We start from the raw sequence: 131,572 nt of genomic DNA, 5'->3' as shown, positions 1-131,572 counted from the left end.
AAAAATACATAAATAAGTTGATATGATTTGATGTGATTATTCTGTCTTAAATTTCTAGGGACAACAATTATCACTCTAATTTCTTTCTCAGAAGTTCTAAATAGCAAGATAGAGGAACAAAGGATGATCAATAGAGTCACAGACCAGGAACTGACTTAGACCATCTATAGTGAATTTTGCTCTACTTTATTTTAAACGGTTAATTGTTGAGCATATGCATACTTAAGGAACACTTTCCTAACAGAAATATAATACCAACGAGTAACGTATTTGTGCTTTAAAGAGGTATATAGCCATTAACATAATTCATGTGCCCTTGGTCAAGCTTTGGTTATCTGTTGCTTGTCAGCAGGCTTCTCTTATTTTAGGAAAAATGTATTTTATGACAAATAGAGTATTTAATTTGAAGCAAGCCTGCTACACTTACTTTTCAGTAAAACAAAAAAAGCCAAATTCAGTGAGCTTTTCAGCACACAAAAATCTTGAACTAATCGCTCAGCATTATTTTGTGTTATTTGATAAAGCCTTCAACACTGCAATTTAAGTCAGCAGGGTACCTGTTCAATGTGATTTTCAGGGAGATTCCAACTGAGCCCTGATCCGTAAAAGTATATACTTTAAATAGGTTCCTATTTTTGTACTTCAAGTGCTCAAGGGTCAAATGAAAAAGTGAAATCAAGTTGCATGTGAAGGTCTATTTTTAGTTTTGCATTTTGCATGGCCAGGTTGGTTACAAATACGGTGTGTGAACTCTAGAGTAAGAGTGGAAAGGCAGACCATAACCATGTTATTTCTTGAAATAGCACACAGTTTAATAGATACTGCTACTTTTATTTCTGCATGAACAAGGCTTTGTGGATTTCTTCAGTAAATAAAAAACCAAGATATTGATCATGCTGTGAGCCTTTGGAGTCTTCAGACATCCTTGCAAGACCAGTGCAAGAAATCCTCTTACTGTTTCTGTCATTTGTCTGTTATCAATCATATCACTCATACCAAAGGAGTTTAATCAGAGCCTCTTATGCATATACTTACAGCAGGTACCTCTGAAATTAGCTGCCTTGAAATAAAAAGTTGTTCTTTGTAGGGAACAGCTCTAGTCTTGTTTGTCTTGATGATATACCCATATGAATAGAATTTCCTGAATTTTTCTGGTGGTTTTTACTTAAACTTGACAGGCCTGTTGGATTTTGGGTTCTAGGCTGTCATCGTGTTCCATTTCCAAAATATGACTGAAAGAGGCCTGTGCTCTAATCTCCATATGAATACTGGATTTTTATATTCCAAACACCCACCATCCTAACTGCAATACATCTAAAATATTATCTATAGCTTTCTGCAAATTTACGCACAAGTTCACAAATATTAGTCATTTTGAGAGATGATACTTGTTTTAATCCCAACAATGCTTATGTGGCAAATACTTTGTGTCTCCTTACCCATACATTTGTATTGCTAAAAATTAGTTGTATCATGCATAATTGCAAAGCAGGATAGATGAGTCCTTGTATGAAGCCTTGTATCACTTTAAGTTTACTGCTTGAAGGCTGTGCATCAAAGCATTTTGTGCATCATTAGCTTGTTCCCTGCCAGGCGACGTGGTACCCACACAAATATTACCATCTGGCAACTTCTGTTTAAAGCAGCTGTTGTCAGACTATACCAGAATTTTAATGGGTATCTAGATTTCTAAATGCCAGAGCCAAGATACCTTTGATCTCATTGCAAACGGAAGAGCTTCTTACATTACAGGGCTGCACTACAGTGTGCTGATCTCCTGGAACCATACCCATGCACAAAAGGGCCACGTTCCAGATACAAGTTCCCAGATGAAAATTGATTTGTTTTAGGATAACTTTCTGTGGGAACATCTGCAAGGTCATATGGAGGGAAACAAGGAGTGGAGAATGCAAGAGAATGAGAGTTGTCCACTAAATTGTGATGGTCTAGAAGTTGCTTGGGCTCTAGAGTTTTAAGGCAGGATGCAACTGAAAGCATGTTAACTGTTTATTTTAGTGCGATGCTTCTTAATGACCATGGGTTGATAACAGCAGCTAGTTTTAAGTTTTGGGATATCTGGATCAGATCACAATTAAACACTGAAGCAACTTGGGCTAAAAAGGAATTAATCTGATGTACAACTTTGCAAATATTAAAATCCAAAAGAACCAGTATACAATGAGGTTTTTTTTCACAGGGATTTATTTATCATTTCAGAAGGACACAGTTGTGGAAAGATATTGATCAAAAAACTGGCAGGAATGGGTCTTTTGTTGCTGACATGTAACAGGTGTGAAAATTTTATCATCCATTTCCTTGAGTCACCATAGAGTTCAAGTTTTAAGCTCCAGGAATGATTTAGTAGGAATTTCTGTGTGATACCGTAGGAAGGAGTAGTATTGCCTTAGTTACAGACACTGGACTTGATTATTTCTTTACCAACACAAATGTGGATTTTTCTCCAGGGTATTGGTACCTTATTTTCCAGTCAGTGGAGTTTTGCCATTGATGCAGCAGGTAGTTAGTTATGACCCATAAGTTGTAACTGTAGAAAACAACTATGTGTTGCTGGAAATTACGATTCCTTCTAGGAATTAATGAAGGAGAGAGAACTGGGGGACTTGTTGCTATAGCAGTGGGTAAAATGTAGCCCACTACAGATGAATAATATTGGCATGGGATTTCTATGAAACACAGCAGAATGTAAGTAAGAAATCAGTGGGTACATTTAAAGAGAGTTTAACACTGAAGAGTTCAAATATCAGTTCTCCATCATCTGATTTTACTCATTACCAAAACAAACAAACAAAAGCCCATCCCCCTCAAAAATTCTATAACATTTTATTTCCATAACTTAAAAAATTGTTCTATGCTGTTGTTGTTCACATCTCCTTTATACTGGGCAAAGTTTGTATTCATACTTGCTGTGTAGCCCTTAAAAAGCACCAGCTGTAAAGACTGAGGTATTCTACTACAAACTGCAGATACTAATGCCGTTTCTAGGGGATGCTCTTTGGGACTGTTTTGCAGTGTGGGCACTGGTGTGTTCAGATATTACAAAGAGAGAGGAGTGTTTTACTGCGATTCTTGTGTTCTGCAGATTCTCAGAGCTCTCTCTTCCTGACAAATTCTTATGCTTGAGGTTTTTCCACGTTTGAGGCAGCTGAAGAAGTTGTGTGGGATTAATGTCTGATTGTCCCATGTAATCTAGGAAATGGCTGGAGTACTTGCCTCTGCAAAGACTGTGTAGCTGCAGAGGGAGCGTATGCCACTGTCAGTGTCTTCTGTCATTGGGACTACATGCTTTCTGCTACGTGTAATCTCCCCGCTCACCTGTTGGCAGGGTGGCTGGATACCCTTTCACCTGAAACTGTGCCACTTCTCCACGAGTGATTAAGGGACTGGATCTCAGTCCTAGGTTTTCACACAGCTATTGTCGCTGATTTGGTTCAGATCAGAATACAAATCAATAGTGAGCTACATTTGTCCTGTGTTAAATAGCTCCACAGAAATAGCACAGGAGATTAATTTGGATGAATACGCTGAAGCACAGTATATATGAGGACATATAGTCTCTGCATTCCACTTACTTAGGTTTAATGTATGTTATTTATTTTGTATGCTTATCAGTCCAAGCAAGGGAGTGGGTTTCTGTAAAGCACTTTGTTTTCCTTTTTCTCTGACTTCACTGAAGGCAGACACACGCTCGAGGCACCCACACTCTTTTATGCATATCTACTGCTGTTCATCAATCAGAGCCACATTCAACTCATCAAGGCACTTTGCAACCTTTGTAATGTGCAGTTGCTGGTGATTTTTTTCCCCTTCCAGCATATAATTGCTCAGTCCCTAATTTATCATAGATTTAATAAGATATTTTTCTCAACCATTCAAGTGCTCTTGCTCAAGTACAATTATAGCAATTATATTAAGGAAGGTTATGAACTGAAAAAATGTACAAAGCCTTATTTTGAAATGAGGTAATATTAGTAACACAAATTACGTGAAACCTTGGAACTTGACCAAGATAAAACAGATTAAAGATGACCAATTTTTGGAAGACCAGGATATTTTTTTGAAAATCATAAAAGTGTTGAAAGAATTGCTAGTATCACAATAATGCTGACTTGGAACAGACAGAGGAATCAGATTGTTTTGTTCTCACACTTGAGTAAATCAAGAGTGATTCCATTTGAGCAAATATAATTCTGCCAATAGAAAAACAAATGTAAATAGGAGGAGAACCGACCTAGAGAAGCTTATCCTTTGGAAAGCTCTATGCACAAGTCAAGTCTGACATTTTCTATTTTCTGTGTTGAAAGAAGCAAAACAAATATGCCTCCTGTTGTTTTATTTTTTGTCCTCAACAACACAGGAAAGTGTGTGGCATTCCAAATGTCATTTCAGTGTGAATTACATATATGCATACGCTCTGCTGGTACAGAAATTATAGCACTTTGCAGGGCATTGTGCTGCCTCTTACTCCTCCGGTTTGACAAACTAGACTTCAGAAGAAGCAGTCATCAGAAAACAGGGAGCCTGCAAAGCCATGACATTTCATCAGTACCTGGCTTCTCTTAACAAAACTCTTGATAGGCATAACATAAACAACAAGCTGTACCTTTCAAGAACCATTTGATATGATTGAGTTTATGCTTGGTGCACCAGTAGCAGTCTGCCCTGTGCATTAGAAATAGACCATGAAAATAGCCTGATTTTATCAAGTCTACTTGTGCAACATTTATATTTCTGTGGTTTTTAGAGGAGATAGGGACATATGACTTTCTGAATCATATTAGACTATTGTCTGATCAAGTCAGATATCTTGCTTCCTACAAAGGCCATGACCTAATACTTTGCAGTTGCAAATAGCAACTGTTCAGATGTGGTGAACTTAACTTAAAGACAGAAAGTAACTTTTGACTGCTCCTGTCACAGCTTCAAGAATTTAATCAAACGACCTGTATTCATTGATTGTTAGTTAACATTGTCTTAAAAACATAACTCTAAATATTTCCTGAATTTATGTACTTCTGTTATTACCAAAAAAAAAAAGAAAATTTTGTAGAAAATTCTCTTTTTGTAAAAGCAAAGAGGAATCTATTGTCTTTGAACTGCAGGTTAGAAAAAATGTAAGTCCTCTTCTGTTTCTTCCTCCCATAAGCAAGATAATGAGATATTAACCGAGCGTATTTCAAAAATGAGAGAAGGGAAAACTGCAGCCTGCTCTGCAAACACTACTTACAGAACTATTTCTGGTACTAAATTTTATTCAGCTGTAAATCTGTGTTGGCTTGAGCCCTCAGCCACCAGCTATGGATTTAATCAATGTTTGGAGCTGGATGAATAATTCAATTTGATCTGTTCTCTTTCAGCTTGTGAAATCCATCTTCAGGTTTCAGCTCCCTCATGTATTTATCCACATACTACCTGAATCCTTTCAAAGCTGGGCTTGTCTCCCTTCAGGATGATGGTTCCAATACCATGAGCAGGCACTCAGTTCTGCAAAGGGTTCTGCTTAAACAAGAAACAAATCAAAAAGGCTGCACAAGGGCAAACCTGCAAAATTCAGCCCTGATGTTTCAGTCTCTGGGTTAAATGGATACATGGGTGACGTTCTAACAAGGGTGAAGTGAATGCCACAGTTCCCACGGAAAAGAGCGTGGTTTCAGATTAGGTCCCAAATTCTGCATGTGTGAATGGAAAATTCAGACTTGCAAATGCAGTTTTGAAATGTGTTTTCTGCATTCAGCTCTATGAAATGTCTGTTGTCAGTTTAAAGAAAGAGAATGCAAGGACGACTGAGGTTGTTGCATTGTAAATAATTGTATGAATGCTTATGTAAACTCTTTTATATAGGTTTTATGCAAAAACTTCAGGCTGGTCTGGTTGAAATATAACTTCCTTACATTAAAGAGATCAGAGTAAGTTTTCTATTTTGGATGACCTGGAGTAAAGTAATAACAGATGATTCATTCCACCTTCCTAAAAACATGACGACTGCTTCGATGCAATAGAAACTTGGTGGGAAGTGCTGAGATTTAGCAGTGGGGATGGTCATTTTTTTGCAAGTTTAGAACGTCTTTGCTGGAGCAGCTGTTCTATAGCAGTCCTACCTCTGGACTAAATGACCATCCTGCATTTGGTGGTCTTTGTATTTTTGGCTGTCTTTTTCTGGTTTTGGTAGACATCCATTGCATTATGGGTTCACATTAATGTGCCTCCTGTCTTTCATTCCCCATTAGATATCAGTAAAAGCCAAGGAGCAATAGTCAATACAACCTATTCCTAAAAGCTGAGCAGTTTCCCTTTTTTTTTTTTTTCTGTTTCTATGTACCTTCCATCCAGATCCCACTCTTTTCAGTGAACACATTTAGCTACTGACATCAAGAAAACAAAATTATACGTTTTAAAAACAATCAAAGTGTGACAGTAAATGGCATTATGATGAAATAGGCATAATGTGGCTATGTTGTGGGCAGCAGATTGATGTTCTTAATTATTCATTCTCATGCTTTTAGGTGCTTGGATTTTTAATGTAATGTAATAGGTATCATTTTATCACATTGTTACATTTAGTGCCTTCAAGTGGATTTAGGAATATGTCTGATGATTTGGGTTTTTGTTTTGGTAATCTGGCAACACTTGGATGAAATGCAGAAAAAACATGTAAAATGACAGGCTGGTGAGAAGGAGGGTCAGATAGATGTAATTTCCATATCAGGAAGAAGGCATAGGCTAAAAGAAGTTGGTGACCATTTTTTTTCTTGCTACTTGTGTCGTGACAGAGCTGCTGCAAAACCTTCCGTCAGTGTGGGAAATAATATTTATTTCTGTTGCAAAAGTTAGTGGTTGAGGCTAAGGCTGGAATTGGGTTAACTGCTCCCATCCTGATAACAAGTGGTGGCAAGAATATCAATATATCAATAGTTTGGTTGCTGACATTGCCCTCCCAACATATTCACCAGCCCTCCCTGGGAGAATTGCAGGGAGTTGTGGAACTAACATGACAGGAGGAAGCAGGAACAGGGTTTATTTTTGGTACGACTCTTCCCTCACCTGGTGAACTGGAGAAGAGTAAGTGCTCATCTTCCTCAAACATATCAGTCAGCAGCATCTCAGCAGTAGAAGGAAATCCATGCTTTCAACAATTTATTTATAAAAACCAAATATCCGTAAGAGCTCAGTTGTCTATAAGTCCATGGAAGGACGATATAGTTCAAAGCAACTTTGAAGTACCTTCTCCTTTTGAGTATTTTGGGTACAGATTTAAGCAGATGTGCCTATACTTTGTACAGAAGTGACTGGAAATATTTGTGTTTACTCCTTTTGCCTTCTGGGCAAAGATTATGTTACATTTCAGATTATGATCTGAAAATACGTAATGCCCTCTGTTTAAGTGCAATGGAGAACATTTTGATTTTCATGGATACTGAATTCTAGTATGGATTTAGCAGCTCAGTTATTATTTATCTTTCAGACCATTAAATCTGACATAGGTACTCCATGAGAAATAGAAATAATTTTGTTCCTCATGGTTACGAAATCATTAGAAATGCTGAGGTACATCTGTAATGTCTGCCATTAATATTATAGTTATATTTAATAATAAGCAACTTGCAGGTTTGGATTTTCTAAATGTTGTAACTGAGACAGCCACTAGTCTTGGTCTTTCCAAAGGACTATGGAGCTTTTGCCATCCTTCGGATGGAAGGCAGTCGGAGATGTTCACAGCACGCACACCATCTGGAATGCACTGCCCAGCAGCACTGAAAGTGAAATGTAACTATTAGACTAGCTCTTGGTTCAACCCATTTATGTGTTGGTTTTTCTTGGGTAAAATTTCTCACCTCTCTATGATACCTGTGCAGATTTGAGCCTTATGGCAGAAATGCTGAGTCGGTGGTGGAGATGTGAGCAACTTATGATGCCAGTCTTGCTCCAGATCTCCTACCTGGATCGCAGTCAGACTCATCAAAAAGGCTCATTATCATTTCCTAATGTCGCTTTCCCATCATCAAGCAAAACAGCTTAATCTAGTGTGAACAACATGTGCAAGGTATTTGAGTGTCTGGCGTCACCTATTTGATATATAAATATTTAAATATTAACTTATGAGATACTGTTTTTCTAACATGCAGCCCTGTATTTTTCTAAGACACAGCAGCTATCCATCTGCCTCAAGTATACAAAAGCACACATATTTTCTAAAACTCAAGTGTGCTCTTGCATAATTGAAAAAAAGTTCTAGTCATTTTCTGAAAAGTGACAGTAAATAACTCCATTTTCATGCTAGGGATATTGAGTTATGCTGTCTCTTTCCAGTGATAGAGTCTCACAGTCTTCAAATTAATCCTGTCTCCACAGACCTGTTGGACACAGTGAGTTACTGCAGATCTAGCTGCAGACAGCATCCATCTGATTCTGTTCATCCAGGAGGAACAGAATCCAGCTCTTAAAATCCGTCCTTGGCTGGGCTGAAATTGGCAGTTTGCAAGCAAGTATGAAGAGATCAGCTGCTTAAGGAAGGGCTGTGTCTGTGTTCTTTGGAGGAGGATGAGCTTATAAGAAAAAATGAATGCAGTAAATAGCTGAAAGCTGCTATGCCAGACTAAAACAGGACAGAATGAGATTGTTGGTGTCCCAAATTTCTCCCTTTTCATACTCCATTCTCTCCTCCAAATTGGCAGCTGTTTTCATGAACACTCATTCTTTCCCCTAACTGTTGGCTAAAAGGCCATTTCTAAGACTGATGCAATATCATTCAAGATGAGATTGTTGTTGTGTTTCTATCCTTTCCCCTAAAACCCGAATACATCTGTAAACCCCGCTATTCCCTGTAAAATGGCTGTCATGGTTCATTTTTCCTTCCCAGACCTTTTTATGGTCATAGCATAAAGGTTATTTTAACACCAGCTTTGTGACTGCCAATGTAGTTACCTCACAGTTATGTAGATTTTCCATGGAGACGTGGAGCGTCTTATTCTTGGGGGGAACTCCAGCTTAGTAAGGTAAGACTGTGTTAAAACAGAAGCTATGTTAATTGCATAGTCTACCTTATTACCTTAGGCTTCAACCTCCTCTGAGCCATCTGTTGTTTGCTTTTTCCCTTGTGAAGTAACACATCTGTACTTTCCTTTGTTTTTCACTTAATTCTGAAGTATTAATGGAACCTTTTCTTAGTTGCTGTTTTGTTTTACAATCATTGCATTTAAAACTCATTTTGCTTCCTAGCCTTTCTGACTCTGTTATTGCATTCTTGTGCTATTTCTTCATATTCATCCTGAGTCCTGTGGCTTTTTCACACTTTTTATATGAGTCCTCATCTTAAATATTAGCAAAGAGAAATTTTGTTAAGAATTACCACAAATCATTTAATTTATTTTGTAACTTGTACAACAAGTATATATTTCAGGATATTCTTTTACATAAAAAATAGTCACGTAAATGCCTAAATTCATTTTGATCATGTCAATTCTTGTCACACTGAGTGAAAAGGTTTTTCTCTTCAGTGTTGAGCTCATCACCTGTTACTTTCACTGCAGCTGTGGCTGTGTGTCAATGTAGTATGATGTTCCTATTGTGTAAGAATATTTTCATTACAACGTGTATATACATAGTTGTCTGTGCCTTTAAAAATATAGTTTTGCATCTAAAATCCACAATTAAATTCCTGTGGATCTGTTTTTTCCCCCCATTTCTTAGATGAAAGAATAGCTCAAATAGTTTAATTATACCTGAAATCAATGGTGCCACTAGTACAGTGGCTAGTCATGGCTGGGATGCTGTTGAAAGTACGTACATTCAAACTTTTACCTTCCAACAGTATGAGTCGATGAGCATTTTGTAGGCATTGCATGACTTTTCTGTAATTGATGTGTAATTCAGGGACTAAAGTACAGAGCAGGAGCAGTTTTATCCCTAATTCTTCCAGTTCTGGCACAGTTAATGTACCTTATTTTGCCCAAGTATTTGTGTCTGTAGAATAGAATAGAGTCAATATTACCTCAGTGAAATGATATGCGATTGAATAGAGAGGCATTATGGAACCTGTAAAGAACACAGAGAATTGGTCAGATGGGATTCATGTGTCTTTGAAAAGAGACACATTTTTATTTAGAAAAATAGTTTATATTTCTAACTCTATGAAGTTTGCGGGAATTTTCCAAAGTGCTGTTTTGCCATTGATTTCAAAAGGAATGGAATTAATCTGATACGATTTTATAAGAAAAATACTTACTTTGAATATTTTGCTAATGACATAATGATGTCACTCTCTCAGCTGTGTACTTTATCCCTATAAATGGCATATCTGGTATGAATATATAAAAAATTACACTTTTAGGAAAGTTACAGAACAAGGGATTGGATGTCTTTATCTAAATAAGGAAAATATTCGATGTTTAAATAAAGACAGCCACAGATTCAGAGAGTGCACTACTGGTTTATTTATCCAAGTTCATTTAGGGCTTGTGTGCTAAAGTGCTAAATTTGTCTCTACATTTCATGGATTAGCAGGTTTACAGCCTACCTATAGGACTATTTTCAGGAATTGTGTCTGACGTGAGAACTGATAGCTAGAAGATAAGAGGTAACAGACAGCAGTTTACTAAAAGCTGATTCAGTGCAAGGCAGCATGTTTCAGGACGTGTTTCACTCTGTTTCAGGACAAAGAGTTTAGTTGAAATCAACTTCAGCAATGCTTGAAACTCATCTGCTTGACTTTGTATTGAAGCAGGAAAAGGACAGACCTTCAGGCGCAAGTGAGAGAGGCTTTAGGAAGGTGTTTGAGGACGTATTATCATTCTTTTCCCTCTGAAATGGATTAAGACTGCCCATGGGATGAAATTTTGAGTGAGCAACTTCACCATGTGCTTGTGGGTGCCGAGCTTGAAGCCTGCAAGGACAACCACCCTGCCCTCCAGACACCTTTGTCCCTGTGCACTGGCTTTGAACCTGGGCCATGTTTGGAGCTGGCCCGTTTTCTCAGATACTGGGAATTGAGACCGGTTACTCCAGATGAGGAAGTAAATGAATGTCTTTAGCTTAGCATTTATAGTAACTATCTGTTGTTAATTGTCCCGTGATGTGAAAAGGGACAAGCAAGTGTTTCCTGCTTGTCATTTTTGGTAGCTTTCCATGCCTTAGGTGTGAGACAAGCATCTGAACTTTGCTGAACTTTGTAAACAGGAAAGTCTTTTATGACCTTCTTCAGAGAAGGGCAATTTGAGTAATTTGTTTTATTTGTTACAAAACGTCAACAGGTTTATGTCTGATGGTAGAAGACGAAAGAGGCATTTCAATCTTTGAATGCTTTCTTGTGTTGTCTTCTATCAGCTAGCTCCTATAGCACAGTAAAACTTTAATACATTAGGGAGAAGGCTTCTGGGGACTATTCCAAGGTTAGGCATATATTGCTACTATGCTTGAAAGCATAGATTACTGTGCATAGGCATTGCGTGTGAGTGAGAGATGTGATTTTGGTACACCATTTGAAATTGACTGTATTTTCACGTTTGAAAACTCCACCAAAAAGGGAAACTTGGAATTGATTAATGGAGTTTCTGATGGAAAAGAAGCAAAAGGCAAAGCCATTTTGAGGGCTTAGGAGCATTCTTGAACTCTGTTTAAATGAATAATTCAGGCTTTTTGGAGGAATATGTTCACAACTGCAAATTGCAATCAACACAGGAAAAAACTGCAAATAAATGGTCAAAATACGGAATTAAGCAAAAAAATATGCCCAAACCATTTCATAAAGCATATAAACTTATGGAACTTATTATTAGTATTTTTTATATATAAATTTGTCCTATTTGATGTGAAGATCTTCTGGGCCATAATATATAAGTGTATTCTACATCAGAGACTAAAGATGTCTTGAAAAACATTTTTGGGGACAGGGTTGAAGAGAAGAGGGTAGGGAAAGGAAAGGAAGGAAACAAACAGTGAGGACAAAATGTAAATTAATGTAAGATCTACTAGATGTAATGTTTTTTAAGTTTCTGGAAAATTCAAATGACTACAGATCAAAGATTTTGAGGCATGATAGCAGTATGACTGCATAATCTTGGACTACAAATGAGATTTGCATTATTTTATCAAAGAAAAGATAATTTGATCTGCCCTAATTCTCAGGGGACAACCCAGCAGAGTTCCCATTCCTCTAGGAATTTCAGGAAAACCTATTAATTAATCTATGATTCGTAGAGTCTGACTCTTCCCACACTCTGGATTTGCACTCGAAGATCTTCATTAACCGACTCATATTAAGTGAATCCATTTCATACATTCCTAATTATTGTCAGTACCCAAGTGCAGGCGTACTAGATTTACAGAGAGTTGTGGCAATTGCTCACAGAAACGAATTACACAACTTACAGAAATGGGAAATGAGAACAGGCAATTTGTCTGCTTGTGTAATAACCAAATGATCAAAAATGGCCTAAATAAAGAGAATTGATCATCTGAAAGCATTTTTGTAGACATGCACACCAGGAAAATAGTTTCTGCTTGTAGAAAAAAGCCAAGCAATCAAAACAGAAGCGCATGCTATGTGGAAAATCTTTCTTCATAATTTATGCTTTCAGCTCACAGTGTCAGGCATGCTTTGACCATCTTTGATGCTTTTTGTAGTTCTAAGAACTTCTTACTTATTTTTGACCTAAAATTCCTGGGGCTTGGTTTTCTGTGGGATTGATTTTTGTTGGTTGTTAGGTGGCAGAATTTACATGTTTGTTTTCACAGAGAGACAAAAAGCTGGATCAAAAGATTTGTATCACTTCAAATTAAATGGGAGCAGAGGAGCATTGTCTATCAGAACTGTTACTGCAAGCAGTTGCTTACAGAGTAGCTGGGATCCTCTACTGAAAATGCACAAAAAAACCCAAACCCAGTCTCTAATTTAAAGAACTCCTTGCACTGGTGACTTATTAACAAATAATATATAGCTAAGTCTTACCGCAAGGCAGATTTTCCTTTAATTTGCGTCTACATCTTCGTCATAGCGGTCAGGCTCTTGGTAAGTATAAAGTTCTATAGTTAATAAAAAATAGTACTATGATCATATTTTATTTGGTCTTTGTCAACTCATATTTCCAGCTCTTCACTGCAAACAAAAGACCAAGAAATCAAAGGAAAAAATGTGGTGGTCTAAAATATTTACCTGACTTCAGACATCAGGGCTTAAGCAAAATATTAACTATTGTAGAGCTCCTGGTGGAAAGCTGTGAAAGTCAGGTATGTGAAACTATTGAAGTATCTATCACAGGGACTCACATATGGCACATCTCCATATTAAGAGGTTCTATGAAAATCTTAAGAAATGACATCCTATGTCTGGCCACGAGCACTATAATTGCTTTAATACTGTCACATAGGGGTTTGTTTCCAGAGTCTGGGCCCAGGTTACCAACCTGTGAAATCCAAGAGAAAAAGTTCTTTTTTAATCAAGTAAGAGTGGGAATGACTTCTCTGTAACTGCCTTCAGAAAAGGTTTTTTTTCGGATCGTTTTCTTTTTGTGTAGTGGAGTTCATCTATTGGCCATAAAAGAATTGGGATTATAAGTAGTGGATTGGAAATCAAGCATGCACAACTGTTTGGCTACAAGTTAAAGTCCCAAAGGTCAAGCCAGACATTCTTTTACTGAAAATAATATTCCTTTATTTGTGCGTGGATATATTTACAGGTGAATTACAGAACGTTTAAGAGAGATAGTTACATTCATTCTCTTAACCGCTCCCCATATCTTCAAATGTTTAAAATGATATATCAGAAATTTAAGAATAAGGTTATATGACTGCCATATCACCACATTACTTAAAATGGTATTCTTTGTCTACTTTCTTAGGTGACTGTTTTGACAATTACATTTTCACCAATATTATGACTAACAGACCGGTTTTTCTGTGTAAGATTCCAATGTGATATGATTTTCTTTGCCGTATTATTTTTTTAAGGAATTCGATAAAAATACAAGCAGTATGCCTCAAATTACTGACATGTGAGTTTGGCAAATCTGTGTGCAACTGCAGGTAGGGAACTAAAGAAATGAGTGCTTTTTCAAAATTTATAATTGGGATAATCATAGTAGTGCAGACCATGGGGAGGAAGAGTGGATGCGGAGAGATATAGAATTAAATTTCTACAAAAAAATACAGAAAATCAAATCAAATCCTGTAAAGATTTTATTATTCCTTTCTCCCTTGTCCTAATCAATAACTATTGATACAGTTGAGAAAAGATGCTTAAAAGCCTGTTTTGTGACTGCTACTTAGAAAAATCACAAATTAAAAAAGAAATGGTAGCAATATAAGTCTCCTTTCTCTAAACAATGGAGCAAATTGTATACTCTGAGGCACACCTGACTCTCTAAAACATACTGGGGATCTTTCAGCAGCAATTAGACTGCATGCTGCATATGCATGTTTCACGTGAATGATGCTTAAGAAAGGAAGAATTAATGGGAACGCTGATTTCCATCTATTCATTTATAGTAAAGAAGCTGTGGAACCTTCTGGAACATTTGAGATACAATTATTCAATCTTTTAAGGGACTCCGGGTAATTTTGGTTCAGGTTTCTAAGTGCTTCCTAAGCTGTTTAATTAGCTGCCCTTTGTAAAATACTATGAAGACATAAAAGATGATATAAATGCCATGTATCATAATTAGTAACTCACTAGTTTACTTTTATGTGTACATTGAGTATTTTGGACAGGAAATACAGAGAGAGAACATACGTGTACTTCGGAAGAGAATATGTTATGACGAAATGACTTGTTCAGAAGACTCCTTAAAGACAGCGATATAGGACATGCTTTATCTTAGAACAAAAGCATGGTGACTTCTGAATATTACATCACCAAATGAGGAACCCACAAGCAAGACATAATTTTTACTGTAAGTACCACTACTATAGACAAATACTTAATTTAGTTAAACATCACACTTTTTAATCAGTTTCCATAACTTGAGGTGGTGGACTAGAACGTAGAATTAGATTAGTTGTTTAGTAATTAATTTGGGGAAAATGTCTCAATGACATATGTATCCATTCTAAATAAAGGTGTCTTATTTTAGTTAATGGCCTTTTTTTTGAAATGTTGATTTTGTAGTGCGGTCTGTTTAGATGCAACACTTGCGTATATACTGAAGATTTGCTATATCTAAATGGCACGGTTTAGGCAAATTGCATCAGTTATTCAGTATGTTACTACTGAGAATGCTTATTTGGGGAGTTGGAGATATCCTTAACTTTGATCTGATCACAAATATCACTTAAATACCATGCATATTTATTTACATATAACAATGTGATTATTAATTTGGAGATGAAGAAACTGTTGAATAGACTGAGCTTTATAAAAAAAAAAACACTCAAAACATGCTTTCACTTAAGCATATTAGTGTGAGTAGTCCCTACTGTAATCAGATATTGGAGGTTCTTGTGTTTTTATTTGGGAATTATCAGCAGGAATGTAAGTTTTGACTGGAAAGTTTTCTCAGGCCCTAAGGAAAATCCTAGCCAAAATCTGTGAGAGAAGTCTCTAGTGCTTAGACCGCATGAAAGATGAATATCTATTTGCAGATCTCTATCAGGCTAGGGACTTGTACTGTAGGTTTCTGAATTAGAGATGAGTCTTTTGAGCCACCACAAAAGAGCTGTTCTGGGTTCACAATATTTCCTTTGCTTTTGTGTATTTTTTGGTGGGTTTGTGGGTGTTTTTTTGTCCTTTTTTAAAAAAAACAAAAACAAAACCAAAAACTTTAGAAAATGTCTACTTCCTTCCCATGTGATGTATGAGTGTTTTTTGTTTGTGAGCAGAAATATTCTCCTGCTTGGTTGTCTGTAGCCCTCACTAAGCATAAGGGTAAACATAATCTTGAGTAATTGTGTGGGACTGGGGATAAACAATTTATCACCTTCATAATGGAACCTTTAGCGCCATGTAAGGGAACTATTCTTTGATGGAATTGTTATTTGCAGAGTTCCGTGTCTCCTTTGGATTACTGTCTACTGTTCAGTATTTCTGAAAGTGAATTAGAATTTATCTTCATTTTGAATGCTTAATTATGCTGAAATGATGCCCTCCAGATACTTAACACTTTTTATTGAATGACCACTTTTCTTTGAATTAATTGAATCCTCTATCTTATACTCCTTTTACTGCTTTAAGGTGTGCACCATGGATGTGAATGTTCAGGCTGGAATTACTGATTAAAAAGCCCAGCCTACGGTGATTTCTCCTTGTTTTACTTTCTTTCCTTCTCTGGTCTCTCAGATTATCAGTGACTACATGCTTTTCACTAGAATTAATTTAACGTTGCTTTCTGAAGCAATGGCAGAGGCTTTAGATAGATAACCTGTCAACCATTAGCATTAAAGCTGAAGAATGAGTAGTTAGGAAGACTACTTAGGAATCTTTAGGAAGCTGATGAACTCAAGCATTTATTTTTAAATACTGAAAACAAACACCACCATCGCCATGACCAAGTTATTTTTTATCGATTTTTATCCCGTGATTCTAAAGAGTAAGGAAAACAGCTGAGGTAAGTTATACTGAGGTTCCAAGACTGCTGTAGCACCCAAGTGCAGCTGTTCCATAGCCTGCAGCACCACTACAAACTCATGACAAATGAAGAATACATTTGCAAACTCTAAAGGAGACCTCAGGCAGGCAGAATGTAATTACTTAACTAGAATTTAAGTAAGGCCGCAGGACCACCTGGGAAGTAAGGTGTTGCTCGCTGTTAGTAGGGTGCCAGGCAGGAAATGTTTTTAGATTATTTACTACATAGAGCAACCTACAGTGCAGTCATAATTTAAAATGATAGAATACTAAAGAGAAAAATGTACAGTGTCAGTAATTTTCAACCTAGTAATGAAGCATAATGGAACAGAGCCATCATACTATATTATGCAATCTGCATTTTATAGAACGTGTGAATATAACTTCAGTTATTTACTGTCTATTGGGTGAAATTACACCAACTTAAAATTTAAAAACAAAAAGTACTTTTCAAAAGAAAAGGAAAGGAAGTAGCAACTCTGCCCTCTCTGAAATGGAAGTTTCATGTAGGGACTTGGATCAGTAGGACACAATCCTTTTCTGCATCTATCTGTGGCATTAAATCTGAAGGGTACATTAGAGTACATCTCAAAAGAGAGTTGGTGCACCAGGTAAATATTGGCCATAGGCTGTAGCACAACCCTCCCCTTTCATATGAAAAACAAAACATACTGCAAACAAGCCATCAAGATCAAGTGTTCTGCCTTGAAGGTTGTGTCTAATAGACATTTAATCTGTACATCTTTAGGGTTATTGACGGTGTTTCAGTATTTGCAAGACAGGTATTGCCAGAAAAGCCATAATCTAAAATGAGAAAGGTGAACTAAGAGCAGAAATAAGGAAAAAATCATAAACAGCCTAATACCACAAACAGCACAAACTTCTTTCTCTGAGGGTACTGGAGAAGCTGAGGTGAGTGGAAAAGATTAAATATTTCTGGTATTTCTAAATGCCTTAGAAATAGGTATTATGTTTGAATGCAGAGGAGAAAAAGTAGAAGGCTGTCCCGGAACTGGCATTCATTATTTGACTAACTGTTTGTCTTGTAAATATTTTTGGAATATACTAGATCATGCTGCAGCCAAATGGATGATGTTTTATTCTTGTGGCCTCTGTTCCATTATTCCATTGCTCTTCAAACTTTCTAGTTTTCTAGATTAGTTAAGGAGCTGCATCAATAAATACAGCCAGGCATTTGTCAGCCCACTACAGCTGTAAGGACTCAGTTTGCAGAGATTATTTAAATTTATGTATGCTTAATATGTATGGTTTCTGTTTGTCCTGGCCGTTGGTGAGAATTCTACTGTGGTCAAGATTTTAAATTTGGAAGGGTACCAAGTGCAGAAATAGGGTAAAGCTGAAAATTGTCTGGGAGAAGATAATGAGGTTTGAAAAAGATAGAGCAAAAAAATAGATGGAAATTAATTCCTAATAGCTTTAAAGTATGAAGTCAAAAAGATAAGCAGTATGACAAAGCATGTTTGAGAAGTTGAGAAGCATCATGTTGAGATTAAGTAGATTTTTCATACTTTTATTTTAACGTGATTGATTGACATAGATAAAGAAGATGGTAGTTTAATTTTCTTGTACGTATAACCACTTCCCATCTTAATTAATCTGTAATTAAAAGAGAGGATTTATTTCCTACATCCACTTCTGGAAGAGAAGGGAACTGCTCTATGCTGGCAGGCAAATTCATATAACATTCAACACAGTATAATGCTGAGATCTTCAGTATGATGCGGTAAACCACAAAATAACATGAAGACAAATACCTTTTTGGCCTCCTTCCACTGTTTTATTTATTACATCCTTCTTCATTTTTGACTGGTGGAGAGGAAAAAAATGCATGATTTAAATTACTTGTGGCCACTTTTTAGCAATTTCATGTTTTGAGACAATACTCACTAAATGAAACATTACAGTAAATGCATAGAGTTGTCCATGCATGATTTTTGAGTTACTCAAAGAGAGCACATCTTTGTAAAGAGAGGTCGGAGTGGGCTGCAAGAGGGATGATTTTATTTATGCAGTTTCCTGTAAAGATAAAATGCAGGTTAACATGAAATGTATTATCCTGTAGTCCAGGATTCCACAGTGGTCTAGCACAAGTGCACTGGGGGGGGTTTTCTACCTCCTCTTTCACATCCCCAGGAGTCTAGGCCAGGATCTAAAAATTCATGTCATAACTGCTCTGTCTGCACACTTTGACTAATCGAACCCATAAAGTTTGGGCAGGTTCTGGTTGCCATCAACACAAACAATCCAAAATGTTTGGGCAAAAGAGTCCAGTGTGATTTTTCTGAATAAGCACTGAGTGAAAATAGACATCACTTTGAGTTTTGGCTTCCTGAAGCATTGTTGCAATAGCAGTCTCCTAAATCAAAATCAGTGGCAAAAGTTGCAGAACATTAGCCTGTCTTCAGTGTTCAGCTTCTGTTCCTAGTGTTTTGGAAGGAGATGGAGATCAGCTTTCTTTGGTCACTGTTTAGCACTTAGTAGATTAAATAGATGCTATGTTCTCTGTAAATTACTGTAACTATCATAGATGAAATGCTCTGCAGCTGTGCAAGTATGCAGTGTCAAAGCAAGGGGTTCTAGTGGTGGGACCAAGGGAAGCTGAGTGGCTGAGAGCCGTCAGCGACGAGGCTGTGACATTTAGTGTTCAGCCTGTATGGACTGGGGAAGAAGAGAAAAGAACCAACTATTAATCCAGGCAAGAGAGACCCCGTTGTCAGAAGGAGGGTGCCTGGCGATAGAGCTTTCTGCAGAGAGCTTTTTAACTCTCGCCTCTATCAAACTAGATCAAACTGACCTCAGTACAGGCCTGCAGCTTTCCATCCCTGTATGTTTCAAAGAATTGAAGTCCTTTCTGTGCTTAGACTAAAGCAACCCCACTTCAGTAAAATAAGAGACAATTGTGACAGATTGAGTTCTGGATGGTCACTTTAATCCTTTTGCTGAAACACCGATAATTTACAGAGCAGCATTAACAGTAAGGTTTTTACTTTCTTAAACTTCAGTAAAATCAGCACTCCAAAAGGAAGACTATGTCTTTTAAGTCTTGAAATAAATCCATTGCATTGCAGGGACACTGAACTAAGCAATTGGTATTTTTTATTTTATTTTTTAAAAAGAGTCGTGTTCTATGTTATGAAATATTGAGAAAGATTTTAAAAATTGCTCTCTAAAATATGCTTCACACACATTCTGCAAGAATCTGCACTCTCAGATCTATAAAGACATGCTCTTAGGCATAAAAGCAAAATTCCTTTGCCAGCCTATAATCCATTTTAACAACTACATTTATTTCAGAAAAATATGAAATTAAAAACAAAACTTGGGATGCATGAACCCACATGAAACAGCAAAAACATCGAATTGCCAACTAGTGAGCTTGAAGCATCAAACTTTGCAAAGTTCTAGTTTAAAAAAGTTGAAAGAGAATGGGTATGTTTTTAAAAAGAAAAACAACATTGTTTCTTTGCTCCATAATATCTACAATGCTTTAACTAATGCCTAAGTTAATAGGAAGGCATTTTCTCCCTTATCTAGGCTGCATAGTAAATATTGAGCTGGATGGAGTGCCTCTTCTTTCTTAAATTGAAGCTAAAACTGCAGAGCTTCATTCTTGCAACGGATGAATAGTTCTTTTGGAGCAGATAACTTTGCATGTGGCCAGGGGCCACAAAGTAGCACTTTAAGGCAGCTTTCTAGTTTTAACTTTGATCTTTGATTCTGGCATATGAAATTTTACAAACACACAACAATGACAAAAGTCTACCTTGAAAGTCTGCTTCCAGCAGACGAGCAACTGCCTTCTAGAAATGCATTGTCTATGTAGGGGTTTGTACAAGTGTGAGGCTACAGGGCTGGTAACGCTCCACTGCGGGAAGGACTGAATACGAGAGGTGCCTGCATAGGGGGTTGCTTCATGTGCTCTGCCTGTTTTGGGTAAAAATGGAGATATTTTAAAGATACTGTTTTGATTTTAAACAAACGATTTAATACATTTATAGATCCACGAACATCACTTTTTCTCTGAATGAATAAAAGTATCTGAAATATGCTAAAAATTAACTATCATGAATAATGAGAGGTTGTTTTCATTACTGCAGGATAGTTGTCGGAATTAGTAGACAAAAGAATTGTGATTCCTTGAAATTAATTATAGGGCACTAAAACGATGGTCAATAAAAACTAAAAGTTTGATTTTTGGGTCAAATTAAAGGCTTCTAGTGTTGCCTACAGTGTCTTACTTCAGAGAATGCACAGGGAGACCAGTATATCCCATATTAGTTATTTAAATATTAACCTGACCTGTGTTAGATGAAGAATGCCTGTTGCTGGTTATGTGTAACAAAAAAGCTATCACTTCTTTTTAATGTTGATTCTGCATATAAACCAATTTAAAAGCCCCAAATATATCCTAAGGTCTCTTTTGATCTGGATTTTTTTTGGTCTGTTTCTCAGACTCCTTACAAGTTAGAATAGTCACTTGTTTAAAAGCTTGATGGTGAAATCAAGTGAGTCAAAATACATAAAATTAATTAGGAAACTATTTTATTTACTTTGGAATCAGGATTAAGATTATAATATAGTGCTTTTTATTGATGATGTGTGGTGGGAAGAGAAGCCCAGAAAATAACATTTTTTCCACAAAATGAGTTAGTAGTTTCAGGAGCTGTTGTACTGGAACAGTATCTTGGACACCGATAGATCAACTAGAAAGCAATGTAAGGGAGCTCATAACCTCACTTTTTCCTGCTACCTGATAAGTATATTAGTCCCCATATATAAAATAGTGGGATTCTATACAGGCATAATAATCCGTTCAGAATTGATTGACAAATAGAAGAAACCCTGCCAACCCTGTGCTCTAAGACAAAATATGTTGCTTATTTCTGTATTTAACATGGACCCAACCTGGCACCAAAGGTGAAAAAAATTATTTTACTTTCATATGTTTGTACTAAAAATGTTATGGGTAGTTTATTTAGGAGAAAAATGATTTTGACTCGTTCTCTCCCTCAAAGATTTGGAGTAATATATGCTGTATCGTATTATAAATGGAGCGTCTGTTAATACCAGAAGAAAAAGTCTTTCTTAACAGTCACTTGAGTGATGGAGTGATGGTTGCTGAAATGTTCATTTGAAAACTCACCAAGTTGCACAGTAATCACGGAATCTCCAGTTTTATTATCCTTTATGTCGCTGAGAAATGCCTGCTGTTTTGTTGTTCTGTTTTCATTTTCATCATGTGCCAAACCAGAAACGTATCACTGTCTAAAAATGCGTTGGTAGGTAATAAAGGCAAGTGAAAGGTCAAATTTCTTGCAAACTGATAAAATTACATAACTTACATTTTAATAGAAACCACGTTATATGACCAGAGATAAACAATTTGTGGATTGCACTACGATTTATAAAACAAAGAACATCATCATTAAGGGCACCTGGGACTGTAGCACTGATGAATAAGGTAAAATTCCCATTGACTTGCCTTTAGATGTGTGCTGGGTTCTTGTTTAGTTGAGGTAAGGGCATTTGTTTGGATCTTCTCTGCTGCATGCAATACCTCTTTCATTTTTTTCCACTCTTCACAAAAACCCGTGTACAAAAGAAAAACTCCTCAGTGGGAGACATGCCTACATAATGATCTTGCTAATATTGCCATTATTCCCTCAAATAGATCTTTCAATTTTCCCACCTACCATTTGCTTTATATTTGCTCACAAAACAACTTAGTGTATTTTGTGCGCTTATGTACACATAGGAAAATTAGTAGAATGCCAAAGACACTGCTGACACTGTGCTCTGTTTTCTCAGACTCGTAACTTTACCTCCAAAGGACTCTTAAGAGGTTGTTGCAGGATCCCTTCAAAGCCTTGTCTGCCCCCATTCCCTGGTTGACGAGGAATAGCATCAGAGATGTTACCACCATATCAGAAGTGGTGGGAGGGATACAGAGGCTGTAGTAGAGGTTGTGCAGGTGATCTTTGTCACATGGAAGACAAGAGTTCAGATCATATCCCCATCTATAAACACATGGCTTGAGGTTGTGCAGCCTCAACAGCTCTGAGACTTGACTCTTCACCCCCTTTTTGGAGTACTCTCGTGGTGTAAATCAATGAGGCCATGGCAGCTGCTGGCCATGCATGCTAACCAACACATATACCAAAGAGCTCTGCCTTAAGCTCCACTGTTCTTCTTACATGGAGAACACAGGGCCTTGAACACATGGTTACGCATTCAAATAAGAGTCTGTATTTGACTATTACAGTACCAGTGCTGCCCAAACTACTTCTGTCCATCTCTCCTGCAGAAAGGGAAGCAGATCAGCAGAGTTCATCTGTAATGTGCACATGTTGCTGGTTGAGCCTGGTGTACGTAGTCTGATCTCTCACTCAAATAAGCATTTGTTTCCAAAGAAGTCCAGGCAGAAAGAAATCAAACATTGGAGGTGAGCAGAACATTTTGAAAATCAGAATGAAATTGTATTATATACTGTTTTTAAAGGTGTGCTACCTCCAGTATAACCTCGGCTATTGCAAAGAAACAAATCAAATACTGAAATGACATCCACTACCAATTCATCCAGGAAAAGGTTTCTAAAGTTCTCCTGAGGCCTTTTTTAGAATGTTGAGGAGCTTCAGATGAGACATCAACTACTTTCAAATGTTACTGTAATTATTTTAAGGAATTTTGAAAACCATTAGTCAAGAAGAGTATAAAAAACACAGTTGCAGATATAATCTGGTCTGGGACTGAAATGGAAAGATGTATAGCCCCTGCTGATGATGTATATGCGGAAATAACATGATGAAACGTGACAGGCATCATCATACTTTTGCTTTAATTTGGAAAACCCATGTAAAGAATAAACTGTAGGAGACTGAAAATAAAATCCTATTAATGTATGAGTCACTGCTGCTTGGATTTGATGACCTCAGGAATGCAGTTTCCTATGAACAGAACAGTTGCAGGAAGATGGCAGAGAAGGTCCATACTGAAGAGCTCTGCTGACGTAGCTGAGCCCCACTCTAGTTGGTATTTCAGAATATGAGGTGTACTTTTCCATCTGTCTTCTGGGCCACGCTTATCTCTTCTTATACCGTCAGCAAACATAGAGAGGCAAGACACTCTATGCAAAGATGCTGCGCACTACAGCCTTCCTTGTTCTTTGTATGTGCCACTTGGAGTTGAGTCCTTTTTGAGACTGTGGCAATTGTCACATAATGTTACAGCAACGGCTTTATGGTGGTTCTGTGACTTACTGAGAAATGGCCAGCTCCCAGCCTGTGAACCAAAGTAGAAAGTAACAGTAGTTGTCCTCTTCAAGGTGGGACAGAATTCTTGCCTTTACCAAAGTGTATGATACAAAAGTAAAGTTAAGTTTAAAACTCCGTTGAAATCAATAATTAAACTCAGTGAAACCTACATTTTACTGCAGATACTTAACTAGACAGTTTTTCTTCCACATTTCCTGGGTGCTGCACGTGAACTGTGTTGCCATTTACCTGTATAACAGGTGTTCTGGGAATCTTCTCTTTAGCTACTTAGAGTTGCTGCAAGAGTCTTGGTTCTCTTGCTACATAAACGCAACCTGACATTAAAAAATCCCAAAGAAGCTAATATATAACCTGTGCCTTTTAACCAAGGGTAAGAAAAGATTAATTTAATGAACAAGGAATTGGTAGCAATGGTATATTTCTGGTATTCTTTAAAAATGTACAATATATATAAAAAAATTGCATCTGAAAAGCCTTTCCTTTATGAATATAAGGAGGAAAAATTGTTTTTGCATAACTAAAATCCTCAGAGAGAGAATAAACCATATGTTACTGACCTTGCGAAATATAAATTTTTGGCCATTTATATGCTTCATTCCATTAATCTTGCCCTCATACAGACTGTAAGGAGGCTGGGATACTTAAATTCAAGAAACCACTTCATGTTTCTATTCAGCTGAAGTAAGTATCCAGCAGAAGGGGGACACCACCATGAACAGCTCACCCAGACTGCTATTGTGTGGTAAAAAGAAGGCATCCAGATGAGGAATGAAATTCTGTATAGAAGTTTTCTATAAGTTCCAGATGCTATTGCTTCCATAGAGAACTGAGCACCTGTGCAAGAGAATGTAAACAACACGAAGAGAACAACATATTCACAATGCAAGCATGCTTAACACAAGTGCAAAGCTATGGAGTAGGGTGGCTTAAAAGATCAAATTGAAAACTGGTGGATATAAAATGTCCTGTCATTACATGATGACAGAAAATAAAAATGGAGCTATATCCAGGAAACTGATTTATCAACAGGCTTTGCAAAAGTATTTGGGATTTCTAGTAAACTATAACAAAAACTGCAGAAATCCTGGTTTTAGCTGTGGGTGCAGAAGAGCTTCTTCGCAAAAAACTCAAGTACGTGTAAAGCTATGGTGAGACAGGACTGTAACAGGACAGTGATGGCAGAACTGTGGATGCCTCCAGCTGCATGACTTGAGAGTGTGCTGTAAGACAGACTCTGTAATGGATCTCTAAACAGAAAATCATCAGCTCTTAAGCAGAAGGTGATTCCTGGCCCAGGTTGGCAGTCCTCAGACTTCAGAATGGGGAAAGTCCACTGTCTTCTCTACTGAACTCCTAACCATCCTTTGGAAATTCTCCAATTAGGTAGGCATTTGTCTGGGAACCTTTGTGTTGGCTTCTCAAAAATGTATTCACTGATCCATTGGGCATTGTGCACTTTTCATTTTAAACTCACATTAATGTGTGCAGTAGAGCTCTGTTTCCCACAATCTATGGGAAAAATGATGGGGTGGGAACTTTGCTTTTACTGGCATTATTCAACACTGCATAGTGCCTTAGCCACGCATGGCTTTTGTGTATGGATGTAATTATACCCTGTGCTCTAGCTTTGGGTGTCTCTTTGCATCACTGCAGAGTTAGCATATAGTAATAAGGATGCACGACATCCAGGCTGGTGGCAGACAGAACTAGACAGCAAGAATGCACATCTGGCATAGCGGGGACAAGGCTGTGTTGTTATTCTTTTCTACCATGTATTGGAGATGGTGAGAAATTCTTCTGAGGTGTAATGAAATGTCTTTGATGACAGAAGCCAGTTCTTCAAGAAAAAAACCTTTGCTCACAGGAAAGCACCGGTCTAACTGAAACTTCCCATGGGAACCTGCATTTCAGCTCCACCATAGTCACAATAATCCAACTACTTGATACTGCCAGGCCAGTTAAGGTGCTGAATCAAGCAGATTAATACTGTCTCTTGACTCTTCCATATTCCATGCGAGGGTCCTGAGCGACAATCTAGTTGCTTTTGCGGGATGTGTAAGGGTTTTTTACTTAGTTCTTAACAAAAAACAAACCCCAAAGTTCTACAAAGTTTTAAAAAGTTTTCATTCTCACAGCATGTGGAAGAGGGCATTCACATGTGTGGGAAGATCCAGCTTCTGACTGCCTGTGCAGTCCGTGCACACGCTGCCTTCTTTAGCTTCAGCAATCGCCTGGCGGCTTAGCTCCTCCTCAGCAGCAAATAAGTCATATCAGCCTCTGACGCCCTTTAGATGAAACAAGGAAAGGTTTTTATTTACCCAAAGTAAGAAGAATAACTTAATGGCAGAGAAAACAGAGATGGAAAAACACTGAAAAGAAAACATTTAGATAACTGAATAACCCACAGTCAGCCCATGCCCAGCCTTCTGATTCATTTTCCTAGCTCTATCCACAAACACATATTTTGTTCCCTGTGATTGCCCCAGAAAGGGTTGTCCTCTTATTCACTATGACATTTTTTCTATTTCACATGGGAACAAGCACAACCTCTTTTGCCATTTCCAAACACATATTATGAACAGAAGTATATTGTAGGGGAAAGTAACCTTGCTAACCTATGCAAATATCAGAGAAGAATGTGAGGATTATATTAGAAAGGGTAAAAAAGGGTTAGTAATATGAACAGGTAGAAAAAGCAGACAAAGGGTGTTCCCATTGCTTTTTAAACCTGTCTTTAAATTATTTACTTGGCATTTTGACACTCACGATTTAAATTTTTCCATTCATCTTAATATTTAATCACAATTTTTAATTATATTAGTAACTTGAGGCTGCTTCTTAACTCAGCAATAGCTTCATTTTCTATTAATAAACGGCACTTATCCTTGGCTTTGACACTTACTTGCTGCAAGTGTTTTGGCTTTGGTAGAACATGCAGTCCAGGACATCGTTATTGCCTCTTAAATCTCAAATCTTCTCAAGTTATCAGTACAGTGTTTCACCCTGATGATGATAACTTAGCATAAAAATGTTTGATTTTCCCTATGGTTCTTAGTGCTACTGTTGCTAAAAATAGAGGAGATCAGAGAACAAGTTCTTAAAAAAATCTTACTCTAAAAGACATTCTTCCAGATGATTTTTCTTCTCCGTAGTCTGGAGAAGGAACCATCTAGTACCTGAGAGCTGTGGGTTGGAAGAATGTTACATCTCAGTCTGTGTGACTGAAAGGGTTTGGGCTTAAGGTCTCAAGGTTTTGGAGCTGCATGCCAAATGAACTCTCATGCTGGGGTTACAGCCGTCATGTGGCAGTGGGTTGCACGGGTTTGGAGGCTGCTGGGGGACATGAGCCAATGGGCATGAATTTGTCTGGGATGCAGAGGCCATCCAGCCCAAATCCCCGAGGGAACAGTAAAAGACCTGGGACTTGCTGTACTATCCACTCTCCCTACAGCTCTCTGAAGTCTATGTGGCTCTCTGAAGACTGGGAAATGTGGCTTATGGGGTCAGGATGATTGACCATCTCTATGATGAGCCTTTTAGACCAAACTCCTGTTTTTGCAGGCAGCATGTCAGATAAATCTTTATTATAAATTGAGCAGCCTCTATTTTACAACGTTAAGTTTTTGTTCTCATACTCCCTATTGAGAGTTTGTCCCACAAGCTGGCTCTTCTCATGCTTTTTGTGATTTTCAGCCAAAATTTATCCACAGAATGGTTTTGGTTTTGTGTCAACATGGTCCCTTAGCTCAAAAAAGTCTTTTTGATTGATCTACACAGAGTAATCAGATGTCTTCTCAGCCATCATTTTGCCAGAATAAAAGTGAGCCGAGCTCTTCCAGTTTCCTCCGACACAATCCATATAGAAGTCTTTTCTGCTTCTCTTTGGGTTAATTTTTGTAGAGCACCAATGACAAGAACTAAGTGCACTTTTCCCACTGATGTTTCACTGGAGCCCATGGGTTGGCATGCAGCACTCAGATAGCACTTGCTGGCCAAACTCTACCTCCTATGTATTCTTGATACTAGCAAAAATAATCAGTATAAACAAGATGGTGGATTTAACAGGACTTCTAATCAATTTGGTTAAAACAGATGAGAAGGGCCCAGCTTATTATGTGGCAGTTCTTTGTATTCATACAGTGATACCACCAGCATCAGGAACCAGAATGGCCCATATGGGTAATGCTGTTTGTAGATGGGTCTGAAAGAATCAGTACCCCAAATGTGTGATGTTTGGTGGCTGGCCACTTTGGCTTCCTATCAGAAAAGTGCTAACTCTCCCCATTCACTTGCAGGAGACCTACTGCTCGTAAGAATCTCCTTCCTATAACCACAAAGCTTATTTTAGGCTCAGGTCAAAGCAAGTGTTTAAGGATAATTGGACCCTGAATAGTCTTGGACAGAAGTGTAACATTCGCTGTGCAATGTATTGCTTTGGACCAGAACAGATCAACAGCAAGAGGAAGAAGAGAAGCATCAACTTCCCTCCCTCACAAGTTCCAGTGTTACACATACCTGAGATGTATTTGTCAGTTTACCTGTTACAATTAGAAAGATACCTCACAGTTACAAGATCCAACCAGGACGCTTGCATTAATTACCACCAAGAGCACTCTAGGATATCTGAAGAAAAGACAGAAAATGAAACGTGTTCAGTGTCAGAAAGGTAGAAGAAAATGTGAGGCATTGATGAAGGATCTGGAATAACAGCTAAGGACTGTGGGGTGCTCAAGAAAAGCATCAGGCAGAGTTATTAAAGGAGAATTTTGTCTCTTCAAAAAGAAAAGTTTCTAAAGAGAACGGTGGGCAAAAGCTAGCTATTCTTTTTTTCCAGTAACCTCAGGCCAGAGGCAGTGGATATTATTTAATAACCTAGAACTAAAGAAGAGCAGTCTAATTGCCAGTTTGCACTAAAAAAAATCAAGAGTCACGCTCTTTGAAAGAATGAAATTCTGAGAGGATTAATTGCATGTGAAATACCCAAAAGAGAAATTTACTTAATATTTTTTAAAAAACCCATGCTTTTTTCCCTGTTTATAGGATCCTAATTTTGAGATCAGACTGAGGTAGAGAGACCAAAACTGAGAGTGAAACATCGTATGAGATTCTGACTTACATTTAGAAGCAGCTGTGTTAGTTTGCCAGGCCGCAGAACACTCTTGTATGAGAATGCAAGTTTTAGAAAGAAAAGAGGTGATGGCACAGCAGATTGGGCTGACAAACAAGTCTTATTCAAAAACCCCAACAGACTGACAAAGTAAAAAAACCCAAAACTTCAACAATCCAATTCTCACGTGGAGTGACTTCGCAAGAAGTAATGTGAAAGTTTACACCTGAAGGAAAAAATGGGGAACTAAATGCCTAGCCTTCGATAGAGCTACTATTTTGGCAAGAAACAAAACTATCTGTGGGAAGCTGTACCTAAAAGGAAATTAAGTATAAGTATTCTGCACAGTGAAGAAGACTGTTCTGTGGAAATTGCTCAGAGAGCTATTCCAGATGACTGAAATGCCCCCTTGCACATGAATGGAATTGTCGTTGCTTATAAATTGGATATTGATACCCATGTCAATATGAAATCTTACGTCAATTTGAATGCAAATGAAAAAGCCTAGGTTGTGCAGTGACAAACTCAGTTCTGTAATAGCTGTATACAAACTAAATGTAATTGCAAAGCAGTCTCTTGGAAACATAGAATTTTACTTATTATTGAGAGAAACAGAAGCCGGAAATGTGTGTGGTACTTCATCTCACAGGGAATATGTATAAACTAGAAGGCCAGAAGCACTTGGAAGTAGAAAGAAAAACAGATTAAAAAAAACCCCAAACTACATTAAGATATAGACAGCAAAGAAAAAATTGCAAGGCAAGTTTCACAAAGAAAAAAGAAAATTAAAATAGTCATTACAGTTAGAACACTAAGGAAAATGTAGAACAAAGATCAGAAGTTGCTAAACACATGTACATGATTAAAGAAACTTTCTATCCGTGATCATTATATCCATTATATGTTTTGCAGATTTTAGAAACAAATGTCCGTTACAAAGGAGGAAAATGGCCCAGTCCTCTCAGTGCACATTTACAACTGAGAACACAAAGAGCTAAACTGCAACCTGTTAAAAATTTCTTGTCCACAGGGAACTCCCTATGCAATGCTGTCAAGTTACTATTTTCTAGGTCCCTTTGATAAAAATGGACATAACAGCACTTTTCCACCTCTAAGAATTAATTAAATAAAGAGCACTTCACAATGTTTAACATATATATACATATATATATGTGCTATTGTAATGAGGCCAATAAACACATCTTCCCAATACACAGTAGGGAAGTGATTGTGCGTCTGTACTCAGCACTGGTGAGGCCTCACCTCGAGTACTGTGTTCAGTTCTGGGCCCCTCTGTACAAGAGGGACATTGAAGTTCTGGAGCGTGTCCAGAGGAGAGCTACCAGGCTGGTGAGGGGTCTGGAGACCAGGTCATATGAGGAGAGGCTGAGGGAGCTGGGCATATTTAGCTTGGAGAAGAGGAGGCTGAGGGGAGACCTCACTGTCCTCTACAACTACCTGAAAGGAGGTTGGAGAGAGGTGGGTGTTGGCCTCTTCCCCCAGGTGAATAATGACAGCACCAGAGGAAATGGTCTGAAGCTGCGGCAGGGGAGGTTTAGATTAGATATTAGGAAGAATTACTTTCCTGAAAGAGTGGTCAGGCACTGGAACAGCCTGCCCAGGGAGGTGGTTGAGTCACCATCCCTAGAGGTATTTAAGAAATGTGTAGATGTGGCACTTCAGGGCATGCTCTGGTGACAGAGATTGTAGGGTTTTTTTCGGTGTGTGTATGGTTGGACTCGATGATCTCAAAGGTTCTTTCTAACCATGAAGATTCTATGATTGAATGATTCCATGATCTTACCTAGCTAGACTTAGCAGTCTGTACTAGAGAGAAAATTTACGGTGAGGACTAAAGGAATAAGCCACTTTGAATAATTGGCATGCCCTCCATTCTAAAGTAACAGGTGACTGTGTTTTGGCTTGGTTCATATGCTGATTTTGAATATGATGGGTAAGTGTGTTTCTATCATAGTTCCACTGTACCCAAAACCAAGCTCTGCACACTTTTTTTCAGATACACTTTTTTTTAGTGTTTGCCTTTCGTGCTTTCCTGCAGTTAGTATTTTCTGAGAGCTGCGCTCTGCTGAACACCCATGGAAACTTCTTCAGCAGGTAGGCTACTTCTGTGTCATGGTATGTGGGAGTCCTTCTCATTTCCCTGGGCTCAGGACCGATGCAAGGCTGAATGCCACTGCTGTACTGGGCCAAGACCCAGGCGTGCACCATTCCCTTGTCCCTGCACCTCTCAAACCCCGTTCCCATGCCAACGAAAGCTCAAGCCCAGAGCCTGAGCATGAGCCGTGGCACGTTGTAGCCAGGCGTTGGTCTGAACGCTCTGTGGAGCGGGACCCTGGGGCATGCCAAGGCATGCACGGGAACATAAATATATACATAGCCACAGAAATGTGAGAACTGAATGCCTGTAAGTTTTTAGGCTTCCTTTGAAGTTGATGGGAATTTACTTGAATAAGGTATGTGTAAAAATAGAATAGAAGTTCAGTTTTGGCTTGTTAGGACATGGGTGCCAATAGTAAATGCTTTATTACCGAATTCATCGGCAGCTAAATTTTGGGGGATTAAGAATACTCCACCCAAAGGCTTGCTGGTTAAAGCATTCACAGGGAGGTAGAAGATGTGAGCCCAGATCTTCTCTCCTGTCTCCCAGGTAGATATTTCAGCTACTGAGTTGCACGGAGTGGTGCCTTTTAGCTCTTTGTTCTCTCATTTTCCTCCCTCCCTTCCCACTTTTTACTCCATCCTTGTCAAGTACTTTAAAAAGCCCACCCAAACAACATCTGGAATCTGAAGTGCGGACAGATCCTCCCTTGAGAGACTTAAATCCCAGACCTTGACAGGGTTTAGTACAATTCTTTTTCTGTAGTGTTGCCCAGTGGCTAGTTAATAACAGTCCCTGGAAGACTGTTACGAGTTCCGCTCGTGGGTGACTTTCCCCATATGTTATATAGGGAACTCAGGCTCTAACTTTGATCTGCATCTGCAGTGTTTAACTAAAGCTAGGTGCATCAGTGCAGAACATGGTGACTCTTAAATCACTGCGTTGACTAAGCCCAAAGCCTGTAAGAACCGAGGTGAAATCACAAGAGATGACTAGTGAAGCACGGCTGACTTTATTTTACGGCGGTGTAATCATCTAAATCAATGAGATCGCATCCATACACAGTAACTGACGAGATGTGAATCTGGTCTGGAAGAAAGACCATGTCACCTACCCCTGTCCTCCGTTATTGCAGGCAGCTAGACCATGTAATTCCTTTCACAAACTGGTGACCCTCCGGCCTCCAGCTTGACATTATACATTCTGCAGCATTAAATGAGTATGAGTCTAAGGAACATAAAGTTACAGACTTTACTATGGCAGCATCTTGTATGTCAGTATGTCTGTAGTAAGAGGCCTTAGGGAACACTTATGGTAAGATAGCGAGTCCCATGCTGTAGGTCAGAAAGTCACAGATTTCAGTGCCAGTAGTCTGTTCAGCTAAGTGATAGGTCTATCTTTGTTGCATTATAGGAGTGTATAAACAAGTTCATTAAACTGCTGATATTTATTTCATTATTATAAACTGCTTACGATATACTAATATATTTTTTTAATATTATAGTAATAATTAGAGCTTATAGCTAATGTATAAATATAGTATGTGTAGATAATATAGATGTATGCATATCTAAAATGTGCAAGTGGTATATTTACGGATGCATTGCTGTTAGTTCATCAGTAACTGTTATATACAGCTTTCATGTTATTTGCTTTAAGAGAATCATGGCTGGGTGTGATACTTTAAATATAAGCTGTGTTTTTCCATATATAGCTTTCTGTTAAATATTCCACACAGCAGCTATCATGCGTATGTTCTTCCCTAAGTGGTCATTTGGAATGGCTAGTAGTTCAGCAGTTATTGACGGGTTGCTTTCTTGTCTAAAAATAGAGGAATGTGTGGATCCTTTTACACAGCGGGTATTCAAGTAATAATGAAAGTGATTGATGATAAAAAGCTTGCTTTCTACTCTTCTGTCATCAACAACCTATTGGGATCAAGAGAACACTGGGATAGAAATTAATCTTCCTTGAGTTATTCTAAACAGTCAACTGATGGGAGATTTCTTTGATCTCATTCAGTTGAAATTGATTAATTCTGTTAATTACTGTGTTTGAACTGAGTTAGCAGGAATTTTCTGCGTGTTGCAGCATCCTTGATGGTTTGTCCTTTTGCATGCCAAACAAGTAAACGTGGTGTCAGTGTAGTGTTTGCTGACTAAGATTGATGATGACTATCGGTGATAAATATCTGTAGAAGTGATCAGATGTAATTTGTTTCTGTACTTGGGTTTTTCATTGAGACTGTCATTGGTTAAAATGCATAAACAGTCCTTGGAGCAGGAATTCATGTCTTCCTCTGCCAAGTGAATACATAATCACTAAGATCTCCCTCTGTCCTTTTCCCACCTCATGAATCCTAAATTCTACAGGAAGAACTGGGATTACATTAGAGTTCTTTAATGCCTGCTGGATGACGGGATTGTCATAAATCTAAGGAGGTCCCTTGAATCTCATGCCATCTCCTTATTACCCTACTGCCTGCTGAGTGGGTTCCGATTAACGTTGATAGTGGGGGACTAATCTCCTACCTGGAGTTTGTTTTTTCCAGTAAGCAGACTCAATTTTACAAGCTAGAGGAGACAACTGGGGTGCTTGGGACTGCAAGAACAGGCTGACATACACTGAAGGATTTACCGAGGAGATGGCTGCTTAAGGTTTGTCAGCCATCCTGAAAGCTGTCTTTGCTCTAACTAGCTTTTAGTCAAAAATAAAATTATTTATTATACTAAAATTTTAAGATTAAAAATAATAAAAAATCAGTAACTAGTTCTGGAGAGAGGTATAAGAAATGGAACAACTAAACATGTTGTAACTACATGCCATTCTAGCTAGGCTTCAAGGTGATTTGTCTTTCCCATGTAGCGAGTAGGCAATTAAGCCAAAATAATTTCCAAAACAATTGCCACAGCCCTCTGATGCTGGGATCCAGTTCTCTTGCATCTTGCCTGCCATGGGTTAGTCTTTGCTCTATAAAAATGCCTTTGGAGTGCCCTTCTGTGACAGTGTAGGCTCAGCGGGAAGTCAGCAGCTAGCTGACTCTGAAGCAACCCTTTATGCAATAGGAAGGCAAAACATAATGACAAACTCAGTGCTTCCTCTGGGGATAAACAGGTCATTTACCTGCTTTCAGTAAAATCTTTCTGCTGATGGCAAGGGAGGTTAAACTTTCTATGCACCTGTGTAAGTATATTACTATTTATAACAGTCAAGTGTAAACCGTATTTTGCACAAATACATAAGTGAGAACAACAAATACAGCTCAGTAATATTTCCTAGAGACCAGACACAGTCACAAGACAGCACACTTGAGTCCAATAATGTATTAGGATCAGTGATTTCTAAGTGTGGCTTGCTGGAACTGCAGGAGTCACAGTTCCTTCCCACAAAGGTGAAAGATGTGGATTTAAATTCCTTTATGCAGAAGAGTCCTTTTTCCCCTTATCCTGAGAGAGTCTTCCAATCATTGCACTATTGCAGAAAAATTTGGTGGAGGTGTTTCTTCTATTTATGTTTTAAAAGAAAGTGCTAACCATTCCTACATTTTCCATAAAGTTTGTTCTGCTAGCCTTCCAGAAAAGCCTAACAAATAAACTCCCCTGAGGAGATAAGTAAGGCAGGCTTATTTTCTGGATCAATTGGGCATAAGAATGCCATTAGTGCTGAGCAGCATGGTGGGAGGTGTATTTGTGTCCAGAAGCACAAAACTTGCTAAAGAACACCAGTGGTGAAAACTGAGCCACACAGAAATGAAAAGAAATAGTTTTTTCGGGATCACATTTTTGCGTGTAGGTGCCTCTGTCCAAGTTGGATGCCAGTTTGTCCCCTGTACAATGATCTAGAAAAACCCAACGTAGCTGACATAGAGTAACTCCAGAACTGGATGCAACACATACACGCCATGGAAGAACTGTATTTGAGCCAGTTTGCCATGCTGAGAGGTCAGAGTTACTAGTTTGAGTGTACTGCTGTGAAGACCATACCTGCCCTTCCTTCAGGAGCTGGCGATATTTTTGTGGTTTGCCTCACAGTCTTATGCGTGCAGCAGCTTGCTCCAGATTCCCACACAGCTCCATGTGCGATGCTGTGATGTACAGGTATATCCAAAATCCTTCACATCTGGATTACACGTTTTTCTGTAGATTTGCTAGCAGGATGCAGGACCTACTCTCTGTGACCCTGTAAATTAGGAATAAGGGATATTTTCCCCACAAGTCTAATTTATTAGTTACAATATTGTGATCATAGCTGACTTTCCAAAATATTCTAGGCAATTTTTATGAGTAAGGAAAATCATCAGATCTTCCCTCTAAAATAAAGAAATTGCCAATGAATCCCCAAGAATCTGGTACAAATGTTCAGCCTGAGGCTTCCTTACTCACAGCTTTTGTTGTATTTCTTCCATTGAGATATTCTTACTGGATAATGCCTTAAGTAAATCTTTTGAGTAGTAATCCCCTTAATATCTGAAGTTGTTCTGAAAGAGAACATGAAAAGCTAGGAAAGCAATAATTACAGGAATTGGTTTCTTTATGGCTTTTCTATTAACTTTTCTTGGCAGTCATGCTTCTTAAATTGGTATACTCCCATTTTTAACAAAAAAAAAATCACAGAAAGTTTACGTAGATGGTTACAGGGGGTGACTTATGCTATATCTGTTGCCAGTATAAATAATTTAGAAAAATAATATTTTTATTGAAGAATACCTTTTACACTAGCGTAATGAATTTTTTACAATCTTACTTTTCCCACTTATGCCATAGGGCAAGTGATCTTTTTGGGCAAGTGATTATAAAAATATTAAGATGTTGAGGATTTTAGAAATAGAACAGCCTTCATGTCCGGGCTGCTACAATGTCATGGAAATTTCATAATATTAATTTTAGCTGTTTTATGTGAAGAGGTCACATAAAGTAACTTTCTCACCAGTCACAGTCCTAAGTGCATCTGGTTCTGTTTGGTGCCTGGGGTATTTACATCTGGGGAATATTTATATTTGCTATGCAAAGAGAAAAACATGGGCCAGCCTTCCCCTATATTTTGTATCTACATTTTCCTTGGAGCTGGAAACCAGCTTTTAATGTTCCCTCTAGCAACTGAAAATAAAACAGGAAACCGTACAGAACAGTGGGTCAATTTCCTTGCATGCTTAACATCAGCGGCATGACACAACTGAAAGACTTTATTTCTAGCAAAAATGTAAAGGTAGATTTTCAGATCAGAGAATCATAGAATGATTAGAGTTGGAAGGGACCTTAAAGATCATCTAGTTCCAGCCCCCTTGTCATGGGTGGCTGGGATACTTTAAAGCTGAAAGGATGAGTATGAACCTTTAGCTTGTCCTGCCAACACAGTCCATAGCTGCCAGCCCAAGATTAAACCACCAAGACCAGAATTTCAAGGTTTACAGTTTAAAGAAAATAGAGGGAAGGAAGGGTGGAAGTGCTGAGCAATGCCAACGCACCGTGCATCTGAATGGTGGCAATTTATGCTTCTTACTGTCCAAGCACCTTATGAAAACTGGGCTCTGTCACCCAGCTTTCTGCCTGCATGGTGGTAGTGGCATCTTTATCACAGCAGAAGGATTTGGCCACTGGGAAGGGCAGGTGATCCTTTGCAGATAAAGCTTTGAAGTTGTGACTCTCTGATTTTCAAAGTCAGACTTTTAATGTGATATGAAATTACCTCTTCACCTCTGTTTAGGCACTTCAGTGTGAATCTGGGAGATACTTTTTTTTCTAAGAGTTTTAAAAGCTGAAACTCTGTGCCTCTTTAAATTAACTAACCATTACTTACAGCTGCCATATTTTGACATTAGCATTAGCACACAGCTTAGTTTCACAGTGTGATTTGTGAGCTCTGTGCCTGGCATGGGGAGAGGAGAAAATGACAAAATAATTGAGAAGAGATAAAATAAGAGGTCTATGCTTAGAATGAGCTATCGAATTAAAAAAAAAAACAAAACCAGAGACTACCAAATGCTGTCTTTCTGTAAAAAATATGCAGCATCTTTTCCAGATGTATCTCCATGTAGCTGAACATGCAGAGACTGGCAGAAAACCGTGTATCTTGTCCACATTTGAAAATAATTCATACATTTCATTGCACATTTGCACATTCTCTTATGGCTACTGCCACGTAGAGTAAGTCTGGTGGTTTTAAAACGTAGATGATACTTAATGTTCTACTTTTCCATCTCATTTGTATTCTTTATTTCTGTCAGCAAGTTCTTTCATTATCCCTGCATGATACTTATTTAGTATTGCCTTGGCTATTTTCTCTTCTCTTGTCTTTCTGGTTTGTTTTGTTTCTTCCAAATTTTATTTGTGGATTACTCTACAAGAAAAGCACTAATGCTATATTAGGTGATTTTCAGTGTCCTCTGTCTCTGTTTTATTTTATTTACAGATTGTTGTGCCATAGGTCTGTGTCACAATTTCCAGAGTTCCCTAAAATGTCGATGTAGTACTTTACAAATATAAAAATCAAATCCTCAGCTCCTCAAGACATAGTTTAAAAGTAAGCACCTGCTTACTTACTTGAGGGAAACTACCGTTAGAGTCAGCATGAACTTTGGCCATTGTCTTGTCAGGCCTGATGTGTGCAGTCTTATATGTATGTTCTTTTTCTTTCAAAATACTCCATGCTTTTGTCCAGTCTGCAAAGACAATACAGAGATTAGGTTTCCATCTCATAAGTCATCCAGTAGCACCATGAAAATCTATGAGGACAGTTGCATGATTGGTACTAAGGGGTGTGGACAGCCAGATATAAAATCTAGATGTTCCCATTGTCAGTCTCCTATTTTGAAGAGACCACAACTAGCAAGAATGAAAAACAAATTACAAACCAGCAATTTTGTAGAACATTTTGATGATTACAGAACAACATTTTGTAATCATCCCAAAGCACCACTAGCTTTCCCTCAAGGAGATCAGTAATTCAAATACTAGTAAGTTTTCCCTGTGTATAAATAATCCATAATAAAGGTGACATATGGCAATTCACATTTATCATTGATGAGAATGGCATTGAAAAGTTAGTTATAATTGTTGCTTCTGAAGCTGTCCAAGCACAACAGATTTGTGAAAGCAAATATGAAAAAACAGTGGCAGCACATGTGACAAATAAATCCCATTAGGTCGGGAAACACGACACAGGCAGGGAGGAAACCCACTGGGAGATCTGCAAACCAGTAAAGAAAAATACACATTCACAATATTAATTACAACAGCGAATACTTTATGGGTTCTAAAACAACTTCCCACTTGCTGCACGTGGATAAATAGATAAGAATTACTAGTGATGGAAAGAATTAGAACCTAATTAAAACTGACAACTGAGCTGTATGAAAATAGATGGGCACATGTAAACATTTTTTCTAGTAATTGATGAGGTGAGAAACAATGGCTTTTCTGCTGAAGAAATAATTTGTCAGACTGTAAGACAGACACTGAGGGTAGGTGTAATAGCTTGCTAGTGAGATAAAACTCATTAATACATATTCTACTTGCACCACATATGCCTAACTCATTTGAAAATGTGAATTAAAAGCGATCACATATTTTTAAATTAAGGCTTTACCATTTTTAGAGGCAGCTGAGGGCTGAGTATCACTTAGCTGCAAGTGTCTCCTGCCTGTTGCCTTCTCTTTGGCCTCCTGGTGCTGGTGGTGGGCTGGGAGGGTGGGCTCTCGGCAGGGTCCCTGGGAGCAGCCCTGTGTCCTTACTGCCTGTGAAGCACATGGTCGGGCTTCTCATTTGCTCAAAGGAGAAGCAGACCGTGTGCCATTAGTTTCTCGTTTAGTGTAAATTCCCATCACAGGATATGACTAATGGTTTAATGGCAGAATACAGTAACATGGCATGGCCTTAATGTCATAATTATCCATAAAGAACCGACAGAGATCTTTTAATGTCTCCGAAGAAGTCAAGAGACAAGTAATTTGTAGGTCCCGCTGAATAAGTAAAATGAGCCTTAAAATCAACTTACTAAATAAGTCCAGTAGTATTTCTGCTGAGCTCTGTTGTAATAAAACTTAGCAGTAGCAAAGGTTTATCCTTGATTTTAACTGGGTGTATGGTTTGGGCCATTCTGAAGAGAGGCAGAGGTTTCCTGCTCTCATGTCACAGGAAAGTGTCGTTTCCTTTAGAGGGGAAGATGCTGTGTCCCCAGCAAGGCCTGAAGCCTACAGCCATACATATTTAATCAAAGGCCTGGGTCCCCTGCGGCAAATTAAATAGATGCCCACCGGAATAGTTTGTTGAAGCCAGTGAGGGAAATGGCCTCACTGGGAGCCTTGCCATAACAGTTCCTTGGGAATGTAGAAATCCTTGGCTATTAAATAAGAGTGAAGAAGGCTGGCACCTGTGGCACCTACTATTAATGCAGCTGGTTACAGAAGAGCATCTGCTGCACCCAGAGGTGGGGGCTTAACAAGAGCCCCTTGCTCCGGGCACAAAGCAAATGCTTTTCATTGCCTTCCAGGGAGGGGATGGCTCCTGTGATCGGAAAGAGGAAAAGAAAGTGTTAGCGACAGATAAGGGTACTTTTGATGTACGCTTTTTAAATTGATCTTTCTATAGTGATATTTTTCTGGAATAACTATTTCCTTACAAGTGTGCTCCTGTCCTACCAAAGCTATGTTTAGATCATCTACAGCTGTTATTTGTATGAATATGTGATTGCTATGTTTATCATGCAACGTTGACTTCCCCTGCATGCTGCATGCCTGTCTCTGTCGGCTGAGCCTACTTTTAACATTTCAAAGAGTTGAGCAGCTTCCAGCAGCCACCGTCTGTGAGTAATGTGGCCATCCCAAATTCATGCCAATACATTTTTAGACAGCATTTGACAGTCCTGTGCTTTGTGAGTCTTTCTTATGTTAGCATGAAATACACAAGCCTGCATACACTTAATCTTACAAGCATTTTTTTTTCTTTAGTTTGTTCAGATAAATCTCTTTGGCTCAGTAGCAAGCCCATTTGCTTGCAAGGCTGGAGCTCTCTATTGTAGCCCCTTTTACTACTTAATGTTGCCCGTGTTGGTTGGTGGTATGTTTTGCCAGTGATATGCTGCATTTGAGTGTGTTTGTTTAAGTAAAGCTCAGGCCTGATACTTCAAACTGGGTGAATGTCAGTTCCAAATTTGAGCGCAAAATGGTCACACACAATATTCAAACAATGGGTGGTGTACATTACAATAAAAACATTGGAGGGCATGACTCCACAGAATAAATGCTGGTGCTATATAAGGCCTCCAGAAAATAGGAGTTGCTATACACAATGTTTTTTGTTGTACACCACAATAAGAATTACTGGTTTTCTTGCTGGATTTCTGTCATTAAAGGTACCTACTGTCTGTGGAGTGTTTCATAGAATCATAGAACCATAGAGTTGGAAGGGACCTCTGGAGATCATCTAGTCCAACCCCCCTGCCGGAGCAGGGTCACCTAGAGCAGGTTGCACAGGAACGAGTCCAGGCAGGTTTTGAATGTCTCCAGAGTTGGAGACTCCACCGTCTCTCTGGGCAGCCTGTTCCAGTGCTCTGCCACCCTCAAAGTAAAGAAGTTCCTCCTCATATTTAGGTGGAACTTCCTATGCTCAAATTTGTGACCATTACCTCTTGTCCTGTCCCCGGGCACCACTGAAAAGAGCCTGGCCCCATCCTCCTGACACCCACTCTTTAAGTATTTATAAACATTGATAAGGTTCCCTCTCAGTCGTCTTTTTTCCAGACTGGAGAGACCCAAATCCCTCAGCCTTTCTTCATAAGAGAGGTGTTCCAGTCCCCTAATCATCTTGGTAGCCCTTTGCTGCACCCTCTCCAGCAGTTCCCTGTCCTTCTTGAACCGGGGAGCCCAGAACTGGACACAGTGCTCCACGTGCGGCCTCACCAGGGCAGAGTAGAGGGGGAGGATGACCTCCCTTGACCTGCTGGCCACACTCTTCATGATGCACCCCAGGATGCCATTGGCCTTTTTGGCTATATCTGTAGTAGAAGTCTATATCTGTAGTACTACTATATCTGTAGTAGAAGAGAGAAAGCACAGCTCGAGTCCACTTTAAGTAAGCTGTAAACTTCAGCTGAGGATTACATCTGGGATCACAATAGGTGGAAAATATCAGCCAACTAAAAGTAGATATTGGAGATATTTACTAGGCAATTAATGGAAATAATTACTTTCACAGAGACATATCTTCAGCTATTAAAGTTGAGGCACCAATTCCTGGTGTGGATCTCAAAATGGTTCCTGCCCGTTGGGTAGAATGCCTGAATTTAAGGCCTGATACAAACCCTCCTGAAACTATTGGGAGGCTTCCCACTGATTTTAGCTTGTAGGCAATAAGTCTGACCCTTTTTCAGCTTTTAATAATAATTCCTCCACTCAAGGAAAAACAAAATCTTATTCCAAATATTTAGATTGCTAAAGAAAGGCATGTAGTACTATTTTCCACAATATTTTACAGACACACAGGCCAGCATGGAGGAAAATTTTCATGCCTGTTTTCCCATAGGATGTTGGAAGAAATCCTGTGAAATTACTCTTTTCCATGAGGTAGGAACAGACAGTGTTCACATAGGCTGATGGTTAAGAAATCTTTTTGGGAGAAAGGGGGAAAGAGGATGATTTTTTTTTTTGGTATAAAAAAGATCCAGGTGTGAAAACTTTAATATTCAAGAATCCCTCGAGCGAGGGAGCATCAGTAGACGGGAGCAGGCATTTCACTTTTCTTCTGTTGTTCGAGGATCGGGACTATGTCGACGAAGTTACCTGTAGGAGTGAAGGTCTGCTTGCAAAAGGGTTTGTTGGGTTGGGCCCAACGGCTCTCGATACTCAACAACTGCTTTGCTGGTTGATGGTGATGGGGAGCAACGAGCTACGGCTCAAACTGAAATAGCAGACGCAGCTTCCTGCCCTATGCTGCATCTCGTGGAGAGGCGTGAACGCGCAAGGGAAGATTGGCGTGATTGATGTTGCTGAAATTGGAGTCCTAAGGAACTCAGGATTACACTCATTTGTATTATGTCACATTGATACGCAGAAGCGTTAAAATAAGTGACTTCTAAAGTGTTTGCTGATGGTGCTGCTGATTTGAGCAGGATTATAGCCCATTAAACACCCGATGTATGACTGACTTTGGCTGTTTTACAGATATAGCCTCTGGCTCTAAATGCTTGTGACCTATAACCATTTTTTATGGTGAGTAATTTTTTAACGTGTTTGCAGAGACTTTTTAGAGAGTGGTCATGGGGGCAGTTTTTGGATTTTCTTGGTAAATCCTCGTCTTTTAGGCGGGTGTAGACGTTGATCAACACAGTGTGAACAACTGACCCATGGGTAACGTCACAGGTGATAGATGACCGGGAAATCGGGGAGTTAGCCCGTGGCAAAGATAACAAGAAGAATTTCAGGCTTTTTAAGTGGCAGAAACCACACTTGAAGCAGCATTTCTGATGTATCCATCAGACTAAAATGGAAGGAGGCAGTACGCTGGCAGTGCGTGCGATAGGAGAGCAGCTACCATCCCTGACTCCTAGATCCCACCTAGTTAACTCCTTGCAGCAGAACACCGGGCTGCAAAGCACACGGGTTAAAAATCAGGCCAAGACGGGAAGGACGGAGCCGCCGCGCTCCGCAGCCCCGCGCCGCTCCCCGGCCAGGGCCGGGGTCTCCCGGCTTGTCCCCCCGCTCCTCTTGCGGTGACATCTCCTCTAGTTCAAAAGTTCACGGGGAGGCTCTGGCGAGGCGGTGGCGTTCGGGGCTGGAGCGGGGACCGCCGGCAGGTCCTGCCTCGCCGGCGGGGGTGGCCGGTGCCTTCTCCTCCCTCCCGCCTCTCTCCTCGCTCGTTTCCAGGCGAGACCTTGCTCTCCGCAGGTACCGCTCTGCCTCCCCCCCACCGCTCCCCCACCCCCCCATCCCGCCGCCCCCCTCCATTTTTTTCCCTGCGCCCCTGCAGCATCTGCCCGCCGCCCTGCCGGGCCGCCTGCGCGGAGGGGCGCGCACCGCCCGGCGGGCCGGGAGCGGCGCGGCGCTGCACCCCCCGCCGGCGGGAGGCGCGGAAGGGGGCGCGGAGGGGCGGCGGGGGTTGGGGGGGGCAACCCGCGGCGCGGCTGCCCGCCGCCCCACAAAAGGCATCAGCGGGCTGGGGCTGCTCCGCACGCCCCGCGCACCGGAGCACGCACGGACACGCACACTGACACACACACACACTCTCACACATACACTCCCGCTTACACGCACACACACACACATACACGCCGCGATGTGCGATGCGCGATGCGCGACGTGAGGCACCTCGCACGCCCCGGGGCCGGGGGGAGCCGGCGGGATCCGCGCTGCCAGCCCGCCCCCCCCTTGCCGCTCCCTCTCCTCCAGACCCATCCATCAGCCTCCTCCTCTCGGTCTGCTCCTTCCTTTCTTTTCTTTTTTTCTTTTTTTTTTTAAATAATTTTTAAAAAATTTTTAATTTGCTCTAACTGTATCTACCCAAGCCCTGAAAAAATGCCTGCCCGTGGAGCGAGGAGAGGGCACCGGGTCGGTAAATAAGAAGTGAGTACGAGCACAATGGCGTGCCTCCCCGCTCCCAGCCCTGCGGATGCTGCATGCGCCCCTGCTTCCCTCGCCACCGGGCGCGGGGGGGACCCCGGGATGCTCCCCGCGCCGCGGCGGCCCTGGTCCCCTTTGTACCTTGCCTGGCTGCCTCCCCTTCCCTTCCTCTCCCGGCGCCGCTCCGCGCCCCGGCCCCGCCGCCGGCCGCCTCGCCCCCGCGCCGCTCCCCGACGCGGAGCATCCCCGCCAGCGGCGGCTCGGGGCTCGCCCGCCGCACCGGGGCTGCGCCCCTCGGGGGCGGCGGGCATCCCCCGGCGCATTGCACCGGCCGCGGGGAGGGGGCGGCGGGGCCGGCGGCGGAGCGGCGGTGCCCGCTGCCCGCTCCTTTGTTCGCTGCCGGCGGCCGCGGCCGGTCGGCGCTGCCCCGGGCGGGCGGGCGGCGAGCTCGGCGGGGCCGGCCGGGAGGGGAGCGGCCCCCGCCGGGAGCGTCGCGGGCCCCCGGCACCGTCCTTGGGGGGGCTCGGAGGGTCGCGGGGGCTGCGACGGGAGAGGGCAAGGCGGCGGGGAGGGGGCTGCCCCCGCCAAGGTGTGGGGCGCGGGGGGAGCGCGGCCGTCCCCGGGTGCCCGCGGGGCGTGGGGCGGGGGCCGGGGCGGCGGGAGCGGGAGGCGTGACGGCGGGGTGCCCGGGTCCCCAGCTCGGCCCGGGCTATGGGCTGCCTCTCTTCCTCCTCGTCCCTTCTCCCGGCGCCGGGGGCTGTGCCTGAGCCCGGCGGGTGCCCAGGTGACCGTGCCACCGCCACCCCTGCTGGGGACGCGTCCCACCTCCGCCGTCCGGAGGGAGACTTCCCTCTAGGTTGAGATCAGGTCTTTTCCCACCGGCAGCTGGAAGCGGTGTCGTGACCGTTGAAAATGTACTTGTAATTCAAAACAATTTAAATATAGCTCGTGCGGTCAACTGCTGTGGCCATCTTCCCACAGGAAACCTTTACCTGCGCTTGATGTGGCGGATTTTTTTTTTTAGTGCCTGTGAGTTGCTGGTAGTCACATGAGTTATCGAGATACTTGATAACACACTCAGCTGCTCTTTTCCTAACCCGGTGGGCTTTTGTAGCTGTAAATAAAAATACACGCCTTAACAAATGGGTGACTTTTCCAGTAAGTACACATACGTTTTACTGGTATTTTCTGCAAGGTGTAATCGATACGCAGTTAACGCTTTTAAGACCGGTATGGTGAGCAATGTGTTGTTTTTATGGTTGTGGCTGGGGAGTTCAGAAGCGATCATGCAACTGTTCTCAGTATTTATTGGAGCGCAGGACGAAATAGGTGAGAGAAAGAAGGATTTGTATTTTTCTGCTATCTCTGTAATGCTGAGGTAAAACACAGCTGGAAAGCTGCTTAGCAGTGCTTAAGAGAGCAGCAGATGTAAAGAATCCCTGCAGCAAAATACCACCTTATACTAATTTTAATTCCAAAGCATAGGGGAAGTCTGGGTTTATGAAATGAACGAATATGAGAAGGGGACGGACACACACAGAAAATGTTGCAATATGTGTAAAGTGGATAGTACTACTGAGGGCAGCAGGTTCATTGTAACGTGGCGTGGGGTTTATGTGAAACATTCAGCAGTTCAAGAATTCCAGTTGGAAGCAACAGAATTTCTGTAATCTCTTGGCAAGAAGTTCAGTTATGGAAATCTGAGCGGCACTGTAAAAATTAACTTTCTTTTTCTGTTTTGCCAGTGGCGGCACCTGACTTGCTGGATCCCAAATCGGCCACTCAGAACTCCAAACCAAGATTATCATTTTCCACCAAGCCTACTGTGCTCTCTTCACGGGAGGAAAGTGATTCGGCTATTAATGTTATGAAATGGAAGACAGTCTCAACAATTTTTCTGGTGGTAGTCGTGTATCTAATCATTGGAGCAACAGTATTTAAAGCCCTGGAGCAGCCCCATGAGACCTCCCAGAGAGCCACCATTGTGATTCAGAAGCAGACGTTTGTATCTCAGCATTCCTGTGTGAATGCAACAGAGCTTGATGAACTGATTCAGGTAATCCATACCAAACCCTTGTCACCATGGCTTAGAGGAACAAATGATATATGACAGCACTGCCGCGATAAAGGGGGAAAACTTTATTAGCAAAGCTCTGTGTTGGCCGAGTGATGTAACAAGTGTTAAGACCAGAAGTTGAACAATAGCGTTTTCATGCAAAGCCTCATGGTTGAAAAGCTATTGCTATTTTTAGGTCCACTATGCTTGGTAGACAGCCTTTTCACTGAAGCCTCCCTTTATACTAATTAAATGATTATTCATCAGCAGTATATATAATTAATAGTTCACAACGGAATTGATATATTGATTGTGCCTTACCAGGTCTGTCAATATTTGAAATGCCTAATTCAGAGGAAGAAAATACACCAACCATTGCCTTAAAGGACTTCTAATTTACCATGATTGTATCAAACTAGCTTTCCTTCCAGCTGTATGTTTCTTTATATTGATTTTGTTTTAAGTACAGGAAAGTACCACGGACTTGCTACTTTGATCTTAAATCTCAATTTTCTCTGCTTCTTAAAGGCACATCCACAACTGATGTACATTGGTGTGTTCCTACTAACATGACTTTACCCTTGCAGGTCACCTGCCTCGGAACCACAGGAAATATTTATTTGCAGTAGCACAGAACTAGATCCAGAGCCTTATCAGGCCGTCTCCAACTTAGATCCCACATTCCCATGCCCTTATGAATATCCAGTGGCACTGCAGGGAACAGGAAGCGGCTGCCAAATAATGTCAGTTCTGGGGATGAGACCGTGAAATGGGAGGCTAGAGTGAACACCCAAGAGTTGGCAAGGATTGAGCCCTTCATTAACAGTAGCCGTGGGGCCGTCTGGGTCTGCAGAGCCTGAGATGGGACACTGGAGAGCAGGAGAGGGCGGTGGGCACCCAGACCCTGGCTAGCGTGAGCTCTGGAGCATGCTAGTTGCATGGGCAGCAAAGCTTTCTGGAGGTGGTGTTTGACAGCAGATCTGGCTGGGAGTTTAGAAGTTGATTTTACCTCTCTAGACCAGTCTGCCTTGAGCATCAGCTCGGACACCTGGGATTTTTTTCAGTTTTAAATGCAGAGCTCAGAGTTATTTTTATGGCGCATCACTGAATTTTAAAGGCAAACTGGGAAAATGTCTTGTATTTTATGATTTCTCCCCTGCCTTGTTGCTAAAATATGTTCCAAAACTGCCGCCCTTTAAATGACTGTCAGGCAGTTCCTATCTCCATGTGTCCTGACCAGGCATGCCTGAGGAGGTGCTGTCGATGCTGATTTTGATGCTGTGTAAGAACTATGTTTCAGTGGTTTCACCAGCAGAATGTGAGATAATCTATCAGAGAAACATACAAGCACATTCTGATTAAGACAATCCCTTGTAGCTAGTATAAATATCCCCATATGAAATTTTTAGGTCAGATCCTGTACTTGTGAAGATAAAAATAGAAATTTTGAGGCAATATTACCTTACATTATCTGTGAGATGGTCATTAATCCAAAAACCGTTGAAATTTGCTCTTGAGTACTTGGATATTTTAGCATTTATGATTCCCTACCCAGAAGCACAGACTGGTAATAAAAAACCACTTCATCAGCATTCAGTGCCCATTTGATGTTCTGCGTAAAATAAATGACAGTTTCGGTACAATTATGAGAGCACAGATACCCGTATCAGCATTACCTCCCATCTTTGCTAGTGATCTTGGCATGCCCGGAAGGACACAGGCTTGTGAAGCACTGGGGTGTGACGCTGCCTTCCACAGCACATGGATGAGAGATGGTTGTGGGAAGAGTTTGCTTTGCTTGTTGTCGGGGTAAATGGAAAACTTATTTTCTCCTTGTTCCCTTTGCTCCTCTGCGAAGAAGAACACCACAACTTGGAGGCAGGAACGTGCTGTTACTCTCCTTTTATAGGAGGAGAGCTGAGGCCTAGGAAGCCTGGTCCTACAAGTGCATTTGAGTTCTTCCTTTACACAGAGTAAGGGATAACAAATTATATCAAGTTAAGTGTCAGGAAGTAAGTGAGTTGCCCAAAGCAAAATAGGAAATCAGTGGTAAAGCAGAGTCTCAGATCCATTTTTCCAAGTCTAGGCTGCTACCCTAACCATGGGGTCATATTTTTTCCCTACTTACCACTTCGTCACAGAAGCTAGATTACTGGAATGCATTTTGTCTCTCTGGGTTTTTATCTGACTGTTATTAGAATATAATGCAGTATTTCTTCAGTTTTTGCTGGATGTCTGTATGAATAAAAATAAATAGTGCATGTGAGGAAAAAGTGTTATTTAAGAACGCACCGAAAGCTATAAAACTGAAAATTAATATGTACTAGCGGAGGAGGAAGCTAGAATGATTAGTGTGCGTGAAGAAAATTACAGAGCTTACAAACTGTAATGTATTCTTTAATCAAGTATTTACCTTGAGTCAAACTGTAATGAAATTCATTGTAAACTTTTCCTTTTGAACTTAGTGTTCTGGGATTCCAGAAACTGGTTTGGCTCTGGTTTGTGCTAGTCATTGCTCAAGGTGCTTGTCATGCCAGGTTTTTTTGGTCTTCATAACTTTTGATCTGCCATTTAATCCTTACTCTGAAGCAGGCTTCACTGTCCCAAGACTGCTAATGGACAGTACAATGAGCGGTGGCTTTGGTCAGGTGAGCAAATTAGGGAGACTATTTTGAGAGCACAATTTAGAAAAAGTGGAATGAAAGCCCAGTTCGCTAGGACCCAGGGGCCATCTAGCTTCCATCACCTTTGCTAAAATCTTCCCTTTGCCACAGAGCTGATGACAACGCAGAGGTGTGTGCTTCTATAAATGCACACAGGATCGGGAATTTTCCCTTCCTGTCTTCTCCATCCTTATTTTATCTCACCAATCACCAAAAACTTTCCTGACACAACAGTATATACTGTTGCCAGCTTTTCAGCACACGCAGCTTTATTCCCTGGGTTTTGAATTCCTGAAACTGTGTATTTGCACATTAATTGTGTGGCTTCTCTAGGTGTGCTCAGTGAGAATTATACTTTTATAGACTTTATATATTTTATATACATGTGAAACATGGGGCAATGGAGAGCTGCTATGCAGCATAGAAAGTGTGCAAAGTTAATGAAATAGAGTGCTCTGGTGTTGACAGCCAAGTAGCCTCAGCTGCCTCAGAAAAATGGCCTGGGTTTTCCTCAAAACTCTGCAGCCCGGTCCAGCAGCATTGTCTGTGTGTTAACAAATAGGTGGTCTTCATGACCTTCGCCGTCTCCGACTTCCATGGTCCAGTGTTGCAAATCTCTTTCAGTCTAAACCACTGAGAGCTGCTTCCGGGTTCATCATTTTTTTGATATTTCACAAGCACTTCTATTTAATACCATAGTTAAAATGTGCAAAAGTCACACAGAGCATATCTGAACACCCAAGAGGTCACTTTTTCCAGGCAATTTCCACTGCTTTTGCTGTAGCTTGAAGCCAGTATTAACAACAATATTAAGTGGATCAGTGTGTGCTGTACACAGGAGTGCTGAGGTGGGCAGTCAGTGCACAGCGATCAGTGGTGGTCCATCTAAATCTCCATCTAAAGAAACATCCCAGCAGCGAAGCTTGTGAACATACAAGCACGACCTTGGTGAGTCTAATCAGGGTACAGCAGACCAGCAAGCTGTGCAGTCTGTGTTTAAAGTTTCAGTTGGAAGGTCTTGAAAGGATCTCCGTTGTTAACCCATGAAAAAGCATTGGTTTGGTGAAGGTTATATATAATATCTAATACATTGTAAAGCTATAGAAAGGGATGTGGCCCGACACTTGGCTACTATTCCATCTTTTGGAAGAAGAAGAACGCTTGACAATTCATCATGGACGGTGTTTTGGTTTCTCTGCCGATGCCTGCTCTCAACTTGGCCCTGCTATGCAACACAAAGTAACTGCCAGGTGACAGAATGAAAGAGTAAATGTAGTTCAGACTGTGTGAATTTTATATATATGTGACAAAATATATAAACCTGATCTTCATTTACACTAGGGATTTTTTACATCTCACATGGAACAGGTTTTCTTCACCACCACTGAGCTTTTTGTGGGCAGAAGCTGATAGAAACCTGGGAGTAATCCAGCTATACACATGCAAATAACAATAACCATTAAAGCATGAAAAAAAATCTCTAATTGGAGAACTTGTATCTCTAATTATTTCAATCTAGTTCTAGTTCTCTTTTAGTGTGTTGGCTGTTCCCTATAGTAAGCTTGCCGCTAAATATTTGAAAACGTTGGAAACAGTTTCCAAACTCAGATGCACAAAGTGTATTGCCAAGTATCTAAAAAAAAGCTCCTGCTGTATTTATGCACCTGTGTGTAGTAGGAAATGTAAAGAGACCTGAGGTTACATTGCTGATGTTCAGGTTGCATGCATGTCCTCCTGCAGTGCTGCGCAGCCATCAGATACATGCTTACACCTCCATGACATCTCTTGGGGTTAAGAGTTGTCTCTGGGGACGGGTGAGCCCGACTGATTGTGATATCCAACAACTTTGCAAAATTGCCGTTGTTGTGGTTTCATACACCTCATTCCTCTATAGGGGGGAAAATGAATTTGCTTTCCACCCCCTCAGAACTCATATTGTTCCTAGGAGGTAAGGATGTGACCAGCATTGCGTATTGTGGGATGTCTTGGCAATGAGAGACAAATATTTATCCCCCTGCCAAAGAGAAAGCTGATTAAAAAAGAAAAGAGAAGAGCTTTTTATGTAAATATCAGCTAATTATGGATTACTCAGCAGTTATTTGTTTTAGTGTTGACCTTTATAAACCAAAATGGAAAAAAAAAATTCCTTTCAATCCCCAAGCATCAAGTTGTGTAATGTTTTATTTTCGCATACAAAAATCTATAATTTTTGCATACAAAAATAGGAAAGAAGAGAAATTTCAGTTATATTATTTTAAATACCTAGAGTGTTCCAGAAAGCTGGTGTGAATTATTTTAGTTATCTTAGTTAATTCTGAAACTTTGTTAACAAAGAGTTTTCAAGTAAAGGTACGCTGAAACTTAATAACAGAACATACCTCATTTCTGGTTCCTTTAGCAGAAACATCCTTCAAATATATTTATTCTGAAAACCCTAACAAGTGGAAAAAATAATATCATGCTGAACAGCACAATCTTTCTAAGTGGTAATTTTTGTTTTATAAAACCTTCCTTTTGAAATCTGAACAAGTTTTCAGGGTGCCGCTCCAAGCTGTCTCAGCAACAAACGACTCTTGTAGAGTTCTAAGTACAGCCCCTATCAGGGTATGTGGATTCTTCTGAAAACTGAATGCCCACAAAAATGTGCTTGCATTTAAAACAACAACAAAAAAGAGAATTCATGAACCACCAGGATTAGCTGAATTGACCTCGATCCCACAAGTTGATCTCCTTGGGTTCTGTGCACGCTTGTGGTTAACACGAGGAGAAGAGCTCCTTATGCTGGCGTCCACAGTCATGTCCCATGCCTGGTTTCATCTGACATTTGCATCAGCTGCATTCTCCCTTTTCTTTCCATTCATCTCTTAGACTGTGAATGAGACCAAAATGTGTTTTCTTTTTATCTCCCTTGAGGAAAAATGTGGGGTTTTTTTCTTTACGTCTCTTGAGAAAAGCCTGACACAGTTATGAATGACATGGGAGCAGTGTTTCTTTCATCAAACTGGCATGACCAGGACGTCATCATGGCTTCTTATGTGATTAATTTCTTGTCAAAATATTTTACTTTAAAATATGTGTTTTCTGTGGCTTAATTTTTGTATTTCAAGGTAGCTAGCTACTTCAGTTGCACCTCCACCAGTGGCTGGTATTGTGTTGTTGTCATAGGCTTTTTTACAACTTGCATTGTAGCCCCAGGAAACTAATTTTGCGGCATCCTCAGGAATATGTTGTTTTATTTCAGCCAATAAGCTCCTTCAGCCATAGCCTCTCTGATTATGTAGCAAACTGTTAAAACAAAGAAGTGTAAATCCTTCTTTCTCTCCTGGAGATTAGAAGGCATTGGAGCTTGCTGTATCATTTTGGGAGATAATAAATCACAGAGATGCAAAGATCTTGTTCAAAGATCAGACAAATCTGAAATTTATTTAGACAAATTTAATATTTATTAGCTAAGCCTATTAAGCTCGAGTCAAATTTTATTCATTCTTTGAATCACAATACTTATGGACATTCTCAGTGCTGTGAGCTGTAGCTTACAGGTCCTCTAAGCAGGAACTTTTCGAGGGAGTTTGAATGTACCAGTTTAAACCCTAAATTTTCCTAGTCTCTCCCTTTTGCAATTCCTTTCAGCCTCTCCAAAAGGAAGCAGGAACCATCCCATGCCTGGATCCTAACCTGGAAGCAGGAGGTGTTTATGCTTTGTAAAACCTAAAGCCTTGAAAAGATTGATAGACCAGCAGAAAAGAAATTGATGCTGCAGCATAATAACCATTGCATGAGGTTTTTTGTGTACTGTCTGCATGTCAGGCATGAAGCTTGTGACAAATTGCAAATACCAGTAGCAGAGCTGCCTGTTGGTGTTTTCAAAGCGACATGAAATGAATGGCTTTCAAAGTAGTTAACACATGAAGCGCAGGAACTGTAGTTTGTGTTGCCACCTTCTGCATATGTCTGTCTTTAGTAAGGTGTCTGCCCATCAAAGCACTTAACTTGGAGTATACAGGTGGTCCTAACTAGTACAGTAAGATCCTGTTTCTCTCTTCTGCTCGCTGAGTCTGTAAGTCTAGCTTTCACCCCAGTGTTCCCTTTCTGCTTCAGTTTTGTCAGATGCTATTGTCTCCTTCCACAGTGAAGCCCTCCAAATTCTACCCGTATCCCCAGATCAGAGGAATATTTCTTAAATAAAAGACCTCTGTGAAAGGCTTTCGATCATAACCTTACCCAGACCTGTCCTCCACCCAGATATCCACCTGCTGTGGTTGAGTCCGGGTGGGCTGCAGAAACCCCTGGGTTGTGTACACTCCTCGCTTAGGGTTGTTCCGGTTCCTGCTGTCCTCCTACAGCCAGATCCCCTCTTCTGGCTCTGCACTTAGCTCCTGGAGGGAGGGAAATTATTTCCAAACTTTCTGTTGCCTTGGAGCGTTCCCTTCAGTGACAGGACAACTCCCTTTTCTGCAGTTATTTTCTACATGGCGGTTAAACCCAAAGGAATTCTTTTAAAGCACACAGACTTTATCCTTCATGAGCATAAGAGCAATACAGATTTTGGGGAGAATAATAAATAAATTCTAACTTGTCACTTCTTTGTTCAAGCAGGTTGGTTTCTAACTGTTTTTGCAGCTTCGGTGTTGGGGCTTTTAAAGGATACATTTACGTCAGATAAACAGTTTTATAGGGCCTAGAACCTAGCTGGCTTGAATGCATCTGAATGACAGCTTTTGTCTCAGGAAGGGTGGCAGATATGACTCATTAGTAAGTCAGTTTTGCTGAGCAGCTGTCTGCATAATTCTTCCAGTCTTTAATCACAAGAAGCAAAGCAAAGCCCTCTTCCCTGAACGTGTATGTATGTATGCACACACATAAAATTTATATACATAGTCTGTTTGTAACGTATGTGTAGAAATAGAAATGTATTTCAATATGTTTCTACATGTTTTTAGTTCAAGTAGATTGCGAACATAGGGTGAAAAGAGTTCTTGGATTCTTCAACATTGGGTACTAGTCTCCAGTGCAGATTACAGGCATATATTATACAAACTAAAAAGAAAAACATAGAATCAGAGAATTATAATACAAACAGCATTACTATCTCATTCAAAAGCAAGGCTCAAAAGCACATGCTTTGGGAGGCTGGAGAGTAGTTTGCTAAGTGTTAAAAGCATCCTAGTGTGCCTCTGAACAAGGAACTAGGATTTCCATTCTTTCTAAACCAAAGCTGAAATAAAACCACAGGACTCATGCGGTAGCTGGGCCATATGAGATTTATCGTTATACTGGAGAGTGAAAGAATGCTCTTGTCGAATGGCAGCTGGACAGCAAAGGAAGAAATCCCGTCTGAGAAATGAGTTTCCAGAAACTTTTAGGGGTATCTGACTTTTTGACATTGCTTGTTAAATGACTGCCAGGAAGCACAAGCTAACTCCTGACAAGCTGGGTAACGAAAGACTGCGCGCTCTGTATTTTATCAGAAGCATAATTTAAGGTGCTTCTATTTTAATCTTTGGATAGAAAAGCTGAAAGTAATGAAGTGGTGTGCTACGTCATTTCATAAAAGTGAAGTGACTGGAAGATAGTACAAAAGCACATATTAAGAACCTGGTGTGGAACAAGGAGATGACTATTAGGGCAACTGGCTTGATGCAAACTCGTTTTTGCCCAATGCCTGTATGAGACAGTGGTGGGCTTCCAGAGGCTCACCTTCTCGGTTTATAACCTCTCTGTATTGCTTCTGCAGTTCTGCAGACCCCTGCGTACTGAATGTAGCTCTACTGCCAACAGGCTGGCTTTTGTCAGTCATCTCCATCGGCTCCGTGCAGGGTCAGGGGACCAGGGGTTGAAATCCCTGACCTAGGAGAATTGTCTTCTGTTTTCACAAAATGACTGCACTGTTTGAAAGGCTGTTTTAGCTCTCATTTTGACAGAAAAAAGTCACAAAATTCTGTGTCTTAATCTGCAAGGGTATCTCAGTGTGGCCTCTATGGACAGATATCTGTGTGAACACAGGGATGTGATAATACAAAACTGTGCCATGTATTTGCCAGAAAGGGTTTCTAAATTATATAGGAACTGAAAAGCTGACATTCAATTAAAATGAGATTTATATTGTCACTCTCCTTTTCCCAGTGTTCTGATTTCAACCAAAAAAGTTCAGCCTGAATGCAGTGCTTATGTGTCTGTGGAGCTCAGGTCCTGTTTGGGAAAGTAAGGCAGGTCACGCCTGGCCTGTCCACTCTGGGCTCAAGTGTCTCTGCCTCTTTCCCCTGATGCTCTACTAAAGCTTATTCACGAATACAGGTGTAACGCCAGGTAGTTTGGGTGTCGTACAAGTTAGGACTTGTACTCAGACACAACTCATGCCTATCCAAAGATACAATACAGAGCTAGCCTAAGAATCCACGTAACTTAAAAATTGGGAGTTAAGTTCCTAAAATTCTGAGATAAAATTTTATCTCAGTTCTTTTTGCTATCAAAAAAAGCTCACATTTTTATCATTATAAAGACAATTAAAGAAGAGCAAATGGTAAAAGCCCTGTTACTTTTACTGTAACTATATAACACTGTCCTTAAAATCATTCCACACAGAGGTCTTGATTGGGTGCCAAGTGCTGGGTGACTCCTCCTCTACTCAGTCCTCAGTCATCTCATACAGAATCATAGAATCTTCATGGTTAGAAAGGACCTTTGAGATCAAGTCCAACCACACAACCTACAATCTCTGCCACTAGAGCATGCCCTGAAGTGCCACATCTACACATTTCTTAAATACCTCTAGGGATGGTGACTCAACCACCTCCCTGGGCAGGCTGTTCCAGTGCCTGACCACTCTTTCAGGAAAGTAATTCTTCCTAATATCTAATCTAAACCTCCCCTGCCACAGCTTCAGACCATTTCCTCTGGTGCTGTCATTATTCACCTGGGGGAAGAGGCCAACACCCACCTCTCTCCAACCTCCTTTCAGGTAGTTGTAGAGGGCAATGAGGTCTCCCCTCAGCCTCCTCTTCTCCAAGCTAAACATGCCCAGTTCCCTCAGCCTCTCCTCATATGACCTGGTCTCCAGACCCCTCACCAGCCTGGTAGCTCTCCTCTGGACACGCTCCAGCACTTCTAATAATATGACAACTAGTGGACAAATGCTCTGGAAGAAAAAGTAAGGCAAGCAAAATAATCTACGTAGATTAAGAATTTAAACTGTCCACTGCCATACTCTAATGCCGACTGGTTCTGTACCGCTGAAGTAAAACAGTTTTTAAAGTCAGAATTACTTTGCATATGGAATAAAAATAAGAAAAACGAGAAAAATTGCCACTGAGGCAGTCAGTAAAGTTTAATACTGTTAAGTAATTTTTTAGAAGTCAAGAAATTTCCATGTTAAGATCACGCAAAGTGTTTACTTTGCTGCAACATATGATAAATGTAAAGATTATATAGAGTTTTCATGATTCTAACTGTTTCGAGATTCAAAATGCACAGAGTTAGTATTGCTATTGTGTACGTTAGGATAAGCCAAAAGGCTCAGGTGACAGGAAAAAGTTATGAAGGAAGGAAAGAATGACGTGCCAAACTTGTGACAAATGAAGTAGTTGTGTTCGCTCTAGTAGTAAGGCATCAGTCAAGAAAAAAGGCTGAAGACCAAGAATAAAGTGGCAGAGAAAATTGAATCTAAGAGCACTGACAATGAATAGCGTGCAGTTTGAACACTGAGGGTGAGATCCTGGCCCTTAGTGAAGTTAGTGGGGAGCAGCTGCATGAGCCGGGGTGTTTATTTTGGGCTAAGGAAGTGTTACTATCCAATATTCCAGGTAAGTTTGTGCAGTGGATGTAGTCGGAAAGAAGATGCTACCCTGAAATTAGTGCCCTGAAATGTACATACGTTAGGAGTTATGTTATATATTATTTTCTTTTATAATTATGCTTGGGAATAGACTTAGATGGGGATATGCTCATAGGCACTGACCAAACTAAGAAAAGATGCCCTCTGTTCCAAAGACCTGAAAATGCAGTTACCCCTCCCGAAAAACCTGCAGGCAATATTCAAAGACTGTGTGACATAGTGGTATTGATCTCAGTAAACCAGCAACCTTACCTTACTGTCATCCTTGTTAGTAAGGAAGGCTCTGACAGAAGACTCTGAAGCAGAGTCCCAAACATGGGAACAGTTCAGGACAAAGGGTAATGGTGTGTCTTTGGAAACTTAATAACCTAGTGATGAAGAAGGCATCATCTGGCTATTCATGACTAAAACTATGTTTAAAACAATCGATAAGGTAAATCAGTAAAGTTACAAAGAAAGCCAATGAGAAATACTGGCAATAAAAATTACTTATATACCATATTTGACGGATTTATTTAAACAGGTAAATATATTATTTAATAAGAAAGAGTCTTTAATTAAAAAAAAAGAGGCAGCTGATGGGTCAATAAGATCATTAATTTCTTGAAGGAGACAAATAAGGAATTGCTATTCAAGTGTTTCTCATAACATAAGAACTTATAAAAATTACTTCGAAGCACATAAAAATCTCAAAAGGGAAATGCATTTTAAATGATCGACAAGTAAATTGCAGAACTTACTGCCACAGAATGACATGGCTCCCAAAATACAAATGAGATCCAAAAGCAGTTAGATAAATTCAGGGCAAAATGACCCACCCAAACCAATCTGAACACCATGATGCAGATGCAGCCTCCCACTCAGAAGGCCCCTAAAAATGTGCTTAGTTGGAAGCTAGGAGGATATATGAAGAGAAAGCATCACTTTGCCTGCTTGCCCTGATTCTTTTCCTAATTAGCTGTTGGCTAAAATGAAGAGACATAATAATAGCGGCTAATTGTCTTTTGTAGCCATCTGTCATGTTTTGTTAGGTCTGACCCAACAGAGTAGTTTTCGGTTAAGCTGTATCTTTTTTCCTGGAAGTCTGTAGGTATGGCGTAGCGCAGTTAGGAAATGCGTATCTGTAATGGATCTTTGAGCAGTTTAGATTGGCACACCTAAATATAAAAGACGTTGAGGTAGTATGGCTTCAAAAATGCGTAGCGATGAGATGAAGCTCTGAAAATGTTTTACATCTGGATCTGTATAAAACTTGGTCTTGATAGGCTGCCTAAACAGGTGCGTTGCTCTGGGTGCATTCATCCTGTACAATAAACTGTTACAAAACATGAATGGTCCCATAAATTAATACTGATCCAGTGCTTTGCCATATGATGTCCTCACTGGAGAGCGTGTTCCCATTTGCAGGTACAAGAACTTGTGATGAAAGTTCTTACTTAGTCCACTGAAATGAAACCCTGAAAACATATTCAGTAGGCTTTATAATGCCGCACACTGGGGTTTATAAGTCAAAGGAATATCTGTATTGTGTAAATTATAAAATCAATACAAGGGATGGTTTTCACCTGCTGCTTAGTTTGATGTGTCCCTTCCTACAGTAATGTAAACACCTGCCAGTGTCAGTGCTGCCGTACTTACTGTTGCCAAGTTGCACGTGATGTACAACCGTAAAAGAAGCTTTATTCTTCCAACCCAAAGGAAAATTAAATGCTCTTCACCTTCCCTTTCCCCATCCTTTCTCCTTCCTCAGTGGGACTGAAAATTCCACATCGTTGAAGTGTGCCTTTCTGGTGTTTTAGTTGAAGGTATAGAAGTTGAAGGTATAGAAGATAAAACAGTGTAAAGTCTGTGTAAAGATACCACCCCCAGGTGGCTTCTGTTGAAAACTCCGGGTGTTAAAAACGGCTTAGGTGTGGCAACAAGATCCCTGTGGCTGCAGAGATGCTGCTGTGGACTTTAAAGTGGCTACTTTGTGCATCTGAGCTTTGAAAATGGCAAACTGGAAAAGGTGGATTTATGTTGGGATCCCATCATGAAAAATTGATGGCCTGTTTAATCCAGCGTTAGTATTCTGTCATTTCTGTCCAGATCACCTAACTTCCACAGGCGCTGTTTAGAAACAAAAATGTTTTCATTTCCAAATTATCAGTCTATTTCGGGATTGAAAAAATTATTGCTACTGCACAACACTGTTCCTCTGCAATAGACTGCCCACACAGAAAACCATTCTGCTCTGCCCTATTGCTGAATATCTTTATGTGCATAATCATTGTTGGACAACTCGCCAAGCACAAACTATTAGTTAGTTAAAATGTTCATTTCAGCTTTGCAGTATTGCTTCCTCTGTTCTTCTGTTAAACACCAATTATTATTATTATAAGCATCATGATTATGAAATAAGTCCTGTTTTAAAGTTTGAGAATGAAATGCTAACTTACAATCCTTAAAATATTCATTGCAAGCTTAAAAATACTTTTTCTTGATGTGTAGTATTTGACTCGAATACTGGTATGTATCTGCAGTGGAGATAGAACTAAGCAAGAATACTGTTTGTGATAAGAATTTACAGGAGGTGACACTGATGAAATAGGAAATGTTTCATATTTCTTGAGACTATGAAAATGTCACTGGTGGCAAGCTTGTTCATTTTAGCTGCTAGAACTGAATTTTTCAAGAACTACATTTATTAAGTATATAGTTGTATAAACTTAGAGATAAATGTTTGATACTTGACTGAATTTTTAAGTAATATAGTTAAGTTTTATAACTGTAAGTGTAATTGTTAATCTTTAATTGTTGAATTATCTGTTCTACAAAAGTATTTTAATTAATTGGCATTCATTTGATCCAAAACAATGCATGGACACGTTTTTTCTTGGAGTTTTAAAATGGCTGTGTTTTAAGAAGTACATTTGCTTCCCTCACTCAATAGAGGAATATTTGGGGAAATTCTCATTGTTAATATTTGTCTATTGCATATTTTTCTTCACCAAATAGTTGCAACAGTAAAAATAATTGTGTTTGCCATCTAGCTAAGGTGATGCTGTTACTGATGTGGATTTTGCATTCTTCTTAATGGTCTGGAGTTTACAGCTCTGCTGCGTGCTGAAGTGCTTGGGTGTCTGCTGAAGATTAAATTGTAGCCTGACTGAATGATAAAACTCAAGCAGAGCAACACTGATCCTTTTCTGGTTTATTGATTGGATTAAATAAGTGATTTAATCAATTTACTGTGTAATGTGTATTAATATTCTTGTTTCATGAATATTGACACAAATCTTTTTAAACTTGCAGCAAGTAGTGGCAGCAATAAATGCAGGAATCATACCTTTAGGAAACACATCTACTCAGATCAGTCACTGGGACTTGGGAAGTTCCTTCTTCTTTGCTGGCACTGTTATTACCACCATAGGTAGGACACAGCTTATTATTTTTTCATAGTAAATGAGCTGAAACTCTTCTGATTTCCAGTGTGTACATGTATTTGTTAATGGTAAATCTTCCAAATCTTCTGGTTTAAAGTAGAGAGTTGCTTTCTAGCTGCAGGGGCAGAAATTATAGCTGTCTGTAAGAATCCCTACTTGAGTAAATGATTCTTCTGTAGAAGAAAGATGTTCCTGTATATTTCTGTGAGGTGACTAGAAGAGGTTGTGGAAACATTTTCTGGGGGGAATTTGGTCAACTGTGTAATCACGAGTGTTAAATAGGGCATGATTTAAAGCACATGTGCATTAAACCTTGACTGAGATGTATGGAATTTCAAGTCTGTATAATCCCATTCTCTGCCGTTGTTTTCTCTAAATTGTGAAAAAGATGAGAACATGGTAAAGATTCAGTTCAGCTTAATTTAATCAGTTATGAGTGTTGTATCGATAGGCCGATTTACATTCGAAGGCTTACTTTGAGGCTTCTGTTGTGTTCAGAGAAGTCCAAAGCTGTAAGGTGATTTATCCATGCTCACAAGCCCAGGGAGTTTTCTGGATCCTTTTTGCATTTGAGAGCCACTGGCCCTCTGAGCAGGCGTGAACAGGAGCGGCGTTTCAGTTTCTCCCCTTTGACTACAGTATAGTACACATGGTGTATAGTTCAAAGCTCACAGAAGGGGCATCCACAAAGGTGGCTGGAAATTTGAAGAAGAAATCAAATGAGAAAAATGTAAGACCTACATTATTATGAAAGTAATGTATAAGAAATTTTAACGCTGTTACCATAATAATCTCTATGTAATATTTATATGCATATTGTGATGGAAGGGGATGTTCAAGTGTTGTACGTACCTTTGTTCTTTCTTTATGTGGAAGTGCATGAGTACTATATTTTTTGTATGTTTGACTATGTATACATGTCTATATACATATGTGTAAATATTATGTCTACGTGTAATATTTTTTCACATCTAGGATAACTGAAACACAGGTTTAGTGAAAACAGAGTGAAACTTTTACCTCCCTGAGGTTAGTAACAAACTTAATGATTTTATAGTAGTAGAGCCACAAGAGAATAAAAAAACAAGTATTGAAAAATGTAATTTTAACACATTATAACCAAGAAAAGCAAGAACCTGGAAAGGATAGCTTTATGATCAGTCTTATGTTATCCTCTTCTGGCAGCACAAAATTTTTTGTTGTAGGAAAGTATCCATGATCCTGTAGAAAGTGCTTAGTATTTGTTTCAGTTCCAAATAAGGATACAAATTGAAGTATAAAAAGTGTTCGAGGAATTAAATGATTCAAAAATTATTTTAAAGCAGTGGAACATTTCGTTTCACTATTATTTTGTTTCTAAGTAAAACTAAGGCCTTTTTATTTAAAAATGTTTCCTGATTTAATTTATTGACCTGATTCAACTGAAACATGTGTGAGTCCTGCTTCTTAGAGGAGTGGGATCTGAAAAGGCATCCAGGCCACAGATCCACTGTCCCCAAGAGGCAAGATAACCCAATAGGAAATACATTTGAAAATTAATATTTCAGGTCATTTCTGCAAAGCAGCATCATTAGAATCAGGTCAGACTAGGCAACTGTAAATATTTGTTTCAGGTTTTATGATAGAAAACTGAGAAAATCTAGGGAAAAAAATCTTCAGTAAAATAGTTTGGCTTTGGAGTAACCGTTTTTCATCAGAGACCTTTTCTGATGGGAAACTCCCAGTCAGTTGCAGTTTTGAGCTTTGCTTCTTAGGACCCGAGGACAGCACGCTTACGTGAAAGCTGTAGTGTTGGTGGCATTGTCTTACTGCTATGAACCATCTTCCCTATGGTTCACAGGGCTTGCAGTGTGACAGCAGGCAGAGAGCTGTCATGAAAAGCCCTTGGAATTGTGACTTTCTCGGGAAAATGTTGCCAAGTGTAAAAGTTGGGTGTGCTTTCCTTTATTTTTTATATTATTAAATGCCATCAAGTGATTTTCTGTTCAGAGCAGTATCTCTTCATATATGAGTAACCTTTTGAAAATGAAGGCATTCCTTCCAATTAGGGGGCATATGGTTATCATGTAACTTGGTATTTCAATTTCTCAAGAGACTAAAACGTGGTTTATGAGCATCTCCAGAGAGACTCCATAGGTTTCAGCCAAACACTACGGATATTGTCTATGGACAAAGACAGAACCGTATGAATTCGCAAAACAACTTTACAGAAATAATGTGTAAAAGTGATTTTATAAATATGAATAAAATTTATAAATATTCTGTCCTTTAGACTGTATACCTTAAGAAGTACTTGAATAGAAGAAAAGAGGATTACTAGCATTTAGAGAAAATGATAGCTTTCCAGTGTTGCAGCAGATTCTCTAGCTTTTCAAACCTCTTATTACTATAATTTTACCTTATCATTTATCCCATACTTTTCCTGGCGATATCTCAGAATCAAAGAAATTCAAATGGAACCACGATTTTATTTATGGGTAGTGTTTCCCAAACCTTTCTTTAATGACAGTAGCACTTGCATCCCACCAGTATTTAGTTCCTGGGGAGAGAGGCTAATAAATAAAGCCTTTAGCATTTCCCTAAGCAATAAGTTATTGTTTTACAGTTACTGTTATTATGGTGTCACAGTAGCGATGAACATTTAAGTGAAAAATATTGACCGTGTATTTTGGTGGCTATTGGCAGCAGTCCAGAACAATCTGTAGTTTCTTACTCTTCTGGGTCTCCTGTGGGCTGCTGAAAAGCTCTGTGATGGGGACATGTAAATCTATTAAGCTTCAAAGCCAGCTAACAAAAGCAGAGGTAACACTAGAGAAAGCATGGCTCGGTGTTTATTTAACAGGTTTTTTTAATGCTCTTATAATCCTTCATGTTACCAATAAATGTTACAGTGCATATTATAAAATTAATAAAGTCAGTTTTAACAGAACATATTCCGTCATACTGCTACTAGGTCTTTCCTAAGAAGTGGATTTAATTGAGAGGTCAGGGTCAAACAATTTCACAAGACTTTATCTAGAAAAGATCCTTTGTAGCTTTTTTTTCCATGTCTGAGCGGGTTGGTTTTGACCTTGCATTTACTGCTGTGCAACAGCATAAAACTCGTTTCAGGAATGGACCTCACTGGTTATAGGTTTGGCTTGCTTAGGTAGGCGTTCTCGCTTGTGGATATGTTTCTAGCACAAATATGCCTCATCTCAACAAAGAAATGTGAAACTACGTGATTACTCTGTGCCTTTGGAGAAGTTTCAGAGAGTCCCTAAGAGGGAAAGGGGTAACAGGGAAATGGGAATGCAAAAATTGGCTATGAAAAATATTGTTGCATTGTTCCGTGGGATAATGTGCATGCTGCAAAGCACAAAAGATACTCTATTTTTCTACCTGAAAATGTCATTATCCAGTCAGTCCTGTTCCAAGACCAGATGTCCAAAGAAAAGGAAGAAGAGAGTTGTCAAGAAAAGCAAGAAAAAATGGTAACTCAATCATAGAGCTGGAGATAGTGCTGAGGAAGAGGGGAAAGTAATCTTCATGTCACCTCTTTTCATTTTGAGAGCCCATTGTTGGCGCTGTACATGCTTTTTTATCCTCTAGATCATTTCCTTCAATAGGTAGCTTAACTCAGAAATGGGCATACAGACACAACCTGTGCACACCCTGCTTCCCCCCAAACAACTTACGTTTTAGGGCTCGAGGAAGTTTTACATTGGCAGCAGGGTAGGAAAGGAGACCTCTCTTGCTGCAGGCTTGAGACCTGTGTCTAGAAAAATGAAAAAACAGAGTAGACACGCCAAGGCCTTGAGCTTAGCAGTTGTTTTACCAAATGACTGCTGTCTCAGCACATGAAAAATGTAGTGTCAGAAACCATAATATCAGAAACCGTGTCATGAAAACCTCTACTAGACTCCTATGGATCTTCAGCTATAATAGCTGTTATTATTTCTGCTGTTATTCCAGCCAGTCTGTAATGACTTTTTCAATCACTGCAAGTAGATATGTAGTGGAAGGGGCACTTGTTCAGACTCCTGGAAGATGGAGTATCTTGAATAGCAGTTGCGCAGACATCGGGAGTGCCAGCAACCCCACTGGTAGCTGGTTTGCCAGAGTGCATCCTTTCAGACAGAGTCGTGTCTACGTGGGGGTGAGCTCACTGCACTCCGTTAATACCTTAGCACTTGAGGATACTTTGCAGCCGTATTGATGTCCAATAATTGCTAATAACTGTGTCTACAAATCAAAAAAGGAAGAGCACATAACTTCTTTTTGTACTTTTACACTTTTTTCACCAGCCTTTGATTTTTGAACCCAAACTTCTCATATGCACTGGAAACTGAACCTCTTGAGAAGTTCACTCGTGACTTTAACTTAGTCTTTAACATAGCTTCATGCATCTAGCTATATTAATACAGTTATGTTTTTTGTGTCCAAAAGCTTAGCAACCGTTACTAAAGTGTGCAAAGGAATGTGAGTCTTTTTTAAAAAAAGACACTAATTGTAAATATTTATGTTTTAGGGAACAGTTGTGAATAGCAAGCAGCTAAGATTCTGAAAAAAGACTAATATTTTTGACTAGAAATCTGAACTTGATTTGTCACTTTTAGAGTTGCAATTAGTTATGTAGCTTCAAATGCAGTTTCACTGTAAGGAATACTTTATGCTGTTTTTCCACTGCCTGGACACAAGCTTTCCTTGTGAAGGCAGGGTATTTTAAGAAGTCTTAATACATTGCTTATTGATTTAAAAGAATAATAAAATCCTGCTGCTAAATCTGTCCCTTCTGGCACCATTTCACTGCATTTTTGAAACATAAAGTAACAGAATAATGTGTTGATAAGTAAAATATACAAAATATGTTTGATGTTACAAAAAGACAAATATTTTTTATAATCAAATGTGTTACCTATCATGGCAGATAATCATAAAGACAAAAAATTGCAAACGATGTTGAAAAACGTGTTCAGAAAAGTGAGAAGCATAATGTATTTATGTTAGAGCCGTTTTCATTTTGTTTTTGTTTGTTCCACCAAAGAAGAAACATCTATCAAGGATGAGCATAAAAATTAAATTTGAAAAGATTACTCCAATTTGCTTATCGCAATACAAAGGCTGTGATTTCTGTTTCTGTATTTGCTGGGATTTCTGTTTGTGTATTTGAAAGGGAAGAAAAAAGAGCGTCGAGTGCAAGTGTTGAGGTGATTGAGGAGGGGGCTGGTGAAAAGCCCCTAAACGTAAAAAATATAAAATGCATTTTCCTGAAAAATACTATGATGTGATTTTTCTCCATCATATCAGTATTCAAATCTGCATTTAGGACTGTGGCTTAAGTGAACTTGACTACGTGGTGGACATTGCAGTATACAGCTTCTGAGGATCTGTTTCTTTCAAGGCTCCTCAACTCAAAATAATCTTCTTTGGATCCTTTTCCAAAGCAACAGGTAAAATTTCATGAAGGCAGGGTCAGGATGCATATATCCAGATTTCATACAGCTTCTAGCAGGGGTATGTGTGTGGCAAAGCTGAGTATAACCAGTCGGTAAGCCCAGCTGCAGAGCAATGCAGAAAAAGAGTCGTTAAGATTTATGGTCTGTGAAAATGTGGTAGTGAGAGACACGCTAAAGAGGTCACTGGGGAATGAGGTGGAAATGCTCCTTCCATCTCTTACTCTGCAGAGGACTCCACCGAAAACTCCTGCTGTCTTACCGTGATTTCATATCGAATCAAAGTGTGTTAAATATGTATATCTCATCTGATAAAATGTCAACAGAAAAAGAACTAGTTTGTTTAAAAAAAATCCCCCTGAGATCTCTTCAGAATTCATTCTTTCCTCTAGGTTAGTATTGTGCTTCCTTCCCATCCCCGTGCTGCTGTTCTTAATAGACGATGTTAAAACTAAAATAGCTTTTTAGTCTCTATTTGTTCCATTCTAATTTTTCTCCTTTGCTTCTTTTGTTGCTCCTGCAAAAAAATGTCTGAATTTGACCCAGTTATTGGCTGTTGACAGATAGTGGTTCCCTCGTGCTCTGGGGAGACCTGTTAGGATTTGGCAATAAAATTCTCCAAATATTTCACCTGAACAGAGCATACTCTCTCCCAGGACAGCAGCGACTAAACAAGATTTCCTTTGTAACTGTTCCTGCCAGAAACAGTGCGGAGGGAGCGTATTACCACTGTGCCCTCAATTTTCTCCTGCATTTGTTCAGGCAGCGAGAAACAGGGCTTATCTGACGTGAATGCTAAGGAAATAACACTTGGACTGTACAAGGTTCAGAGGTAATAATTAGGATAAGACTGCTGGGAGCTAGGGAACCTGGAACAGTGGTGGAGGAGGGACCATGGTGAAGAGCTGAAAGGAAATTGTATTAGGTGAAGAGCTCAGAGGCATCGAGGGCTTGTATATCAGAAAAATGAAATTGAACGAGCAAATCAGAGGAAAGAAATTGAGCCTCACTGACCAAAACAACTGAAACTAAGAGGAGGGGAGGACCACTTTTTTACCTGCACATGCCAGAATACTCAGCAATGCTAAGCGTGGCTCTGAAATTGAAGAAATGCAAGTTTATGGGATGATACACAGCTTTAATTACACAGAGAAGTGCTATTTTTTCTATCAGCCCCTTTTTGATATAGAGGTATCTGACGTGCAGGTATATGGTAAATTGCAAGCACTTGCGTGTTCTGTGGGGCATATTCGTAACAGAAAGAATCTGATATCTGGTGATATTGTTACTTTAAATTATTAGTTATATCAGAAAAGCTTAGGGTGCTGTAGCCTCTTAGTAGTGTGAGTGTACGAGGGAATTTTTGTTGACCAGGTAAGTTCTGAATTCTGGACAAGAACTTTGGCAATGGATGGTATAAGGGGATGCTGTCTCTTTAGAGAAGGTGGTGGCACATTTCACATCACTTTTCATATCTTTTTTGCACTGATCTTTTTTTACACATTTTTACACATTTTTGGTCTTTTAATCTTGATTCAGGGCACTGCCAGCTACTTACTTTTCCTGTAACATGGAGTTTCCGACTATGTTTATAATCTGGAATAATTTTTCCGACCACCTGGAATGTTTTTCAACGTTGGTGAAAACATCGGGTTTGTCAAAATAGCCTTTTTAATTTCGTCGATAAGCTTCCTTCTAGGCAGCACTGATGGTTTTGTCTTGGTGTGGTGTCTGTTTGTTGTTGGACCTTGCAAAGCAAGGGGGAAGATGTACCATTTTGCAGTTTGATGTGCTTGCACATTCTGACCTTTTAATCTTCCTTCCCCTCAAAACCAGCAAAAAGTTGTGTTGGGGCAAACCGCCAGGTATGCAGCTTTCCATCGCTCTTTTGTACCTTCTGTAATTTCCTAAACAACAGACTACAATTAACGCAGTTTTGCTGAGGTCTTGCTGTGGAGCGAAAATGACAATTCGTCAGTTGTGACACAGTCCCCAGTTTATACTGCAAATGAGCACTGAAATTTTCACAGCTTACTCTGTTAATGCTAGTGTGCTAATGGAACTGGATTTTGTTTTCTCTCTTCGGATCTCTTATCACGGGCTGATCAGTATAGGGTTCCTCAGCCTGCCGATCATGTCCATTTTAATTTCCAGGTTACGAAAGCTCGTTGTTATCAATAAAGGAAAGGCTGCCAGGAAGAATTGCTGAATATAGTTACATTGTTTGCAGAATGCTAGGATGAATGAAATTATTTCCTGCTTCCTTTTTTGTTTATTTTCATAATTGCATCAGGAGTGGTGCAACCAACCATGAGAACCTCAAATCCCATAAGCAAACAGAAGCAGAGGACTTTGGAAAATGCAGGAAAAAATGAATGTTTTGTGCTTTGTTTCTACTAAACAAGAAGTAACAAAATCGGAGTCACTTAGTGTGCAGGGTTTAAAGGTCGAAAGAAAAGCACCTGTGTATATATCCCATCAGGACGATCTGTTGGTAAGTTCCCCTTTGACCATTTAAAGCTGTTTACCATTATGTGCTGCTTTATTCACAGCTGTTTGCACTTACTGTTTAGCTGAGCTGCTAAACAGGACCAGCTTTTAAAAAGGGGATGGCAGCCATAATCAATGCCAGATTTTTTTTTTATTTTTTTTTTAAATTTTTTTATACTAGTTACTGTAACCTCCTTTGAAAGTGAAGCTGACCATCTCGGCTTGAATTCATACCTGCTGGTCACTTTAGAAAGTAAGGCACTTTTTAGATGCCTTTGGCACAAGTTCTGGATTCTAAAGACTTCAAGATCCGTTCTGGAGCAGTTTGTTAAATCTGGTCAGATAGCATGTTGCTTTATACCAGGTGAGAACCTGCCTAATAGAAGTCCTGCTCAGTTTGCCTATCACATTGACCTGAATGTAGGATGAGGTGGTTTTTCTTCCTGCCAACTAAGATCTGAAGATCTTAGGCTTGTGTTGTGTTGAGGCTTTGCTCAATGTACACATCCGCTTGTACATCTGCTCACGAGTCCCAGGAATGCCCCTTGGCATCTCTGGCTGGTTGGAGCGGGGCAGGGGCTAGTGCTCACGGAGGATAGCTGGGCCTCAATATTCCAGTCGTGTACTGAATTGGAGATCTAGGATCTGATGAAGAAAAGGCTCAGGTGGCCAGGACAGACCCTTTGCGACCAATTCACTCGAATATTTGTATGTAAACTGGGCTGTATCATCCCTGACAGCTGGAATTAAAAACCTTATGGGTTCTATTTCCGTGATATCTGAAAGATAACTACTCCCACCCCCACCCACCCCCCTCTGAGAATAAAGAAATGGAGTTATGCTGATAGCCTAGAAGGGCTTAAAATTTTCTTGAAGTGAACTGCCAGTACTATAAAATTTGATGTTGTGCCACCAGCATTATAGAGTAAAATAGCATTAAAGTATCACTACAGCGCATGAGAATATCCATTAGCATTTTATAGAAGTGTTTCTTTTTTATACACTGAGAGCTCTCTATATTTTATAGATCTGTCATTATTGCCAGCAGCTTGGTTCCATTAAAAAACCTGAAAAACCAAAAGAGAATCTGGGTAGAAATACAGGCAAAGGGGAAATTAACAAAATCCATTAACTTTTTTCAGCGAGTTTTTTGCTGTATTGAATCCTCTGGTGCTTTGGAAAATCTCACCCTCTGGTCTCATCCATTTTGAAAGAGCTGCATCAGTTGGTATGACTGCAAGTAAAGTTCTAGCTCACATCTCAGTGTGGGTTAGAAATCCGTATTTTTCAGGAGTACAAGTTTATTTCTACAGTAACATGCATATAGAACGCATATGCAGTGCATAAGGTGAAGAGGATAAAAAGTGACAAAAGCTGATTTGACCTACTAACGCAAGTATAATCGTTGAGTACAAAAGTTATATTCTGATGACTTCAGTTTTTCATTTGGGAGGAGCAGACATTTACAAAAGATGCTTGTTACTTGCAAGTCAATAGTAAGACAGGTGGTAAAAAGGAGTGACGGGATGCATACTTTAGTTGGCAGTGAAGAAAAGCCCTGTGTATGCATTATCAACCCTTTTCTTGTCACACTGGGTTTCACCAATGAATAGCTAGATGTTTTCCCAGGTGTGGAAAAAAAAAAAGGGGTGTAAGCTAAAGGAAGGACAATTGTCTGCTACATACTAGCTGAAAGCGAATAAATATGTGTGGTAGTACAACTATTAGCCTGGAAAACATATAATGAGTTGCTCTGTATCTCAAGGTGTTCTTGTATTGGGTACTAATGGTTATAATTTTAGTCTGGACTTGTGCAGCAGGATCAGGAAGAATAATAACTTTTTCCTTCTAGTTTAAATTAATTTCTGAAAGTCATCCTATTCTAGCTAAGGTAGTCTTGGATTGATATTTATTTATTTATTTATTTATTTATTAAGAGAAGCGGTTAGAAATATTCTTTGATTAGCATCTAAGTTTTTGGCTTTTTGGTTCTGTAGGGACAAATCTGCAAATAGTTTTACTGTGCGGCTTCATGTGCTTTTGTCCCTTTTCTGTGCTTGTATGGGATTCTGATGTATTTTGCAGGACCAGTAACCGGGGCCTAGAGAGATCCAAGCATAATTAAAGAAAAAATATTACTTCATATGGACATCTTTACTATGGATGTTTCATAGCAAAGATAACTGTAAATTGAAGCCTCACTTGGTGGACAGACATTTGATGGCAATCACAGTCCCAGTTGGCTTCCCGTACCTGCAGGGATCCTTCCTCAAGACCAGTTGTCCGCCTGAAATCAGTCATTCAGTATGCTCAGATACTGTGGGTATGGAAATCTTAATTTAATATTTAGACGAATAGGCAGTATCAAGCAGTCTGAGTAGGAAAAATAATTCCAATCTTGAGAATTCAAATACTTTACAAAATCCATCGAGGCAAAGGTGCCTTTTTTTTTAACGCTTTGAATGTAACTACATTTTTTCCATTCCATATAACTTGTTATTCTTTTCTATAAAAACATATGTTTAAGCTTTGGTATCCAGAGTTAAGACTCTATCAGGTTAAGGATGACATTATTTGAAACTGTTCGTGGTGTTTCTCATCTGCCAGAATGTCATGAGGATGCTTGAAATTGTAACCAAATGGAAGAATTCGGTGCATCACTCTTGTTACCTCTCTTGTTTTGGATAGCCAGACTCTGACTGTCACTTTTAAATAATTCCTTCCTTGCTTTCATCACCTCTTGCTGTATAGATTTTTCATCTCACTTCCTTTCTCCAGCATAGAATCTGAATTAAATGCTTCTCAAGAATGGATTGATGAGGCTTGCTACTTGTGGGGCTAACAAATAAACTCTTTTCTGTCACTGGGGTGAGTTGTACAACTTATTTTAGTTCAGAAAAATACTCTTTTTGGTAAAGATAAATACTTGAAGGATCAGATTGCTTTTATTATGTGTTAGCATTTTGTTAACCTCTGAAAACTTTCACCATCTGAGAGAGACTGCATAGGAAGGAAATTCCCTCCTCTTGTCTACAGTTGTTGTTTCTTTGTGTCCAAATTCAGAATATGGCTTTTCTAGCTCTTCAACCCCCAGGATTGGCCGTAGTGAGGATTATTTGTTCACCTGTAATTTGCATGGATGACCTTGGTTCACAGATCTTCGAGGCTTTTTGCTGTGTGATGCATCACAGCAAACAAATAATTGTGGAACCAGCATGGTGCTTGCCATCCACTGTTCAGATCTCTCTCCTGTTGTGTTGTTTTGTCAGTCTTGTTTATTTAGATCACAGACCTTTTGAATTGTGTGTTTTGGGTCATAATGGTAACAACACAATCAAGTTCAAGATCTCCACAACTACCTGAAAGGAGGTTGTAGTGAGGTGGGGGTCGGTCTCTTCTCTCAAGTAACAGGCGGTAGGACAAGAGGAAATGGACTCAAGTTTCACTGGGGGAGGTTTAGGATGGATATTAGGAAAAATTTCTTCACCAAAAGTGTTGTCAAGCATCGGAACAGGCTGCCCAGGGCAGTGGTTGAGTCACGATCCCTGGAGGTAGTGATGGACCTGTTGATATTAAGGGTCTTTTCCAACCTAAATGATATCCCAAGTACCTATATTGCTCAGTTTAACTGATAATGTGTTAGGGAGATATCTTACACTATGCAGTTAAAATTGCTATTTTTTATTTCCTAGCTCTGCATTGAAAAAAACCTCCTGCATCAGAGTTCTCTCAGATTGAGGATCTGTACTACTTCTAGTTTACGTTATCTAATTTTATGTGATATTTGAATACTATTTAAAAAAAATAAAACAACACAAAAGACTAACTTAAAAAGACTGAAACATTTTTTCAATGTAGTAGTGTATCTTTTACTCTATAATCTTTTTATTAAATAAGATAAAGTAATGTCAGAGGCTATTAGAGTAGGTAACATTCTCTATAGGAAATCGGTAATTTTAAAGGCTTAAAAAGGTCTTTGATTATATATTGTTGGCACCCACTCTAAAGTCATGTTGGCAGTGTGAATGTAGTCTTAGATTTGGACATAAATATACTGAAACACGTTTGATGTCACCAAATGCTTTTAGAAATCTGCCAGTAACGTTGCTGGGTTAAACCTTTTCTCTTCAAGCAGACCCAGAGGTATCATTTCATGCCTTTATTGTACTGCAGTTTGATAAACTTCACTCTGATGAGAAGAGCAAAAAAACAGCTTGCGGGCCTGATAAACAACCATGGTTGCTGCTTGGAGAAATGGGTGCAGGAAAATACATTTGCTAGAATTCAGGAAGTGTTAGGGCACCGACAGCCATGGCGGTGCTCCTGGTGAAGGCAAAGAAACCTTTGCTCTCTGGCTTGCTCTATTCTTTCCCTGATATAAGAACGGATGGTGGATGGGAAAGGAGATATGTTACGGGTTGTAAACCTTGCTCCACATTTTGGACAGTGTAATTGGAAAGTGCAATTCAACAGCCTCAGAAGGGAGAACTTCTCTGACCATATGTCTGTCTACTGTCTGGTTAAGAACTGGCCAGAGAAAATGTCGGTGTCAGAACAAAAATCCATTATCTGATTCACATCTGGTTCCATTACAGATCGTCAAGACTTAGAAATTTTTAATTTTTTTCTGTGTCTCGTTACGGGATTTATTGAGCTTCTGCTGAGTCCTGAAGTGGTATTTTCTTAGGCTACATAAAAATGTAATTTAGGTTTGCATTTGGCTGAAATTCCTTATTTTGCTGTGAGAACATTTGTGGATCATCTGTGTGGAGAGGCTTCTATAAATTTGTAATGACTTGTGACAGACTATTATTAATATATTTTTCATCCTAGTAAATAGCTTTTAAATTTATACTTGCAAGCATTGAATGCTCGTCGGAACTTTTGAGTGCTAGTTAGTCATTGCCGTTGAATTGTTCAAAATTTTCAGATCTATAAACAAATATGAAATACGAATTTGATTGTTCAACTAAACTGCTAGTCCCTTTCGTCCACTATAGGTCAGTGAAGATTTGAAGGAGTCATTAGTCTGTACTCTTCGCTCTGTTTTTATCTTGCAATCTTCAAGCTATGCTTTTCTTGTGATTAGGTAAAAGCAGCGGTAACCAGTGTGGTTCTGCAGCAATAATTAGAGAAGAAATGAGTCAGTGCCATCAGAAATGTACACGCATTATGACTGAGCAATTGCTACTAGTAGAATATTAATGTGAAAATAGTGTTCGATAAGAGTGAAGATACTGAAATGCAATAATTAGATATTTAATTGCTAGACCTCTTGTAAATATATAGATTCATAGGTGCCTCTGAAGCTGCAGTATTACTAATAGAGTGGTTTTGGTAGATCTGGCAGAAAAAGGAAAACAAAATTGTATCCTTCTACTAAGCCAGTTGACTTTGGGTTAGAGTACAGGGTTAAGACAGCAAAATGTCCTTCTTTCTTTTTATTTTCACTGACTTATTTGCAGGAGAGACAAATGTTTTCATGGAATGCTTCACTGGTGGGGTGAGAAACCTGAATTGCATCTCCACGCGTACAGTGTCAATTTGTCTGGTATGAAGGAACATGAGCGTGTTGCAAAGACCGAGGCTTATGCTCCATTTTAAAGGGTGGAGTTGCAGGAACTGCAGATAGTGGATACCTAGTCTTGGAGGTTTGTGTGTTGGCTTATAACAGAAATGATCATTTGATATCTTAAGTTCAGCTTTTTTGTTTCATTGAAATAGTGATGCATTGAGAAGTTCCTTCAAGCACAATAGGAAGGGTGTGTTATGTTATGCCATGTTCTGTCTCCCTTTGAAGTAACCAGCCCTGGCAACTGCCCCCAGTGGTAATTAGCTTGATGATAGCACAGTATGGCAAATATTTGATCCTGTACGCTAGGGAGATTTACAGAGTTAAATACCCTCGGTGATCAATAACAACATCAGGGAAAGAGAGAGAGACAGGAAAGAAATTTGAATTTATTTTTACAATTCCCAATTAAATTTTAAATTATCTTTAAAATTAAAATAATTCTCAGATGAATCTAGTGAAGGCAATTCATAAACCTGGGAATGGTTATATGAAGGAGTAGATGGTAGTAGGGTATGATCAGTATTTCTTGGTGATCTAATAAGAGTTAGGAAGAATGCGCTTTGTAGGGATTTCTTCTGTTTTGAGCAAGTCTTACTACATAGCAATAGAACCACAGCATTTTTTGATGAAGAAAAATGACTATACATCACTAGAATTCAATAATGGGTGACTACTTCTGTGTAAGAATCGGTATGATTTCTAGGAAAAGGCACCATCTTTTACTAGAGCCGCTCAAAACAGCTGGAAGAACAGATAAGCTTTTTGGGCATAGCTGAGGAAAGCCTCATTTAGCCAAAATACTGTTGTTTTTCTAATTGTATGAGATACTCTACTCAAGGATATTTAGCTTTTCTATCATTTTACCTCACTTACGTTCTTCTACCGTCCTGATTATGAAAGAACTATTATGAGGCCTCTCTATGAAATATTTGAACCATCTTGCAGACACTGAGACTCATGTCTTCACTCTCATATTAAACATTTTAAAAGGTTTATTTATGCTCACTTAATTTTTAAAATGAGATTCCCATAATGGTATGTTGCTGGATCATCATAAAATATCAAGTACAGTGGAAGTGTAAAGATCCATCTGTGCTACTCTTCCCCGCCCCCCTATCCCTCCCCTCCCATGTTTTATGTTTGATATTTAAAGCGCCTCAGCCTTACTTGTTGTACAATGTTTCTCTCACTGGTAACTTACTGGGACTAATTAGAAATAATAATTCTTTCCATAATATTCTGAAAATAAGAGATCGGGTTTAGAGTAAAGGAATTTAGAGATATGATTCATAAAGGTAATGAAGCAGTCAAAATTATTTGTCAATCAAGAAAATAATGTGTATTATGTTGGCTTCTGCATCAGAGACATCCCTTCTCCAGGTTCTGGCTGGCTGAACAAGTCCTGTCCTGTGCGCTGCAGCCATGACAGGGCAATAGAGGTGGGAATCAAAGAAAGAAACATGAGGACTTTCCCCTAGAACTAGCAATAAAACAGAGATTGATGGTAAAATGGGACCCATATTCAGCTCTCATTAGCATCAAGAATTTTTATATTTGACGTTGAGAGAAACCAACCCATCATGTCTGAGTGGGTAGCTTTACACCGTGGTGCTTTGTGAACCCTGTTTGACAGATGTGTGAATGCATGTGCATATATATGAATATATAATGTTATCCATCATGAAAGTAGCCTGCCTGTCTTGGGCATGTGTGAGTTCCCTGCCAGCCAGGATGCATGCAACAGCGAGCAGTATACTTTTGCTGAGGATACATGCTGTGATGTGTTTCAGAAGGGCAATAAGTATATCGTGGCAGCTTGCCACTGGCTGGCCATGCGCTCCTGCAGTTCTAAGATGATTCATGAGCTGGATGTAAAGATAGAACTACTTCATTCTCATCCCCATCCAGAAACTTCAGGATTTTTCAAAAGATAAATTTTTGTGATCTACTTCAAGTGCCTGCCCTAATGATAGGATAGAGGAATGAAGTATTGAAAGCGGTTGGAAGATGTGAAAGATTACCAGATGCTTGTTAAAACAGCATGTTGCTAAGTAGTCACGCAGAGGCAGGATGGAAACTTCAACTGCAGTCCTCTGTGAAAATGCTCCCACAGAGATCTGCTTATTAACTAACACCAAAAAAATCATAGCAGGAGAAGCTGAAAAGGCAGCTGGGATGGTGAATGCTTTCTTGATGAGGGACACTTGGACAAAGAATAGTGCAAAGTGTGTTCTGGCTCTGGGGATGTTATGCCTCTCCCTGGTATATGGCCTTTGGAGAAACTAAAGAGGAGAAACCTACCGTAAGCATCAAAGCTGGGATGTTGTCTGGAAGCCCAAGTAGGCATTCTTCAGCCTGTGATGGCTGCTTTCTCCAGCACTCTCTCCTTCTCTCCCTATCTTTTTCTAACATCCTTTTCATCCCAGGTTCTTCTACACTACCCACCTTTCTTGTCTCCTCATCTGGAAGGATAACCACAGAACTAACAGAACACCTCACCAGGGAAGACTGCAGCCTGCATCTGAATGAGGAAGGGGTTTTGAGACAGCAAGTGGCACCATTTAGAGCTGCTTCTTTTTATCACAAAGCAATTAAAAAACTTAGGTTTTGGGCTAGTCCAGTTGTGAGCCCCTAGTAATAAATCTGTCACATAATATATTGCATATGGCACCCTCATTAACACTATTGCTAAATAATAAATCATGAAGTTTCTAGGGAAATTAAAATCTGAAGATTCCAGATACAAAAGCAGATTTGATAGCATTTGAGAGTATTGGTGCATACAGCTAGATCTACACATGAGTCAGATGGAATCATATCCAGTCATGAAAACTTAAAAATACTGCATGTGTGACATGTGGAGTAGTAAAAATGCTGGGTCCTGAGCCTACAAACACCTGTGCACATGCTTGACTTGAGGAGCACGAGGAGGTTCTCTGTGGGTCAGGACCTTGGAGAACTTTCGTGGAAAAGGGATGATTTGGAGGCTAGAAGACAGGACGTGCCTAGTGTTACAGCTGGGTTCAGTATTTGTGAGTTCAGTGATGTCTAGCCCCAGAATTTTCCACTCTTCTGTTTTCCATCTGTGGTAGAGACATATGCTTCTGAAGTCTTTCTGTAGTCATGACATTTTGTGCTTCCTGTGAGTCACTCTTTGGTAATATTAATACAAATGAATTTAAATACACTGCAAAAAATAGTATTCAAAATTTTTCCTCCAGTCTGGGGAATAATACTGGGGTCCAGTATAAAGGTAGTTTTACTGAAACTACCTTTAGGTTACTTGGCTATATATTCTTTAATATTTCTTAAAATCAATGCTAGTTAAAATCTTTCTTGTTTTCTCTCTCTTACACATTAGAGTCTGCTGAGTTTATTTTGATACTGCTAAAGTCCTCTCTGCCAATCCTTGTCCTTTCATATACATATCAAAATTCTGTTTTTCATAGAAACTGTATGTTTCTATGGACTCACTGGCTTTCAGTCTCCTTAAGGCATGTAAATTTTGCAGTCAGTTATCGTGTACCTCACCGGTGCCTCAGTTGCTAGCCACGCTTACTGTAGTTCGGACACTTTCCACTGAAGTCCCAGTCAAAAGTGGTGACTTATTGTGCAGATGCTGAGTTCAGACCTTTGTGCTGCTTTGAGTGCTGTGTCCCAGTTGACAATGCAGAAGGGTTGCAAGTCCAGCCTAGTAAGGTAGTTTTGCACTGAGAGGTTTTGGAGTTTTTTCTCTTACCTTTTCTAACAGTGGAGCAATTTAGTTCATGGTAGCTGTGTTGTAGGGCAGCCACAGGTGTTCCCATGGCTTCCCTCAGCTTGTTCAGAGCTAATCGGGGTTAAAGTAACTCAACTGGAACAGCGAAAGACCTCCAGAAGGGTATGTCTTGTTGTGTATAAGAATATGAGAATTTTTTGGTATTTGGCAACAATACCATGGCTCAGCCATGTGGTAGGAAGAATAGTACAACAAAATCTGTATACAATAAACTTCTTTATTCTCTAACTGCACAAGTAATGTATGTTTAAAGGTACGAATATATGTTTACACATACTTATTTGCATTAAGGTCTTTTAAATATATATGTGTTGGCATTTCTACAAGCAGTATATGGCTTTACCTTTTAATTGTCATTTATTGCTCCCACCTTGAAGAGGAGAGAGGCTGACCAGCTGTGAGAAATCAGATCTCGTCTATAAATTGTGTACCTAAGATCTCCTTCTAGGTGGTGTTTTTAGTGTCAATTCACATGTAGCTGATATACCTTGGTAATTGCTGTATAATGTCCATAGAATGTATTTGTCTCTGGGATAAAAGATACGAATAATCCCCTCAACCAGTATATAAGTAGACACTGATTTAAAACCTCTGGTGTCTGCAGTTCCCATGTGAACTGGGGCTACAAATGGTTTCCCAGCCAAATGGCTGCACGAAGGCTGTGTGACCCAGTAGCTTGTGGTGTTGGTGTGATGACAACTTTGGTCCTCTCCTCTTTGCCCTGATACTTCCCTGCCTGGTGGGAGGGGGTCTGCGGCACTTTGTGGGCCGTGTTTTTCTTCTTTGTGAAGCTCTTGCCTGACAGGTAAGCTTGACTGTCTGGGGAGACTTTTGGTTTGAGTGATAGCAGGAGTGATCTTGGATGCATATTACCAGTCCCTTTGAGAATAGCGCAGTTTTATGTAACATCTCTAAGGGATTTCTCAGGAATTTTTTGAGCCTTGAGCAGGGCTCTAGCTTATGCAGGTCTAATTTCTAGTAGAAAAACTAAATATATCCAGCTTTTATAAGATACTGTCCTAGGAACTTTGCAGAGGATTGGTACTGAAGTTGGAGCCTCTGGCTGAGCGCTGGATCCTGAGCTCATTTCTGGTCAGTGAGTTTTTAATGGAGCTAAATTCTGTGGGGCACGAGAGTTTGTCAACCTTCTCTGAAGGGGGTGTTGTGAAAGGAGTGTGGGAGCAAATAAAAGAAAGCTAATTCAGTAACCGTGGGTGAAGAAAAACTGCCTTTTTCCTTTCTGCTGTTCTGTTCTCCCTTGTTTGGAGCCTCCTCAGCTGGGACATCTCCTGTCACTTGGCTAAAAGATGCAGTTTCCTCCTTTGTGTTAGAAGACAACAAGCTACACGGGTGTCGTGGCAGCTGAAGCCAGAAACAGTTATGTGGATAGTAAAATCAGGGGATGGCGAGTGACCAGGCCTATCCTTGGTGTCTGCTTAGAGGTACAGTGGGGAAAAAAGGACACGCTCATGTGGCTTCCTTAAAGAAGAGGAACAGAGTTAGCAGTGTATCTTTTTTCAGTGTAGTGCATGAACAACATGGAGGAATTTTAAATAGCTGATTTGTTTCATCGGAGAGCTCATACAGAAAGAAGTTGCATTATAATTTATATTCTTAACTTTCTTGCATGACTGTCCAAAGATCAGAGCTCTGAATTTTTCCTATGCGCGGCAATAATTTTGCAAGGAGATCTTTGTTCTCAAATCAACTTGAGAGTGGTAGGAGTTAAAATGAGTGAGGCAGTAAAAGGGAAACATCAGCCACTTGGAGAAATGTGCAATTCTAAAAATTTGATTTGAACTTTCTTCACTCTTGTCACTTGCCCAGTTTCTTCTAGTCTTCCACCATTGCTACAGGCAGGCCTGGGTCCTAAAATACAGGTGCTAAATAAGAAAATAAATTAATTTTTTTGTTGGCTAAATGTTGCCATGTGCAAAGATGCGATACTCACTGGAGAAAACTTCTGTTTTTGAAGATGTTTTTATGTGGAATCCTTGTATTTCCTAGCCTAAGTTGTCCAATTAATTGAGTGTTCAGTTTATGTGGTAGTTTCTAGGTGCTCAGTTCATCACGATTATAACAGTACTGTAGGAAGGACTGGTTGTGCACTACATGTTTATTAGGACTCCCTAGTGTTTACCAAGAGTTTGAGTACAGGGTTGTATGACACAGCTGAGGCACACCATGTCATTTTCAGCTGAAGAGAGGGCTGCACTGAAAAGCTCTACGCCAGCTTCTGTTAAATGAAGATTGTATTTCTCCGCTGCAGACATCAGATTTATAATTTTATTTTTTTTTAAGCAGTTTTACTGATATATGAAAATGAGCATCTGGAGGCTATTCAGGATAGAAGAGATGGCATCAAGTGGCTTAGTCATATGCAGTAGTTTTTCTTAAGATGTCCAGGAAAAGAATTGTGGTATATAGAGCCAGTTACTCTCTCTGTAGTATTGAATACACTTATTTCCAATTTACAGCATGTTCTTTGCCTGTAGAAGGCTTGGGAGGGATATTACCTATTTTGCGATGGTTAAATGTATAATTAAAATGGTTCTAACTTTGTTGTTTTGTTGTTTTCGTTTTTTTTTTGTCAATACACATCTGAAGATATACTTAATCTCAAAGGTAGTTTATTTTTCTAGAGATATCTGGGAAATCATTATACTATTCTTGTCCTTGATTTGCATTTTTAATTGTCAAAAATCTTCTCAAGATAAGGAAGGCAATTTGTGTTTCATGATCAACATCTTATGATGTCCAAATACTTAAGTATCTCATGAGAACAGAGAAGCTGAAATTTCACTTCCAAAATTCTGTGTCCCTATATGTTATTTTGAGGTTTATGTACCCACCCTGAGGATTCTGATTTTTAAAATTTGATTCCTCTTCTTCACTTCAAGAGATACAAGACTGGCTCTTTGCATGCAAACTCACAATTTGGTCTATTTTCTTTATCGTCTGCATGTATTTCTAACCTGCATGTGTGAATCCAGAAGGCAGAAGTATTCAAAGCTTAGTCTTAATATCTTTTTGGAAGAGCATTTCTTCTTTGCAGAAATAAATACATCAATATGCATTCGTAAAAATAACTGTTACTGTATTTTTGGAGCACTCTGATTTAGTATGAGCTAATATCTGGAGCAATTTTCTTGAAGTGAGAAACAAGAGGGAAAGGCACATCTGTTGCACCTAATTAATATTTTTGTGTGTCTATGCTACATGAATGGAATTGAAGACACTGAAGGAATAGGATACTATTATGTAGAATCTTTGTATATTTTCTGCGTTTCCTGAGTGTGGCTGCGTGTGAGTCCTATGTCTACTTATCTTCATAATGGCTATTCCAGTTAGGTACGGCTTTGGATCATTCAGCTGTGCTTCTCTGGCTTCCTCTAGAAGGCATATATAACCATTTTATTCTAGTAGAAAAATGCATTTGGGAACAGTATTTCTTTTGAGAATAAGTTTCATCTCATCTGTAGGCATTCCGTTAAGCACTTATTTCCTGTTCAAAACTTCTTATCTATTTTGACCCTTCTGAACTGTAGAACTAAGTGTAAATTAAATTTACATAGAATTGTTTAGAAAAATATTTCTAGTCTGATTATTCATAATTTTAATGTATGTAGTGCTGTAGTATTTAGCTACCAAGTAACCTAAACTGCAAACAATTCCATTCAGAAGAACTGTCATTGCCATTCATTCACTTATAATTCTTGCTGTATGGGATATTCTCCTTTTTTTCATGGTGGCAGTACACTTTTGTTACGTTCTGAATGCTAACATACTACTTTAGATTGATTTCAGGAGCTATAGCATGGAAAATCCTTACATACAGGAGTTTCAGCCTTTTCACTGGGGCTAATGTATGTTGGACCACAGAAGCACATGCAGTTAATTTTGTGGCCTTATTTGGGGCAGGGGTGGGGGGGGAATATGTAGTGCGAAAGTTCTTTTGACCTCAACACCTGGGATGGAATAAGGATTTCATTAATGTCTTAGTCACCAGTTGAGAGCCTAAAGCTATTATTTTTTGGTGTGGAAAAAATTAAAATGCCAAATGATAAATATCGTAACATTTGTACATACCCACTTAAAGAAGGGAGTCGTGAGACTTACCGTAATGTATCCCACTGAGTCTTTGGGCATACGAATCGACATAATAATTTAGCTTTCATCTATTTGTGGTCTGTTTGTGTGTAAACATAAGGAATTCGGTCGATGGCTCTTTTTCTACCAAGAGTCAAAGCTATGCTGAAAAAACAAAATGGCAACAAACAATTTGTTTCCCATTTTTGTGTCGACAGATGAAGCTGTGAGGTACCAAATTGACACAGATTGCTCTTACAAATATTTCTGGTCCCAGAAAAGAAGTCCCGGTTAAAGCAAGATAAAGATCATTAGGCGTCAGTTTATGATAGCTTAATTACTTGCTGCAAAATTAATTGTTATAATCAGAGGATTATGGTATTCTCTTGCATGAATAATGTCCGGTTAGTGTAAACAAATTAATTTAGGCTTTATGAGTGGGATTTTTTAAAACAGTCACTGTTTTACCACTTTTCTTCCCAGTTAGGTTGCCAGTTACCTTCCCAGTTAGGTTCCATTCTGGTTGCTTGAGAAAAATGAGATCCCGTAGGCAAAAGCAGCTGGAGTTACAAAATGTTTTGAGTAGTAATCTTTCTGTCCTATTCATAGGACATATAATTCCTATAAATTAAATTCCATATAAATTAAATAGGAAACAATGTGTTTTGCTTATATATTTGGACACCAACTATCTACTCTGCTTTCTTTACATTCATCTCGCACAAGGAAATTAATATGGATTGGGAAAGTGCACTTTTTTTTGTTGTTTTCTCTGTTTGAGATTGGTATGCAGGCCTCTGCAAAATTAGCTGTTATTATTTGCCAGAAAATTTGAGGACAATAATTTGCAGCATTTGGCTTCTTGTAAACCCTTCAACATAGACAGTCTTGGCTATGTTTGTGTGATTTTTTTTGGGATCATATATTCCTAAAGAAAAACAGAAACCTTTGAAGGGGGTAGACAAAGGTATGATGAGTAATACTGTTGCATTTACCCAGACTCTTCATGTGTCTGGGTTTTCACAGTGTCCCATCAGGGTGGTATGTGAAATAAGCACAAATACCTTTTCAGGATGGCAATGCTTACAAACAACAGTTCAGTTAATACTTGTGTGAACAAAAGCTGTATATGTAAATGTCATAAGTTTCTTAAAAGCCCAAAGGAATAGAAACGTACTTAAATTTAACACCAGTTCAGATCTTCAAAGACGGTTTATGAACACTGGTGCAGAATATTTGTAAAAAATCCTTCTAAATATTTTCTGGCAAATACTATTTTCTGTGTGAAAGGGCAAAATGCATTTTAAGAAAATGAGTGCCAATTTATTTCTCTATACAGGATTTTCTCCTGAAATGTAGCCTAGGGAATTTTAAATTCCATGCATATTTGCTATGTCAAACTGGAGTGACTAATACGGAATTCACAGCAGCTAAAACATTGATGAAAATTTCCCTATAAATAAGGATGAGTCTGAGCTACTATTTGCTTATTTCTGGTAGTAATGGAGTAGTAGTGACCTTTAGTGAGGCTAATTAACACATGTTCTCTTCCGCAATGCATTTCAGAATTCTGTAATAACAATAGAAAAATGAATATCAATATATGCTATCTGCTAAAATACTATTAGGAATATTACTCTTCTTACCTCCATCTTGCTCTTTTAGTTTTTAAGGTTGAATAAGGGCATGGGGTGCACTTTAATTGATGTAACTGTCCTCTTCTCATACCAGAAATAGTCCTACTTAAAAGTCATTAAAATTTACTGTCCTTACCTTGCCTAACTGCTGTGCTGCCCATACCTCTACATGCTTTCATGTTTTATGGGAGGAGAAACAATATTATTTTATTCAGGAAAAGGTTTTCCTTGTCTTTCAGTTCAAAGAGATATCACGCCCTTGATGAAAAGGCAGCTGTTGCTTTTACAAGATGTACTGACGCTTAAAGGAGAGACAGACAAAAAAGTAAATGGATGCCTCTGCGTTTTAAAACTGGCATATGGTGAAGATGTTTGTTCAAAGTAGGAACTAGATCAAACCTGAAGCCATTAAACCTAAAACTTTTATTTATATTGAAAGACACCAATATGCACTCCCCAAAGGCGATGCTCTTTCCTTTTCTGACTCCATTTCACTCGTTGGCAGTCAGTGGTAACGCAGCCCAGGACTTCATTTGCTTCTGGTATCTTTCCTGAGTCATCATTTGCTTTCATGTGGGCTGTCAGACACCAAAGGATGGAGAAACCAAAGGGCTTGACCCTGCAGGCTGTGAAATGCCCTCAAGTAGTTTAGTTGTAAACAGGACAGCAGGCTGATAGTCTCCAAGGTTGGGGAATACCTGCAGGCCTTTCGGGAAGGCCAGGGGAGAGACAGGTCGTGCCTTATACCTCACAGCCGTGAGGGAGAGGAGCGCTAAATGTTTGAGATGATGATCTGAGCTTTTGGATGTCAAATTCTCAAGTAATTTTCCTTTTGATTTTTCCTTTGCTTAATAAATAAGTAATTTTTTACTCTTAGTCGGTGTGTTTGGTCTAAATGAGACTGTATTTCACACCTGATTTCAGGAGACTGTACATGTCCTGTAGGCCAAGCAAGTCTCGGAGCTGTGTTTGTAGAGTCAGATGGCTTAGCCTACACTAATTTAGCTATTCTTATTCCAGCTCAGGGCTTTGGAGTGTAGGGGAAGAAGTGAAATAATGTTTGAGAAATACCTTGACACGTGGTTAATTTTTATAGGTATTTATTTTTGTGTTTCTTTTCCCCCTATGAACTGAAATGCAAGACTATATAAATTTAAGACCTTTAGCTGAAAACCTAATTCTCTGTCTCTTCAAGTATTCTGTCCCATTTTGCATTATTCTCCTATGTGCCGGTGAGGTGATTAGAGATTTCTGAAAGATTCCTCTTACTTTGTAAAGAAAAATCATAGCCTATGTATTTAAAATTAAGGTGTGAAGGAAATGATTGCTCGTGATTTTGCTACTTGTTGAAATTCCTGTCCACTGTGAATCACATTGGCTTCTTTCAAAAGCAAGCTGGGCATGTAAACCCAAAATATTTCAGCATACTTAAAGGACAAACTTTGGAATTTATTTTGCACTGCCTGACAATAATCTCTTTAGAGGCTTTACAGCATGCAGAGAAACAATTTTATGTTCAGTTACCGCTCTATTAGGAACTTTTGTTTCGAATCACAAACTCTTATGAGAAACTTATCTTTATTCTTTTCTATAGCTCCCCCTCTTTAGACTGCTCTCTCTGCCAAAGACTCTCCAGTGTGCTAGCTCACCAAGCGGCTCGGGTGAAGACATGGAGTTGTACTGAGAGTTGGTAGGATGCTGATGAGCCACAGAGTGCTCATAGTCCACTGCCTTCTGCTGAAGCACTCTCACTGCAGAGGGAAAAACCACATGCTTGCAGAGCTTTAAGTCACTGAAAATTGAAAACTGTGGAAGCAGAAATTAATTCTTGCTCCTTTGCCTTCAAATTTAAATATTTTTGCAGTCTTGTAATTGCACTTTCTTCAATTGCTCGGATAATGACATTGTAACAAAAGATTTTTGATATGTAGCGTGAAATTCTGGGAAATTAAAGAGCTGGTGACAGCATGATTTCCAGGATTGATTTCTGCCACATCACGACAGTGTTGAAAATCAATTGAAAATCTGTTAAGAATTTCATTTGAAAAAGTATATATGTTTGTTCATCTTGGGAGGCGTATATGCTGACAGAAGGAGTATGCTTTCAGGTATTTAAATGTTACCTGAATAGAAATAAATTTAAACATTTTTAAAGTTAAGCACGTTACTTGCTTTCCTGAATCAGGAATAAAACGCATAAATAGCTAGAAGCCAAAATATGAAGTCAGTAGAAGTTATTTATGCATGGTGGTTCATTTTTGTCTAAGTTTCCACATTAGTCCTAATTGTAAAGATTGCTCCAGGAAAAAAAAAGAAAAAAATGAGATATAGGAGAGTGACCTCACACTTTCAGATACTTGGTGAGCCTCACTGACAAAAAATGATCTAATTTTCTTTTTAAAGAAGATAATACTATGAATAAAAATCTGTAGAGCTTTTTCTTTTAGAAACCTGGTGGTGGTCTTTCTTTTTTTAAGCTTAACTCTTTTGAGGAAATTGTTTCTTAATATGCTGGTATATGTTGGGATTAACTGCATCAAGAGGCATTTTTTTAAAAATACAACAAAACAAAATACTCAACTATTTGATATTACGTGCAAAATAACGCGTGTGTTTATATGTATATATGTCTGTGTGTGTATGTATGTATATATATATTCTCTTGAAGAGCTCTCCTTCCTACCTGCCTTGCTAAGATTAAGGCATTGTGCAGTTAGATAAGTATGTGCAAAGAAGGAGGTTCTCTTTCCTGGCTGTCTCCTTGCCTCCAGTCTCCCCTGGACTGTTCTCTCTTCCCCAGAATTTCTCTGCTTATCTCCGATTCAGGGTAAATGATCTAGATATATGGGCTGTGTCCGTGTAGCTTAAACGCAAGATTAGATACAGGACATACAGAAAAAAACTGATGAGGCAAAATATTTGCATTTTTGCACACTGACCTGGCAAAAGGTGTCTTATGGTGAAATAAGCACATGAAGAAAAGTTTAAAGTCACAAAGAAAATTCTAGTATTAGAATTTTCGTAATCAGTCAAGGTAACCGCATTCATTTTGTCCAGTTGTATCAGTTTAACAGGATCCGAGGTTCAAGTCTGCTGATTGTAGAATTGTGGGATTTTTAGTTCTTGTTTTAAATCTGTGACTTCACTAAAACCAGGGTGCGTTTAGAGAACACCTGTGCTGGCACAGAACATATTTCACGGAGAAACTGGATGTCCTCATCTCCGGGAATAGCGGTGCTCCTAGAGAGAAAGGGCAACTGTGGGAGACTTGACATATTTTAGCTGTTCATGTCTCATTTGTTGCTGTAAGTCTGCCATAGCCCTTAATTTGCTAACGCTTCTGCTGTGTTTTATTATTTGTAGGGAGGACAGAAACATGTACAGGCAGGGTATGGTTTAACTCTGCTGGAAAGCAATGTGGACTGCTTTGTACTTGGGACGGAGAGGCCAGCAAGAGCTTGCTTTACCCAGCACCAAGAACTGCTTTATTTGTAAATAAAAAGGCAAGCCTGTTTCTTCAGTTACTTATAGGGAACAAAAAGGAAAGGTATTAAAAGAAAGCCCCCAAACTCTAGAAAAAAGTTATTTCAGATCTCCATTGAAGTCACAGTGTCAGAAAAATTGTTCACAGATTGTTTTTGTCAGTATCTCTAAAATTGGCAATTCTTGTTTTTCTGTCGATCACCTGTATCAATGTATTTTTTTATGCACGTAGATATTGCTCATGATTTTGGTGCGGAAAGAGTGTCACTTTGTCACGTTTGATATGTGTTTACACTTGATTAAGAATATGTGGGTAGTAAAAGTTTCATGATATTATGAACTATTAACTTCTTACTTTAAAGTACATTATGTTTTTGCTAACTGTGTTAGCCAGGCGTGTTGCTCCCATGGAGCAATCTCACTTAAAGGAAGAATGCAAGTGGGAGTTTTTGGGTTTTGGAGCTGATTCAATTTTACTAGAATAAGAAGTAAAATGAATGCAAGCAATAACAACAAGAAATAATTGGCAATGGTTTTGAACTAGAGCAGGGTAGGTTTAGATTAGACATTAGGAAGAAGTTCTTCACAATGCCGGGGGTGAGACACTGGAACAGGTTGCCCAGAGAGGTGGTGGAGGCCCCATCCCTGGAGACATTCAAGGTCAGGCTTGATGAGGCTCCGAGCAATCTGGTCTAGTGGAAGATGTCCCTGCTTTACTGCAGGGGGGTTGGGCTAGATGACCTTTAAAGGTCCCTTCCAACCCAACACATTCTATGATTCTATGAATTGAAAAAGGGACAGAAGTCCTACTACTGATGAGAAGTAGATACTCTTCACTGGGCAAAGTGACAGCTCAATGAAATGAAGAACCTGTACTGGGAGGCAGACCTATGTGAATTGATATTTAAGCTTTTAAAAGTCTTCTAGCAATTATTACACGGTTCCTTGAGAAATTGCCTTAGCAACTGAATGTGAGTTATCCAATACTGCAACAGCTTCTGTATCCATACAGACACTTTCCTTACAATTCTCCTCTACCTCTCCAGCACAGCACTTTGACTTGAAGGAAACTTATTTTCTATGAATATTTATAGCCTGTTCTTTTAGAAGAAGTTTTATTGATTTGATTACTGCTCCCACAGAACACAGATGAAAAGAAACCACTGAAAGGAGATCAGCCTCTGTCTTGTCAATTCTTGACTATTACACGTTTTACTAATGTCAGTCTACGTTTTCCTGTTACTATTCATAGTTGAAAAAGAGAGGTATTGGTATTGCAATGGTTTTTTCTATTAAAACCTCTTTTTTTCAGGCTTGAGCCAGAACGTTATAACCTTCAAAATAATACATTGAAATTTCAGTGACACAGAATTATGGATCAGTGCTAAAAATCAGAATTTTGTGGGTTGGAATTCAGGTAATACCAGAGGAAGTGCTGTGCTGAGCAATGATATTAAGTAAACAGCAGTACTTTGCGACAAAGTGGTTCCCAAATCACTGACTAGAGAATCGGCTTCTAGAAGCTATAATGAGTGATAAAGAAATTATGCCTAACTTATGCAAACCAGAGGTTTTCAGTTTCAATGCAGGCTGCAGTTTAAAACAGAGGTACCTTCACCTGTGTGTTATTGCACAGGGCACTTCCTTCAGCAAGAGTCATGCAGCAATTTCATCAATTGCACGTGCAGAAAAGTATTTAACTTTTAAATTGAAGAATTAACTTGGAGGAGGAGCATTAGCTGCATACCTATAATGGGATCCACAGGCAACAGCTTGTGAGCAATGGCTGTAAGATACAGTTATAGTATGTCCGTGTGTGAAAGAATTCATGTATATATGTAACACAGAACTATTGTGCTTTCACTGCAAGTGTATTCATATTGAATTCATCCAAGTATTCAGATTTGCAGGTAGTCTTTGTCCTTTTTCAGCCTTCAAATTCTCTTGCACTCTGTTCAGGAGTAGACATGCATGCACATGCGGCTGTGCGTTGGCCCTGCCAGAAAGGGAGCTCATAGATTTTGTAAGTATTCACAACAGATTTCTTTGTGGCCTCAGACAAGCTTGACTGAGGTTCTTTAAGGACTTTAGATGCCAAACGTTCCCTAGTTAAGAGTCGATGTAATGTGAATATGTGGTCCTCAGCCACAGATTTGGTTTGAGCTATGTACCTAAATGTTATGGACTTTCCTTCTCTCTGTGCTTAACTTACCTATTTGTAAAAAGGTGAATAGGAACTTTCTAGCTACTTCACAATGTTGGGAGGGTAGACACATGAAAGACTAAAAATGCCCTTATGCTATTACTAACTAAAGCCATAAAACCCCATGAAGTGTTTATTTGTAAATATATATGTATATGACATGGGCATACACAAGCATGTCAAACTTTGGAGTGTAGGACAGAGTTAAGAGGAGGAAAGGAAAGGACATGGGTGTAAAAATGAGGACACTTCCACACAGTGAACACAAACAAGCAAGTTCAGTATTTCTGCAGTGTATGCAGAGATTTCCGCATAGCCAGGTATATATACTGGGTATACATACTGCCGTTTTGTTTAATGATTATATCCAGACCATTATTTATGCTAAAAGGGGTATCTTATTCATCTATGAATAAGTGCATATCTTTGCCTTGGCACTGATGGGCAGGCATGTATCTCATGCTCATCTTCTGAGCCCAAGTGGCAATCCAAAGGGAAAAAGCATCTTAGCTATTAGAAATTCAGCGAGGTGCCTTTCATAAAGATTTTGTCAGTTAGCTCCTCGGGGCCTAGAAAAAGCATCTTTTGATCTCTTAAAATCAATTTGACATTCAGTATCAAAACACATGTATGCCCTTTGAAAAGGGTAATCACTGTAATTGAGCTGCATAGTCTGGGTGGATGTGAACCTACGGCAACACCGCCGCCAGCTGCACGCAGTGTCCGGTGGCTGAAGCCAAGGGCACGGCAGCCGGTTCACCTGCCTCCGGCCTCGTGGGATTCGGCAGCAGAGAGCTCAGCCTTTCTTCTGAGGCTATGCAATCTTCTCAGTGTCAAGTTTCTGGAATCCGGTTTTGTGTAATTAAGGGCGTGCGTGTTCACCGAGTCGTTTATCTTTCAGTACTGAACTGTTTCATCAATTGCCCACATATCCAAACCTACAGCTGAGAGTAGTTTCTCATATCTCAAAATATATGACATTATTTCGATATAATTTTCACTTTGTTTGCTACCTGATGAATGATGTCTTGTGTAATCTGAGGTATGTCAAAAACAGTGAGAAAACATTTACTGGTATTTGAATTTACATTTTCTTGTTTGGAAAGAAAACGTTTCAAACCTTCCCCAGACCTTTCAATCCCACTTGAGCTATTTGATATAAATGAATCATAAGTGGTGACACTCTTTTCCAGTCAATTTTGCAAGTAAAATCTAGTCCTAGAACTCTCAAAAGCACCTATAATCTCTCACATGAGAAATACTTAATTGCAGCCATCTAGTTTCAGTAGATGCCCCGCTTTGTCTAGGAATTTTCTGTAAAAATATATTCTTTTGGAGTCTCTATTCTTCTACCTCGGCTTTGAAAATGTGGATCTAAAAGAGCTTTCTGAAAGACTGAGATACCGGTTAACTAGAAAGCAAAGGGATCTTTTTCTCTACTTCAAACAGAAATTGTATTTTTTTTATTTTTTTTTTACATTAGTTGCCAGTCTTCCTTTTTATGAAGGCTTGAATGCAAAGACCGTTTTGTTTCTCATTTGGAAAAAAGTGTGTCTTGTCAATTGTGTGAGAATCTCTAGCACTTCAAACTTTTCCATATTTGCAATATAACCTATTGTTTGTCCTGGGGTGGGTGGGGTGGGGGGGAGGGGAACCAACTAGAAATTGAAACTTCAAACATCGTTTTGCTCAAAAGCGGTAATATATTTGTAGTTATCAAAGTTACTAATTCCTACTTAATAGCAAATCTATTTCAGATGGAAAAGTTACAGACACTTTCATCCTCAAAGAACTATCTCAAAAAAGGGGACATGAAAATAAAAAATAATGCCTATAAAGTCTTATTTTTTTTTTGTCTTTTCATTTTGCATATCCTTGCTTCTGTCTCTAGCCAACCAAAGGGTCTGAGGTTCCTTTTGAATCAAATTTGAATCTTGGAGGCTGTAAGGGTTTTGGAGCTGAAACCATGGAATATGTTATTTTTTTGGATGGAGCAGTTAGAATCTATTTACAATGGCCTTTTATTCTTAATTCACTCAGGGGTTACCGGAAGCTCCTTCTAAAATGCAGTTCTTCTCCACAGCTCCTTGTCAGGGACAACGTATTCTAAATGCACAAAATCCTTGGGGCATTAAAGGCATGCTAAGCATTTAGCAGGACATGAAAGGGATTTGGTGAAACTGGGAGGCAAATCGTGCTCCTGGTTGTTGAAGTGAAGTGAGGGGGTGCATTGGGAAGGACAGTCTGAAAACGGCATGGACATTGTCTTGGGTGAAACTCATCCCATTCTGCAAGTTAGATTTTGTACTCTGCACTGTTCATTGCAGACAGTGTTGGTTGAAAGCTCTTTGAGGGAAACTTTACGATAAATTTAGCAAGCTCAAATAGAGTGCTTAGTTTATGTCCACGTTCAAAAGCAAGCGTAACGGTTTTAATGGGGAACCAGCTGGTTCTAGGAGCTGCCTACTTTATAGAACCAGAGGAAGAGAAAAGCTGCCCAGGACTGAAGGGGTGAAGAGTAACCGAGGTACTGAGGCTGCCCCTATGATTGCAGTGTGTGCCGACCCCGTGCCCTCTGGGCAAACAGTTGGGAGGGAGGAGTGGGCAGAGAGCATGGTGTGATGTGGCCGAGTACCCCAGGTCCCTCCATGAGTGAGACAGTTGTAGACAGACTGGCCTCTGGAGCAGAAGTGGGAACTCTGAAGTGGCACCACTGTGCCAGGGAGCTGCTGCAGCGGTGCCAGGTGTTCCTGCCCTGTGTGTGGAGAAGAGCTGGGTGATACACAGGGTGGCATTCCTGTGGCCATGTGTTCTTCTCCAAGCATAGTGCCCCAAAATGAAGTTTTCCTTTGGTTTTACCTAGCAGCAGGGTTCTTCTGATTTATTTTTTTTCTTCAAAGAAAGGAATAGTACTTTTCTGAGACAAACCCCTCAGGAATTACATCAACCGTATGAAATATAAATATGTTTTCTCTCCCATTGCATAAATGGTGGATTAGCTTTTCGCTGGAGAAACTGAGAGTAGGATGTAAGGACGATTTTTGTAAGTCGCAAAGTAGGCTGTGGTGTACAGCAGCAGACTGTTATGAAACATGACTGTAGGAAATATGATTAATGTGTGATGGACACCCCGTGGTAGATCAGTTCACTAAAGTACCTGTCCTATTATGAGAGCGACATGGTTTGTATTATGTGCAGTGAGCATCTGGACAGAGATAAACTACTACCTGTTGGAGTATTGTTTTACCCAGTCATGTGTGAGATTTTTTTTAAAGTGTATTTAATAATGCAAGACTTCCTTTGTCATTTATAGAAGAAAACGCATTTGTCATTTTTCAGGATGAAAAGCAAGAATTTGTGAGTGTAGAAGTGAGGTACCATCCTTTTCTTGAGCGAGACGTGACTCTGATTAGGGAGAAGAATATATAGAGCTGAACGTGAACTTCTTGTCCTCATACCGATTAGCAGCAGATGAGAAGTATGCCGCAGCAGCAATTGTCTCTGTTATAGCTGTGGGATGCACAGAAAATGCCAGCTTGCTTTATGAAACTAACCAAGTAAAACTGCCTGCTTGGCACGTGCTTCACTGGGCTGGTATTTTGTCACCATTACGAGACACCACTTTTGTAGAGCAAGTGAATACAGTTCTCTAAACTAAAAAAGGGACAACAATTTCCAAATCCCTTAGTATGAGTTTTGTATATCTGGTATATCCAGACCCCAGATTCTGAATTGCATTAAGACCCCTCAGGAATTACACCCTGGCAACTATTCAGGCTCCTGTTGATGCATAAACACGCACACTTATGAAAGCAGAGTAGCTTGGATCTGTTTGTCCCTTTTTGGTTGGTGATGAGCTAATTTTATTTTAAAACTCAAGGGTCTTTCCTGCTTGGTGCATGAAGGGACAGAGTGAACTTAGTGGAGCTGGAATTTCCTGAATTATAACAATCAGTAATTTTAGCCCTGGCTCTGGGTTAGGGAGAGATATTAGGTTGGACTAAAGGCACTGTGACTTCATTCCACTTGCCTGAGACAGACTCTTTTTATTATAGTAGTGCAGGAAAAACTTATGAAGTTGGAGGACTCCGTGACCTGTAATTGATGATGTTTCCTGTAATTTTGTCCTTTATGTTTAGTTTGACAGGGTTTATTAGTCATGATTTGGGGAAAATAGGAACTTTTAACTTTTTTTTAATCTAAGTTAACTCTATCAACATTGCAGTTATTGTTTGCACAATTACTATCTGGTAACAGCTATTAGGGCAAAATATCTAGAAGTAGAATACATTCAAAATGTGATGTACTTTTTTTAAATGAAGTTGCGTGAGGGGCAGCTTTGTCTCCTGTGCACTGAAAGGAAAAAGTACTTTTGACAAAGCTTTCATATAGCTTACCTACAGGAGAGCAGAACCAAAAATTAAGATAATAGATTTCACAAAGAAAAGCTGTATTTATGTTAAAACAAGATGCGCAAAGTAGTTAAATAAAAATTCTGATAAATAGGTAAGCTGTTCATTAAATGTGCTTTGCATTGTGGAAGCTTACAGTCATTGTGCGTAAATACTAAGCTATTTTAAAAAGAAAACTGACATTGCAAGGTCTCAATAGAGCTGATAAAAATTGTCCATCATCTTTTTCACATGAAAACTGGATTTTCATTGAATGATTTTTGTGTATATGAAAAGTTTCTCAATTACTTGTTAAAATATTTTTTTTTCTTTACAAGTCACTTTATCCTACAAAAAAGGTAACTTTTTTATAAATGCTTTTGTTTAATTTCCCCATGGAAAATAAGCCTTTTTCTGAGAAAAAGCCCCCCTCCCCCCGACAAAGTAAGTCTTTTTCCTTCAAAGGAAAAGCACATTGTGCTGAGAAGTAAAACAATGTCAAAAATGCTGGGGTGTTACTACAACTGCCCCACTGCTCCCTCAAAACTTTGAGTGATCCTTTGGAGGAGAAAAGCTTCTGAATTAAAACTAAGGACTGATGCTCATGAAACTTGTCGGTAGGGTTCTGCCTAGGCGACCTTGGGCAAATCGTTAAAATTCCAGTCCTGGGAGATGCATCTCAGGGTGTTTCCCAGATGCTGCCGCCTGTGCTCTTTGTATTCCCCTTTCCCCATTTTAAGTGGACCAGCAGCAATCGAGCTGTCCCAGGCATATCGGAGGGCTCTTTTTCACAAGCCAGTGAAGACAAAATGATTTCCTCTTTCCAATGGACAGAGCTGTGAACTGTAAACTGTTTTCTCTAAGCTTTGTTTGCAACACTGAAAGAATCAAAGCATTTAATAACAAAGTTTCTAAGCAATCCCATTTATTATAGAAATCCCTGTTTTGCTCTTTCAAGTGGGTTTTTTTTTCAGGTTCCTTCAATTTGAAACGCAGCACATCTGAAAGAAAATTGTATCTTGTTTACAAGTACTACAGCCTGCCAATTACGAATCCAGGAATAGACATTTGCACGTAGCAGAGGCTAAGGCATATCTTAACCGATTGGTATTAACTACACGTAGTAGATGAGAAAAGCTGTCATTTATTTAAATAATAATAATAAAAAAATCTCCAGTGGGGGAGCTTTTCTTCTCCACAGTATATGTACAATATATATAGAAAAAAAAAATTGGTGAATTGTGCAGCAGATTAATTTTAGCTCAAAGAGGATTTTATGACCTACACTTTCATTTGATTCTTCACAATGTTTGCTGTGTCATACGGTTAACCTAGTAGGACCTGTTTGCAAACTGTCCTTTTAAAATGTGTAATGTAATATATGTAACTTCTTAAACATCTGAAGTTGTTTGTAATTTAGGCTTTGGAAACATCTCCCCACGCACACAAGGTGGAAAGATATTCTGTATCATCTATGCCTTATTGGGAATTCCTCTGTTTGGTTTTCTGTTGGCTGGTGTTGGAGATCAACTAGGGACGATCTTCGGAAAAGGAATTGCCAAAGTAGAAGATACCTTTGTTGTGAGTATATTGACTGCCTCGTTTTTTCTTTGCGCTGCTTGGTGTTCTGAAATTAACAAGTGAAGTGAAAAGTCAGAAAAACAGGGTGTAGCTAGTAATTGTAACCAGACGTCTAGCACAAGGCGGGGAAGAACTTTGCAAAGTCTGAACATGTTACTGAGCATTGTTAATTGAGAATTGGATGAAGCCCAACATTTTCTACAATAATTATGTTTGGGAAGAGGAACAAGATCCAAAATATTTTATTTTTTGCTTTGCCCTTATAGTCCTAAGCTTGCTGTAATGCTTACCTTTAAAGGTTGTCATATAGATTGTGTTAGGAAATCACTGACTCGGAGAGATGGAAGCGTGGAGCTGCAGGGGGGACGTGGAAATTTTTGCTGCTGCTTTGAGTTGATTCACAGAAGACCTTTGGTGTCTGAGCCTAAAATCGCAAGTCTGAAAATGTCTGTTCAGATGCCATTATACCAGAGGAAATGCTTACAGCCTGTAGGCATCTACGTTTCCAGATTTGTCTGTAGGTGGCTAAAGGTTTGGGCATTTACAGAAGCAGGACAGCCTAAAGGGTACAGAGCCTCTTGGTGCTTCCCTGACATTGGACTCCTCTTTGTGGTCTCCTCGCCAGGCTGTAGGATGTTCTACCGTTTAAGGTATTTTTAGCCTCTTCTGCTGAACTCCATCACACAGAGGACCTAGAGGTTCATGCCCTTCATTTTCTTTGGCTACTGCTTTTTAATTATTCATGCAAAGTGGCACAGCTTCAGTAGAGGAAGAGACCTGTCAAACAGACCAGAAGCTTGTGCAGATATGGATAAAGTTCAGCTATATAGACAGTCCTTAGCAACCAAATGCTTTGAATTCTGGCAGAGGAACTTCATTTACTTACCTTGGTCTCTGTTTCACACGCAGAAAAGTTTATTAAGGTTGTACTTTACAATGCAGTTATTAAAAATGTATTTACTGAGATTTTTGGAGCATAGAATAAGTGGCATAATAAAACTTAATAAAACTAATTATTTAGGTCTTTTACTAACCTTTAATAAATTGTTGAAGATTTAGCTATTACCTAATGTTCAAAACACATCTAAAATACTATTTGTCTTTTGATACGTAGAATGTCATATCCGGTGAATACTTAGTAGGCAGCCTGACTTTGTAGCTGTTTGCGTTCTCACTGCAAGTGTTAGAAGGATTGTTTTTTCTGCAAAAAGTCCTAATCTTTTCTATATAGGAAGGGTCTGCCATGGCTTTATTTTTGAAGCTAAGCAAACTGGGGCTTTACGGAGGAAAGCGAACTGGGGCTTTATTTTTGAAGCAAAGCAAACTGGGGCTTTACTGAGTAGTCTTATGCAATAGGTAAATAGAAGCTTGAAAGGTTTTTTAAGAAAAGGCAGGTATTTTTGACTTTGAAACATCAGTTCAAGTCCAGACAAGTTACTGGTGAATAACATCCATTTCTATTGAGATTTACCTAAAAAAGGCAAGAACATTCTATAAGAACATTTTATTTTTATCCTTTCTGGCTCGTTTATCACTGGATTTTATTTTTTGCTTAAAAGTACAAAAGATTTGAATCCAATTTGTGTGTGTCTCAGCTTGTTGCTCATAGGGATAATGGTTTTCCTTTTTTTGTAACAGATGTAGCCCTACAACAAGAATGCCCCAACATAAAAAGCAGCGTCTTGCCCCTTTTTGTCAATCTCCAAATGAAGACACTGATGTACATGTTGCAGCCTGGAACACTCCCCTGTTCTGTTTGCTAGTTCTCCAAACAAAGAACTGGGAGACGCTGATGGGTCGGAGCAGGGAATTTCATGTTGCTATAACCGAAACTACTGCTGTGATTTGGGTTACAAAAGCTGGACCTTGGTCATGCTGACTGTAAAACATAGTCTCCATTGCCACTAAACTTAAATAGAAGAAAACACATACCGTGAACAGTCTGATTTCATTTTTTATCTCCTTTTGTGAAAGTTATCAGTTTTGTACAATCCCTTGCTTACTTTAAGTTGAACCAACATGCTTTGGATGGATGTAAATCTGTACTGAAAGGAAAATTGTCAAACTGGCAGGGCATGTCAAATGGGACTTTGCAGTGGTCTGTTCTAGCTTTGGTACTGTTAAATTTAGTTAATAGTTTACACAATGGATAAAGGAATTTGTTCATTAAATCTATAGATTATCTCAAGTTAGGGAGAACTAAATGTTGGAAGGCAGAATTAGAATTCAAAATGATCCTGAAAATTTTGAGAAGCAGTCTGAATATGTAGAATTCAATTCAAGAGGGACAAATTCAAAGTACTCTTTGAAGGAATAATAAAATATGCAATTACATGCCAGGAAACAGCTGTCTAGGTACAGTTTTGTAGAAATTTTCTGAGGACTCCAGGGGCTCATAAGGTAACATGGGTTAATGTCATACTCCTGTGAAAAAGCATACATCTTAGTTAGAAGTATAAGTAGGAGTGTAAATAAATGAATAAATGGATAAGGCCTAAGAAAGGATCCTTTCATTCTGTTTTGTGATTATTTTTTTTTTTTTTATATCTAGTTTTGAGTATAACACCTAATGAAACATGGATTAGTTGGTTGGAACCAAGGGATAGCAAAGAGACTGGATGGGTGAAGAAAGACTGAAAGAAATTAGTTTATTTGGTCTGAAGAATATATGACTGAATGAAAACCTCTGTAAAACTTTGCCGGAAAGAGCAAAGTAGGAATTTCATTGTTTCCCTTGTATAAGACCATGAATACTAGACTTAAACTGAAGGAGATGAGATGCAAGTTAAGCATTATGAAAACTTCCTGATGACAAGAACAGTTAAGCATGATCATATATTGCCTGTCCAGTCATGTATCTGCAGTGGCTTAGTTGGGTTGGTTTTGTCTTGGGGCAGGTTTGGGAGAGGTGATCTCTCCCTTCCAGCTCTATTTTCTGTGGTTTTGTTTAGCCAGTTACTTTATTAGGGAGAACTGTGTGGTTAAAATTCACCTTTTAAATTCAATTATTTGTGGATGCACAGAAGTAGAGACATCGCAGGTGCAAACACTACTTGAAGCTCACTCAAATATCTAGTCCCCACTCAAAACTTTAGCATGATGAGCTGTTAATATGAATGCTACACACACCACTCACCCAGATCACAAACTGGCCATGATGAAGGGTCCAGCCCTGCTCTGCATTTCCTGCTAGCAAATGTTTCCTAGGGTAGTCGTGTTTGCTTTAAAAACCCTTTCAAATTAAAACCCTGCTTTGATTTTCCTGTTTGAGAATTATAATGCACTTGAGCAACATAGTGCTCACTGTGGGTGCTAGGTGCTTATATACAGTGGTACAGTTTTGTTAATGATGGCTTTCTTCTCTTTCCCCTTCCCTTTCCAGAAATGGAATGTGAGTCAGACAAAGATTCGCATAATTTCAACAATAATATTCATCCTGTTTGGCTGCGTGCTGTTTGTTGCTCTTCCTGCAGTTATATTCAAGCACATAGAAGGCTGGAGCACACTAGATGCAATTTACTTTGTGGTTATCACTTTAACTACCATTGGATTTGGTGACTATGTTGCAGGTAAGATTTTCTCATAACTCTTTATCTTATAGTATTTTGCACAATGATACGTGTTCTGCATTTTTTTTATTATTTTGGGACAGACACATCTCTGTTGTGGTGCCTCTCTCCTAGTTTTACTCTTTATGGTACTTGTGTCAGTGCACGTGAGGGGACCTGCCCTCATCTTGGATCACGTGGCAGGCTGGTGGGACAGTGAAACGCATGGTACCTGCCTCTGCATACTACATTTTTTCTTCTCCTGTGCTGTTAAAAGATGCTTTACTTAATTTTTAGGTAGATTTTTTTTTTGTTGTTCTTACAGATTGAGTGAAGTGCAAGAATTAGTACAGTATTTTAGTCTGCTGAATTTTTTTTTTTTCCTTTCACCTGGAGTCTCTTAAAATGTCTCACCCTGTGAAGTTATATGACATAGTTTTTGTGTGCATCTCTTACTTTCAAAGTGTTGTTCCAGACCTCTGTTTCTGCCATTGAGATGTCTCTATTGCTGTTGGATCCTTCTTCTGGGTTTTTTCTTTTGTTTGCTATGTATGCATTTGTCCATGTGTATCTTGTAATGTTAGGAGAAGGTTTAGCACAACCCGTAGATAACCTGCGTTGGAATGGTTGCAAATGACTTTGACAAACTCAGCTAAAAAAAGCTTGGGCCGGTTCTCTGCATCGGCTTCTTTCTTGAGAAGGTGTTAGACCACTTCTCAGAATAGGATTGAGTAAGTATATGTTGTCTGTGAGGAAGCGTGTTGGTCCGAGTCAATGGTGTGTTGTGGTGAGGATTAGAAATTCAGAGCATTGTGCTCTGAGTCCAAGACTTGCTTTCTTCAGCCTGATCTCATGCTTCTCCTGATGCAGCACCATCACCTCTCTCTCTTTCGTGAGATGCAGCTCTCCCACTCCTGAACTCTGTGCAAGGCAGAGGTAGCTGAGAAAGGTAGCCGAGAAGGACAGCGGTGCTGGGCTGCTGTCAGTGAGGTGCCCTGCTGGAGGGAAGTGTTTCTAGCAGACATCCACGTCGTGTGGGATCCTCCCGTGTCCCACCTGTAGTCAAGGCTGTTGCACCAGCCCAGGTGCATCAGGGTGAGAGTCTCAGGTTGGGTAGCTCCTCCTAGTGACTTGCAGGCCTACCTGCAGTTTGCCTTGATGGCAGGAATGTGACCGGTTTTGTCACTGGCAAAAGTTTTTCAGGCTGGTGATGTCCCACAGAGACCTCTGAAGTGTCTGAGCTGTTTGGCATATTCATAAATGAGCTGGGTGAAATAGGGGGAAATTTAATCAGTGTTGAAGATACTAAGTTATGCAAGCAGTTTGAAAAACAAAGGCCATATGAGAAGTTGCCCAAGATTCTTATAAATTATGGAACTGGAACGCAAAATGGCAAACGAAACTTATTTGGACTTTTACATAGTTTTTTGTGATGTTTCCCAATTTCTTTTGAATGTGTCTCACTGATTTCTCCCTTTCCCCTTTTCCTTTCCCAGATTGTTTTTCTTATTTCCATTTTGTCTTTAGGAATTTGTGATTCTGGTCAGATTCTAACTAGCACCAAATAAAAAATTTATGCTGTTTCCAAGCCAAGAGTCTGGGTATTTTAGACTTCAGTTCCTGAGGGGTACGTGTATGTCAGGGAATGAAAATAATAGTGTATAAAGGCTTGGTTATATTTACTGTAAAGCATTATGTGAAATGGCCCACTTGGTTCAAACTAGAACACTGAGTACATTCATCATTGCTGTCATTATAAATTTCCACGGATTTTTCTATTTGTAGACCACTTGATATCATAATTTGTTCCTACCTCATGCCTGGTTTTTTAATTTTACCAGGAAATGCTTTCTCTTTCTACAGAATGTCCTTGAATTACATTGTTCTATAGCTTACGGCTTTTTATGGTTCACTTCATATATATTTTTTATTTTAAAGTTCCACCGTAAATGCACGATGTCAAAAATGTCATGAATGTTTTCCATTTTCTTTTGGAGTAACACGCACGAGACTTGTATTTGTACTGTAATAAGTTATTAACAAGACTTCAGTGTGGGGGAAATGGATTTGTACTTGCAGAGATGATGCTCAAGAGAACAGAGTGAGATGACTATCTCCATCATAACTGGGAGGCTAACATTGCCACTGGACTGTATTTTGTCAGAGATGAAGTTGACAATATTATCATCTTTGCGTGGACTAACATACTCAGTTTATGGCAAATAACCTGAAGGGTTTTTTCAAAAAGGTCCATTTGTTTTCTTGTCGTTCCCATACAAAATTGTCTAGTTAAATAAGAATTCTGAAAAATAGGTGAAGTGTTCATTGACTCTGCTTTACATGATGGAAGTCTGCAGTTGTCAGTGTGCATAAATACCAAGCTATTTGAAGAAAACTCACATTGCAAGTTCTTAATAGAGCTGATAAAATTTGTCTCAAGGGCCAGGATTCCATATTAATTTTGAGGAAGTATGCAGAATCTTTTGCATACTAACAAATTAGTGAGTGGGTTTTGATTTTTTTATTTGCTTGTTTTTCTTTTAGGTAAGTCATAACTACCACGCAGACACTAAAGGCCATTGATATTTTTTGTGGTAGACTTCATCTAGAACATTCTTTCCTTGAAGTTTAGGAAAGCTGAGCACCATAAACAGAGGCGAAACAAGCATGTAGAGTTAAGGCAGTAGTGCTGTATAAGGCTGTAGGGGAGGCTGTCAGAATATGGGTATTGCATCTGAAATTGTGGCTCTAGAGCATGGTGGTGTTGATTCTGGTTTGTCATGGTGAGACATGCAGCAGGCAGAATGAAGCTTTAGTCCACTTAGCGCCTAGATGGCAAAGCATTTAGAAAAAAACTCATACTGGCATTAATTTATTCCTTTTTCTGATTTTTTTTTTTTTCCTGGCCAAAAAGGCATGTTTTTAAATAATACTTGGAGTGAAAATTACCTTCTTCTACTCAGAATTATAGTCAAATCTAAAGCAGAGTGGTGGGCAGTGGTATTCCAATTTGCAATTATAGTGAATTAGAGTGAACTCTTTTAGTAATAAAAATAAAATTGGCAGTTCTTGTAGCATATTAACGGTCCATGGTATATTTCATGCTTATGTGCCAGGTTTGGCTCAAAGTTCCCCCCAAAATCCCTAAATATTTGCAAACTTCCAAATATTCTGGTAATTTTTTTTCTGGTGAACTGTCATCCCAGAGGAAAAAACGTAAGCTTCCAAGCCCTACCTGCAAATGTCATGGCCGTGATAATATGTGTATTGGGGTTAAAAGAAACATTTCTTACAATATCTGTGACTTCTCACTAATATGGAACTCACTGCTCTCTGGCACCACTACAAGTAAGAGTTGAAGAGAAGCCCTGAAGAACTTTTAGGAGGTAAAGGAGAGAGTGTTTCTGAATAGCTGTACCAAAAGGGAGCCAAAAGAACCTGGGATTCAGGAACGTAAAGGTGTTAAAAGGCTGTAGTGCAGGTTGTCATATTAGAAATTCTTGTACAGTTATCCATAATTTTTCTACAAGTGTCTTCCCATTTGTACTGGAGACCAAGGACTCTGTTCCTAGAAACTAGAATGCCAAAATGTCCCCTTTTGTACTCAGAATCTAGGTTGCTATTTGGAGCCTATGGAAATTTCAGCTGCAGTTTCCACCAGCAAGAGACGCCTTAAGGCAATGTGTAATTTTTTAGTATAATGAAAGATATTATTGGGTACTAAAATTAGCACTGAGGTATGCGTATATATAGATATATATGTATAACATGACAATATATTGTTCGTATGTGCAGATTAATCATTCAACTGCAGTGCAGATTGGAAGGTATAGTCAAGTATTTCTAAGGGTGTTAATCTAACACATTTCAAATCTAAATTAGATGAGATGTCCAAAACCTGACTGAATTAAGTAGAGGTCAGAAATATAAATAGCACATCAGTAGTCTGTTTCACAGTGGGGCATAATGATGATATAAGGTTATACTGCAATCAGTCCAATTCAGCAGATCACAGAATTTTGCAAGTCTCACTTTAAGAATGTACTCTAACTCTTTTTTTTTGTTGTTGGTGGTGTTTTTTTCCCTTGTTTGAGCTCTGATTTTTAGCTTGTTGCTTCTTTACTGTTTTGGTCTGTAATTGAATTTGGTGTATTGCCACTGTAATACAGATATCTGGGTCTGCACTGTATTGCTCGGCCTGAGACCCAGTTTGTAGACTACTGAAGTATTTTAGTCTCATTTAATGTCACCGAACTGGAACGCTTCACCTGGTGGTCATAGCAGCCCAGTTGTTCTGCTCTCGCTACGTGATATTACTTAGCCGGCAGAAAGACCTCTACATAAAGAAATCGCTGTCATGCTGAGCAAGAGGCGTGTGTCGAGCATCCCGTAAGAGCTGTGCGCTCTCCCGCAGGCTTTGTGTCTTTTTTTGGCATTTGGAAGTGCTCTTTGCCACCTCAGGGCTTCACGTCCATAATAGGGGCTGTCTGGTGTGAACCATGCAGCTTGCTTTAAGCTGAAGTCAGCGTGCCGTGTCTTGCTCAATTTCTGTATAGGACAGCGTGTGAGGGCTGTTGTATAGCTGTGCTTTGTATTCTGAAGTAGCTCTCCATTTTCCACTGAGTGGCATCAAGTAACTCGTATGGCCTACTTACATTCTTTCTCGCAGACAGTGCAATGTTACCTTGTCCCAAGCACGCTGCTTTTCCACGTCTCCACGTAAGCTACCTTTCTCCTTCCCTTTTTGCAGTCCTCGGAGGTAATTCCTTTCAAGCTGCAGGGCTGAACCTCCATATTTCTTTGAAGGGGGACAAATGACGTTTCAGGATTATGCCACTTGGCCAGGTTTGTCACAACAGCGATGGTGGACAGCTACTCATTCTGCAATTAAAACTGTGTTGGGATTTAATCACGTTTCTATACCCAGAATAATTTGTACTGCTGATAAAAAATAATAAAGGCATTTCCTTTTTTGAAGGGCCAACTTTTGAATAACACAGAAATTGTGCCGGTAAGGAATTAAGATACTCAATGCCAATAGCACTTTCTGTTCTCTGCTTCTCCCTTTGAAGCAAAAATGCAAAGAAAACCAGACAACCTTACAGAAAGAATTGCATGGTTCTTTTTTTCCCGTCAGTTAGCTGTAGAAAGAATGGGGAAAAGAGTGGCAACAACAAATAAAAGTAGTTACTTAAAATGTACTTGTACATTAATACATTAAAAATACCTGTATTTGGAAACCTGAGAACCAGAATCTGTCCTAATGCACCCCTGAAATCTTCTCTAGTCCCACCCTTCACTAAAACACAGAGATTTTCACCTCAGTAAGAAATATATGTTTGGGCCATAAAACAACCTATGCCTTCCTTCCAAAGTGTTGAAAATCCCAAATAATTTAAAAGTTGTTTGGCAGATGTGAGAATGGTGGCAGCAGCAATACAATAGCCTGTGATGAAGACGGGTGGAAAAACTCTTTGATTTCTCATAGATTTCAATGGACTTTGGATCAAATCTTAACCACAAAACATCTCAGTGGTAAGCTGTGGCTGCTCTTGGTAAAAGATTATGGCAGCGAGACTTTTAGTCAAAGAGTAAACACACTCCAGTTGGAAAATATATGTCTTCTTTATTATGGTTGTAACCTATTTCAGATAGAGGTCAAACAAAGTTGGAAAAAAGTTTTTCCCCTTGGCCCACAAAATTGGTTTTGCCAAACGAACAACAAAATTGAGCTTCTGCCTTCTCAGCATTTTGCTTCCTGAAGGGTATATAAAATAATCTGCTTTGCAAAAGAAAGATGATAGCATTATTAAGTCAAAATTATGCTATGAAAAATCCATGCAAATGTATCACGTTGATATGCTTTTAACAATGTTACCAGTAAAATCATTAGATGAATTATCTCATATTCTTCAGTATAAATACATTTACCTATACATACTCATATCCAAATACATTCATACCCATTTATGTGAACTGTAAATCAGTAGTTAATGAATTCCATTTACTTTAAATTCAGTATAGTTGACTTTTGATCGTGTTTTCCGACCAGTGAAATCCTATTTAATGACATTCCCAGGTAACTGCATTATAGCACTCCGTGACGTTTCAGCATCACAGGAGACAGTAGTTATCTCAGGACAAACATCCTGAGGTATGTCATTCTCTCTCTCCCTGGTGTTCCATTAAATTGAGACATCACCCGAGGAGTTCTTGAAATTCAGAAACTCAACAGCCAATGAAGATTTCAGCTGTTCAGCCTATTTCTAGAGGGTTGTTGACTGTCCATTTCTAACTTTAGGAAAGCTGAACTCCTTTGGGCATGGATAGATGGAGCCATCTCCTGGCCAGACAGTAAAGAAAGCTCTTGATTGAATATGAATGTGTCCTAACTCCTGCCCTCATAATTAACCTTGCTGTAAACAAATTAGGTATAAACTGTGAAGGAAATGCTCCGTGTAGACTTGCAGAGTTAGGTTCCAGTTTCAGTTTATAAACTGAACACATCAAAAATTAGAAGCCAGCTTGGTGGATGCTTTATATGATACTTTCTTGTGCACTCTATGAACAGCTGGAGAAGAAGGTGAAGCACCGAGCATGGTTCATTACTAGCTCCTGATAGAGCAAAGGCATGATAGTAATCAACCATTTTTTTGAATGACAACAAATTTTGGGTGAATCATCCTTACCTGTTCTACTGGATCGCCATGAGCTGGATGACTTTAACAGATCACCTCATTTCTGATATTTGGTTTGTCTTGGTGTCTGACAAACTGAACCCTTTGGTGACTGGCAATCTTCTGTTCCAGACAGAGCCCTGACTTCTACCTTACTTGTGAATGTGCAGGAGTCAAAGTATATCCATTTTTGCAATGTGAATTCATCTCTTGCGTAGTTGAGTAAACAACTCCAGCTCAATGGATCTTATTGATGAAAAGGCTTATTGACATGAGAATTACAAATTTCTGTCTATGAGGGCTTTCATACAAAGATAACTATCAGTAAAATTCTGTGTTATTTGCATGTAATCTCTGTGATGATTAGATAATAACAGCCAGAAAAAAACATTACTCTCATGAAGAGTTAGTCTTGTTACTTAACAAGGTGCTTGATATTTTGGGGGCAGTTTTCCTTTGACTGTTCCAGTAGAGGATGCAGATACATAAAACAATATATTATGTACCCATACAGACTACTTTAATGTGCCTGAAAAGGTTTTACTGTAGAGTTTCTTCAGTTGTGGGCAGATGTGCACATCAGACTTCTACTTGCAGCAACCCAAACTAAGAACCTGATTTTATTTGTCGTAATACAGCTGAATTGCAAGTGTAAGGTTTCTGTTTTATTGTACTGCAAGATGTGAAATGTGAGTAGTTTTGTGTTGTCAAGAGCTCTGGATGAACATAACTTTTTGTGTGGAAATAAGACATCTGTTCTCTATAGCTGTATTGTACCTGAAAGCTCCATTGAAGACATCTCTGAAATTTATCCTCTTTTACTTTAACACTGGAAGGAAGGAAGTGACTGGTGCTTATGTCAGTGGGATTCAAAAAAGCTGCCTTCAGCTGACATTTATTTTATCCACCTTGTTTTGAGTATGATCAGTTCAGCTCAAATCCCTGCACCCTGGTTTCCTCTTCTGCAAAATGGAGTTGATAATGTTTGCCTACCCAACAGGGACACTTGGTAATGCAGGTGCTGTTCTTCTTTACTGGGGCTAAAGGATTCATGTAAGTATTAAGATGGGTTTCAAAGTCATTACAAAATCATATTTCTCAGGATATGAACACATTACGTATTCCAGAACAATACTTAAAATTTGGCACAGCATTGTTATTTGGAGCAGGTGGGAAGTCCTTTCGTTCAAGCTCTCCTCTATGACCTCTACCTTAAATAATGATATATCAGAAGTTGAATCAATTTGTATGTGTTCATTTTTGAATGATTAGCAATCATTTCTAAAATTTGCATGTTCCGAATTGTGTTTTCAAGAGTGGATGAATTTAGATCATCGTTTCTTCAAATTCAACAAAATGTTTTGCTATGAGTTTTTGCATGGGTAAGAAATGGAAGAAGTTGTAAGAAATATCACTGTTTTTTAAGGAAAATAATTAATTTTAAAACAGTTTTGTACCTATAACTATGAAGTCTGCTTTAATTTTAACTGTGTTGTTTTTCAGGGGGATCAGATATTGAGTACCTAGATTTTTATAAGCCAGTGGTGTGGTTTTGGATCCTTGTTGGGCTTGCTTACTTTGCAGCTGTCCTCAGCATGATTGGAGACTGGCTAAGAGTCATATCAAAAAAGACAAAGGAAGAGGTAAGAACATTTTGAAAGGGGAAGAAATACTGCTTTTTTAGAACTTGGATTAGAAGTCAGATGAGCTTATAGCTGCTTTTGCTCTTAGGGCGTAGGTCAAAGCTGTTTATGTATGAAGTATATGCTGCAGCTCAAACTATAGCAAACTTTGCAGCAGTCTAGTCAAACGTACAGTGATTTTTACATGGCTGCATATAAAATTAGATTAAATGTATTATTAAATTAAGTGTATATGCACAATTGCACCTGATTTACAGGAGAAAATTCTCTAAAAGCATTATTCTAGACAATAGAATGTAGTCCTTAATTTTTGAGGCAAAAATCATTCTGCTTTGGTTGTTTCTATATGGGATGCAGGTATGTATAAAAACAAAAAAAACCAAAAAACCAAAACTGAAAAAAAAAAATCAAAACCAACCAAACAAAAAAAAAAACCCCAAGCCAAATGACCACATCTCTAAATAGTTATATTCAAGATAACTTTGATCATTTTATAGTGGTAAGAGAATAAATGTTTCATATCATGCAAGGTATTGGAATGAATTATTTAAATATGCCTGGGTGTATTTTACCATAATATTTTCAGCAGCGTGCCTAGTTATTTGTAGTCAGGTGCATTGTTTTCAGTTCAAATACATTTTCACTTGTAAATGTGTATTTATCATTCCAATGATGCTATGATATTTTACTGTAAATTTTGTCATTTAAGAAAATGTCCTGGTTTTGAAAATGTTGTAGGATAAATAAAATTTGCTTTGATTGCAGCTAGCACAGTTCAGGATTTATTAGAAGTTTGAGAAATAAATTAATGTTGTTTTAAGCAGCATATTATTTCCCTCTAATTTAACTTCAGTTCCTCTGCACGCATCAGTTCGTTTGTATGACTCAAATATAAAACCTCTAATTTCTTTTTTTGATGGAATGAATATGTTGGTTATTGTGCAGTGGCCTGCTACTTACATTGTTTTAAATTGTTTTCCTAGCTGTGGGGCACGGCATCAATGCCTAGATGTAATCCTGGCAATCCTTGGGTTCCCAAAGACCTTGCTATGAAGGGTAGCTTACCCCTCTATACCTTCACTCAGTCCAGACCCTCAGGGTCCCTGCCGCTTTCTGACCGGAGGGCAGCAGTGACGGTGACAGCAGGCAGGGGGACGTGAGCTGGGCGCTTGGGCAGGATTAAGCCCACTTTGTGAGGCATGTGGGGGGGGCAGCCCTTGCTCGTTGCCCTGGCCATGCTCATAGCTCTTTATAGGTAGAGACAGCACTTTTACCAGGCATTTCGCAAACACTTAGCTCCGAAGCAGAGGACAATATTTATTTGACCAATTTCATTTAAAGAGTATCATCTTTTGCCTCTGTGCTGTAAATTTGAAATGGTATTTATAACTTTCCTTACACAACGAGCTTTACTAGTGTCCTTCACAGATATGGAGCAGCACGTATCACACAAGCATTCCTATTTGCAAGTTCAAGAGTTTGCAGGATCATAATTTTGTTTTCTGGAAAAGCACTGAGGGCGTCTTTCACACCGAACTCCATGATTTACAGTGGCTGCAGGGAAACCAATAGATTACTTCAAATGCCATTAACCTGCACCGTTTTTCTTCATTATTTTGAACTTCAGAACTAGGTCAGTCTAGCCCATTTTTCCCTCTGCGCTAGGAATAAGTAAGAGCTGGGCAAGCACATGTGGTGTTTCCCCTGTGCGCTCTTCTGGTGTCTAACTGCTCTCAACTTGGGGCATTTCCTAAACTGCATTTAGTTTCCCTGGGCTACTTGTTTCTGGATTCTTTCAAAAATGTGGTACAACTGAGGCGCTATGACTTGGGACTATGCAAAAATACCTTGTTCATGCATGGTTTGCTGCATTTCCTCAGACATTGGTGACACAGTCTAGTTCTTCACACTACTTCCTAGAATTAATCTGGTCTTTAATCTCACTTTTCTCATTCTTGTCTCTTTTATCCAGACAGTAAGATGCTATTGTGACTATATAATTTTACATAGCACACTCAGGGGTTAATCTTGTTTAGAGTGTCTCATTATCCATATTATTACAATGATGATAATATATTAAGAATGTTTGAGTTTTGTAATATCGTGGTTTTATTTTATACTGAAGCTATTTCAATGCAGATTAAGTTTGGAAAAGATATAAAGAAGCATGAATTGAAAAAACTTATGGATTCCTTTACCACATTAAACATATTCCTATTTTTATCAAGTAAAACTCCATTTCCCAAGTTACGGAGCAGAGTGCTATGCCAGACTTTCTTTTCTCAGGCACCAAGAATGTATGCCCTATTTCATCTTTCCATTCTTTTTCACCTTTGTAGCCTAAACAAGCGTATTCATTTTGTCTACAGAAAGGAAAACCTCATTCTTCAGATATATCCAAATTCTTTTGGCTGATGCAGGTATTCAGGATTTTGCTGTATACAAGTGTCTCGTGTTAGGTTAGATTAAAGATAGACATAACGTAATTGGTACCATTTGTTCAATTAATCGTATCTCTGATGTTCAGAAATCTCCTCGCAACTTCTTAAACCATTGTTCAGGCATGTCTCAGAACTCATAACAAAGAAAATGTTTTAGCAGTTTAAAAATGCTACAGTTTTAAAAATGACAGTGACCAGTTTGAGAACCGAATTATGGCACAGCACAAGTTGTGTGCGAGTTAGAAAATTATTTCTGTATTCTGTCCTAATGATACTTTGTAGAAAGTTAGTTATATAAATACATGGCATTTTGCTATAAGATTGGCTGTGTTTGAACAGAAGCATTGTACAAATATTCACTTCACAGGTAGCATTCTGTGATAAAAACTGCTGCTCTTAGCTCATCCTTACTATGATCCTTCCTCATCCTAGGAAAATTTGAGTGAAGAAGCTGAAGGAGTTTAGTGGAAATGTAGTCATCAAGTCCCCTCTATGCCAGCAGAAGCCAGAAGAGACTGAATTTCTTATATTGTCTGTTTTTTCAGTTAAACCTAAATTTACGATGGTCTGTTCCAGCTTCTATGGATGTAGATTATAGTAGAGGAACCTATCTGGAGTTCAAATAGTAGAAATGGGTGCAATGGAAAATACTAGTTCTAAGCATGTTTTTTAACTGCCTTTTAAGGAAACATTCTGTCAGTCCTTGGGGAGATAGATCGTTACACCTAAAGGTAGCCTTTGAAATTAGAAACAATATTTATGCACTGAAATCTAGTGAGAGACAGAGGCTATGATAAAATCTATAGGACCATAATTAATGCACTCTGAAAACTGAAACAGTTTGATATATCCTAGTTTGATATATTCCTTCACAAAACTTACTGAGGGTATCAACACCTGCAAGTAAACAAGATTTTGTGTAGGATTTGTATCTTACCTTCCATACCATTAAAAAAATAGTAGTAGCCTACCACGTTTTAAATGCAGGAAGGAGCAGATCATTCAGTAGTGATCGGTTGTGTTGGTTTCAGTGGTCCAAGACCGAGGGCTGACAGCAGCCAAGTCTAGGGATTGTACCAGAGTCGAGGATGAAGACAGGTTGCAAGTGTCGAAAAGCCCTTCTCTTTACTTCCCCTCAACAACCAAAACTGTATATCAACCAAGGTATTTGATATCTCTTTTGATAGGCAGCCATGATACTCTCCTTTTTGCCTTTTCCTGTAGTCTAAAGTAAAAAGGAGTTTATCATAGCATATTTAGGGTGTGTGTTGTGAAAGGAAACCTCCGTATTCCGGGCAGTGGGCATGCTGATAATGAGTGTCACCTAATATCTGTAGTCCTGTTCGTGTTTTTCTTGATGCAGTTGCAGCGTTCTTAAAAGCAGTTTACGTAAGACTTTGCAGTAATAATGCATTTCACTGATTCAACAAAGCATCTGTTTTTTTTCAGGATACTACCAGGAAAGTTTGCCATATGCAAGTGGAACTGAGACAAAAAAATCTGATCAGATGTGCACTGATCCACAATAATGCTGTATTTTGATATTAAAATCCAGATAACCAGAATGTCTGTCAGTTGCTCGGGTGGCTTTTGTCTCCTGAAATACTCTTGAGAGTTTTAAATGCATCAAATGGGGAGGGAAGTGAAAGACAAGTAGAGACAGAAGTGGGAGTTTTAGAAGGATAGATCTGCTGCTGGAAGCAGTTCATACAGTAAGATAGATGAAGTGTCAGAAAGTCACTGGAACATGCTGTGTGCTATAATCTTAAGTAGGCGATCTGTCTCTGAAGTTCAGCTTCAGCTGCACTAGCTTGCCTTAAACTCCCTCCTCTTCATTATTCTCTATACTCTGATTACTCAGAGCACTTTTAAAGTCTTCTGATTTTAGTCTCTTTGGAAGGTAAAATTTCCACAGGATTTTTTCCTTGTCATATTTTCCTTTTACTTCAGTGTGCTGCAGCTTCTGAATTTCAACGTTTCCAATGAAAATGCCTACCCAATCAAGATTCCTAGTCATTTGGGCTATACATTTCACATTCCTCTTTTTAAAATTAAGTGCTTATGTCCCTTGGCCTCATGGTATTCTCTTTAAGCTCTAGTCCAGACTCCATTCAAGTCAATGAAGATGGGATTCATCTTCAGTTAAGATATCAACATCTGACCTAGTCATCTACATTACCTTTATAGTCAGTGGAAGGAAACGAGTGTTTCTAGCATAATCCTTTTGAATTTTTTAAGGCATCTACAGTATGAGATGCATCCTGGAAGAGCCTGTTCTCTTCACTGTATATCAACGGTCCAGGTGACTGACTCATGTTAGACACCGGCTCAGTTTGCACAAGTGATTTTTCATGCTGAGTTGTCTTTCTTTTGAATTGAACAATATTGATCTAGCTTTAAAAACCGAGCCCAAAATTTCATGAGAAATAGCACATTCACTTCTTGTGGAAATTAAAGAGGCAATTTTTATCTTTGATATTTATAAACAAATTAAACAAATTTGACTGATCTGAATCCTCATTCAGTTTAATCTTCTTGGCACCAGTGGCAGAGCTGTCACTCATGTCTGTCAAAACAGAATTAGGCTTGTCATGATGATGCCATGGAGATTATCACACTCCCTATAATATTTGTTGTATTTTCATTTTACTAGCTTCAGGCTAAAGGTGCTCACCTCTCATAAGGGTCCCAGCCTAAAGAGAACTTGAACCCATCTCTCATATCCCCCAAGGAGGGACCCTAAATGTAGGCTGTATGCATGAAAAGATGAAAATATGAGCGTGCTCAAGTAAAAAACAGTTTTGTGAGGTTTTAGTGAGTTGAACTGGTATACAAGGCAAACAGATAGGCCTCAGAGGCTGTTTGGTGAGGGTGTCTGACCATGGAGGAGGAAGGATAAGTTCTTTCAGTAACAGTGAGCTCTTAACCTGGCTCTCGCTGTTTTTTAAGAAGCAAAATCCATTCGCTTAGAAATGAAGGTGGTAATAACTGTTCAGCCTGGTGATCAGAGGCTTTTTACAAAGGTGAGCCCAATTGCCAGTCCATTGTGCATTGTTTTAAGCGAGATGAATCAGCTTCTGTTGAAGAAAACAACCATTTGTGCTTTTTCTTTTCTTACAAAAAAATTAAAAAACAGTTGCAGTAGTTTTAAGAATTAAGTGGATATTCAAGTTCAGTGGGTGGGTCAGACTGACTTGATGGAATTCTGTTCCTAAAAAGCACTGAATCAGAAATATTTGTGGGAGACAGTCACGGTGTGAGAGCAATTGCATGTGGGGCCCTTTTGCAAGGCAATGATTAATAGGGGTGACACAATTCTAGGATGTGCAAGCAAGGGATCGTTGACTTTCTGTAGGAAATTGGTGTTACTGCTGCAGGTGTTATTAATAAAGTATATTACCAGAAAACAGTTCCTAGATCTGTGGTCTAAACTTTGGAAAGAATACAGTACGCTACAAAAATGGCAAAAGAGCCATCTGAAGAGAAGTCTGTCTAACATTTAGAGTTTTTTACAGTCCATCCAAGATATACACAAAAGCGTGTATGAGACAGAATAGCCACATTCAAAAAGGTGGTTGTGTCTAATAATTTCTATGAGATGGGGGGGGGGAAATATAAAATCTTCCTACAGTAAATACAGCCATAGGTCTCGTCAAATTTGCCTAACAATGGTACAAAAATGACCCCAAAAATGAAAGATGGGAGTACAGTCCCTCCATAATGTCTCTGAGTCTGAGATGTATAAAGAGTGGTATCGGTGTAAGGAGAAAGCAGAAACGGCTGACCTGGTTTTGAATGCAATTGGATGTCTTCCCTTTGCAAGAGATGATAAGTAATCCCGGTGGTGTTCTCAGTCCTGCCCTAGCAACAGTCTGTAATACCGAGTTTCCATATTGATCGCTCTTTTACAAGTACACTGTAGTACTATGTGCAGTAATGAATATGAAAGAACATGTTGTTCTGGGAGTCCCAGAAAAACCAGTCTGCTGATGTTTTTTTACGCTTTTCCTGAGATGTCTTTCCTCATAGCTTTGCGTACTTCGGACATGCGATGCCTGCTTAACTTCACATTCGACACACACACATAAAGGTAACATCTACACTGTTACCATTTTGGTGCGGTTTATGTTTATATCATGCCTCTTGCCCGGGCATATGAAAGCCCTTTAGAGGTGGCTGTTTTGCTATTGCATATTAAGTACCAGGTCCCAAAGTGATGCTGGGGCGGTGCTGGTTACAAGAGAGGTGAGCAGCGGGGCACGCTGTGCCTGCCGAGGGCAGGGGGGCACTGTTGGCGCCTGGCCTGCCAGCCCCCACGCCTGGCCCTGCTCTCCCGCGGTGCCCCCCCTTGTCTCACCCTGCCGACTGCGTGGGTCAGGGGAGGTGGAAATGCTGCCAGTGTGGGCTGCGTGCAGCCAGGTCGTGATGGCGAGAGCTATTGAATTTGCAAGAAATAAAACTGGAGCAAGTGACTGATACTTCATAATAAGAGAAATTGATTAAAGATAGCTCCGTTATAGCAGTGGCATTTCTTGGAGCTAATAACCCATGAAGATTCCCTGAATGTACGTTATCATGGTTTATATTAGGAAAATTTGATTTTTGGAGACAAGATGTAGTTGATCCGTTAGGTTACTCTGACAAATATATCTGTGATTTAACTCTATTGACAAAGTGATATTTAATCTGGAATCTGTTCAGCCCATATCTTCATGATTAATATTCCTAAAAACTTTACTTTTTTAAGCTATTATCTGTGCTGGGATATTGTTAGGAAAAGGCGCCAAAACTGAGTGTGTATGCATTTGATAGCTGTCTGGTGGACAAATCCCCAGACAAAGCCAGTTTAGCAGAATATCCTTGCATCTTCAAGAAGAAGTGTTGACGGTGAGGAAACTGCTTTGCAGTCATGGATAAAAAGGACTGAAGAAATTATGGAATTCTTTCCTTTACAAGGGATGAGTGCAGTTGTAATGCTAGGGTTGAACAACCAAAGTGGAGCTTTAATATTTCACACAAGTATCACTCCAGACATTGACATTAGAAAGTTAAGAAATAAACAGTTTTTACTGAGATGTGACCGTATAGTTACAATAGCCATTCCTTACTCAGTACCAAATCAAAATTTAAAATCCTTTTTTTATGTTTCCTTTAGCATATCTTTATAAGCTAAAGAAGTCCAAGGAGTTTATGAAACAATCATTGTTTCTTTCCTATGGGAGAAAGTTGCGACAGTCTTTCAGCTGCCTGTGGCTTGGGTTTCATTATGCTTCTAGTATAATTCTTAAAACGCTTGCTATTTCTGGCTGCAGCAAAGTCATTGGCTGTGTAGTGCAGACAGAGAATACATGCTGTTCTCCTGAATCACCTTCAGCTCAGCTGGTAGAGCTTTACGTAATCCTAAATAGTTTCTTGTGGTTAATACAGGTGGATGTCGTTCACTCTCATCAGGTTGAAAAGAGGGGCTGGATGACTCTCTGAGGTAGATGAAACAACTAAGCAGAACAGCTGATTTTGATAGGAAAATGTCAGCATCTTTTTTTATCTTTGGAAGTTATTAATAAAGAAGAACATTAGGGACTGAGATAATCAGGCCAATAACTTGTGTACAGTATTGAGAGACGCTCACATGCAGCTCTACACAAAGAGGTGTCTGATGGGCAAAGTTCAAGAATAGTCCTGAGGAGGTACCTAACACAGGAGCATTCATATATTTGGAAAAAAAGAGGCGTAACAAAATAAATGTGATGACTGTTAGTATATCTGGTTCTGGTTTTGTAGACATGGGTTTTTTATATTATTCTGTAGGCTACCTGTTTTTATTTTGTTGAATCAGACCATGATAGAGCAAAAGGGCCATTTCTGTATGCGCCATCTGTCACATCTCCACAAAACATATTCCCACAGCTGCCACCATAGATGTTCCTCCACAAAAAAATAATCAAAATTCATGGGGTCTCTGCATTCCCATTGGAGAATGTGGTTTATTTCATCCAAGGCATCAGATGTGCTCATGGAAGTTATGTGGGTGAAACCAAACAATCATTGCTCACCAGAATGAACTCACAAACATTACTTATTACAGGACTGAATAATCCAATTTCCAATGGGAAAGCATTGTTCCCAAAACATTTCTGACCACCATGGCTACAAAAATACAAAAGTCTATGTAATTTAAATGTCACTGCAGAAGATGGCAATTTCACAAAATAGAATCTTCTCCCCTCTAATATTTGCCTGAAAAACAGCGAGACGTGTATACCAGTCAGGGGAACCAAAAAAGGGATCATTTACTGCTTCATTTGTGCCATTCACTTTGAAATTAAAGTCTGGTAGCTTAAATACCTGGTGTAGAAGAGTTCTAAGAGAACTCTAACAGAACAGAGCTCCTAACAGAATGAAGGAATAGGAGGTAGTGATTAAACACCTGGGAAAGCTCAGCATAGGGGCCTGTGGTATTTCTGTGTTGCATTTTGTTACTGTTTTCTTTACCTTTAAAGACAAGTAGAGCACAGTCTTTTCTAAATACCTGTCCACAGATTACAGCACAATGGGGTTTGGGTACTTAATGATAACACTACAATCACAGAAGTACTAAAAGACAGATAATTGGGGTGGGAATTTATTTAGTTGGACTTTAAATGACATTCCCTTAACATAGAGGAAATGCACAGGCCTCAATAAAAATGTCTGCGAAACTTGTCTTTTTCTCTTCTACACTCCAGTCTTCTCCAGCCTATAGACAACTGATGGAGAGAACATAAATTTGCGGCCAGCAGCGGCTCGGGTGGGAAGAGGTGGTGTATGCATGCCCAGAGCTGCAGAAAAGTGAGATGGCGGATAGACAAACCTGCCCGCTCACGCAGGGAATCAGCCCACCCAGCAGCTGCATTGTTAAACCCATCAACCCTCGCCGTACCTACATTATTTTAAATTTTGTTTTTTAAGTGAGTCTTTGAGAACAATTTCTGCGAATGCTGGATGAGTTTCTTGAAAGCTAAGACAAAATGTTATGTACTCTACTCTGCTGCCTGGATAATGTGACATGTACGTGCTCTTTCTGGCTTTGTCTCTGAGTAGCGTATCATGGAGAGGTTAATTGGGTGTGTTATTTTTAAGTAACAGAAAAAGTACATTGGAGAGGAAAAATGAAGCTGCAAAACATTGGAGAATGCGTTAGGGATAAATGTTAGGAATTGTATACTGAGGAACTTCTAGAGCGTTAAGAATATCTGTAAGGAAGGCCACTTTTTTATTTTTACCCTAAAATGCAGTCAGATGGATATCTCAAGCTCATCTACTAACCCAAACCCCTAACCCTTTAATTAATTCTTTTGGCTTGCACTAACATGGCCGTTGTAAAGTGTATGAGCCCCCTATGCCAAAGGAAACAACATAAAGTACAGTTATGAAAGAAAAAGCTATACACATTATTTAAAAATATATGTTTTCATTTTCTAGCTTAGAATATATAATGTTAATTTTTTTCTTATTTGGTACTTAGTGGTTTATCTTCTCCCAAGTGTATCATAACTTTGATGTCGTATATCTGAACCCCATGCAAGCAGGCTGTCTTTGTTCCCTCTCTGTCAGTAGAAGTAGATTAACTGGTTATACTGTAATGGTGGGAATTTTTCAAGAAACTCCCTGAGAGAGAGGAACAAAACTAAGGCAAAGTTAAGTTAGAGAAGTCTGTATTCCTTTTGGTTTATTTAAAGACATCTTTAATTAGGCTTGTGGGGTTTTTTTTCTGTTAGACCACAGATGTGGCTTAATTCAAAGTACAGATTACACATGTGAAGGTTATGGCTACATGGCTTGTGCTGTCCAGACTGCTCTTAATAGGATGAGTGGTCATCCTGCATGGTGGGCAGTTTTGTTTGTATATTTATTTGGATATCTCTTGTGAACGGGGTGTCCAGAAAGATCCCCAAACTTCTGACAAGTATAAGGAGTTAGAGTAAACGTACTGAAGAATGAAGCAGGTGCTTCAGTATCTTCAAATGCCTTTTTTTTTTTTTTTTTTTTTTTCCCCAGTAGCATTCCCTTGGGCATACTCACATTCTGGGTTATGCTGTTGGCCTCTGTCCAAGTGTGGAGCTCAGCTAGACAGTGAGAAAGCTAAAACATGGTGGTGATGAAAACGAATAGAGAGTTTTGGTCTCGCCAGTGATATTGACTGAGAGCCAGTTTTAGGCCATTATTAATTTAGATGGGTTTTGTCAGGAACAGGTAAAGGAATGGTTGCTTAATGTCCGTGTTTATACCTAGTTCTGTCAAACTCAGTATGTCTATCTTTAAATGATATTGGTGATAATGTATGTGCACAGCCTGGGAACTGTTTGGTCATTGAGGAAGTTCATGCAGTATTTTTTGATGTATAGTTAAAAACAAACAGACAACCCCCCAAAAAATCAAAAGTAACTTTAACAGGAATGAGTAGACACACTTCAGAATTGTTCAGAGGCTATTCCTCGTTATAACCTAATGTGACATTTCCACCACAGGTGGATATCCAGGCCCATCTGCAGTGGTTGCTGGAGGCCACACAGCCTGTGCTGGGCGAGGAATTGGCTGTTTGGTAGAAAAATATCTTGTTTTTTGTGGTGAAGCGTGCTATGTGGAATATTTACTTGTGTATACCATTACAGTATTTCTTGAGAATTTGTCATTGAGACCTGTCTTCCCTGGACTCATAAGGCAGTCACGTATTGCTTCATAACAGTACTAGCTGTGTTTGAAGTACAATGTTAATATGTTAAGAGTTGATACTCCTTGCAAAATATGTCTAATACCTTGCAGTCTTAAGTTGGATTTTGATGTGGAGGAAATTAATCCTGGAGCTCGGCTAGGGCCTGTGTCCCCATTACTGGGGGCCTTTCTGTTCCCCAAAGACTGGGCGCGAGCAGCATCGCCAGGTTAGTGCTGCTTATTGTATGGCTGAGTCAGGTGCTACCACTGTGACATGTTTTTCCTATTACTTTTCAAACATTTTGCGTCATTTAGCCTTATGTAGAATACTTAGTTGTCAGTAACTTCTGTGTCTAAGAGGCCTAGTCCTCATGTCACATTTCTCCCAACTATGACAGCTGCAGAGTCTACAGAGCTGTGTGCTGTAATGAGGCAAGAGAATTGGAGAAAAGTAAAAAATTGTTATGGTAGGTAGGTATGTTAAGATTTTTTTTGAGCAGCATAGGCAACTGGCATTTCAATCACTTTGCATAAGACATTTTGTGACTGTCAGCCCCCAGATGAAGAGGAGCTGTAATGCAGTATGATAAAATGTCATACCCTAAGGACAGAAAGAATCTGAACGTATACAGAAATGTCCCTATGGATAAAGGAGGGATCAAATTATAAGAGCAAGTTGCTTATGTACACTGGCAGTTAAAAACTGCACGTTTCTTTTCCTATAACCTTTTGTGCTTGAGTCTGTAAGTGCTATGGAATTAAGAGTTTTATTCCGAAGAGATAACATTTATGAGTGCATTTCGGTTCACACAACAGCTAGGGGCTGAAAGCAGTAATTTGGGGGATGCATAGTTCACACAGCCCTGAACTTCTAGTTTCTCATGCCGTGCCAATTACCTCTGTTTTACTACTTACGTATTTCAATTCTGCTTAGCAATAGCACCGCATTTTTAATTTTTTCCCCATGATTTTAATATAACACTCTAATTGTGCCAAGCAGCATCATAGCTCTGGTCTTTGGGAAGATAGGATTGAGTCCACCATGTTCATGTTCCGCATCACCTTAATTGGAACATGAGCCCATCTCCAAAGGCATATTTAATGATGTTTTTCAGCTGACTGCGTAAATGTGCTTCCCAAAATAAATCTAATTGGAATTTAGTAATGAGATATCCTAACAACTACAATTTTAAAATTCCCTTGAATAACTTACATGCACAAGAGTTAAAATATAGCAGCATGCCCAGCGCAAGACAGGTCCATCACCAGCATGCGGTTAGGTGGGCTGGCCAGGGAATTCTGAGCCTGTCTGAGGGGTTATAGGCTTGCTTTCATCAGAAGCATGGCCAGCTGTTTTTTATTCGCTAGGAAAACATGAGAGAAGTGGGGACTGAAACTACTAGTGACAGGAAGGTTAAAAAAGCATATGGGAAGACATTTCAAGATGCTTGTAGCTTCCAGTAGGTTTCCAAGACACAATTTTAAAGCTACCAGTCTGATAACATCCCTTGGATGTGACCATATGGAATGCCAGAGATGTGTGCCTGAGCAAAATAATTGGTCTGGTAAAGGGTACAAGTGTGTAGGGTAAAATAGGAGGAACCTGTATACTGGCTCTTTGCTCCCCCGGACAGAAGCACGCTCCAGAACCTGAGCAGCCTGCCTTTAGTAAAGCTTTGGAGAAGGATGAGGCTGCCCCAAGGTGTGCACTGATACTGCTTATCATATTTTTATTACTTGTTTACGACAAAAATATTGTAGCAGCTGAAATGTTTCAGCATTACGGATTTCATTATTTTCAGATCTGAAGTGCAGTGTGTCTGATCCTAATTGCACAATTTAAATACTAATAATCATTCAGCTGGGCAAGTCCTCTGTGTATTACAGATAATAATCCTTGTTTTAGAAAATACACATAATGGGTCCACATTAGTCATCTGTGTAATTCACTGAAGCTGAGACAAATGTAATAAAATGACCCCTGGGTAAAGAGATCTTTTTGTTTTGTTTCTGGAGGGGGAAAGTTTTCCTGAAACCCTGTCACTCCTGGGTGAGCTGATTATTTTTTACCTTCATTATATTCCTGTTTTCCACTGCACTGCAAAGCATGAATAAGCTCGTGGCCACTTTTTTTCTGATGGCTTGCCCCCCATATTTCTCTGGGTTAATTTTTTAATTTTTTTTTTTTATTTCTGTGTTCACCAAGTCCAAGCTTGCTTGCCAATGATTGAAATTCTGGACTGAGCAGTACCAATTAGACTAATTTATTTAAGTGGGTTAATTCTTCTAAAATGCTTTGCTTTGGAGTTATATTTATCAGCAGTCTAGCTTCCCTGTGCGATATCTTTCAACTATTAAACCGCCTACAAAGCAGAGATTTAAAGAGACATGATCTGTTTCCTTCACAGTTATAACGAGATAATCTGCCCTAAAAGGTGACTCTTTTAATTACCTATATCACTTATTTAATATTGTAACAGTGGTTTGGTTGAAATACAACAGCGAAAACATAAATAGCAGATAAATTACAAGGCCATAGTTCACCTCAGGCTGTTATCTGGGTGAGCTGCTCAGTCTGCCTCATCCCATATCTGAGGAAAAATAAGGATAATTTGGGATTCCGTGCCAGCAGCTGCCTTCCTCCCCTTCCTCAGCCCTGCCCTCAGAGCTTGGGCTCGTGGGATGCTTCAGCTTTCCTACTACTGAAACACTGAAATGGTGGACAGAAATCCTAAGGGGTAAAAATTATGGTAGTTGTAGTGAAAGGGGAGCAGCCTTTGCCGTAAAGGCCGTCAATATAAGGCCGTATCGAGTTAGAGCACAGGAACCGAGCAGGCAGCAGGGGATATACACGCGCCTGTGAAACGGTGGCCATGGTATGAACTAGCACCTTGCAGCCAGCCTGACCGGAGATGCGGGCTTGGCGGTGGCAATACCCCCCTCCAGCTCTGTGGTAATGGTACAGCAGCCATCTGCGGCCACTGGGTGTGATCGGTAACGGCCCCCGGAGTCCCACTCCGCAATTGTCTTCATGCTGCTTTTCAGTATGTCATTTTGGTGGAGCCAGGGTGGTAAGCAGACATGCCGCTGACATGACTGAAACCGCTGCTGTGTTAGCGCTACGTTTGAGCAAGCACAAAACAAGAGAGAATACAAGCAGCTGACGTTTTCCTTTAAAAAAGCTTTTCTGTCTAAATTTAGAAAATTCTTCGCCAGGTCTCCCAGGGATCTTTCCAGACAGAGTAAAAGTGCTCATAAATAACCCTGCACCCTTGTAACAATACATAACACAGCCTGGGTTGCTGGGATTTCAGCATCCCCTGACCAGCTGGGTACTGTGCAGCTGTCGGGCTCTGCAGCTTCCCTGCATTGTTGACTGCCTATAATTAAAGAAAATTTAGCAGAAAAGATTTTTATTGTGTTTTTAGAGTTGTTGTTAACTCTTACTGGTGCAACGTTTCTTCTTGTTTAGTTGCTACCGATAAAAGAGCGAGTCTGCAGCATGAGAAATCTGTGCCGGCAGCAGCGGCAGCTCTTTGCCAGCCCAAAGCCTCATTGCTCTCTCACTGGGCTCTTGAACCTGAACAGTGCCTAAAGTCCTCGGCCCCATAATGCTTCTTTTTTTTGTCTCATTCTTGCCGCAGGTAGGGGAATTCAGAGCCCATGCTGCGGAGTGGACAGCCAATGTCACCGCAGAGTTCAAAGAAACTCGAAGGCGCCTGAGCGTGGAGATCTATGACAAGTTCCAGCGGGCTACCTCTATCAAAAGGAAGCTCTCTGCAGAACTCGCCGTCAACCACAATCAAGACCTGACTCCCTGCAAGAGAACCCTATCAGTCAACCATCTTACCAGTGAGAAGGACATCTTGCCAGCTCTAACAAAGACGGACAGCATTTACATGAATGGTTTGACACCACACTGTGCAGCAGAAGAGATAGCTGTTATTGAAAACATTAAGTAGCCATGACTTCGGATCCCAGTCCTTGAGAAGCTCTTGGCTTAGACTAGCCATTTACCTTTTTTTCTCCACCCTGTCGATGATCAATGCTAATAGCATTTTATATGTGTGCATGAGTTCCACAGAAACTGCAGTCCAGAGTTACCATCGCATCTCTTCAAAGACACAAAGATGAATGGCACTTCTGTTATCGAAAGATGCTGGAACAAGCAACGTCTTCTGCCTTTCTCTGCCCAGACTGTTTTTTCACTTCTCCTAATGTGCCATATGGCCTCAAGAATGAATCACACTTGTTTATGGTAACAATGTAGCTTTGAGGGATCAGTCCTTAAAATTTCAGGGTCTACCTTACTGAGCCTAGGAATGGACCATTTCTGGACTACAACTCACTTGTAAATGGCAAGAAATTCTTATGCAGCCTTTTACCTAAGAAATTTTTGTCAGTGCCTTATCTTTTGAAGAACCAGAACCTCTACAGTTCCTGTATGGCTTTTTGTTTGTTTGGTTTTTTCGCATGAGAAGTGTATTTCATTTGAGCTTTCATTCTTCCTGAAATGATGGTGTTTCCAAGGTGTCTGTCGTGAAGATACCAACCAGCATGAATGAATGCCAAAACTCAACAATCGTCAAATGATGTTCTTAGCTCTAAATTTAAAGGCACTGCAGTTTCAACAGTTGCAAACATATCCCCCAGAAGCATTTTGTTTTACTCAGGTCCAGCTGATGCTTGTTCGCACTGACTTGTAGAATTTGCAGACCATCTTCGGGTCTTATTTTTTCAAGCAGTGGTCAGCAGTTGTTTTTTTCCTCTCTGTCAGATGTACCAAAAAATCTGCAGCTTATCTATCAGTAAATTATTTGGTAGATGACAAGAGCAAATAAAAATTACTATTTTGAGGAGAGGCAGGAGAGGCTTTTAATTGCTGTGTTCTAATAACCACACCCAGAAAACAATGCAGAAAAATGCAGCGGTTTTTAATAAGCGTAAACCTTCTGCCAGCTATTTGCTCTATGAAAAGGATTCTTAACTTCCTTCCTCTTTTAAGTCAAGTCACACCAGATGCCATATGATATCTTACCCAGGAATCCTGCTGGAGAGCTTTCCTGAATGTCACAGCGTGCGGCGGCTGCCTGTGCCGGAGCTGTGACTAACGTGGGAATGCAATTGAAACTGGTATCACTGTGACTTTCTACATTTCAAGGAGAGATGGCTCTGAATATAAGTGCAGGCATGAAGAAGAGCTGATAAATAGCACAATCTGAATACCGATGATTGTTCAGACAGGATAGGCTGACAAGAAGCAGATCTAAACCAGACTATGGGTTTTCTTTATTGGTTTTAAGAAAACACATTAACTTTAATTTTGTATCTTCTGTTTTGCTTATAGATGTACATGAGATTCAGAAGAAATGCAGGATGGAATGGATAATTTTGCATTTTTTTCTTATGTTAGTCTATTGTAACCTGGCTGTACATAAAATGAGTAGAACAGGCCTTAAAGAATAATTTAGGCTCTGTGTAAATTAAAAAAGAATGGGACTTTGCTGATTGGGCATGATTCAAGTGGCAAATCTTAACAGCATCTCTGACCATTAGATAACATGCAAGATATGAATGTTAATGTTTTTTGGATGCTTAGCTTGTTTTCTAATAAATATAAGTTAATATGTAAATTCAGTCAGTTCAGTGTAAATATCAGTCAATTAACATTTACAGAGAGTACGCTTTTAAAACTAAGGAAGTTCCATGACACAGCACTGAGCAATGCTCTTATAACAAAGACCCTTGTCTCCCCAGCACAGTGTTCTGAATGTCCACATGGCGAGGGTTCGTCTTGCCATGTATAAACTGTGAATTGTAATGAAAAATAAAGTTTTTAATTAAAATAAGCTTTTCTGAATCTCCTGCTTGCTACAACTGGAATGTTAAGAAACAATTTGTGAAACAGATTTTTGTGCTTTCATTGGTTACAGAGTATAGCAGTTCGCCACCTGCTTTAATCTAAGCTGGTTTAGCAATAAAGGCTTGACTCACCCGGCACAGAAATTAATTTTTTTTTTTTCCTTCATAGTAAAAATAATGCTCTTTGGTTGCCGTACCTTAAGTTGTGTTTCTTGCTGTTTTGTTTCGAAAACTTGGCAGGCTGCACTTCCTCCTGTCAACGTGCTACAGAGCTGGTGGCAATTGCTCCGTCTTGGCAGTGCGGGAGGCGCGGGGAGCTCTGCCCTGCTGCCCCCCCCAGTTCTCCCCTGCTGGGGGGAACCTTCTGCAGAAGTGTGTGAGGAAGCAGCTCTAAGGGCAGTAGCCTTTCACACTAGATCAGTCATTTCTGCAGTGAATATTTTACAGTGGCCATGGCCTCCTCGATTCAGTCTTGGCCACGGGGGCCCGCAGCTGTGTGGTGGTAAGTGAAGAGGACCGTTTGTTTTCCTACATCTCTCCAATCTGATTTGTGTGGGATGTGTCTCAGTGCCTTTTGGAGCTGCTTTTCAGAACGGGACTGGTAACGTTTAATGATTATTGTCTTTGACACTCAGAGATGTGATACTTTAGGTTAAACCCGTGGATCATTCTAAATATCGCGTTTCCATTTACCAACCTATGGAAGTGAGCGTCTGTGGAGTTTCTTTCATTTTAAAGAAACTTCTGGTCATCTCAGGATCTGCTGAAAAGAGTTCGAGATCCTGTGACAATGTTTGAGAGATTAGGATGGATATTCAGCATTTATTTACCTTTATTTTGTATATGATTTCTGGGGAAAGTAGCCCTGTTAATTTATATATAAAAGATATTGTTTCTTTTTTCACGTTTGTAACAGATCTAAGTTTTATCCTACCTTATCAAAATAAAATAGACTATATTTGCCTGTTTGGAACAAAGCATTAACAAATAAAATCCTTTATCTGTAAGTTTAATAACTGAAGAAGAAGAAAAGATGCAACAGTCCAGATGGTATAAGTAGGTAGAGTTATCATGATCCAAATGTGTCCAGTACCATTAATGTTATTGGAAAATCTCCCTCTCCACATACAGTGATAGATCACATATGCTGTGGATGGCTAAGAACATTTATAAAACTTGATGAACTCTGTAAAGTTTTTTCTTTTTATTCCTGTAAGAGCAGACTTTTGTATTAAAAACCCGTGTCTTTCTTGCCTCTGGAAATCTTGCATAGCTCACTTTTCCATTACAAATGTGGAGCTGCAAAAGCATGAATTGGGACTTAATGAAATTCTATTTGTAACCGTCTTCCTCTCTCACACACACGGAGACATTTCCAGACCGTTAGGATACTTGCTACTTAAGCAAGTTTGGGAAAACGGCATTTCAGTTTGATGGAGGGTTGTTTTCTCTTACACTGCAAATCGGATACCATAAAAAAAGACATTGGCAAAACACTTTGGATGAGAGACAAGTTCTAGCATATAAGAATCTGTACAGGCACATGTGCCAGCTAAAAAAATAATTTATTTCTCAATGTTAGAGGAAACGAAGCATTAATAAAACCAATCTGAAATCTGTTTGAGAAGTAGCTTGAAATAATCTGTATTGTTTACTGTTTTCTGTGATAATCCTGCCTCTTTTTGCATTCTTTCATGTACTACATCTGGTAAAGTGTTGGTCAAAGCCTTGATTTTTGGGTAGCCGTACATGAAAGGCAGGGAGATTGCGTCACAGAGAATTTGTTCCATGCCCTGTTCTTACTTAAGCACCAGTGGAAGAGCTTACTATGGCATGCCCTCCACGTTTTGTAGCGCCTGTCCACCTGGCTCCCTGTCCACCTTTTCCCAATATTTAGGCAGCCTTGAGGTGCTACCGTCTGAGCTGCCAATGGCCTGGAAGGGTCAAACCCAGAAGCTCGCTGCATCTCATGAACGTCCTAGCTGTGCCTTCCTCTCTTCACCTCTTCCTGAATTTTTTTTTTTTTGATACAAGAAGAAGGCTGAAGAGTAACATAGGAACCCACGGAAGTGCTAAACCTCTAAAGGGACCACCCTTGAACTGGAATGGACCTTCCTGAGGTTACTAAGCAAACCCATAAGACCAGGATGGCAGATGGGAGAAAATCTGGTCTGTATGTTTGTTTTGAGTTCTTGCTCCTCCAGCATTATTTCTACACCAATGATCTCCAAATAGGAATACAACATGCCTCGTGGAAGAAGAAATGGAAGGCTGCTCTACGTAAAGTGAATCCTACATGCTTATTGCAAGTCTATATATGTATACAATTCTATTTCCTGGTAAGAAAATTCTCCTGTGAGGGAAACTACATATATTGTTGAAATACAGCAGTAATGTTTCTAATAAATTGCTGTCATACAGTTATGTGGTAATTACCTTTTCTTTCCTACCTTGCAGTACTGTTTGAAAGAAAGGGATTTTATATATTAAGAAAAATAAATATTTTACATTAATTTGTCAGAGTTAAAGTAATTATTTTGTCATAGAAACATGAGTAAGTTTTTTTGTTGTTTGTGTTGCCCTGCAAATTTAAACGAACAAAGTAACCTTACTGCAAATGAAGTGTTCTGTTTGAGGAAAATAGGGAAGATGATGATTTACCGTTATTAGAAATAAAAAGCTGTTGAGATACACCGAGATATTAAAAATGCTTGCTCTTTCATTTGCGCAAGCATTCTCTGCTTTGCCAAATTATTATTACAATTGTAAAAAGCCTGTGTGAGAATCAATTGTAATAGATTTATTCTAGTTAGAAAACCTGAACATTTTCATTTTAAGCCATTGCTTATCATGTTTTCACAAATTTTCAGAGGAATATATTGAGTAAGTCTATAAACAGGTACATTACTTACTGTAAAACATTCCTTGACCCTTTACATGTAACAGCTGATACAGTAGCTTATACAGCTTTTTATTCTGGACACAGATATATTTGTGCCTTCAATATTTATCAACATTGTTGTATAATCTTAAATTGACTAAAAAACTGACTTGGGTACATTGACTATTGTTTCATGTTAATTTAGTGATTTGACAATATAGACCAATTTAAAATCCATATCTTAGAAAACCAATGGACTTCACAGCTTTTTATGAATTATAGCTGTCTATCTACACCGGTGATATAATAAATAATATATTATTTGTTGCCTGATTTAGTTATTTCTGAATGTTTAACTCATTTTCTAGTCTAGATGCTTAGATAGATGATTACAGAGAAAGAAACTAATTTCTATGGTTTGTAATTAATACACTATGATCAGGCTATTGGTATTAGAATTCTTTGTGACTAAAACTGGGATAATACGTTGTGTTCTGTCTCCACTGTTACTAATTATTATTAGTAGTATTCATTAAATGCTCTGGGTGCACTGTTTTTTTTCTGGGAATGTCACAAGAGTGTTTAAATAGACATCTTTAGTCCGACTTCTTTGGCAAATGAATGTCCTCAGTGAGAAGCTCCTTTAGAAGGATTTACTTTATTAACTCAATTTTTAATTCTAGCTAATTCTCAAGACTAATTATGTGCAGCCAGATCTTCGTCCTCCAGAGAAAGGTATATAATACGCTTATAATAGAGATCCTGATGGGAATGTACTATTTGTCATTAGTAATAAATAACAATATTCTCCAGAAGATGAACAGCAGCCTGAAATGACTTCTTAAATAGTAGTTTAGTGACAGCGCCTTTTTTTCTTCTCCTTGCACTGGATATTTGATCCTTCAAATTAAACAGGGAGGTCTGAGAAGTTTTGCTGAAGAGATGCATCTTTCACAGTAAGTGTATTTTAGCCTTGTTTGCCTCAGGGGAGACAGACTAACTTTGGTGGATGACTAGAAATATCGCATCTATTTGTTAACAATTCTCTCACGGGAACACGAGAGAATGCATTGCTATACCTTTGATTCTGACTTTTATACCAGTCACAAATCTGCTCCTGTTTCGAATGGATTTTGCATTTTCTCCGAAGTTTATAGTTTTCAGTATTCATGCACTCAAGCATGCTAAATTAGAGTGATGGAAAGCCGTTCCTAAAGTTTTTTTCCAAGATCATGGTTTTGTCCAAAGTTTCCCTGTATTTTCTACCGATTTCCTGACAGTTGAGTGCCAAACCCAACAGGGATATCTGAGTATTAAAGTTAATAATCTGAAAGGGGCAAATACAGGATGTGCCCTGGCAAGGTAGAGTGAGTCACGGCAGTGGGCGATCCCTGATTCAAGTCCACTAGATATGGTGGCAAACATGATCAAGAGAGGTTCTGCTTTAACTAGCACGGCCACACTTAGTATATCCTCCTCTGTAATTTATAGGGCATTTAGAATAATTTGTTACCTTTGCTTGTTCTGTAGCAGAAGAGAGGAAATTTTACAGCTTCAAAGGCACTGCATTGCACAGTTGGCCAGAATATTAGCCCAAGAATTGCAGCGTAGGCAATTGTAGTGAACTACAGAGTGAAGTTGCAAAGTCTGAATGTTTTTTTAATATAGAATACCTTAGTGGCTTGTAGCAAAAAGGAGGATAAAAAAATTAGGCTCCACTGTGAAAAGTGAAAGTGGGAGTAACATGTCATGTACTATTGTGCGCTTTATAAAGTGGAGGTGGTACAGGCACAAAGACCTTTTCATTTCTCAGTGTCCTTAGAGACTGTCAGGAGAGAGTCAAGAGTGTAGCCTGCGTTATATCAGTGTGCTCTCGCTCCTTCGCAATGCTTTTGCAAGCTCTGAATGTGCCCCAGCTATAAATGTATTACACCTTTCTGGGTGCCGGTTGATTAACGATGATGGGATAGCTTGAAAGGGAAGAAACTTTTTCCCTTGCTCGTACTGCACAGGTGGAGTAAGAAGAGATGGGTTTGGCGCTTGTGGGACAGGAGCAGCCTTTGCGAACAGGCGCTCCACAGCCGAATGCCGGATGAAATTTACTTTTTTCCAATAGGAAGCCCTTAAAACACTGTTTTACTTAGAGAAAGGGTTTTGAAAAAATGGATTCCTATTTGCTCTATCAAGGCCAGAGCAGAGGCTGCAGGGTTTTTTTTATCACTGCAGCTGCATGCTGCTTTTGAGCTTGGCCTGTCTTTTTAATGAGCAAGACTTTAGTACAAAAGCAGCACTAGAAGTGGTTTCTACTTGTGCAGACTGAAAATATAAGGAAACGGTTCCTTGAAAATGAGTAAAGAGAAAATTCCTCTCAAGTCTTGCTGCTGGTTGGTGACCATGGAAACCAGGTTTAGAACTGAAATTAATTTTTATTGTCAGGACGGAAGGGCTGCATTTGCACATCAGTTTAACTCTGCTGACCTCAATGAAGTTGTTCCATACTTACTGTCCTTTAACAGAGCCTACTGCTCCAACAGGAAAGGTTTACAATGGAGAATATGTAGAGCCCTTAACTACAGAGAATACCGTAAACCCTTCATCCTTTTCATTACAAATCCAAAGCCAGTAACTCCATACAGAAAAACAGAATGCAGAAATGCATAACTAGCTACAAAGATAAGTCAGGATATCTTCCTTTCATTCTTTTTTTTTGTAGTTTCTGTTTATGTCTGTAGGCTGTAGTTAAACGATTTCATACATTTTAATGTTTTTTTAGTAGCATCTTGCATAAAAAAATGTAACTTATTGAAGCAAATTTCTGTGCTGTATGCCTCTGGTTTGCACATTTCTGGTGCTACTAGAAACTAATAAAACAATCTCCAGTGCAGGTAGCTTATTTATGAAAAAACACGCATGAGAAATGGTAAAGGTAGACTAAGCATCTGATTAGTCTTTTCCCAATTAATATGCCAGAATTTTTGAAAACAGTATGTTGCTGTGGAGATTGTGGCATGACATGATGTATGAAGAGGACAACATGATCATGTGCAGACCTCCATGGGTTGCCGTTTCCTGCAGTGCCTGAGACAGCTGTTGGAATTGTATGCAACCAAACTAAAGCTGTTTTCCTCTATCTTCCAGCTTGTCTGCCTGTCAGTTTGGTAATTTTGCGGCAAAAAGATCTTTAGAGCCTGTTGGAAGAAGAGAAATACAAGGGATACTGAACCGAAAGGATCTGGGGGCAGCTGCGGTGATTACGTCAAGTTCTCAAATGGTTTTTTTTTCTCCACCTGTGCTATCTGGGAGCTGTGCGAGAGATGTAGCTTGACAATTTAAGTGCTATCTCACCACTGCAAATATATAGCTTGGATTTGAAACTGCCTGTGAGCACCCCACTAAATCTTATCCCAAGATAAATAAACTAAAAATGAATTGAAAGAAGCAATGGCAATTCTTGGGACCGGAATTATCTCGGGAGTTTTTGATGGTCAGTCTGTATTTGAGCTGTATCTGAAGCAAGTGGTCCTTAAGGCAAGTCCAGAGTGTTACAAATCAGGGTACCCCGAAGGTACCTGACTTCTTATTCTTCCGACATCCTACAGATGATGATAAAAGCCAGAACTAAAAATCATTAGCCTGAAAAATCATTACAAACAAAATCAGTCCAACAGTTCAGCAGAATTCCTTATTTCCTCAGTATTATCCAGCAATATCCCACCTCTATGATGCAGCCATTTTTTTCTTTTTTCTTTATTCTTTCTTTTTCTTTTTTCTTTTTCTTTTTTCTTTTTCTTTTTTTTTATTTTATTTTACATTTGTTGTGTTGCACAGCAGTTAGAGAGGAGTTTGAGAGTTAGGTTTACATACTCTGTTCCAGTTTGTGGCTGAGTTTGTTGAGCAGCAACAAGAATCTCTTTAGCATAATTAACAACTGCATTAGGATCTGTCTGTAAAAAGAAGAAAAATATGTTTTGAACATCTAACATAGAAAGAATTCTGGAGTTGCATTTTGTTTTCTTTTTACTGCTGCAGGTTTGTGCCAGCACTTGCTTCCCCTCATGCTTGAGAGAAGCTCTCTACAGGTGTTTTATCACCTTTTCTTCAATCATTCTAAGAAATTCTCTTTTGCTGTGATAAAAATACAGAGTACTATTTGGTTACTGTTGTGCTCAGAGCAAATTTGTTGTGGTCACTCTTCTTGTTTCCATTTTGCTGGAATACTCCATGTATGTCTGTATCCCTGTGCTTTCTCTTGTCCTGGGATTAGAGCCTGTGGAGATAGGAATCACCTCTTTGGTCTCTGCTGTATTCTCTGCTGTGTGCCGTAGGGTTCTCTGTTGGTATTACAGTAATGCAGATTCACTATGTGATCAAACAATTGCATCTATTTACTGCTTCGGATACCAAAATGGCTAATTTCTTTCTTGCGGCAAGGAAAATGAGTCTTCTTGAATACCTCAATCATGTAGACCACCAGGAACTTCTCGTACTCCCTGGTTATCTTGGACACTGGTAGTTAGTTTATCGGCTTGGATATCTAGTGAAGTGCAGGGTGATTCTAACAAAAGGAAAAATTTGTGCACAGAAGAAATCTTTCTGAACTAGGATGTTAAAAAATTGCTGTGTGTTTGTGGAATTAGGATGATACTTTAATTCTTAACCAATGCAGTTTACTGGCAATGATTTGTGGCTATGTAATAAATAAAAAGTATCACCATAGTGAAAAGTATGGGAACCACAGATAATATGTTAATTTTGTTTGCCATGTTTATTTGAGAGCTCTCTAAACATCTGTCAAGTCACTATAATGAGAGGCATGTAAAATCAAAGTCAGCACTTGGGGTCTGGCCTTCTCCCCAGAACAGAATTGCTGGCTCACTGAAACTTCATAGTCTTAGGCTGTAAAGCAGTACTCATTAAATGTCACAATTTTTCTAAAAAGTAGGCATCCCTCAGAGTTCAGACTCTTGGAAAGCATATAAAGGGGAATAGACTTTGGATCTGCGCTTTAAGCTGGAACAATGGTTACCTCCGTAGTCCCTTTCATGGGAGATGACAGCAATTATTAATTTACTTAAAGCTATGCTGCCAAATCACAGTAAAACAGTAGATGTGAAGCTGCTTTGATAAATGAGGTAGCCAGATTGCTGGAGGGCTTCAGAGGTGCTACTCATGAGAATTCTGAGTCCAGTGGCAGGTACATGACATGAAAAATATACAAGAGAAGAAGATATAAAAGGAGAGCTTTGCTTTGAGTACTGCTACCAAGTCCAGGAGGCAGAGTCCTGGTTTTTAATGTCAAATAAACTGTTGCTAAAGGCAACATAAATAACTCTGCTTCCTAGGAGAAGACTATTAAAAGGATGTCCTTCCATCTGGGCAGAATATCAGGTCATAGTCTCATCTCTGTATCTCTTTGACTAACTCTGTCCCCTGGTCTCCTCCTGGAGTTAGGGTAAAAGAGGGTAGTCTCTACCCAAAGGAGCTGAAGGACTGGGGAACAAAATAAGAATACAGTGTTTGTGGAGATAATGTCAATGCTGTGTGCCTCTCTAGG

General features: G+C 39.3%; 1 protein-coding gene across 4 annotated transcripts; it reads left to right on the top strand.

The window, feature by feature from the left end:
- The first annotated feature begins 14,713 nt into the window (after positions 1 to 14,713).
- KCNK2 (potassium two pore domain channel subfamily K member 2) lies at positions 14,714 to 123,270 on the top strand. Of its 4 annotated transcripts, XM_074579448.1 has the most exons (8): positions 42,900 to 42,966; positions 43,584 to 43,641; positions 45,384 to 45,694; positions 59,483 to 59,600; positions 94,115 to 94,275; positions 97,658 to 97,844; positions 106,004 to 106,143; positions 120,920 to 123,270. In XM_074579448.1, coding segments are annotated over exons 2-8 (1,236 nt in total). In that variant the 5' UTR covers positions 42,900 to 42,966; positions 43,584 to 43,640; the 3' UTR covers positions 121,238 to 123,270. The 4 variants fall into 4 exon arrangements, with proteins under 4 accessions (XP_074435547.1, XP_074435549.1, XP_074435548.1 ...); XM_074579446.1 differs by lacking the exons at positions 42,900 to 42,966; positions 43,584 to 43,641 and adding an exon at positions 14,714 to 14,900; XM_074579447.1 differs by lacking the exons at positions 42,900 to 42,966; positions 43,584 to 43,641 and adding an exon at positions 44,592 to 44,796.
- Positions 123,271 to 131,572: the final 8,302 nt, after the last annotated feature.

The sequence above is a fragment of the Larus michahellis genome, chromosome 3 (genome assembly GCF_964199755.1).
Source record: "Larus michahellis chromosome 3, bLarMic1.1, whole genome shotgun sequence".
NCBI lineage: Eukaryota > Metazoa > Chordata > Aves > Charadriiformes > Laridae > Larus > Larus michahellis.
Note: the sequence above shows the minus strand (reverse complement) of the source record. Positions and strands in the feature narration are given on the sequence as shown.

Bases quoted from the DNA above. Each gene is read 5' to 3' on its own strand.
- KCNK2 (XM_074579446.1), top strand. From the start codon at position 14,867: ATGAGGAACCCACAAGCAAGACATAATTTTTACT. The intron at 14,901-45,383 runs GTAAGTACCACT...CTGTTTTGCCAG, and splicing joins AGCAAGACATAATTTTTACT to TGGCGGCACCTGACTTGCTG. The intron at 94,276-97,657 runs GTGAGTATATTG...TTCCCTTTCCAG, and splicing joins AAGTAGAAGATACCTTTGTT to AAATGGAATGTGAGTCAGAC.